The sequence below is a fragment of the Camelus ferus genome, chromosome 13, assembly GCF_009834535.1.
Source record: "Camelus ferus isolate YT-003-E chromosome 13, BCGSAC_Cfer_1.0, whole genome shotgun sequence".
Taxonomy (NCBI): Eukaryota; Metazoa; Chordata; class Mammalia; order Artiodactyla; family Camelidae; genus Camelus; species Camelus ferus.
In genome coordinates this window covers 31,607,154-31,729,081 of record NC_045708.1, presented here as the reverse complement: position 1 = coordinate 31,729,081, position 121,928 = coordinate 31,607,154, and the positions used below count along the sequence as shown (strand labels likewise).

General features: G+C 50.5%; 6 protein-coding genes across 21 annotated transcripts; 1 reads left to right on the top strand and 5 right to left on the bottom strand.

The window, feature by feature from the left end:
* Positions 1–45,381: 45,381 nt before the first annotated feature.
* Positions 45,382–76,120, top strand: SLC6A9 (solute carrier family 6 member 9). Of its 7 annotated transcripts, none has more exons than XM_032494080.1 (14): positions 45,382–45,670; positions 51,152–51,267; positions 62,697–62,853; positions 63,435–63,566; positions 63,923–64,193; positions 69,943–70,075; positions 70,299–70,433; positions 70,532–70,635; positions 71,011–71,248; positions 71,338–71,472; positions 71,585–71,684; positions 71,774–71,874; positions 74,565–74,735; positions 74,854–76,120. In XM_032494080.1, exons 2-14 carry the CDS (start codon positions 51,238–51,240, stop codon positions 75,046–75,048), a joined length of 1,902 nt encoding a protein of 633 aa, XP_032349971.1. In that variant the 5' UTR covers positions 45,382–45,670; positions 51,152–51,237; the 3' UTR covers positions 75,049–76,120. The 7 variants fall into 7 exon arrangements, with proteins under 7 accessions (XP_032349971.1, XP_032349972.1, XP_032349973.1 ...); XM_032494081.1 differs by lacking the exon at positions 45,382–45,670 and adding an exon at positions 45,757–45,861; XM_032494082.1 differs by lacking the exon at positions 45,382–45,670 and adding an exon at positions 46,061–46,428.
* CCDC24 (coiled-coil domain containing 24) lies at positions 76,075–79,990 on the bottom strand. 3 transcript variants are annotated; one of them, XM_032494086.1, is made up of 9 exons: positions 79,881–79,990; positions 79,486–79,657; positions 79,084–79,259; positions 78,846–78,962; positions 78,074–78,148; positions 77,436–77,490; positions 76,887–76,956; positions 76,724–76,802; positions 76,075–76,640 (listed from the first exon to the last, which is right to left on the bottom strand). In XM_032494086.1, exons 2-9 carry the CDS (start codon positions 79,609–79,611, stop codon positions 76,403–76,405), a joined length of 936 nt encoding a protein of 311 aa, XP_032349977.1. In that variant the 5' UTR covers positions 79,612–79,657; positions 79,881–79,990; the 3' UTR covers positions 76,075–76,402. The 3 variants fall into 3 exon arrangements, with proteins under 3 accessions (XP_032349977.1, XP_032349979.1, XP_032349978.1); XM_032494088.1 differs by having other exon boundaries at positions 76,075–76,636; XM_032494087.1 differs by having other exon boundaries at positions 78,074–78,145.
* A 419-nt stretch (positions 79,991–80,409) lies between these two features.
* On the bottom strand, positions 80,410–90,352 carry B4GALT2 (beta-1,4-galactosyltransferase 2). The gene is made up of 7 exons (XM_032494085.1): positions 89,926–90,352; positions 88,050–88,405; positions 87,618–87,853; positions 84,368–84,558; positions 84,069–84,191; positions 83,850–83,954; positions 80,410–81,283 (listed from the first exon to the last, which is right to left on the bottom strand). Exons 2-7 carry the CDS (start codon positions 88,351–88,353, stop codon positions 81,133–81,135), a joined length of 1,110 nt encoding a protein of 369 aa, XP_032349976.1. The 5' UTR covers positions 88,354–88,405; positions 89,926–90,352; the 3' UTR covers positions 80,410–81,132.
* An 888-nt stretch (positions 90,353–91,240) lies between these two features.
* ATP6V0B (ATPase H+ transporting V0 subunit b) lies at positions 91,241–94,552 on the bottom strand. 2 transcript variants are annotated; one of them, XM_032494078.1, is made up of 8 exons: positions 94,368–94,552; positions 93,616–93,664; positions 93,313–93,396; positions 93,107–93,184; positions 92,824–92,893; positions 92,662–92,713; positions 92,252–92,442; positions 91,241–91,541 (listed from the first exon to the last, which is right to left on the bottom strand). In XM_032494078.1, exons 1-8 carry the CDS (start codon positions 94,432–94,434, stop codon positions 91,515–91,517), a joined length of 618 nt encoding a protein of 205 aa, XP_032349969.1. In that variant the 5' UTR covers positions 94,435–94,552; the 3' UTR covers positions 91,241–91,514. The 2 variants fall into 2 exon arrangements, with proteins under 2 accessions (XP_032349969.1, XP_032349970.1); XM_032494079.1 differs by lacking the exon at positions 93,616–93,664 and having other exon boundaries at positions 94,368–94,504.
* Positions 94,553–95,995: 1,443 nt separating this feature from the next.
* DPH2 (diphthamide biosynthesis 2) lies at positions 95,996–99,542 on the bottom strand. Of its 3 annotated transcripts, XM_006178461.3 has the most exons (6): positions 99,168–99,542; positions 98,861–98,973; positions 98,383–98,606; positions 97,517–98,200; positions 97,251–97,427; positions 95,996–97,169 (listed from the first exon to the last, which is right to left on the bottom strand). In XM_006178461.3, the coding sequence occupies exons 1-6, from the start codon at positions 99,312–99,314 to the stop codon at positions 97,045–97,047; spliced, it is 1,470 nt and encodes a 489-aa protein (XP_006178523.1). In that variant the 5' UTR covers positions 99,315–99,542; the 3' UTR covers positions 95,996–97,044. The 3 variants fall into 3 exon arrangements, with proteins under 3 accessions (XP_006178523.1, XP_014409484.1, XP_032349968.1); XM_014553998.2 differs by lacking the exon at positions 97,517–98,200 and having other exon boundaries at positions 99,168–99,540; XM_032494077.1 differs by lacking the exons at positions 98,383–98,606; positions 99,168–99,542 and having other exon boundaries at positions 98,861–98,939.
* A 1,992-nt stretch (positions 99,543–101,534) lies between these two features.
* On the bottom strand, positions 101,535–121,689 carry IPO13 (importin 13). Of its 5 annotated transcripts, none has more exons than XM_032494073.1 (20): positions 120,801–121,686; positions 118,294–119,075; positions 112,740–112,880; positions 112,508–112,649; positions 112,248–112,414; positions 111,925–112,045; positions 111,691–111,838; positions 111,069–111,250; positions 110,961–110,987; positions 110,642–110,854; positions 110,319–110,462; positions 108,898–108,978; positions 108,234–108,371; positions 107,947–108,043; positions 104,974–105,026; positions 102,639–102,705; positions 102,492–102,550; positions 102,249–102,338; positions 101,800–101,981; positions 101,535–101,707 (listed from the first exon to the last, which is right to left on the bottom strand). In XM_032494073.1, exons 1-20 carry the CDS (start codon positions 120,882–120,884, stop codon positions 101,611–101,613), a joined length of 3,015 nt encoding a protein of 1,004 aa, XP_032349964.1. In that variant the 5' UTR covers positions 120,885–121,686; the 3' UTR covers positions 101,535–101,610. The 5 variants fall into 5 exon arrangements, 4 of the variants coding, with proteins under 4 accessions (XP_032349964.1, XP_032349966.1, XP_032349965.1 ...); XM_032494075.1 differs by having other exon boundaries at positions 110,642–110,776; positions 120,801–121,684; XM_032494074.1 differs by having other exon boundaries at positions 118,294–119,030; positions 120,801–121,684.
* Between the last annotated feature and the right edge of the window lie 239 nt (positions 121,690–121,928).

The window sequence follows — 121,928 nt, the reverse complement described above, 5'->3', positions numbered from 1 at the left end:
CTCCCACAGCCAGGCCCGAGGCTGAGAGATGCTGCAGCGAGTCTAGAGCCAGCCCCTGACCACGCACGTCCTGGCCATCCCCTACTTCCTGCAGCTTGACCCACTGGCCTTGTCTCTGCCCCCCAGGAGAGTGAGGACTGCCTCTCTTAGAATTTCTCGGGCTTACCCTTACCAATCGGTCAGTTGTAGACTAGATTTCAGTTTCAGTAATAAAGGATTGCTCTCCCCTAGGCAGTTGATGTGAAGGAGGGAGGGGAAGCACAGGTAATAACCCTTAGAGAAGGGCAGGGGGTTGTTAAGTCTGAACTGTTAACTTGTGGGATCTGATGCTATCTCCAGGTAGATCGTTGAGTTGAATTGTAGGGCACCTTGCTGGTGTCTGAGAATTACTTGTTGCTGTAGGGGAGTCTTTACACACACACACAGAATTGGGTCCAGGAACCTAAAAGTTTTGATAACATATTTGTTCATGATAGATGGTTCTCAGTGTCCTGCCTCCCTGTTCTCTCCCTGAAGCAGAAGCTAATTACTTTGGTAAAAGTTACAACAAAGGTGATTGAGGCTATACAAGGAGCAATAGTGTCAGAGGAGTATGCTGTGTATTAGAATGCTCACGTCAGCTATTCTCTTCATGAGAAAACAAAAGCAAACTTAAAAAAATCAAAGAAACTAAAATGTATATTTGTATGATACTCTACACTGGTAAAATCTGGGAAACATGTTTGTTTTTAAGACAAAGTTTCAGATCAGTCTGACTTGTCCAAGGATTAAACCTTGCTTGATTACATGAACTTAGGTAAACTTGGATTTGTATAAAATTGCTTCTGAGCTAGTAGTTTTTATGAGAAAGTGGTTTTTGTTTTGTTTTATCCATTTACAGTATTAGAAGTTCAGCTTCTTTGTTTTCTGGGAGTTTGGGCAATATTGGATTTATGTAAGCTCTTATCAGTCTTTATAAACCAATCAGAACAAATCTCCTTTGAGTCTTTATAATCTAATTTGTTAACACCCTTAGGAAGTAGGAAAGTATTCCACACTAGCACAATGAGATTAAAGGCTGTACTCGTTTATAGGCCTCCAGACTGCCTGGAGTTCGCAGCTTCAGTTTTACAATTTTAGTCACTACTCAGAGTAGACACAGAATCACAAAAACTCACCAGTCCAGATCTCAAAGGCCTTCTCTCCTTTCCCTTGGGCACTAAATATTTTAAGTGACTTGATATCACAAATAAACAATCAGACAAACAAAAAGAACCAACAAACCACATTCTCTGTTATCTCTCATCCAACAGAGAGCTCGCATCACCATCCACCTGGCAGAGATCACCAATGGTCAAACATAAAACTAGATTCCTGACCATTGCGGCTACCCATGAGGAAAACTCATCACCCTGGCACAAGTAAACTCTTGTGCACACAGACTGCCCTCTCAGCAATGCAGTCCACCTGGCTCAGTGGACCAGCTATGGAAAGGAACACAGCCGAAAAGACAAGTTAGACAAGTCACAGACAAACAGGCTTGACCAATAACCAGAAATACAAACAAAGGAGGGAGAAACAGAGTTAGCAAAAGTAATATTCCAGTGCCTCTTGGGATTCACTCCAAGGGTTAAGAAAAGACATGGCTTAAACAACCCTTGAGGTTCTTCTGCTAATCTTATCAGAAGGTAACCGGTCAGAGCGTCTGCTACTTAATTCCCAGCTCTGACACAAGGGAAGAAACCTTTCAGAATCTCTGAGCAAAGCTTCCTTAGTATGGGTTTATCTATCTTTGGAAGCCTCCAAGCTCACCAGTAGGTAAGGTCAGGAAAACTCACAGCAAGGTCTTGGGAAAAGGAGGAGGCTCTACACAGCAGGTAACTGGCTTGTTGAACGGTCTGAAACTCAGTTGGGGTGCAAACAGGAGGCTGCTGTTATTCTCTAATCGCCGCCTTCAACTCAGTTTTGTCACCCTTCCCTTTCCAGTACCTTAGTATCTTAAGCAGACTCATTAGCTTTCTAGTCATTCAATATGATTTAAAACTCTAGTCTCATATTCATCAGCTCATCACCATCATTACAGTTCCACCTCTGTTCTCATCTCCATCGCTCCCCCCGCAACTTCTGTTTCCATCCTAAACACAATCATCTCTGCAGCCAGAAACATCGGAGATAATAGTCCATTCCAGCTCCTTTCTTATTCATTTGAATAAAAAGGCAATGCTGAACAAAGGATTGAAGGAAAGAGCAGACCACACCTTTTCCTTTCTCTGAATTCCTGGTATCAAAACCTGACCTGGGAAGGAAAGGGGGAGGGAATGGAGAAGAGGTTCAGATTAAACTGGACTTGAGATCTGGTTCTCCATACATTTCTTTCTCTTTTACCTCTTCTGGCCTCTGACTTCTTAACTTCTCTCTTTGTGTCTTTGTCTTTGTGTGTCTCTCAGGCTGCCTTGCCTCCCTTCTACTCCCTTCTACTTCCTATCCCAACCTACACTCACCATGGACAGTGGAGAAGTTCTATCTGAATTCTAACTTGAATGGTTTCTTTTGAAGTTTCTCACTTGGAATCTGGGGAGGAAATTTTGTATGGAGGAAACATCAACCTTGATAACCCCAACATTCCTCCATACTTCTAGGCTTTTTCATGAATCTTTCTCAATTTTCACCTTGGAGGAAGTGAGGATGGAAAGGAAATGTATAAAATCAGTATGGGGTGCACTGGAGCTAGGATGGAGATAGCAATGAAGACTGAGATTCACCAGAGACAGGGACTGGAATGGGAAAGGAGCGAACCCTGGGAGAAGCAGGAGCTGGTGATAAAGATGGGTGGAACTGGAGATAAAAATGAAGATGGAGATGTGGATGGAATGGAGACCAGATAGGGATGGGGTAGAATTGGAGGATAAAGAAGGGGATAGAGAAGGAGATGGATGAGAATGGGAATGAAGCTGGGAAGATGGATCTGTAGGGATAGGGGAATGGAGATGAGGAGAGGGATATGGACGTAGGGATAGGAGTGGAGGTGGAATGGGTGTGGAAATGAGAATAGAATGGAATCATGAAGAGTGTGGAATCAGGTTGGAGGCGATGATTCATATGAAGTCAGAATGGGAGCAGTGCACTCTACAGCTTCCAGTTGATAGGATCTCCTCACCCAGTACTCTTGAGTAGGGAACTGGCAGAGTCACATAAACTCAGCTGGTAGCCATCGGCTTACAGGCAACTCCAAGTCATAGGCGTACAGACTGCTCCATGGTAGCACTCCCTTGCTACCCCGCTAGCTCTATGCAGTTTTCTTTCCTTCTGCTCAACCAGACGCAGAAGGCAGACCAAGTCCATTGCATGTCCAGCATGGGCGTAAACTACCAGTCTCCTTTGATTATCTCCAGTATCTCTAAAAATGATTCTTTTGGACCACCCTCTCTTGAAGAAGGGTATGAAATCTCTTCCTCCCCCACGGAAAGAAGAGCCAGAGCTCTTCCCCCTAGAACAAAGGCTCATGTCTCTGATAACTCCCTTCATTCCCACTCTCCCTCCTCCTTTTTTTTCTGCTTCCATGGAGAGGGGGTTTTGGAATGGTGGTTGGAAGTAGCAGAACTAGCTGGATTACCTAAGTCTTCAAAGGGGTGGCCAACTCTTCATAACTGGAATAGCTGATGCTACTTTGTCCTCAGCTTTGGTCCCCTGGAATAACAGGAAAAGTCCCCTTCAACATCTTTTTATAACCATTGTCATTGAATTGATCTGGCTAAGAGACGATCAGACCAGATTGAGCTAAGAAGTTGTTCTCTCCTCCAGGTATAGATGTGAGTGACTTTTTTCCCAGTATGAACTAAGAATTATCAGAACAAGATATGTTCTCATGAGGTACAATCATGGATGGTGGAGGTTCTATATTGACTCTATCTGAATGTGCTTCTCGTATAAATTGAGTTACAAAATCTCCTAGGAGAATGTCCCCAAATGCTTGTAGCTTGAGACAGTCTCTCTGCTCTCATTATGGGCACTTATTCCGCCCTTGCTATACTTCTTGAAGGGGGCTCTGACTCCATACTTCAGAGAATAACGTTACCAAGGAAGGCAGCAGTCTATGAGAGGAGGTGCCCACGGCTGGCTAGTCCTCTTGGACAATGGGTAGATATGGGCTCCCACTGTCCAAATCCATACTTTTCCATTGGCCAGTTTCTACACTAATACCACACTATCTTTAAAAAAATTTTTTTAATTTTTATATAACTTTTAAAGGTTACACTCCATTTACAATTATTACAAAATATTAGCTCTATTCCCCCTGTTGTACAATACATCCTTGTAGCCTGTCTTACACCCAATAGTTTGTACCTCCCACTCCCCAGTCCCATGTTGCCCCTTCCCACCCCCCACTGGTAACGACTAGTTTGTTCTCTGCATCTGTGAGTCTGCCTTTTTTTATACTCACTAGTTTGTTGTATTTTTTAGATTCCACATATAAGTGATATCATACAATATTTATCTTTCTTTTTATTTTATTTACTTATTTATTTATTTTTAGAGGAGGAGGTAATTAGCTTTGTCTATTTACTTATTGCTTAAGTAGAGGTACTGGAGATTGAACCCAGGACCTCCTGCATGCTAGGCAGTCACTCTGCCCCTGAACTATCTCCTCCTCCAGTATTTGTCTTTCTTTATCTGACTTATTTCACAGAGCATAATGCCCTCCAAGTCCATCCTTGTTGCTACAAAGGGCAAATTTTTCACTCTTTTTTATGGTTGAGTAGTATTCCATTATATATATATATATATATATATATATATATATATATATATATATATATACACACACACACTACAACTTCTTTATCCATTTATCTGTTGATGGACACTTAGGTTGCTTCCATATCTTATCTTGTAAATAATGCTGCAGTGAACATTGGGAATACCACACTATCTAAATCACCGCAGGTTTTTAGTAAATATTACTCCCTAGTAGTATGGGTCCTACTGTCTTATTTTGTTCCAAGAGGTAATTTGGTAATTCTTATCCATTTACATTCTCACAAATACTTTATAATTTTCTTGTCATGTTGGGATTTTTGGGGGGATTTGCACTGAATTTACAAACCCATTTAGAGAAACTAGATACATTACTCTTCCAATCCATAAACACATATCTTTCCATCTATTTAGATCTTCTATAATGTCTCTCATTAAAATTTTACTGTTTTCCCTGAAGAGGTCTTGCTCATATTTTGGTAGACTTAGTCCTTTGACTTCATTTTTTTTATGGCATTGTGAATTTTTTTCAATTTCAATTTTGATTTCTTAGAGGAATGTAGAAATACAATTGACTTTTTTAATGTTGACTTTATGTCTAGCAACTGTGCTAGATTACATTTATCTCTAGGTTATTTAAAGTTTTTAAATACATATAATCATAGGATCTGCGAATAATGTCAGTTTTGTTTCTTCCTTTCCCAATCCTTTATTTTTTTTAAAAAAAAGGGTTGGTTTATTGTATTTCAAATACATAAACTGAACATTCTAACATCTTAAAATTAAACTTTAGAAATAAAAATTTAACATTTAAACAGGGATATAGTTTACCAAAACATCCAAAAAGGATTATTTGTTGTCTAATCCAGAATGTTGGTAAAGATCACTTAATGGTGAATAAAATGTATTTAACCAGCAGTCTTAGTCTGGCCAATATGTTAGTTATGACTGTGCTTCCATATCTGAGAAGAATTACTAAATAAATCTTCTCTTAGGCTAAACAATAAAACATGGCTTATAATTCAAAGGGGCTAATTAAAGCACATAAGTAAACAAGTAAAACGAAAGTGTTCTTTGGAGACAAAGGTAAAAGTATGTCCATTATGATGTCTTCTAATTTTTTTCCTTTTCATACATCACAGGCTATGACCTCAAGGACAACATTGAATAGAAATGATTGCAGGCATTCATGTCTTGATCCAATCTCAGAAAGAAAGCTTTGTTGCTTGCCACAGGGTTTTTGTAAACAGCTTTTATCAGATTAAGGAAATGTCATTCAATTCTTAAGTTTGTTAGGAGTTTTCATAAAAGATATTAAATGTTATCAAATGCTCTTTCTATGTCTATTGAAATGGTTGTAGGATTTTTCTCTTATAACTTGTGAATGTCCTGAATCAAATTGATTGATACTTTGAATGCTCACACTAAAGATATTTTGTTAGTTGGATTTACACGTCTGAAATTCTATCTTGGTTATTATTGGAACAAATTCCACAGACTTCAGATTAATTTTTGCTAATGTACATGTGGAGGAGGGACTCTCTTACACTCAGCACCAAATCTCTTTACTGAAACCTCCAGCCAAAATTCTCCTACAGTTACCTGAACAAAAGGGTACAGGTCAATGCTCTCTTACTTTGACTGACAATTAAATCCACTTTAGTTGTTTCCTTTAAAAGTATGCAGTAACATTGCAAATCAAAAGAGAAAACTGGAACCATTTATAGTTTGGTTGGAAACAGAGCTTTGTTCACTTTGATTCAATATCTTTTAATACATATTTGGCAGAGTTTCCATAAATCTCAGCAAGTTAATTCCACTTACTAAAATTTCATGGGAAAATCCATTTTTTGAGCATAAAGAGAAGTCCTACTTTCTTTTTTTTAAAAAAAAAAACTTTTTTTTAAACTTTATTACATTTTGCGGGGAGGTAATTAGGTTTATTTATTTATGTATGTTTAATGGAGGTACTGGGATTGAACCCAGGACCTCGTGCATGCTAAGCACATATGTGACCACTGAGCTATGCCCTCCCCACTTATCTCTTTTTTTAAATTAGTTAGCATTTTTTAATTTTCTAAATCATTAATAATTTCTAGCAATTATTGCAGCTTCTTTTCCCTCTAATTAAAAAAGAAAAATCTCAAGTGCATGTTGTTTCTTTACCTTAAGTAAACAGAATTTTTGAAAGCAGAGATTAAACCGTCTGGCTGTCTAGGTGCACTGGCAGAAATCCTGACCTCTCATTCTTTTATTCAGCAACCGCACCCAGCAGCTGTTTAAGGAGCCGCCAAAATAGCCTGAATCTCCTCAGCTCTTAAAAAAAAAAAACTTTGTATATCTCAAAATCTTTGAGTCTGTGAAGGGATAAACAAAATGTAGTATATACATGCAGTGGACTATTGTTCAACCTCAAAAAGGAAGGAAAAAGGGTGGAGGAATTGAATGAAGGTGGGCAAGAGGTACAGACCTCTAGTTATAGGATAAATGAGTGCTGGGGATGTAATGTACAATGTGGTGACTATGCTGTATGGCGTATTTGAAGGTTACTAGTAGAGCCTAAAAGCTCTCATCGCAAGGGAAAAAAATTTTGTAACTATATGAGGTGGTGTGGATGTTAACTAAACTTATTGTGGTAATCATTTCACAGTATATGTATGTCAAGTCATTATGCTGTTCATCTTAAACTTATTCAGTGCTGTATGTCCATTATATCTCAATAAAGCTGAGAAAAGTTAAAGTTTAAAAAGAAGGAAAGTCTGACACATGCTATAATATGAGTGAAACTTGAGGACATTATGGTAAGTGAAATAAACCAGTCACAAAAAGACAAATACTACATGATTCTACATCTATGAGATTTCTAGAGTAGTCAAATCCATAGAGACAGAAAGTAGAATAGTGGTTGCCAGGGGCTGGGCAGGAAGGGGAAATGAGACGTTGTTGTTTAATGAGTATAGAGTTTCAGTTTTGCAAGAAGAAAAAGTTCTGGAGATTGGTTGCGTAACAATATGAATATACTTAACACTACTGAACTGTACACTTAAAAATAATTAAGACAGTAAATTCTACGTGTGTTTTACTGCAATTAAAAAGAAAAACTAACAAATTAAAAAAAAACCCTTTAGACTATATATCTGTGTCAATGTATCTGGCTGTAACAAATCAAGGTGGTTGTTTTTTTCTTTGTGGTATCATCAGTTTTTTTTTAAAGACACTAACCAATCTTTAAATAACAACAGCTTCATTTATAGCTTAGCGGTGTAACAGCACAGGAAATCCATTAGTGGTAGGAGTTTCCCTACTAGAGATGAGGATTTGAGGTCTTTGCTGAATGGCGGCTTGAACGGATTCATAGGGGGCAGCTGGAGTTGTGTTTCTTTAAGGGATGAATCAGGAGGTCAGGATTCATCTTCAAACTCCTTTCCTGCTGGTATCCACATCTCAGCTACCTCAGCCTGGACAGCTCCTCTAATTGTATTTGGGGTATTTGAAATCTTTATGGCCTAGAGTGTCCACTAATGTAACAATTTGGTTACCTACGTTGTCATCTCAGTATCCATCGTGACTTCCTTTTCCCAGTCTTTGCTGGTGTCATCTGAGGTTGTGTGTATGTGAACAAAGATTTGCCAGCCTTTTTAGACTGTCTTAATCTGTCTATCACAGGTTCATTTGCAGTCCCTCAACTAATTTGGTAGAGGAGTTTTTCTTTCCAATGCTTCTTTCTTTATTTTGTTTTCATCTTTGGTTTTTTCCTCTTTCTTCGATGCCTCTTATAACATTTCCATTTGAGCTTATTCCCCCTTGAGCACCTTATAATTTAGTCTTCAATTCTGAAATGATTTTTCTCTACTTTCCTGAGTTCAATCAATTCTTTCCATTTATTTTTTGGAAGGTTGCGTGTCCATTTCTGTTCATAATTTTTGTATTTCTATTTCAGAGTGATTTTTCATATCCCCAAATTCTTGTTTGATGAGAATTAATTCAGTTTGGTGTCTCGTGTTGCAGTTGTCTCCCGCTTCACGGTTGTTTTTATTTGAGGGGTGAGGAGTGAGTGATGTGGAAATGTTCACCATCTGAGCTATTTTGATTCTTATTTTTTATTTTCTTATAGAGACTTTGGTCAATTTAATCTATCTTCACCTGCTCATGTTTTGAATTGAGGGTGGTTTCTAAGATTCTTAGGTCAATGGTACCCCCTTCTGTCAGAGTAGTGAAGTAGAATTTTTTGTATGCACCAGTTCTCAAAGTGTGGCTCAGGGACCCCTAAGGGCCCCCAGAACCTTTCAGGTAGCTACAAAGTCAAAACTATTTTCAAAATAGTATAAATATATTATTTGCTTCTTTCACTCTGATTCTTTCACTAGTGTGTGGAGCTTTCTAGAAGCTACACAATGTGATATTGCAACAAATTGAATGCAGATATACAAATAAGAGAATCAGCTATCTTCTCTTAAGCCAGACATTAAAGAGAGTTTTTAAAATGTAAGATAATGCCACTCTTCTCATGAAATTTTTTTGTTTTGAAAAATATGGCTGTTTTCACTAAAATATTAGTTAACATGCATAAGTTTATTATCATTGCTTTTAAATTAATTTCTAAAATATTTTTTAAAATCTCAGTTTTAATATCAAATATAGTAAATAGTGGTAAGAATAACCTACACATATAAAAGGAACGTGGGCTGTTCATGTTTTAAGAGTGTAACAAAGTCCTGAGGCCAACAAGTCTGAAAACAGCTACTTGAATGGATGACTCATGCGTGTGTGTGTGTGATGGGAGTTTTTTATTCTGCAGTTGTTTTTGTTTTTTTTTTTTTTTTGGTTCTGTTTTGGGTTGCATGGCCCTACATTTTCCTCTTTTTATCATTTTCCTTTTCACCATCTAATCTCCAAAGGGTGCCTCTCCTCTCCTTTTTTTGCATTCTATTTCCCAGAAACATTACTTTTCTGAGATTGCCTCCCTCGTCCTGCAATGCCTTTCTATATCCCTTCCCGCGGTCAGAGCTGATCTACCAGGATTCTTTTTCGGTATTTTTTCACTTAATAGTGATTTGAGATCAATCTTTGACCTGCCGTTAGCTGCCCCCCTTCTCATCTACAGTTTTTCCTGGGCTGCCCTCGCTCTCTACAAAGATTTGCAGTTGGATAGTGAAAGATTTCACTGGGATCTGGTTCTACTTACAGGTCATTTGAATTTAGGGCACTCACTGTCATCGAGTTATGCTGAGAGTGTAGGTTTTGTCTTATTTTTTTCTTATTCTATATCAAGAGTCAGCAAACTTTTTCTTAAAGGTCCAGATAATATTTTAAGCTTGCAAGCCACTCTATCTCCGTCACAGCTACTCAACCCTGCCACTGAGGCTTGCCAGCAGCCATAAAGACAATGCTTAAATGAACGAGTGTAACCCTGTTCCAGTAAATCTTTATTTACAAAGACAGTTGCCCAGCCCCTAGGACATCATTTGCTGACCCCTTTACTATACTGTTATTTGGAATGTAAAGAGATTCAGATTTAGGCAGCCTTGGCCACCTAGATGTTCATTTTGATTTGTAAGGGTTCTTTATATATGCAAAATAAAATGAGTCACTTTGCAGTAGACATAATGATGAACTACCCAGATGCCTCATCAGGCAGAACTTGTTTTCCAGCTGCAGGAAGTGCATTAGGTAGACAGCCTCCAGCTGTCAGCTATTCAGTTATCTGCCACATCTGCAGAGAGCTGCCTGCCCAAGGTCTGACACATCCCAGTGCAACCCATATCTGGTGATTGAGGGGGGCTGTGGGACCTAAAGACCCAGCTATTTTGGCCTGACATCGAACACTTTGATGTGCACTGTTTGCTCCAGAGCTCCCTGCTGGCTTTGTAGGACCTGCATCACAGTTCAAGTTCTTCCTCTGCCCAATCCTACTTCCTCTTCTTTCTTTTCACAAATGTCAATCCCTAGGAAACTTCTTGTCCTTCAAATTCCATCTCAACCTCCGCTTCTGGAAAATCCAGTCAGTGACACCATTGGTCAGGCCTATAGGGAGATAATTAAGATTAAATGAGGTTGGGGGTGGGTACAGCTCAGTGATAGAGTGTGTGCTTAGCATGCACAAGGTGCTGGGTTCAATCCCTAGTACCTCCATTAAAAAATAAATAAGTAAACCTAATTACCCCCAAAAAAACTTTAAAAAAAAAGAATTTAGAGAAAAAAGATTAAATGAGGTCATAAGGTTGGTGTCCTTATAAGAAGAGGAAGAGACCCCAGAGATCTGTGTGTGTGTGTGTGTCTACAAACAAAAGAAGAGCCATGTGAGGACACAGCAAGAACACAACTACCCACAAGAGAGGCTTCATCAGAAAGCACATCTGCCAGCACCTTGATCTTGGCCTTCCAGCCTCCAGAACGATGAGAAAATAAATGTCTATAGTTTAAGTCACTCAGTCTGTGGTGCCTTGAAAGGCAGCCTGTGCTAAGACACTTCCTCATCCAGTTTAAATTCCATCATCAATCAAAATCGACCGCGGCAAACACCCTCCACTCCCTTGGCCAGATCTCAGTTTGTATTCCTTGCTTGGCAACACCTAAACCTTGGCGAAATGCAGTTCTTCCAGCTACGCCATGTCTGTACCAGTGCTGCTGAATATGGCTGAAGAGAAGCAGTAATGTTGCCTGGACTACTTTAAATTCATGACCACTTACCTCCAGTGGGCACTTCACTTCCTAGCAATTATTCTACATTTTTCTAGTCCATTAACTCTCTCAGTTAATTATTTCACATCCTTCCCTCCCTCTTCATACAGGTTCCATCCTCGCTGCCTGCTGATGACCTTGCTTCTGATTTCACAAATAGAGGCCACCAGGAGAGAACTTCCACAGCTCCTGCTGTCAAATCCGCCAGCCTACCAACATCTCTCCGCAGGCCTCTGCCTTCTCTCCTGGGCTCTGTGCCCTCACTTTGCTCCTGCAGTCTCCTTAACTCTCCTCTAGCACGACAGTCTCTTTCTGCTGGATAATTGCCACCAGCATTCAGAGATGCTGTGTGATCTCCCAACCCCTCAAAACAGAAAACAAAAAGGCAAAGATTTCTCTACCTATTTCCCCTTCCATGGGACTGTTTCTCTGCTCCCATTTAAAGCAAAATCCCTCCAGATTTTGTGCTCACCGTCTCCAGTTTCTCTTCATCTGTTCCCCTCTGAAGCCACCTCAGTCATCCCCGCTGCTGCTCCCCCAGGGCTGGCCCACTCTCTGTCCTCATCTTACTCCACTGCCAGCAGCATTTGACAGACACGCTCACCCTCTCCTCCTTGAAAGCTTTTTCCTCACTGCACTTCCAGAACAGCATCGTCTCCTGTTTAGCCTTCTGCCTCAGGGAAACGTTTACGGCTTCCTCCTCATCTCCCAGACTTCTTGTAACAAGAATGCCCCCGACTGCTTCTCTCTTGTCAAATGGAACTGAGGTGTACAGAATTTACTACTCATAATCTTGAAGTGCCCATCCCCTCCGATATCCATGAGGCTTCCTTTTATTTCCTTCTGGCTTTATTCAAAGGTCCCCTTCCCAGCGAAGCCTTGCCCTGGCCACCCTGTCTAAAACTGCAATTCTCTTACCACCTGCCCCATACGTACTTTCTTTTTTTATATAATTATGAATTTCTGCTTATTATTTTCTGTGTTTTGAATCTTTTCAATATCGTCTGTTTTTCTTTTTTTTTATTGTTAATATAGTCAGTTACAGTGTATCAATTTCTGGTGTACAGCATAATGCCCCAGTCATACATACACATACATATATTTGTTTTCATTTTTTTAACCTTTTTTATTGATTTATAATCATTTTACAATGTTGTGTCAAATTCCCAGTGTAGAGCACAATTTTTCAGTTATACATGAACATATATATATTCATTGTCACATTTTTTTCTCTGTGAGCTACCATAAGATCTTGTATATATTTCCCTGTGCTATACAGTATAATCTTGTTTATCTATTCTACAATTTTGAAATCCCAGTCTATCCCTTCCCACCCTCCGCCCTCTTGGCAACCACAAGTTTGTGTTCTATGTCTATGAGCCTCTTTCTGTTTTGTATTTATGCTTTGTTTTTTGTTGTTGTTTTTAGATTCCACATATGAGCGATCTCATATGGTATTTTTCTTTCTCTTTCTGGCTTACTTCACTTAGAATGACATTCTCCAGGAGCATCCTCATATTGTTTTTCATTAAAGTTTATTACAAGATACTGAACATAGTTCCCTGTGCTATATAGAAGAAATTTGTTTTTATCTATTTTTATATATGGTAGTTAATATTTGCAAATCTTGAACTCCTAAATTTATCACTTCCCACCTCCTTTCCCCCACCCAAAAACCCCATAACCACAAGAATGTTTTCTATGTCTGCAAGTCTGTTTCTGTTTTGAAGATGAGTTAATTAATGTCTTGTTTTTTCTTTTTTTAGATTCTACATATGAGTGATATCATGTGGTATTTTTCTTTCTCTTTCTGTCTTACTTCACTTTGAATGATGATCTCCAGGTCCATCCATGTTGCTGCAAATGGAATTATTTTATTATTTTTTATGGCTGAGTAGTATTCCATTGTATAAATATACCACAACTTCTTTATCTAGTCATCTGTTGATAGATATTTATGTTGCTTCCATGTTTTGGCTATTGTATATAGTGCTGCTATAAACATTGGGGTGCGTGTATCTTTCGAATTAGAGTACCCTCTGGATTTACACCCAGATGTGGGATTGCTGGATCACATGGTATGTCTATTTTTAGTTTTTTGAGGACTCTCCATACTGTTTTCCATAATGGTTGCACTTGCATACCTACTTTCTATCCCTTTTCCCCACTTTATTTTTCTCATAGCACTAAGTACTAACTAACATAATATACTTTTTTACTTCTATACCTTGTTTGTTTTCTGTCTTCCCCACTAGAATGTGAGCTCTGGGAGAGAAGGAATCTTTGCTTTCTTTAGTCACCATTTTATCCTCAGCGTCTAGAACAGTGCCTGGCATATAGCAGGTGCTCAATAAATATTCACTGAATGAATAAACAGTCACACCCACTTCCCATAAATACCAGTAGCTCATCCTCTACCACAAAGATATTTGTAAATATTTAGATTTTTTTCTACCCAGGCAAAGAAAGATTGTTCATTTGATTGTGAACTTGGTAATGCACATATGTTTTTAGAACAGAGAGAAACTTAGCAATGAGCAAAGGCTTACACAGTCACCACTAATCAAAGACTTAGAAAGAGCTTCACTCCCAGGTTTAGGCAACATTCGTTATCCTTCAACAGTGATCAGGGCCCTCAGGTTTCAGGTCAGATTATAAACGAAATATGTAAAGCCTACCGACGCTAATACATTCACTGTTCACATCACCCACGATTAGTTCAGAATGGTAGACAGCCAAAGGGAGATTTTGAAAAGTAAATTGACCAAAATGCATAGACCAAAACTGTTAGCTGTCTTGCCCATAATTCTCAAGACTATGATATCCATAGCCAACAGGACTGGGTAAGCTCATGAAACTTCCTGCTATTCTTCCTGTGGACATCCTCTTGGAAAATATTTAGGTATTAAATGGCATTTTGCTACTTTCTTACAGTATTACTAAAGTGTGTTGAAACTTTCTAGTCACAGTAACAAGAAGCCTAAAAATCACCCTGGAGAAACTGAACTATAATCTACTAACTGGAGATTGAATATACATTAGGATTAATCAGAGGAAAGAAGCATCACTTGAACCTCACTGGAGGGGACCATCCCAGCTTGTACTTAGCACCCTTGTACTCTGGCCCAGACTTTCCGCCTTAAGGAGATGTGTGCCCTGAGGGCATCACAGCTTCTTGTACCTATTTCATGGACTTTTAACCTTAAGAATAACTTGGTGGATATTTTGTATTGGATCATTATTTGCTCTCTGCATGCCAAGAGATACTTATCCTATCAAAGGAGGCTGGAAGAGGGCCAGTTTGTGAGAAATGTAAGAGGTTGTAACTTTGAAGAGAATAATTCTGTCACTAACCTCTCTTCTATGTGGAAAAAATTTAAAGCAACTTAGCTATTCCCACTTCCTTCACTGAACCAAAAAAAAAAAAAAAGCCTTGTGGGAGAGTATAGCTTAGTGGTAGAGTATGTTCTTAGCATGCACGAGGTCTGGGTTCAATACCTAGTACCTCCATTAAAAAGAAAGAAAGAAAGAAACCTAATTATCTCCCCCACAAACAGACAAACAAACAAAAATCTGCCTTTCAGGGGAAGGGTGTAGTTCAGTGGTAGAGCGCATACTTAGTATGCACGAGATCCTGGGTTCAGTCACTAGTACATTCATTCAAAATTCAATCAATCGAATTACCTCCCTGTCCCCAAAATATTTAAAGACACAGTGAGTATACTGATCCCCTCTCCTCTGGCCAAGAGACCAAGTGATGAGGTCAGCTCCACCAGGCAGTCACTGTGGCGGTGGTCCCACCGTCCCTTCCAAATGTGCCGATTTTGTTTTGGATCTTGCTCTTGAGGTTCAGAAAACGTGCCATTCCAAAGTGAAAAGGATGTACTCCAGAGAAAAAAGGACTATCCAAAAGTTCGGGGAAAATTCCAAAATTACTGTTGTATGACTTTTGAGTGTCAAAAGTCCAGAGACAAAAATATAACTCTTTAAATGATTCCTTCTGTTCATAAAGAAACTTTATATCTGCAAGAGGTTGGATCAGTCCTCATGGGACACTCATGTTGCCAGTGTTCCTCCTCTAGGAAGGTTTTTGTAGCCTGGGGATGCAAAAAAAAAAAAAAAAAAAAAACAAAAAAACTTGTTTCAATTTCTACTGGACTAGAAGCAATAAAACCCTCCAAATGCACCCTGTGCCCAGTGTGATTTCCAATACTTCTATACTCTTTCCATAAACAGCCCTGACCATGAAAGAATTTTAATGTTTCATTCAAAATGGATTAGTTCCTGTGGCCAGTAGCCAATGTCATTATAATGAATGCTGTATTAATCCTTATATTTCCCTGAATTCAGGACACCTCTATATCTTAATCTTCTGCTATTCAATTGCTCAGTTGCCCAATTAGACTGTTGGTGATCATTTCTTAGGACTTATTGCATCTTTGGTAAGTGAGCTTACTTTTTTTTTTTTTCTTTTTTTTTAAATTTCTTTTGAGGGGAGGTAATTAGGTTTACTTTATTTAATTATTTTTTAATGGAGGTACTGGGGATTGAACCTCAGTTGACTGAACCTAAGCATGCACTCTACCTCTTGAGCTATACCCTCCCCACTATGAGCTTACTTTTGGCACCAAAGGAACTGGTCCTGCCAATGTAATGATGGAGATATTTATCCTGGTTATGCACTACCTCTAGTCTCTCTCCTAAGCAAAATTATAGAATCTCAGAGAAATAAGTGAAACAGAAAGGCTTTGGACATTAAGTTCCACAATATAAAGTGTCGCCAGCTCCATTAAGAAAAAGTATTTAACATTTTAGAATAAGTTGGTAATGTTACTCTAAGAACATTCTAGAAGATATTACAACAAAAAGACTTCTACCACCAGCAGTATGGCTCCCTAGAAAAAGCCCTCCTGCTTAAAAACATATTGATACTGGATAAATTTCAACAGATATAGGTTCACTTTGTTAGGACTTGAAGACACTAAGGAAAATCTCAAGAGGCCTAAAAGAGACACATACTCCTGGGATGAGTGATACACCAGCACGGAGCTGGGCTGTCTTTGGGGGAAATGCCAACACTAGGAACTTACAGCTTTGGGGGTAAATAGACACTCTGGGAAACAAAAGGTAAGTCTTGGGCCTACACAAGGCAGAGCAGTAACAAGAAAAATTTACCTGTCTCTGAAGCGACTTGAGTGAAACATAATAATAATAATAATAATAGTAATAATAATAATAATAATAATACCCTCCCCAGAGAAATTTTAACTATGAACTTGCCCTCTCATGAGTCTGGGGTTCAAATTTATATAATCTTAAGCTCACAGATTACTTAACCAAATATGAGCAAACAGTAAAAAAAAAAAAAAAAAAAAAAAATCTGCCACATGAGGAAGCAAACCACCATGAGGCAGAATCAGCAACAGCAAAACGGATTTAGAGTTTAACATTTAAAAAGCAACCAATGTGAGTCACCATAGATTAGAGAAGAAAATATAAGATCATCTCATAAAAAGTAGAAAAAAGCATTTGATAAAAACCTAACATACTTTTGAAGGAAATGAAAATGGTAGAAGGATATATGCTTTACTAGATACCAAAACTTAGTATAAAATATGATCATTAAGACATGGCGGCATTAGTGCAGACACAGATAAATAGAAAATTGCGATAAAACATTCATCCTAGAAACAGAGTCAAGCGCATGTGGGCTGTTGGTATATGACAGAGCTGTCACTGAAGAGCAGTGAGGAAAATGGTCTTTTCACTAAATGATGCCCAGACAACCAGCTCTCTGTACAGAAAAAGTGAAGTTGAACTCCTATCTCATACCACATACAAAATCCTTTCTAGGTAGATTAAATCCTCGTCAGTCAGGGTCCAGTCAGGCAAAAGAAACCACACAAGTCATTTAAACCAGGAAAATTTAAATTACTAACTAGTTACAAGGGGATTAACTACTTAAAGGAGTAAGTAGAGAAGTCCAAATAAAAGGGCATTGCAAATGCAGGGAGCAGCCACCAGATGGCAGGGGAGCCACTTACTGGCATCCAGGCCATTGAGAAGGAAAGGCATCAAACCAAACAGTAATTTCCTCTTGCAGTGTCCCTCTAGCGCCCTCTCTGGCAAGACCTAGCACTGTGTCAGTTGATGCGGACAACAGTTGACCAGGTCTAGCTCCAGTATTACCAAATAGGACAAAGGAGGGTGAATTTGGAATTGAGCAGTAATAAACTGAGAGCTGAATACTTACATGTAAAAGGCAGAACAATAAAACTTGTGGAAGATACTATAAAAGAATAGCTTCATGGTCTCAGTGTTCCTAAGACAGCTCTAACAATAAAGGAAAAGACTGGTCATTTGACTAAATTCAAATACACTTCTGTGCAAGAAAAGATATCATTAAGACAGTGAAAAACTAATTCTCGGAGTGGCAGAAGATATCTACAGCATACATAATCAATGAAGGACTAGTGTCCAGAAAAGATAAAGAACTCCTATATGTTGCATATGTATCTTCTGAAGATAACAAAGTGTCCAGGTAACTAGGTGGAGTTCAGATGCTCAGAAAGGAGAGAAAAGGAGGCAGTTGAGGGAACCTGAGGAGGCACACAAGGTTTGTGTCACCATAAAAAAACACATACACTGCTGATGGAATACTGAATTGGTACAACAACTTCAGAAAAAAGTTTGGCCGTATCTGGTAAAGCTGGAGATGTATAAATCCTACAACCTACTCCCAGGTTCATGCTTTTGGGATATCTGTGCACATGTGAACCAGATCACAGGAGCAAAAATGCTTACAGCAACCTCGTTTGTAGTGGTCAAAAGCCAGAAGTAACCCAAATGTCCGTCAACAGGAGAATGAACAAATAAACTGTTGTTTGTTCTTACTGTATTACATTGTACATGCTGAAAATGTGCAAACTACAATTACATATGGATAAACTCAAGAACAAAATGTTAATTGGTAAAAGCAAATCACTGGAGAATAACACACAACACCCTTCATATAATACTCAAAGATACACAAAGTTTAACAATATGTTTTTTAGGGTCATGTACATACTCTGTAATAAAATGATAACAAAAAGCAAAGGGATTATACCCACAAATTTAGAATAGTCATTATTCTTGCAGAGGAGGGAGTGCAATGCAGTTGGAAAGGATCTTCCAAAAGGCTTAAAAAATATTGGTGAGACTCTTGTTCCCAAACTAGATGATGGGTATTCACTGGTGTGCCTTTATGCCTTACAATTTTTACACATTATCACTCCCTATAGTGTTACTACTTGTCATCTTACTCCTTAGGATGCAAAAAGTAATTTGTTTCATAATTTATAAGAAAATAGGGAAAAAAATGTCAATCTGAAGGATCTTGGTCAGTAGGGACCTTGAACAAGATAGGATCTTCAGAGGGGATTGTTAAATTGACAATACTTACCCAAACACTGTGCAGAAGGCAAAGTGACTTGGGCCAAGGACTCTACATCCTTGGTCTCAATGACAATATATTCCAACTTTAGAAACATTTATTAGATCCTGATTCAAATAAACATCCTTACAAGACAAATTTAAATACAACGATAATGGTAGCAAATTCAACCATGGTTTATATAAAATCACATCTCTTGACTTAATTCTAGTTTTTTTTTTTTTGTGGCCACCTTGGTAAAGAACACTACTATACATTCCAGAAAATTCTAAAGAAAATGTGTCAAACACCACATTGAGAATTCAGACCTATGATCTTGGGTTGGCATCTTACTAAGATAACTAAAAATAAAATAAAATTACATAAGGAATCATAGTTATATTGAGAATAATAGTTTTATTAATATGTGAAGTAACTAATTATATGTTAAGCAAGTATTACAACATATAATTATTCCAATATCTATATATTATATAATTAATAAATTCATTAATTAGAACATGTATACATTTTTGTCCAGCCTTGGCCAGAAGGGAATTCTAGGTCACAAATTGATATGGGAGAAAAATTACAAAGCGAGGACAAAAATCTCAAGGGGATGAAAATATGTATTCAGGTCCTAGGCTTATAATTTCTCTTGAAAATAAGATAAAAAAGGATACAGAGTACATGTAACCCAATGAGAAATGCAAAATCCTTTTTAGCTGACTAGCCAATCTGGGGCAAAGACTGGAGTATCAAGTAATACTCAATTTGAATTGCTTTGTTTTTTATCATAACTTATAGACACTCTTCCAGTGTTTCCTGACATTGGAAATGAAGAAGAAAGGGCCCTCTGAGAAGGGAGATTGTTTTACCACAGAGATTGTCTTAATCTTGCAGGCTTGGAACCCCTAGTCCCAAGGCTTGTGATAATGCCAATGTTGGTAAAACATATTTTAGAAAATTTCAGAGAGTCATTCATTATGTCTGTTGTAGGGAATAATGCTAGATCATGAAATACGCTTGTTAATATTTACTTAAGCAAATCCCTTTCCCACTAGGCTCTCAGGATGCTACTTTCCTGCTTTTTCTCCTGCATCCCTGTCTTTCCCTTCCGAGGCTCATCTCTCCAGTCTCTTTAATGCTTCAGGCTCTTGGACCTCTTTTATTTTCTACCTAACTTATGCCCTCAGTGTTCTCATCCAGTCTTGTGGCTTTAAATATCACCTTTAAGTCACTATGAAAAGAAGCAGTTCCATCTGTCTTTCTTCCTTGGTAGTAACCATGGCCTTGGCGAGTTCTAACCAATACACAGTGCAAAGCTGTGTTTCTTTCCTTGAGGCAGATTGGGTGGTGATGGTGATGGCAAAAGGGGAAGGGGGAATGATGGTAATCGAGATGGAGATTGCAAGAGAATGGAATGGGAGAGGGGCAGGACAGAGACTGTGTTGGCAACAGAAACAGGATTGAGGTTAGCCAGAAATATGCAGTCAGGATGAGGAGACAGGATGTGGGTGGCGATAGAGCTGAGACTGGGATTAGAAGGGGAATTAAGATGGGGGAGGTAAGACATAGATGAAGATGGATATCCATAGGACAAGGATAATATAGGGGGAGGGTGGTATGGGAATGATGGGGATGCCAGTGGAGATGAGATAGAATATTTCCTTAGGGAAGGAGAATGGGAGGATATCTGGGTTATAGAAGAATGGAATGAAGACAAGAATGGAATGAGAATTGAGTGTATTACAAGGGCATGGGGGAAAGATTCACTTCTTCCTTCACTCCCAAATATTATTGGGCAGCTACTGTAGGAGGCACTATACTGGGTGCTGGCAATACAACAGGGAACAAGACCAGGCCTCTCCCTGCGTGGAATTCATATTCTAATGATGAAGACAGAAAATTGTATCATATTATTATGAGAAATGTTACAAATGAAAGCAAAGCAGGATAAAAGGTTAAAGAGTGATGCATAGCACCATTCTAGAAGGGGGGCCAGGAAAGATCTCTCTAAAGAGCAGGCATCAGAGCAGAGTGAAGGGAGAGAGGAAGCCACACAATGAGCTCAGAAGAGTTCCCGTCTAAAGCCAGCCTGTCTGCTTGGGGAGTAGGTTCTTTCCTCTCTCAATCCCTCTAGAACTCTGTTCTTTGAATATTTCTTCTATCTTGCTTCATCAGTCTTTTCCTCTCTACTGGAGCAATCCCATAAATATACAGAAATAATCTGCTGTCATTTATCCCAACAAAAAAACTAACTCCTATGACCCTAACTCGCCCTCCAGCTAGCATCCACTTTACTGTACCTTTTTTACAGCAAAATTTCTTAAAAGAATTGTCTAATTCCAACCCCTCTCTGTCCTTTCTCTCTTGGATGTACTCCCACAAGCTTGTGCCCACACCATATGCTGAACTGCTCGTACGACAGCATCAATGATCTTCCTGTTCTTAAATCCAGTAGTCAATTCTCAGCCTTCAGCTTACTTGACTTTTGACACGGTTGACCACTTCCTCCTCCAGTAAATCCCTTTCCCACTAGGCTCTCAGGATGCTACTTTCCTGCTTTTTCTCCTGCATCCCTGTCTTTCCATTCTGAGGCTCATCTCTCCAGCCTCTTTAATGCTTCAGGCTCTTGGGCCTCTTTTATTTTCTACCTAACTTATGCCCTCAGAGTTCTCATCCAGTCTTGTGGCTTTAAATATCGCCTTTACACCGGTGACTCATAAATTTACATCTCACCTCATTTACAGATGAGTCCCCTGAATCCAGGCTCATATACCTAACTGGATTTCTAAAAGCCATTTCCACTAACGTATCCAAAACTGAACTCCTTATCTTTCCACCCAAACCCACCATTCCTGCTATCTTCCCAACTCTGATAGTGGAATTTATTTTTTTTCCTCGTTACTCGGGCAAACAAACAAACGAACCAGGGAAGTTATCCTGGACTCCTTTCTTTTTCTCTTCGCACATTTACAAATCCAACATGTCCTATTGTATCTGCCTTCAAAGTAGGTCCAGAATCTCATCATTTCTTACCACATACATGTCACCACCCTAGTTCAAGCCTCCAGCTCTCTTGCCTGGCAAATTCTGTTCCAAAACAGAATAGTCAGAGGAGGAGGAGGAGAAGGAAAGGCAGCCTGGGCAGCAGAGGGGAGAAACCGTGTAATGGGGCAGAAGGGAAACCCCAGGTGGTTAAATATTGTTGGAGCAGACAGTGGGTGCCCAATAGCAGGGAGAGCTAATGTTCTCCTGAACACATGCACACCTGAGGTCAGAAACCGGAAGATAGAAAGTCTGAACTGTCACTTTAAGGAGCTTGGGTTTATCTTGACCCAGTGATGAATCACTGCAATCTCATCAGACTGGCTTCAGCATGGAAAGTGGATTGAGCAAGCAGAGGCTGGGAGACCAATTCAGAGGCTATTGCAGTATATACCTGAGAGATAACAGCAACTTGGACTAGGGTGGTAGCCAGAAAGGAAAGAGAAATGGGTAAATTCAAGATATTTAGGAGATAGAATCAATAGGACAGAGCTGGTAGGTTGTAGAGGGTGGGGTGGAGGATGTGGGGGAGAAAGGCTTCGAGTTTGAATGGATGATGCCCCTGATGGCTCAGACAGGGGCTGCCAGAGAAGGAAGGTTTTTGTGGGGGACATGAGAACTCAGGTTCAGACGTAGTGAATTTAGGCACCTGAAAGATAGTTGGATATGCAGATCCTGGGACCAGGAGCAATGGCTGAGCTAAGGAACACTGTTTAGAGGTAATCTGATTATAGGCAGTGACTGAGACTAGAAAAGTGGAGGGACTCTCCCAGGAGAGATGCGTAGAGAGGCAGAGGAGATGAAACCCAGCTGAGGACTCTAAAGGAAACACAAACGTTCTGGGAGGAAGAAGAACCAGGAGGAAGTCAGAAAGGGAGGGGTTTACAAAGTAGAGGGGAAACCAGGAGAGCAGTTGTCACAGAACCCCCAGGAGAGCTTTTCAAGGCTAGAGGTGACTTCTGCTGAGGTCACAGCCGAGAATGAAACACTTCCATTGGATTTGTCAACATGAAGGGCACTGTGGCCTTGGCAGAAGCAGTTAGTAACTCGATGGTGTCTGAAGACACAGAGGGTTGAAGAACGAGAGGTGAGGAAGTGGAAATTAACACCTTGAAGAGATGTGGGTTCCCATCCGTCCTATATAAGATACAGACTAATTTTTTAATTTTCAAAATAATGTGAAACTTGTATGTATGCTAAAATTCAATAAGCCCTTTCTAAATTATCTTAAGTACAATGTTAATTGATTGTCATTTTTATTGAAAATGACTTTTCCAGTTCCTACCGTACAACTTAGTCATGGTGTTGCTCCTCTCGGCAGGAGCCTGAAGCCCATGCTTGGTTTGTCCATTAGGTAATCCAGAATGGTGTGGCTCTAATGGAGACAAAGAAGGGAGAACACCGGGCGGGACGTTGGGCAGAGGTAGATTTGGGGCCCTTTTTTTTTTTTTCAAATGAAGGAGGTTTTTGCAAGTTTATAAGCTATACATAGAGACCTATAGATCTGGAGGCTAAAAATGCGAGTGACAAGGACTAATCAATAAAACCAGAGGGTGGAAGATAGGGGTATCCAGAGCACAGGGGGGATGGCTGAGGATGTGGGTCCCCACCAAGGGGATGTATGTGCTACCAAGGCAGAGGTGCCCCCTATGACCAGAGTGACCACAGCTGTAGGGGACGGTGGGGTCTGAAGGAAGGGCCACAGCAGGAGCTGAGGCAAGGGCAAGGAAAGGGGGAAGTTGGTACATTTGGGTTGGAACATGGGGCCCTGATCCACCCCAGCAGCCAGGGGAAACCACAGACACAGCATTTCCCTCAGCATCTCCAAGATGAGGGGTCATAGAGGGGAAAAAGGACCACCACCTTGGGCTAAACCTGCTGAGCTGCCTCCAGCCAGTCCCCTCCCAGAAATCTCTCACCCCCTGCCGGCCCCTACTCAGCCCTTACCCCAACCCCATCAAGATGTCCCCATCCACCAGCTGGAAGGCTGGGAGAACTGGAATGCTGAGATGTCTCCCACCCAAGCCTGTCTCAGCCTCTGAACTTCGTTGCTAGCGTGTGCTGGCTCTGGCTTCCTGCGTGCGTGCTCAGGAAGATATAAATCTCTGCTGGAGGTAGGGACTGGCCCCTCGGAGGAGGCGGATGGGAGAAGGTGTGCAGAAGGCACAGGTGGGCCCCTCAGTTAGAGGTGGAACATTGGTGTCCCCAGAAAGTATAGACAGAAGGGCAGAGGGAGACAGTTGTTTCAGAAAGCAGGGGGTGGACCAGGGTACACTCCTTTTACTCAGATTCAGTGTTTCTTAGATGGCCTGGGTGAGAATGAGGAGGTACAGGGAGTGTCTAAAGCCCTCTGCGAGGCTCCCTTTGGTGCCATCCTGGAGAAAACAATCTTCCGAATGCCAGGTTCTGGCCCTGGAGAAGTATGCTGGCAGAGCAGGGCTTCATACCCCTGGTCTGTCCTCCTATGAGGCTAGAATGTTCCACTCCAGACTGAGGCAGGCAGCTTGGGAAAAAACTGCCTATCACCCAATGAATCAGACATCACATTGAATTGAGCACCTTCAGAGCCTGAGATCAAGGCAAGGCGGGGGGGGGGGGGGGCAGTGATGGGGGAGACAGAGCAGGTTGTTAGAGAATTCTAGTTCTCACCACCTGAGTAGCAGGGAGGGTGACACTGATGACTAAGGGTAGGGTGATGACATGCTTGGCACTCACTGGAGTGAGAAGCTAAGGGGAGGGCTTGGCCCTCATGTTCAAATGGAGAAGAGAGGTCACTGCTGCATGAGACCAAGCCACCAAGTTCTCAAGAAACCCAGGCTTGTGCTTCCAGGCTGCACAGACAGCCCCACTTCGGCACCCCCATCTCATGGCCCTCCTCCATCCCTGACACCTAATCCCAACCTGGTCCCAGATCTCATTCACCCTCGCAAGTAAGGTCAGGTTGGTACTGAGTCACTGCAGCTGATCAGTGCACCCAACCCCAGTTGCTGTGAGAGCCGGGTGCCCCTTCTCAGCCATATGGAAATCAACTCCTGCCCCCTACTCTGAGGTTAGGCACCCTCCCTGGGGTCCAAAGGGATATCCTATCCCATTTGCCTGAAATAGGAACTGATTCTGTGGTACAATTCAAGTTCCGATGCTCCCCTGTGAACCAGGCTGAGGATGAGACCACACCCACATCCTTGTTTAACTTTCTTTCTCTGTCCTGTCCGGCTCCCCTCACACATTTTCTCCCAAGAGCCCTCCTCCAATACATCGCTTAAACAAGAATCTCCATGGCAGGCTCTGTTCTAGGGATCCCACCCTACAAAAGCGTCTTGTCATTCACAACCAGCCTCATCCATGACCCCACATCAGCCACAATTTATCACCTCTCAAAATTCAGCTTTCCTCAGTACCCAAAACCTTGTAATAAATCCCTTTCTGTTTAAACTGAGTATTACAGAGCCTGTGGTCTACATGAAGAACTTTGACCAATTCAAAGATTCACACCAGAAACAGCTGCAGCAATTAACACTCAGGGGAGTGGGAGTCTGGCCTCGGGTTGGGATTGGTCATCCTACCTGGCTGGGTTTGAAGGCAATGAAGATCCTACTGGTATTAAAGGATGAGAGAGTGATGGTTATTTATTCATTCTTTGTTTTTATTTTTTAAAATAATATAGTGAGCACCCAAGAGTTCAGTGCCCATCCCAAGAGCTAAAATATTATCAGTAACTTGGGTTTATCCATATGCTCCTCTCCTACCCAATACCCCTGCCTCCCCCACAAGGTCACCACTGTCTGAGGGTTTTATCACAGATGGAGATGCCTAAATAAGATATTTTTTGTTTTATTTGGATTTGATCTTTATGGAGAGTAGTCTTTTGAGACTTGCCTTTCCACTCAAAATTATAATTACTGAGGTTCATCCATGTTGTGACCTGTAAAGGGATATCATTCACTTTTACTGCTGTGTCGTGTTCCATGTGCAAATACACCAAAAACTATCCATTCTGTGGTCAGTGGGCATTTGAATTGTTCTTTTTTTTTTTTTTTTTTTTTTTTCGCTCTTCCAGATAGTGCTACTGGACAACATTCTTGGCACCTGTCTTCTGGTGTATTTGGCAAAAATTTCTCTTGGGTCTATACCTAAGAGTTGAGTTTCTAGGTATGTGATTATTCAGTAGCATAAGATAATGCCAAATTGTCCAAAGTAGTTGTTCAATTTTCACACCCACCAATAACGTATAAGAGATCTCATTGACCGATGTTCTTTTCAGAAAATATTGCCATCATGTCATGTACAACATGATCAACACAATTAACACTGCTATATGTTATATGTGAAAGTTAAGAGAGTAAATCTTGAGTTCTCACCACAAGGAAAAATTTTTTTCTATTTCTTTAACTTTGTATCTATTTGAGATGAGAGATGTTCACTAAATTTATTGTAATAATCATTTCATGTGGTACATAAGGCGAATCATTATTCTGTACACCTTGAACTTATACAGTGTTGTATGTCAATTTTATTTCAATAAATTGGAAGAAAAAAGAATTTAAAAAAAAGAAAATGTTGTTATACTTCTTAATTTTGGCAATTGAATGCTTATAAAATGGTATCTCACTCTGGTCTTGATTTACATTGCCCCAATCATTAACAAAGTTAATAAACATTTTTCATCAATTTATTGACCAAACAAGTTTCCTTTTCTGAGAATCCCTTTTGTCAATTTTTCTATTGAATTGCTTCTCTTTTTCTTCTTGTTACTGAGTTATTTACATATACTGGATATTAATCCTTTGTTGGTTGTATTTGTTACAAACATCTCCTTTGCTTGTGGTTTGCATTTTTATTTCTTTTGAGGAATCTTTTAATATACAGAAGTAATACAGCTATTAAAGATATTTTGATCAATGTTAGAAATACTATTACACCAAACAATTCTCCAAAATTGGAATTATGATAATATCTGATCACTAGTATTCTGATTTGTATTATTTAAATTTTTATAAGCAGTTTTTGACTTAAATTTTTTTTAATATACAATTTTTAAAGGTTACAGTTATTACAAAATATTGGTTCTATTCCCCGTGTTGTATGATACATCCTTCTATCCTGTCTTACACCCAATAATTTATGCCTTCCACTCTCCCATCCCCAAAATTCACCCCTGAACCTGGCTGCCACTAGGTTGTTCTCTGTATCTGTGAGTCTACTTCTTTTTTGTTATATTCACTAGTTTGTTGTATTCTTTAGATTCCACATATTAGTGATATCATACAGTATTTGTCTTTCTCTGTCTGAGTTATTTCACTTAGCATAATGCCCTCCGAATCCATTCCTGTTGCTGCAAATGGAAATATTTCATTCTTTTTTATGGTTGAGTAGGATTCCTTTGTGTGTAGTGTATATATATACACTACATCTTCTTTATCCATTCATCTGTTGACAGACACTTAGATTGCTTCTGTGTCTTGGCTATTGTACATAATGCTGCTATGAACATTGGGGTGCATGTATCTTTTCAAATTAGTGTTTGGGGGGTATTGGATATATATCCAGGAATGGAATTTCTGGATTATATGGTAGTTCTAGTTTTAGTTTTTTGAGAAACCTCCATACTGTTTTCCACACTGGCTGCATCAATTTACATTCCCACCAACAGTGTAGGAAGGTTCCCTTTTATCCACTCCTTGCCAACATTTGTTATTTGTGTTCTTTTTGATGATAGCCATTCTGACAGGTGTGAGGTGATATCCCATTGTGGCTTCAATTTGCATTTCCCTGATGGTTAGGGATGATCAGCATCTTTTCAGGTACCTGTTGGCCATCTGCATTTCCTCTTTGGAATACTATCTATTCAGTTTTTCTGCCCATTTTTAAATTAGGTTGTTTGCTTTTTTAATGTTGAGTTGTATGAGCTGTTTATAAATGTTGGATATTAATCCCTTATCCATCAAATAATTTGCAAGTATTTTCTCCCATTCAGTAGGTTGTCTTTTTGTTTTGTTGATGGTTTCCTTTGCTGTGCAAGTTTGATTAGGTCCCATTTGTTTATTTTTGCTTTTATTTCCTTTCCTTTAGGAGGTGGATCCAAAAAATATTGCTGCAATTTATGTCAAAGAGTGTTCTGCTTATGTTTTCCTCCAGGAGTTTTATAGTATCCAGTTTTTCTTTTAGGTCTTTAATCCATTTTGAGTTTACTTTTGTATATGGTGTTAGAGAATGTTCTAATTTCATTGTTTTACATGTAGCTGTCTTGTTTTCCCAGCACCACTTACTGAAGAGACTGTCTTTTCTCCACTGTATATTCTTGCCTCCTTTGTCGTAAATTAATTGACCATAAATGCATGGGTTTATTTCTGGGCTTTCTATCTTGTTCCATTGATCTATCATGTCTGTTTTTGTGCCAGTACAGTAACAGTTCTTGACTTTTAAACAATATGAATTTCTTCCTAAAGATGCCTAGTTAACATACTTTCTCTCAAAAACTGCACTATCAACCTATTTTCATACTTATTTGAAAGTTCTTAGTGTTTTTGTAAACACAATTAGCAGCTTTCAAAGCATCATCAATAACCACAGCATTTTACTCATGAAATATTAAATTGCATTTATACGTCAACTGACTGATAGAATTTCAGCATATAAAGCAAAAGAAGGACATTTTCACTGAGTTACATCTTGAATGATTACCTATGTTTGAAAGTGAACATGCAGATATTAATAACAAATCCGAGTAACATGGATCGCTTAATTTGCTGATACTGTTATTTTTTTTAACATTTTTTATTGAGTTATAGTCAGCTTATGCTGATATTGTTATGTTGACAAGATGTGATGTGATGTTAACAAGATGTGATAGAAATATACACAATGGATCACACACAAATTCAAGGATGTCAGAAATGATATGAAGTAGGTACGTGACTATTCAGCCTTCTAAGTATTAAGGCCAAAACGGATGTGAGCCAAATTCCAAATGTGCAGCTAGACTTTGGCACATTCCTAAAACAAAATGATTTCACATTGTACATCGTTAAATTATTTATATCTAGCCTTCTATGTCTATATTAACATAGGAAGTTTCTAGAACAATGCTCAACAAAGGTTGAAGATGATTGTTTGGGGGTAGTGGTATTTGGAGCAATTTAAATAACCTTTTTTAGTATATTTTTTATTAATTTTTATGAGGAGGATATGTCTATTATGATATTTATTTAAGAATTTTTCCACAATCACCATATCAAGAATTACTTACACTTAACCATAAATTTTACTGGTTTTGTTGCATAGTGCCGTGTTCAAGCAAATATGCCTTCCTTGTATTTCAGCTAACTTTTCTCATTCATTTTTTTTTCCTTCATTGAAGGATTTCCTCTAATAGTTATTTTGGAGAAGATAACGTGGGCAGCATTTGCCCTTTGGGCCTACTTTCTGCCTTTTTCCACCCTGCTCTGTGCCTCTGAAGGCTGACCTTTCAGCATTACAACAGTTGTTCCTGGTTCCTAACAGCATTCCATGCAGAATTCTTCCCTAATCCCTTCCTAGCAAAAGCCCAAACCCAAGTATCCCTAACTGAGGTGGCCCCCAGATTCCTCTGGGGTGCATTTCCCACCGCAGCAAGCCAAATACACCTAGCTTTGATAACTACAGGTGTGTTCCCGGTGGTCTTTTGCTGGTGAATTTTGACATATTTCACAAACTCATTCCTCCTTAATCTATGGTTGAAGAAAAGAAAACTGGAAAAAAAAAAAAAAAAAGCAGAGCATTATTATTCTCAAGCTGTGTCTAAACCCCTTAAGAAAAGAGAATACATCCAAATGATTTCTTTAAAAAAAAATGAGGTGGCAGGTGCCAAATCTTATGATGAATGATTTCTGGAGTAGCCAAAATGAAGAGTGCTCCCAACGATTACAGAAGAAGTAGCTTGGTTTTTCCCTTTCTTATAACATGTCTCTGAAAAATGGTATTTTCATGTTACACTACAATGTCAACCAAATACAGCCTAAGACTTAGGCTGCAGCTGGCATAAGGATCTGACTCTGTAACACCACTCATAATAACAGGCAACTGTATGACTTTTTCCATTTTGAGGGGCATATAATTTAGATACAGTAATGTGTACAACTCAATTTTAAATATTTATACCCTGTGTAATTTCACCCAAATAAAGAATAGAGTAAGTCCAGCCTTCCAGAAGTCTCTTTCATGTTTCCTGCAAGTTAGTACCACTCCCATGGGTAATCTTTATCTGGCCTCCACTACTGTTGATTAGTTGTGCCAGTTTTTAACTTCATATAATTATAATCATACAGTATGGACTCTTGTATCTGACTTCTTTCAGTCAAAATTATGTGAGGCTCACCCCTGTGGCTGTATTATCCATACTTTTTTCCCTTTTTATTGCCATGTAATATTCCATTGTCTGGACACATCACAATGTATTTACACTTTCTACTGCCGATGGACATTTAGGTTGTTTCCAGAGTGGGTTGTCATGAAGAAAGCTGTTACGAACACTCTCGTCCATGCCTTCTGGTGGACAGAGCACTCATCTCCATTGAGTATATATCCAGGATTAGAATTGCTGGTCAGGGATATATGTGTGTTTAGTTTTAGTAAATATTGTGGGAGTTTTCCAAAGTGGTCATAGACCAGTTTACACTCTCATCAACAATGTAACATTGTTCTGGTTTTTTCTCATCCTCTACATTAAGATATATGATTTTGAAAGAACTGAAGAAAAAGTTATCATTTTTAAATTTGAGGGGTGTGTACAGAAAGTAAGAAATGCCTGACTATTTGTATATTTGGTCTTAATAAAATAAAAATAATAGCTCTAAATTCTGCCTTATAGTTAGAGTTAAAATACATTCAATTAAAATTTGGAATGAAAAAATTACTTGATTATTTATTTTGAGGGGAGAAAAAGACTAACACCACCAAGAGTTTGAAAGCACGTGGACTTTTTGTGACACTGGGTATTGGCTGTGGTGCACTGGTAACCTCTTAACAACTGGCTGTCTGAGAAAGAAGCTCTGATTTGTAGAAGTTGCCAACTTCTGTAGGGTAAGTACTTGGCTGAACTCCATCACGTTGCTGACAGGAGTGTAAGTTGGTTCAACCACTTTATAAAATCATCCCACAAAATCTACTAAAGCTGCCTATGCTGGGAGAGAGCAATTCCAATTCTAAGTATGTACACCAAGAGAGTTATATTATTTATAATAGCCGAAGACTGAAAAACTAGAATGGTTAAGTTGCCCTGTGTTCATGCAATGGAATACAGCAACGGAAATGAATAAGCTGCTACTACACGTAACATCGTGGGTGAATCAATCTCACGAGTACAGAAGACTGTATACTGTATAATTCTATCCATATAAAGTTCAAAATCAGGCAAAACTCCTCCAGGGGGGTTAGAAGTCAGGATAGGGGTCACTTTGGAGAGGACAGAGAAGGTAGTGATTTTGTTACCAAACGAATCTTGGGTCCACTCATCAGCATGCAGTCAAGCCAGTCTACTGACACTGGGTTGTAGGGAAGGAAAGTGCAGTGTTTACTGCAGGGCACCAAGCAAGGAGTCCAGGGCAGCTAGTGCTCAAAACACCCGAACTCCCCGGTGGGTTTCAGGGAGGCATTTTTTAAAGTCAAAGTGAGGGAAGTGGGTCACAGGGTATGGAATCAACTGGTGCACAAATCTCTGATTGGCTGATCATGTGGTAACAGGGTGGAGTCACAGGGGTTAATATTATCAATGCTTAGGTTTGGGGAGGCCTGGAGTCTGTGTGCTCATGGTCACCTAGTAGTTATTATCTTCCATTTGATGGGAGTTTTAGCATCTGTAAAACAACTCAGGAAATATGCATCAGATACTGTTTTCTAGGTACTTCAGAGAGGAGCTAAAGCAGGGGGTGTGGGGGAAGGGTCTGTCGCAAAAAGGCCCCAAATGGATCTGCTCCGTTACAACTGGGAGGCCTCTTTACTGGATGGTTATTGTACAGACTGAATGTCTTTGTCCCCCAACATTCTTACGTTGAAAACCTAATCCCCAATATGATGACATTATTGTTACCAAGTCCAAGCTCGTGCTGCTCAGTCCATGGTAGGCCAATAAGTCAAGAGATGAGGTGCTGGGGCAAGGAATAGTGACTTTATTCAGAAAGCAGCAGTCTGAGAAGATGGCAGACCAGTGTCCCAAAGAACTATCTTACTCAAGTTAGAATTCAGTCTTCTTTTATACTAAAAGAGGAGGGGATGTGACTGGTTGGTCCAAACTTCTTGGTGCTGGCCCAGCCCCAGAGGGGATGTGATAATTCTTTGTTCTTGCAACTGTCCAAGTAGGTCTGCTCACCATGTTCCTGTAAACCTCCAATAAGACAAATGTTTTTCTCTGTTCTGCAACTTTTTATCTCTGTATAAAGTGAAAATTGTTATACCTTTAAAGGTCAAGCCTGGGAGGCAGAGCCTTGAGAAAGGGCTATTATGTATATTTCAGGCTACAGGCAACATTCCTTTACAAAGGTGCAGAGTCAGCATTACGAAGCACAGGAAACTGAGCACAAAGGTTAGAGCTAAAGGAATAGATCCAATATGGAGTCAGGTTTGTTCTCTGTTACATTATGAGGTGGGACTTTGGGGAAGTAATTAGGTTTAGATGTGGTCATGAGAGTGGGGCTCCCATAGTGGGATTAGGGTCTATAACCTCTCCATCTCTCTTTCTCTTTCTCTCTTCTCCATCCTCCCCACCATGTGAAGACACAGCAAAAAGATGACTTTCTGCAAGCCAAGAAGCCAGGGAGAGTGCTCTCACCAAGAACTGAATCTGCCAGCACCTTGATCTTGGACTTCCCAGCCTCCAGAAATGTGAGAAATAAATGTCTGAAGTCTGAGCCTCCCAGTCTATGATATTTTGTTACAGCATTCTGAGTAGCCCAAAAAAGTTATGTTTGCACAGATGTGATCAAGTTGTAATAATGTATTAATGAGTGATTCCAATTAAACTTTATCAAACTAATGTATTTGTGGATTACTTGCACACACAAAACCAAAATAACTTAGTATCTGGGATTTAGGAAATACTTTGTTTGCATGAATGGCTTCTCTTAAGTCTGTAAATGGATTGCTTTATTGTGAGCCTAAGTTGCTCTTGGCAAAATTGTCCTTATGTGTTTGACTGGCCAAGGTATAATTTGTTTAATTTATGAACACAGTAAGATTTATCTATGAATTAGAAATGTTGAAAAAGTTGATTTATTCTGATAATGATATTAATTTTTAACCAACTAGCTCTAAATCCAGTCATATCAAAGACCCAATTTCTGGTTGGAAACTCAAAGATTGTGGTAATTTCTCAGAAGGAGAAAAAGTTAAAAGCATATTTAAAGACAAAAACATTCACCATTAAGAAGAAACCTCTAACACATCTGCTCTTACCCGCCCTTCCCCCCAAACTCCTCTATTTCTCCATCCTGACCAAACGTCCCTTTATTTCGCTGTGGGTATGGTATCTCTTGGTCCTCCGTCTATTCCAGGTAAATCAAGGGGATCAAAGAAATAGGAGTATTTCTGTTTAACTGACATCCAGAATCACCCCACGCACGCATCCAATTCTGCTTGGAAAGTTACTAGTTGTGCCTTCTTTTCTTATTTAAATCACCTTACTTAGTCTACTGTCAAGAGAAGTGGGGAAAGTTCCTGTCTCCTCGGTCTTTGGTTTTCTCACATTTTAAATTAAATCTTTGGGTTATTGCCATCAGCTACTCCCACATCTTGCCTCTCTATTTCTTGACTTCTGTTTCCTGAAGTTAGAAGAAGCCACACAGCTCCCAACACACACACACACACACACAAACACAAGAGTCTCTTATGAGCCTGCTTTCCAAACACTTTGGAGGCCACCCTGCTGGTGAAAAAGCTTGCCTTGGGCGGATTTAGCCTATCTTAATCGGCCACATCTCGTCTAATATTGTGTAAATTCATAAAGTGTCCACTAGAGGGAAATATAACTCCACCTCTGGCACCAATTTGTTACAGAATGGCTTCTGCAAATTCCCAGAGGAAACTTCCTCTTCCTATCCAACCCAACCAGGTGTTTCCAACTGATTATTCCTTATACTAAGCACCTGAGAAGGAAATAGGTGACACGAATAAGGACAAAAGTAGCTCTCCTATCCATGCCTCTATTCTCACGACCCTGTTCCCAGGGCAGGATACAAACACAATCCAGGCATTCTTTCCCTCAAGATGTATGTGACTGATGGCAGATGTATTATTAGCAAAGTTGACTCGACTGGGCTGGATCCTTGTCAATGTTCCAGGAAAGCTCAAAGAGTTGAGTTGGGTCTTGGGTCATTATCCAAACATAAAGGATTTGTCAACAATGGCAGCCCCATCTCAGAAGCAGGCTAGGTCCTATCTAGACCTGATTCTTCTCCTGTTCACCACCCAGGTCCCTTTCTCCCTCCTACCCTACCCTTCACCAGAACCAGCTTTTATTGTTTTCTCTCCCCAAAGTTGCTAAAGTCATGACAAATCTCTTATTAGCCCACTCAAAGGAATGGCTGGCTTAATCTATTCACACAACTGCTTTTAATCTGAGAAAAACAAAAATGAGCAGCTTTTGTAATGAAGACATTTCTATGATTGGGCCTTCCTAACAAATGCAACATTGCTTCTTATTGCTCATTTGAAAATAAAACCCAACATAGCTAAACATAAATATTCAAGATGGTGGCCATTGAGGGTGCTTGTCTTTAAACCAGACTGCCTTGGATCAAATCCTCTGCTTGCTATTTACCAGCAAGTTACTGAACCTCGGTGCACCAGTTTCCTTAGCTGTTAAAAGAGGAAGGTAAGAGGATCTACTCCAAAGGGTTGTGGTGAAGATTAGAAGAGATAATCTATTTATACAGCGCCCTGCAAAACACGGGTGATCACATGACCCAGGCTAAGCCAATCAGAGCCATTCTTCAGATTTACAAGTACTGTGGTTTTCCTCTGGTATCACTAAGCCATGTGAGGTAAGATGGGAACTGCTTTTGGCCATGTGGTTTACTCTCTCCCCCACCAATGGAAGACACCCATCTGAAGTAGAATCTGTAACAATAAAGAGAGAACATTTGACTTCCTGAGTATAAACCTACTATTGGTCTCTCCAGGTTTGAGTCAATAAACACTACTGACTGTGTGCTGAGCATTATTCTAAACACTCTACAAGTCTCAGCTCAGCAATCCCAGTGACCTCAGAAGGGTACTGTTGGGTATTCCTTGTTAGATATGAGAAAATTTGCCCACAGTGGCAGAGTGCGGGAGCTGGGATTTCAACCCGGGCAGCTGGCCTCTAGAGCCCTCTGTGCACTTGGGCCAGACAGGCTTTGTGGTGGGACACTGCCTCCTGCATGTGGGATGGAGAGAAGCATCCCTAGCTTCTACCCACTACATGTGACAACCAAAAATGTCTCCAGACATTGCCAGATGTCCCCGGGGTGTGTGGGGGGGACACAGAATCGCCCCAGTTGAGACCACTGCTGTCTCTCCCCTGCCTCCAAATTCATTTTGAATTGCTACTGTTGAGTCATCCAGATCCTATGTTAGCCACAACTCAGAGTCACCCAATCCGTGTGTCAAACAACCCAACATCCTTCAAACCTGAGTCACTCACAACACATTGCCACCCAGACCCTGTGTTGTCTAAAAACCTCATGCCACCTACCAGTCTGTATCCCCAAGACTTCCTGTCACCCACAGTCCTGTCACTGAGATCTGTGCAGCCCATCGCCTCATGACATCCATGCTCTGTGTCACCCACCACAGTTTGATGGACTCAGGGCCACAGAGCTCTTCACAGAGACAAGGCACCAAGTACACAGGGAGGCAGGGAGACTGAGACACAGAGGCACAACACAAGGCAGGAGGGGCAGAGAAGCCCATGGAGAAGAGAAACTCACAGAGACAGAGAGAGGCCCGATCCCCTCAAGGCCACAGCTGGTTATGTTAAATGGGTCACTGGGGACCCACCAAGTCCCCTCCCCCACCTCTGGATTAGCCTTGGGGGTGGGGAGGCTAGATTCTTTGGGTAAGGAGCTTAGACCCAATGTGACAGCTAATCGCCCACACAAGGCCTCTGCCTAGGTCACCAAGCCCTGAGCAGCCCCCACCTGCCCCCCAGTCACTCCTCTATTCCTCCCATCAGTTACTTGATTGACAGATCTCTCCCTAATACAGCACAGTCCATGGGGCAGAGGCAAGAGGTCAACCCTCCCAGCCTCCCTTCCAGCTCTGCCACCAGGATGCCAGTTCACCAGCATCTATATAGTTTTGATGGTGGCTGGGGGTCCCTGGACAGAGAGCTTGGATTTCCCACTGGATTGTGTCAGGAAGGATCTGACTGAGACCAGAGAAACATCCTTCTCCGGGCTGAGAGACATGATGGGGAGCAGATGATCCCAGCACTTCTGGACACCCCCCCCCCGCCCCGCACACCCCCCTGCAAATCCAGAGCTTCTGAACATGACCAGGATGAGAGGATCAGGCCCATGTTTTAGGGCAATAATAGATTTTAAAACAGCCGCACCCTACCCCCACCCTGTCCTAGACTTGTTGCCACGGTGATGCCCCAGTTGCTCCAGAGGCAGCTGCTAGTCCTTGAAGTGGGGGGACAGGGGGCAGTCAGTGGATCTTCTAGCTGAAGTGGGTTGGGGTGAGAGGTCAGCGCTATCTGGGAACATCCCTGACCATGGCTGGGGGCTGAGAGCCCAGGGTTCCCCTCCACTCCTGCTTCTCTCAGCTCACACCCCACCCCCACGAACCCCCTCAGCCTCCAGCCGCTGCTGCTCCCTGAAAGGGGCTCTGGGAGTCTGAGTCCACCTGCATTTCAACACGGAGGGCAGGGTTCTGATGTGAGGGCTGATCAGAGAGCTCAGGTATGTAGGCTCAGGTGAGGAGTTCAAGCACGTTGCCCCAGGGAAAAGCTCAGAGAGGTGCAGGTAGGGAGAATGGAGGGCGGGGGAGGCTCAGCTTAAAGCTTCTGGAAACAATTCAGGCAAGATATCAGTACCAGGGCTCAGACATGCCCTCAATGCGACATGGCTTCAGAGGAGTCTCAGGTGTAAGGACCCAAATGTGAGGGCTCAGATGGGGCTCAGGTGCAGATCTGTGCTCGAGTCTCCCTTCAGTGGGAATCTGTTCCTAAGAACAATTGTTAAGGTACTAAACTTTAAATGAAGAACTTTTTGAATGTATACATTAAAAGGGATTTAAGGTCAGTGACATTCCTAGAGGCTTCTCCTAACCTTTCTGAGGTTTTCTTATCCATAAAATGGGAATCATAGTTTCTAGCTTGCAAAATCATTGTGAGGATTAAGTGAAAATGAATATAAAGCTCTAAACACAGAACGTACTCAACAAATAATTGCTTTTTAAAAAGAGTTCTTAGAAAAGGGAGGGATGGGACAGAGAGGGAGTACCAATCATTATGTAGAGCCCAGCCAGACAGCTGGTCGACCTCACTGGTCCTCAGTAGGCAGTAGCTACTGAGGGATCAATTATCTTCTCATTGAGAAAACCAGGCTGTGTGGGGAGGAAAGGTGACAAGATGCACATTCCACAAGGGAGAGAAAATGCCACCAACCACACTGGGAACATGCTGGAAATCTGTGGCTTATATGTATTGTGATGGAAGCAATAAAATAAGCTTATTCTTAGACAGCACATTAATAATAACAAAGGTCCAGGGCAAAGAAAAATAAAAGCTCTTTTTAAAAAACTTGAGATAAAAGTAACATATAACATAGTGTAAGTTTAAGGTGAACCACATATTAATTTGATACATTTATATTTTACAATATTATGGCCATTGTAGCATTAGCTAACACTTCTATCATGTCACATAATTATCATTTCTTCCAGGGACAATTAAGATCTAGTCTCTTGGCAAGTTTTTAATACAGTTTTATCTCTCTCTTTTTTTTTTTTTTAAGTAAAACTCTAATTCAGTGTTTCTCAAGCTTTTTGGTCTTTACACTTAAAAATAACTGAGGACCCAAAGAGTTTTGTTTGAGTTTTATCTATTGATATTCATTATATTTGAAGTCAATGCTGAGAAAAATTTAAAATATATAATTAAATAACAGTGATACATGTATTGCATATTACCAGAAAAAAAATAAGTCTATGAAAAATATCTATGTATTTCCCAAAACAAGAACTTTAGTGGGACACAGGCATTGTTTTACATTTTTGCAAATTTCCTTGATGTCTGGCTCAATAGAAGACAGCTGGACTCTCATACCCCCTTCTGTATTCAATCTGTTGCAATACGTGGTTTTGGTTGAAAGATGTGAAGGAAACTCAGCCTCATAGCGGATGTAGCTGGAAAAGGGAGAAGTGGTTTAATAGCCTTTTTGGTTCATTGTGGACATTCTTTGATCCTACACCAAAACTCAACAGGTATTGCTTCTTAAAGCTTAGTGACAGTGTGGAATCTGAAGCTATATCAATGAACTTTCTATATTCTGTTACGTTAAAATCCATTGGTCTGTCTTGCATTTTGAATGGTTATTTTTTAGCCATGCATGATTCTGCAACCTCATATACTGGTCATTTGGAAAATGTTGGTTCACTGAGTTGTCAGATCTTCCAAATGTTGACACACTTCATTATACAGCAACCAACAATCAACCAACCCGCAAAGCAAAAATCCAAAAAGCAAAATGAAACAAACCCCCTTACATTCATTAATGTCATTACCAATCTCATCAAGCTTGGGTAGCTTTCAAACTCACGGTAGCATACAGGAAATTTTCCAAATTCTAATTTTCACTTGAAAGCTCTAATTATATCACTGGCAACAAACACTGATAGTTTGTTTCCCTTGAAGTAACAGACTCACTTCATTCACTTTTGAGACAACATATGCCAAATACCTAAGTCTGAATAACTTTTGTCACATGTTCTTTTAAGCGAAAGTAGTCATTCGGTGAGGAAGGTGACTTTCGGCTCTCAACTCAATCACTGAAGTGTTTTTCCTTGGGATAACTACCCTACATCAGTATGAAGCAGGTGTGCTTTATATAAACTGCCCCTCTGTCACACAAAGTATTGAAAAGACATGTATTCAAGAGTTGATGTTTAAATATGAAAACAAATATATGTCTGTATATGTATGACTGAAGCACTTGTGCTGGACACCAGAAATTGACACAACATGTAAACTGACTGTACTTCAATTTTTTTTAATTAAGATTTTAAAAAAGAGTTGAGATTTCATGAAATTAATAATTTTTTTTGCTTTATCAAGGACACCCTAAAGTGAAACTGGACTTTTAAAATTCTTTATTTCACTTTCTTGCCTTTTTTTTTGTACTGTGCACGCATAGTGGCAGAGAAAAATACAGGAGACTGCTAGTACAGTTGGGACCATGCCTTGATTCCTACTTGAGTGCCAGCAGTTTTACCCACTGCTGCTCTTGCATCATCAGCACAAATATCAATGAAGTGAAAATGGCAAATAATAACTTAGTAGTATTATGAACATCATTTTTGCCTTGTGGATCCCCTGCAAGGGTCTTTGAGACCCCCAGGGGTCTGTGAATAAGACCCCAAGAACAGATAAGAACTGACATTCAAACTCAAATGAAAGAATTCAAATAGCCACATTTATTTGCCTTTTTAAATGACTTTTTTTTTTTGAGATATCACTCAAAGGTTTGTAAAAGGCTCTCAAATATCCCATGGAAAAAAATGAAAACCAACTCCATTTGTAGTACTATTTGCTTTACTTCCTCCAAAAAAAGTGGGGGAGAGGGGAGGATTAAGAACGGGGAGGCCCATGGGAGTGCATCAGGCATGTGAAGTCATCCATCATGTGTGTCATGGTGAGCAGACACAGTCCTGGGACCGCAAAGGCAAGTGGTGCTGGGAACTCAGGGCCCTCGGCCACCTTCCCCCACACAATCTCTCTAGCTAGCCACACATCCCTCTACAACAGAGTCACACACACACACATAGAAACACACATACACACACACCACTCACACACACACAGAGCTGGACTTTGCTATGGCTAACGTCACACAGCAAAAATAACCAGCTGAACCATGGTTACATTCACACAATACAATCTTATGGCCTACACCAACGCCGCACAAAAAGTTCCACTAAACACCCAGTCTTATTGTGCTCAAATCCAATTCACACTATTTTATATTCACAGGCTGAAGAATTTCAATGAGCACACACCCAGTTAGAGTGGCACTCCAATGATCAGTGTGGCACACAAAACATCTACAGGGTCACCCTGTGACAGTGTGCATATTGTTCACAAGGTGAGAGTGTAGGGTTTGAAGACGGGCCAACCTGGGTTCAAGTTCAGGTTCTACCACTTACTAGTTCTGTAACCTAGGGCCAGTTATTAAACCTGCCTGGGTTTTAGTTCTCCAAGGTGGAGATAATTCCTATCTTGTAAAGAGGATGTGAGGAAGACATAAAATAACCAGACAAGTGACAGCTCCTTGTCTGGCTAGACGTGCCCTGGGGATAGGGCTGTAACTGCCATGTATGGCTTGTGTCAGCAGAGGGCACCAGGGCTCTAAGATGTCAGTGGGGGGTGCTGGAAGAACCCTGCCAGAAAGTCCAGGAGTCCTGGGGAGTCTGGAGGCAAGTGCAGGCTGGGAAGGTGTAGGGATGTACATGGGGCTGTGCAGACTCTGGAAAACCCAGCAAGGCCCAGGCCACCAGGGTGTGCTGCTGGGCAAGGGGTACCTCCTGATCTCACCCAGGGAGGAGGGCGAGTACTGACTCTATACCAGGCCCCCTTCTATGCCTACTTCACACATATTTCTTCCTCACAAAAATAAGTGTGTGATAGTCACTACTAATCATCTTCCTCTGGAGGAATATTGAGGAAACTGGGTTCCAGTTTACCTGGCTATTAGGTAGAAAACTTGGGATAAGAATGCAGGCAGCCTGAATTCAGAATCCATATTCCTTTCCGAGTGGCCCCTCCCGCCCCTTCCTGGGGCTCTGCCAGGACTCTCCAGACCCCAGCTGTCTGCCCTGGAGCTCAGCCAGCCCCAGCTGACCCTTCTGCTCTTCCAGCCTGCTCCCTGCCTGCTCCCTGAGCTAGCCCACCTTAAGAAGCTCATCAGGCAAGTGGGGGAGATTGATAAGGCAGGGCCCCAGGGGCACGGCCTTATCCAGCCTCACCATCCTCAGCAACTGGGAGTTGTGGGGTGCTGCCAGCAGATGGAGCCCCACCCACTCATGGCGGCCATGTATCACCCATGTGTGGAGTCCCTGGTGTCACGGCCGTTGATGCCATAGCTCCCTATGATGTCATCACGTGCAGTCACACCATGGCTTCGCCTTCTCTCAAGGCTGAAGGGGTTACTCAGATGGGAGCTAGGGAAGTGGAGTCTGACAGCAGCCTTACCCAGGCTTCAGGTCAGCAAGCGGGGTTGGGCTGGACTGGGCAGAGGGGTGGTGTCAGGGTGGATGGCTATTTTTGGTGTTGGCTGCTCCACTTTTAGCCACTCCTCCCAATCCAAAGAGGCTCTGGGTTCAGCAGGAGTAGGGGCAGTGGGAGGAATCACCAGTCCCTCCACAGGGCGGCTCTGGATGTCAGCCTCTAGCTCTGGGCCAGCCCCTGCTCCCCACGGGGAGGTCTGATGCTGGGAAGAGGAGCCTTACAACTCATCCCTTAGGGAAGGCAGTGAGGCAGGGAGGGATTCTAAGGATAGCCAGGTGTACGGACTCAGCCAGACTGGCTCTGACAGTCAGACATGCCAACTTGCTGACAGTTTGTGCTCATGGCCTCCCATCATCCCTGTCACACACTGGAAGACATTCATTCTTATGGCCAAGCCCTCGGCCACACATGGGCCACAGACCTCAGTGGGTCATGTGCCCCTCACTGGCACATGACACAGGCACACAGTCACATGTCCCATATAGGAGAGTAGGAACTCCTTTTCTCTCAGGGCCAAGTTCCTAGAAATCAGCACAGTTCCCAGCACAGAGCAGATGTCCGCTCATACAGGCTGAGCAAGTGGACATTCATTTACACAGTTCATGTGACCAGGGGGAGGTAGGACTGGAAGAAAAGCTACCAGATTTGATCTCTCCACAGAATGGGAGCATCCAGGAAGCATCCACTGTTGTTTCCAGAACCACCCCCGGCCCCAGCTTCTGCGATGGCCATTCTCCAGAAGATGCCAGTCACTGAAGGGATCTGGGTCATGAGGGCTACCACTCCTCCCCTCCAGATTCCTCTCCAGTGAACTGGGACTGTTGGTGCACCGAGAGCTTGGTTGTTAGGAACATCAGGTGGTCTAGATGTTAGGCACCCTGGGAATTAGGCCCCCTGGGTGCTGGGCACTGGGTGCTCCGGGTGCTGGAAACTCGGGTTTGGGTTCTCTGCAATGTTGGGAGCTCTGGCACCCTTGGCATTGGGAATTCTGGACTTTGGGAGCTCTAAGCTATTTAGGAATCTTGACATGGAAAGTTCTGGACATCAGGGCTATACCCCAGACAGGGCCAAAGTCAGTATTTCCAATCCCTATGTCTCATTTTACCTGCAGCTGCTGAGGCCCGGCCTTGAACCCTGCTCTGATTCCCATAATTGGCTCATGCTGCCCCCATGGACCAGGGTCAGAGAAAGCACAACAGGATGGCCTGAACGGCACATGGAGCCCCAGAGACAGCTCAGATCTGGAACCAATCTAACCGGCTCTTTTGCATTGGGACAGGGCAAGGAAGGTGCCAGGCACTGACCACTAAGCTCCAAGGTCAAGGCAGGAAGAATCTGAGAGAAGAGCTTAGGTGGGCTTCTGCAGCTCCTGAGGCTGGGGCCCAGGCCAGGCTGCCACCCTCCCCCAACTTCCCAGAAGGGCCCCTCAGCACCCCTCCCCACCAGGTGCCCAGGGCTGCCAGGCTCCTACAGTGTCTTCCAGAAGTGGCCCACATCTGTCCTTATCACTGTTCCCACCAGACATACACCTAAGCACACTCCCTGGGTCCCAACAGAGGCCTGGTTCCTGCAGGCTGATGTTGACAAGTGAAACCAGCCAGCACTGGGGGATCTGACGCCCGGGGCCTGCCCTCCCAGGAAATAGCAGCTGGAGGCTCCTGAGACACGCCCTAGCCCACAGTGGGTGGGGCCCGGCTGCTGCCCGTCCTCTGCTGCCCTGCCCCAGGAAGAAGCTCGCCAGTATGATGTCTGACTCCAACAGTCCTCCTGTCCGTCCTCTGGCCTGACCCCTCCACTCTCCCCACAGTGGCCCAGGCTGGCCATACCCTTCCCACCCTGTGGGCCATCTGCCCAGGGCCAGGAGCTCACAGCCTGGGATGAAGGCCATCCCAGCTCTGACCTGGGCTAGGCCCAAACCTGCCTCCCTTGGGGCCTCGGTTGGGTTGGAAAAAAACAGCTGCTTTAGTCCCTGTCTTGTGGAGACGGCTTTTCAAAAAAACAGAATCTTTCTCATAAACTTCCCCTCAGGACTCAACTCACTGTGTGGCTGCCTGAAGCCCTTTCTAGATCACAGAAGACAAAATACAAACATCTATATGCAAATATTCTTTGTGTTGTGTCATCTGTCTAGTAAAATCAACTTTCCCCAATACTCTGGGGAAAATCTTTTTCCCCCCACCCCATGGGCTAAAGTACTAGGCTGGCCCTGGCCCCAGATTAATCCCAGACACTCTTTCTTCCTGATAGAGGCTCAGAGGGCTGAACCCTGAGCACTCCACTCTTCTTCTAACCCCACCCCCAGCCACAGGTCCTGAGAGGCTCCTGGGGGTCTGGTTCTGAGCATTTGAGCCTGCCTCCCTTCATATGGGGTCCTTAGGGTGAGGCGGGAAGTCTCACTTTCTTCGGCCATGACAGTCTCAGAAGCAACACTGACACTCAGTGCCCTCTTCTCAGGCACCCCTACCCCCAGCCTACTCTTCAAGGGGAAAGGAGGCCACTGTCCCACCCTCTCACACTCTTCCTTGTCCCCACACCACTACCTGGGGGATTGTCCAGCGGCCTCCATCCTGCCTTCCCTGTGTGGTGGCCCTTTTAGACAAGCCCCAGGGGGAAGGAGGGAGGGAGCCATCACAAACAGAATTTATGCCCTAGCAGGAGAGGCAAGGGGTGGGGGTGGGGTTTTGACCAGATGTACCCAGTCCCTGGAGTTGGGCACACACACACCTCTACACAGAGCTGCTGCAGTGCACACACTCTTCCACAAACACAGACCCACCTACAGAAATCCACAGGAGCAGGGTGGGCACAGGCACAACAGACTGCTCAAGTAGAGGCATGCGAGCACACACAAGACATCTGCAATCCGTTCACAGGAGGATATAAATCCCAAACATGCTATACCTGCTAGGTTTGGGGACAAAGTTAAAGTGAAAGATGAGATTAACATCTCCAGACCTTCCTAGATTTGATCAAGTCTCTAATGTGAATAGGTTGTCAGTTCTGAGTCCCTAGCGCCCTAGGGAAGGCTGGTGGAGTGAACTATGTGTAGGCCTGAGAGCGTTCCTTGCTGCAAGTATCTGTGCCTGATACCTGTTATCTTGCTCAGTGCCTCTGGTTGTAAATTAATAAAGTGGAATCTCACTCATCAATTGATCCTGTGTGTGTTTGCATGTGTGAATCTGCCTCTTAGAGGCTGACTATCCTCAGGGAACAAATAAAACTGGTTTCTTGGCCAGACAACTGTGAGGAAGAGACTCAGGGTGCAGAGGAGAGACTATCTCTCTGTGCTGATCCCCTTCCTGAGCAGATGCTGGGGGCAAAAACAGTCCCTTGACAGTCAGTACTAACTGGTCATTCTCCTTAAAGCTGGTAGTGCTCAAGGTAAGCAAGTGTGGGAGCCCCTTTCCACCAATTGCCAAGCCTTGCTGCCCAGAGGCAGCCTAGAACAATGTGTTTTGTATATTTTGCAGGACAGGAAACTGAGGCTCAGCAAAGCTCCCTTTGGCAAAGTCTCCAGCTGGAGTAGGAACCCAGGTCTGTCTCCCAGGGAGGGAAGAGGGGACCCAGGTGGGTGTCTGTAGCCCCTGTAATACAACTGCCAGAGTAGGGCTGACCAAATCCGTGGTCAAAGGAGGGTCCGTGGAGAAAGGACCCCCAGCCCTCCAGTTCCAAGGAGTAGGACCCAGGCCTTACCCAGCTGTGCCCACAGTCCCTAGCGGCACTGCTCCAAAGGGAATGGAATTTGCTCTGACTTCTCTCTAGGGGGAACGCAGGCGCAGAAAGCCGGGGGCCTTTCAGGCTAACTCAAGCCTCAGCACCCCGAGTGCCCAAGGCCTTCTAGCTTCATTCCAGCCTAGCCCGAAGGGGACGACATCTGCTTCCTCCAAGGGCCCCAGCTGGAGGGCAGCGAGGCAGGGACGGAGAAGGGGGCTCCTTTACAGAGCCCACTCCCAGGGGTTCGTGAGGATCAATCATCTAAAAGCTGGAGCGACTTGTAATTTTATTCCCTGGGAGGAGGAGCCTAAGAAGTCGGCCAGGGTGGGGATGAGATGGGGGGGAGGCAGGGCGGCCAGGGGAGCTGTTCAGAGAGGGGAGGGACTTGGCTAGGTCTCCCAAGCCTTCTTCACTCTCCAAACTTTCACCAAACTCTTGGCCCCCGCCTCCCCGAAACCAAAACACAACTAGCTCTGGAGGAGCGGCGAGTGGCGCGGCGGGGCGGGCGGACTCACGGCAGCACTGAGCCTCAGGAGGCTGATGCAACTTTCCCTTTAAGAAAACCACCTGGGTGCACCGCGGTGCGGACCCAGCACGCCCGGGCCGGGGGCTGCAGCATGGTAAGGGGCTGGGGGAAGGGGGCGCTGCGGCTGCGGCTGCGCCTCAGTCAGTCCTGCCGTCGGACACACAGTCCGCGGGGCTGTGTGTGTGTGTGTGTGTGTGTGTGTGTGATCGCGCATGCATGCGGGCATCTGTGGGTAAGAGTGTGGGTGCACGCACGGGGATGGTCTGTCTCGCCGGAAAGGTCGGGGTAGGTGCGCGCGTCTGGGTGTCACCAGTGTCACCGAGGAGCTGAAGCGGGCAGGAACGGTGGCGCGGGGCGAGGGGGCGCTCCCGGAGGAGGGGGAGCTGCGTGCCGACTTCGGTTCGGTCCCGGGCGACGGGCGCAAGGATGTGCGGGCAGTGCCGGAACCAAAGCGTCTGTCTGAGGCGCCAGTGGGTCTGCGCGCCGGGGGCCTGCGGGCGACGAGAACCAGCGGGCCCGGTCTGTGCCCGGCATGCGAGCTCCGGCTTTCCATCTCCTCGCCCTGCTGGCCGGCCTGGCTGCCTATCTGGTCCCTCCAGCCGGCCGGCCTCCCTATCTGCCCGCCCACTCGCCGGCCGGGTGCGGGTTCCCGCGCGCCCGCAGGTCCCGGGAAGCCGCGACAGGGAGTCTCGGCGCCTTCGGGGTGTCTTTGTCCGCGACTCCCGGCCACGGCTTTGGGAAGGGGCTATGCCCGTGGTGTTCTTTGGGGGCTGCTACCCCGGAAAGAATCTGCGTCCTCCCCACCCCAGCCTTCATTCCGGGTGCACGTAGGGCGAGCCCGGGCGGCCGCAGGTGAGAGCAGGGGCCTAGCAGCCCGGGGCGCCCACCCCTAGCCGGCGCCCCGCACCCCGCAGCCACTGCCGGGCGGGAGAAAGCGGCGGGGCCAAGCGGCGGGGCCCGGGCAGGGCGGGAGGGGGGGCTTTCCCGGAGGGCCGGGAGGGGCCGTAGCCGGCCCGGGGGAGGGGCAAGGGGGCGGGGACCTGGGCGCCCCGGTACTTTTCCACCGCAGGGACCGGGGGCGGGGCTGCCGCCCCCTCACCAGCTCAGAGGCCCACACGTGGCGGCTGATGTAACGCCCGCCCCCATCGCCTCGCACTCGGATTAAGGTGGACGCGCCCCGCTTCGAGGAATCGGGGCGCTCCAGGAGGTGCAGCAGCTCCGAAAGCGACCTCGCCTCTTCCTGCCGTTCTGGGGCCTCCTCTCAGCTTGCCGGCTGCTTCTTAAAGGAGCCGCGCCCCCTTTCGGGCCTGCTCTCCGCAGACCACGCCCTTCGCGGGTCACTCTTAAAGGAGCCGCGTCCCTGACTGTCTGACAGCTCTTGTACACAGCCAGGTTCTGTTTCTTTGCTGAAAGCCTGATGCTTCGGCCGCTAGGAGATAAAGGCTAGAGAGGGTGAGGAGTGGAGAAGTAGGCAAGGAACCTAAGAGATTAAAGACCCTCAAAAGTGAGGGAGCATCAGAAGATTGGGACTAGTTATAGGAAGGGACTAATGGGTAGCACTGAGCATGCCTAAGTGTTTCCAAAGACCGCAGAGAAAACGCTCCCTTACTCGGCCTACACTGCGACTGCGGCGGTACCCGCTCAGTGCCCAGCTCCGGGCACACAGAAGAATCACACCTCTGCCCTAGATGATTTCTCCAGCTGGTGGGGAAAGCAGATTTGGACACAAATAACCATGCCGCAACGGCTGTGTGTGAGGAGCATGTTAATCAGATGTACACAGCGTGCTTTGTGTGTACCGTGGAAAGATTGACTGCAACTGGGAGGAGAAAAGAAGGCTTCCGGACGAGAATAGCATTGGGACAAGTTTTGAAGATGGGTAGGGTATATACAAACGGAAATGGGGACAAGGGTGCTCAAAAAAGAGGGAAGGCATGAAGCAAGAACCCTCCGGGAAGGCTGGATAGGTGGCCTACAGGTGGCCACAAGTGGCCACAGGTAGCCGACCTTGGATCTAGGCAGAACTGAGGTCCCTCCCCTACTCCTACAGCCTATCCATACCCTCCATCACAGCAAATGGAGATTATGCTTCCTCCACTATCTTTCCTGGAAACTGTGAGGTCTATATCTACCTAGTGAGGACTCCAGGACTTGACTCTTAAAATTGATTGACCTGACAGTCCTGTTTGGAGGAGAGGCAAGACTGAGCAATGAGACTGTAAAGGTAAGCCAGGGTCCTAAGACTACCCCCTTAGCATCACCCTTTGGTGGCTCACAGACAACTCAAACGCAGCTCACTCAGTCCTGCTGATCTTCTCCCCATTCCAAACCTGCAGCCTCTCCAGCATTCCTGTCTCACACTGGCACTGGCTTCTTCCTATTACACCTCCAGAAACCAGAGACCCCACCTTACCCCTCAGCCCCCAAGTCCAATTCATCTCCAAGTCCTGCCAAAGTTACTTTCTATATTTTTCTCAAATTTGTGCATCTCTCTCCACCCCATTGCCACCTTCCTGATCCAAGTCCCCTCATCTCTGGCCTGGCCTATTCCTAACTGATATCCTCTCTTCCACCACCGCCTCCCTCCAGTCCTTTCTCCGCACTAATCTAGGGTGATGTTTTCAAAGTGCATGCTCCATCAACTACTCCTCCTCACAGCTACAACTCTGCTTTAAAGACTTCAGTAGCTGCCATTGCCCTCAGGATAAAGACCAAAACTGAGGCCCTGAAGACCCTGACGCTGCTTATCTGTCCACCTTCATCTTTGGCTTGCTTTCTCCCTGGCTACCTGAGCCCCAGCCCAATGGTCTTTCCACATATTATTTCATTTGTTTGAATCTCTCTTCCTCTTCTCTTCCTCACTATTGCCTAATTAACTCCCTCTGACTCTTAAACATCACTTCCTCAGGAAAGTCCTCGGTAACTCTTAGACAAGGCCAAGTTCCCTTGGTGTAAAAAGACTCTTTCACTTTCACACCCTTTATCGAAGGCTTTACTGATACACATTTGAGTCACCAGTTTCATTTGTTCCCCCAGCCTGTAAGCTGCAGCAGGGCAGAGACTGAGGCATTTTTGATGCCCAGCACAGGTCTGACCCAGAGCAAGCCTAAAATAAATATTTGGGGAATAGATGAATTGAATTGTGGCCACCCCCAAATGCCTGCTGAACAATTTAGGCCATATCCTGTTGGCTGTGGAGAACTCCTGGAGAGAACTGGGGCTTTAGGAGTTGGGGGAAGATTAATGGATTGGAGGGAAGGAAAAAGTGGAGGACGTGTAGTGGAGTCAAAAATGAAGCAGAAACTTCCAACTTCAGCAGAACATACAAAGGAAGTAGGATTAGACCCACCTTCCAGACTGAGAAAACTGAGGCTCGGAGAGGTTAAGTAAATTGCTTGAATTCACATACCTAGTGAGTGGCAGAGCCAGGTCCAGAGCCCAAACTCTTTATCACATGCTAAACTGACTCTGACCCACTGCTGGTCAATGGTGGCCCATTCTAGGTTAGGGGCAGGTCTGGTGCCTGAGAAATGTGGATGCCCAACCCCTAGGAGAGGGCCTGGTGATCAGGTGGTACTTTTTGAATGGATGGATGGGGCCATTTAACAGAAATGACAGAGGCAGGAGAAAAAGCAGGTGCTTTACATCCAACTTGCTGTCCTGGAAATGACCATAAAGCCGTCTTTTTTCCACTAATCTGTAAGCACCCTGCCCACAAGGACTGTATTTGCAGTGCTCAGAGATAGCACCCTGTACCCGAAGTTCCAAGACAGAGTATCCTCAGTTTACTCACCTGACCAGAGGGCATATTCACAACCCATGAGGTGACTCTTAATAATGCCATCTGTTGTCATTACTGTCATCATTGTCGTGATTATTTGTTGGTCGAAGAGAGATAGCTTTGAGAACGTCAAATCTACAGTTTACAGCTCAGAGGGAGGGGTGCTGTGAGTGAGGTGGACAAGGGTATGATCTTCTAGGGGAGCATAACCCCTCTTATCCTGGCTGCCTCTAGGAGACCAAAGCCATGAGCAGGGACCTCTTTAGGGACACCACACTGAGAGGCAGGAAGGCCAGCCTGGGTGACTAACCAAAGGGAAATGGTCACAAGTCACGTCCCCACTTGGCCCTGCCCTGAGGAGAAGGTTGTACAGAACACTGGTGGCCAGGGCAGAAGCCTCAGGTAGCCCAGGGCTGGTTTGTATAGGCAAAAAATAGCTTCTTCCTCTTTTCTAGCCTTCCGATGACTTCCTGGGCCTGTGAGTGAGACATGGCCCTTGAGGTGGACGCAAGTTGGGCAGAGTGGCACCAAACAGCCTTGGGAGTAGAGTCTGCTCCCTGGGAGGACCCAGAGAAGATCCCAGAGGCTGAGCCGGATCTTCCTGGGACCAGGCTCTGTGGAAGTTGAATGTCCTTGTCCATCTGACCCCGTGTTTTCCTCCTGGGGAGGAATTCTTTGAGGCTCCCCCAAGGTTGTTTCCTCTCCTGTGACCTGTCAAAAATTCCCCCCTCTTCCATCTGTGGCTGGCATTAAACCTGCATACAGCTGCATGCCACATGGCCAAGCCTCCCATCTGTCCCCAGCCCCACATTGCCTCTCAGAGGCTTCCTACAAGACTCCAGCTGACTCAGACCCTCATTTCAAGGTTTCCTCCTTACCGGTTTATTTCCGTTCAACTCAGTTCCACCAACATTTCCTGCAAGATGAGTGCTGCCCTAGGTGCTGGGCGCAGAGGAGTAAATGAAACACATCCAGCCCTTCAGGATTGGCCAACCTGTGGTTGACAGACTTATAAGCAAATATGTCTAATATGAGTTGATAGGGACACTGGTAGAAGTCTGCACACCACAGAAAGGAGGAAAAAATTTGTTCATTCTGGGCTGAGGTCAGAGGAGTGTCAGGAAAAGCTACAGAGGAGAAGTGATACTTAAGCAGGGTCCTAAAGGATTTGTAGAATTTCACCTGGCGAATAGGAGCGAAGGTGCTAGGCAGGGGCCAGCCCAAGCAGGGGTAGGGAGGCATGCCCACACACGCTGTGTTTGGTGTGCCTAGAGCTTCTGGTCCAAGTTAGTGACATAACAAAACCCAGCTGCCCTGGAGCCCGAGCTGCGTGGCACCAGGATAGGGAAGGAGCATCCTGGCTGCCTGGCTAGGGTGAGGTTGAGGAGGTTGTGCTGATCCAAGCTGACTCCCTCTCAGGGGAAAGGTTGAAGCCATTCATAGAGACGATGAAGGAATTGGACCCTGTCCCAGTTCTGTGTTCATTTTTTATCTTTTATAGAATTGGGCATCTGGAGAGTCAAAAATAGACCTTTGCCCATTGGGACAGGAAGCCTGGAGACCAAGGGATCCAGGGGAAAGGTTGGAAGAAGAGTGAGGTGGGGGCTGGATGGAGGGTCATCTGGAAAGGAGCAAGATGGGAAATAGCCTGGTGGAGGGGGGCCAGGGCAGGAGGGAAAGAGGGACTGCAAGCTGATGATCCGGGCCCTGTACTGTCTGTTCTGGAGAGCCCTCAGGGCCACACGTCCTGGCCTTCCTGGGACAGGTCCTCACCTCACTCTACTCTCTCCACAGTTCTTGAGGCCCGAGCTCTGAAAGGTGCTAGAAGCTGAGCCTGTGAGTGTGGTCTGGGACCCCAGAGCCCCCAGCCCACCGCCGCCATGGTAGGAAAAGGTGCCAAAGGGATGCTGGTGAGTACAGGGAAAAGGACAGTGGGGGGTGAGGGGTCCTGAGCACCATCCCCTCTGGGGCCTGCTGTCAGCTGCTTACTGTGACAGGACAGCCTGGGAGTCTCCATGGGGCCCCGAGTCTGGCACTGCCTGGGCTCCTGAGGGCTAGGGCTGTCCCAGGCTCAGGTGGGCAGTCCCTCACCCAGCTCTGAGCCCATAGCAGGGCAGATTCTGCCACAGAGCCCAAAAGGCTGCCAGGAGGCAGGAGATACACTCCCCATCCTCACCACAAGAGACCCTGGAGAGAAGGCTGCAGTTTGTCCTGCTGGAAGGACAGCAGGACACCTGGGGTTGTCCCCTGGTGGACACCCTGGCACCTCCACCCCCACTCCCACCTTGTGCTCTGCCTGCCACGGGGAGCATTCAGTATGTGCTCATCAAGAGGTTCTCAGACCCTGTCCGGTTTTTCTCTACTTCCACTCTGAAAAGTAGCACAGAGCATTTCATCTTGAATCCTGTCCTGATCTCGGGAAACTTCTCTCGCTCCCTTCCCCAAGCCACAATCCTCCCTTGCCCCAGAGTCTCTCTGAGAGGCAGCAGGCAAGAGCAGGGCCCGCTAAGTGAGGGAAGGCGGCTCACTGATGGACGGAGCAGGCTGGCACTGGAAGCAGGAACCAGGACAGAGATGCCAGATTATTACCCCAAGGGCAGTGGTTGTAGTTCTTCTCTTGGGATCTTGCTTTGGGAGCCAGCGAGAGTGGGCAGCTGTCAGGGGAGGGAGCCAGTGACTGAGCATGGCCCCTCCCTTGGCTCCTCCCTTCCCCACATCAGTCCCTCCTGTTGCTCTCATTCAGTGAAAGATTGACTGGCTCAGGGTCTCTGCTGAGCCCTCCCCAAACAAGCCCTGTCTCTCACTAAAGATTGCTGGGACTCAAAGTATTTGGTCCAAGGGGAATGGTCTGTGGGAGGAAGCTGGACAGTTCTGCTCCAGGCTGAGGACCCTCTGTCTTACCCTGTTCTGAACTTCCAGCATCCGGCCCCTTGGGCCTGCTCTGGGCTGGCCCCCTTCTGATTGGATGAACTAAGCTTCTCAAAGTATTCCTGAGCCAACCTGAACTCTGGGTTCTCAGATGTGGGCAGAGATGGAGGTCTCATGACCTGAATATTTGCTAGCAGTGGATGTCGTGAGAATCAGAAATGGCCTCGCCCTTCCTGGAAGGGACAGAATTGCCTTGGGTCTGTCGCAGGAAGCGGGGTGTGGCCCTGCCCCTCCCTCCATAGAGATTAGGAGTCCCAGGAAACTTAAGAAACCCTCTGAGTACTCGCTGGCTGCTTTGTTTTCTCTGGAGTGACCCTGAAAGGACTGGGGCCTGCAGGCAGGAGAGATGGGGGACCCACGTGGGCAGTTTAGGGAGCATGAATCACAATGTCCCAGAATCCCTGCCGGAGCTGAGCTTCCTAGACCCTGGGTTCAGCCAGCCAGCAGGCCAGTCGCTTTGTGGAAGGGAATGCTGCCTTGGGACGCCCGTTCCCAGCACCAGGATGTGCCTAAAGATAGATGGGTCTTGGTTTCCTCAATGCCCTCTGCTCTTTGACTTCTGCCCGCCACTGCTGTGACTGAGGCTCGTAGCATGTCCCCTGGGCACCCCCAGTGGTTGCTCGAGATTCTATTCCTGCCTTTTTCTCAGCTCTGCTGATGACCTTGGGCTACGCTATTCTTGGGCTCCAGTTTGGAACCAAAGCTGCCTCCATTCAGTGTTTGTCTCTAGGATACAGCTTCTGAGGAGGGCCAACTCCCCTAGTTAACCTAGGCAGCTGAATCAGGACTTTGTTAGGTGCCTGTGGTCCCCTAAGGGCAAATGACTAAGGATGCTTCTTCTCTGAATGCCATGTTGGGGCAGGATAGAGGGTGCTGAGGGCCATGCAAGTAAGCCAGTGGCACTTGGACTATCCCAGGTCTATGGATTCTGTTTCCATTTGTGCCCTGGTATGCTGGGAGTGGGCAGTGGCCCCTGCCATTGGGTCCTCACCTCCATCCCCCTTTGCCCCAGGTTTGGGGTGTGAGACATGGGTCTCTTCAGTGTCCAAAGACGCCCTATGTCATCCTTGGAGCTTCTGCTGGGCCCTTCATGCGGCCAGTGCCCCATGGAGGGCAAACCACTTCCCAGCACGTGCCCAGGCCCACATGCCTGCTGCACGTGTCCCTCTCCCCACTCCCAGCCCAGATGGTCTCTGCCAGGCCAGCTCAGCTGCCTCCCTCACGCCTCAGCAGCTCCTAGGACAGGGCTGTGCAAGAACCCAGCTGGCCAGGGTGCCTCCAAGCCTGAGAGCAGCTGGGATGCTTGGGGGCACCAGGGGGTGGGAGGTGGGGGTGGTTCTTTCATGGAGACCTAGTGACTCTGTACACATGTGGGTCTGGGCTGCTTAGGGCTCAGAGGACAGGGAGCTGGAGGAGAAGAGCCCAGGACAGGAGAGCCCCACTGGGTCAGTTTGAACTCCACGGCCTCACACCAAGTCCACAAGTTGTCTGACTCAGTCCCCTCCCCTGTGCCCACTCCTCCCTCGTACAGCCTCTTGGGCAGAAAGGCCTTGGTGAGCCTCACTGGCCTGTCCTCACATCTTTGAGGGCACCGGTTGCTTCTACCTCAGGGAAGCCTCGTGATGAATAAGAGCAGAGTCACTAGGGCCCTGGGTGCCTCTTCCTGGAAGGCTTTGCAAGCACCTCAGACCACCTGGGGCTGCCCCACCCTGACCTGTTCTGTTATGCTCTGATGAGAAGGTTTGGATACTTCTTGTTTGCAGTGTCCATCATAGGACTTGGTGCACAGTGGGTACTCATTCAGCCCAAGTCCTGGCATGTGGGAAGTGCCCAATTGGTACAGGCTTGACACATATTGGGAGCTCACCGAGCACAGGGCTTGGCACACGCTGGGCCCTCCCTTGGTAGAGGGTCTGTCTGTCACTAGGCACTCACCTAGCATGAGTCCCAGCATGTGATAAGTGCTCAGCTAGTATAGACATGGCACACACTGGGCACTCCCTTAGTGGAGTGCCAGGCGCACAGTAGGTACTCACCCTGCTCAGAGTTAGGCATATAATGGGTCCTCGCCTGGCACAGAATTTGGCATGCATGGGGCACTGGTCTAGTGCAGGACCTAGCACACCACAGGGGCTCACTGGCATGGGGCTGACACACAGTGGGTGCTTTCCTAGCATGGGTTTGACAGTGGGTCTTCTCCTAGCTCAGGGACTGGCACAGAGGAGGGGCTCTCTTAGCTGGGACACCCTGATCAGTGACTTAGATAATCAACTAGATGATCCTAGGTGATCCTAGATGTGCAACCCCCACCTCCCAATGAAATGGACACTTTCTAGATTCAGAGGAAAAGGCCCAACATTCCTCAGGCTTCCTCTCTGGACCCAGAACCTGCCCTCCATTTCCCTTGGTCTCCCTCCCATCCCCAGGCTTCCTGGAGCCCATCTACTCAGCCCTGTGCCCTCACCTCCCTTCACACGGCTTCCCTGCAGCCCTGCCACCCCAAGCACTTCTCAGCCGTGGCTCAGCAAGACTTTCCCTCAGAGTCACAGGGCACAACAAAGCCCCTAGACTCCTTAGCCCTCTGGAAGGATGCCCACTCTTATTAAGAAAAGTCAGAAGCGGGGTTGGGGGGAGTTGGCCTCCCTGAGTGGGGCTGGAGCAGCTGGATCCCACTAATGAGGCCTCATTACGGCCAGGACCCAGCTGGGCTCCTGCCGCCTCCTGTCCCCGTGGCCAGAGCCAGAGAAAGCTGTCCAGCCAGGGCTGCCTGTTCTGGGCACCCAGCCCAGGCCAGGGCAGCCAAGCCCAGAGCCCACCCTGGGTGGAAGTGAGCATTTGGGCATCATGGGTGACTGGGCCTTCCTGGAGCCAGTGGCCTAGCCAGGGCTTTGGCCCTCAGTCTGGGCTTGCAGGAAGTCAGCAGAGCGTGTCTGGGTACCCGGCTGCATGAGGCTGGCCAGGGAGCAGCTCAGTCACTGGGGTCTGAGGCCATTCTGAGGAGACTTACTTGAGCCAAGGTCAGCCCCCCTCTTCTCCCCCTAGATGGGCTTAATAACACATCTACCTCAAGGAGCTATTGGGAAAACTCAATGAGTTACTGCATATAAAAAGTGTTTAGGACGGCGTCTGGCTCATAGTAAGCACTTAGTATGTATTATCTAACACTATTATTATAATGCTCACTAGCTTCGATGAGTGGATACAATCCCCATTTTAGAGATGAAGAAACTAAGACCAGACAAGTTAAGTGACTTGCCTAAGGAGATAGATAGATAGATAGATAGATAGATAGATAGATAGATAGATAGATAGATGATAGATAGACCAATAGATCGATTGATCTGCTTAGGCAGGAGCTGGGGTTTGACCCTTGGCCTGTCTGACTCTAAGGCCTTTGCCCTTTTTTTTCCTTTTAAAGTCATCTTGCCATGTTCCCATTGGGGTCACCACACTTACCAAACTCATGGAAAGCTGTCTTTTACAGCAGAATTTGTACGTCCTTCCATCTGACAGGTGTTTACTGAGATCCTACCACGTACCAGCCCCTTGGCCAACTTACCAGTTTCCAACTTATCAGTTGTGCCTTTCCTGGACCAGAATATTCATGCCCACCTTCCTGGGCATCAGCTGGAGACTGACCAGTGAGTGTGGCCTCAGAGAAGAGGGACTGGGTGGGTCTGTGTGATGTCCCACCCCAGTCATGTGCTGGCCTGTACCCAACCCATTCAGCACACACTCCCAGAGTGAACACCTCAGGTTCTGGGCATCACAATACAAATCCCCAAGGGTCTGTCTTCTGCAGCCCCACTTTGGACTCTGTGGTAGCTCTTGGCTAAGGCCATCTTTCTTCAGACAGGTGACAGTGCAGTTCATGGGGCCAGAGTATTTTTGCACGGTCAGTCACATTCTCCAATGGGGACGCTCCATCATCTTGGCTGGTTGGGGGTCCCTAGCTCCCAGGGGATTACTCCAGGGCCCCTTATCCCCCAGTCTGCAGCACTCTAGGAAGTCTGAGATGCTCTGGTAGTGCCCTGTGGGCTGCGCCCCCTTCTTCCTGCCCCTCCACTATCTCGAGTCCCAAGTGGCACCCAGTCAGCCTACCAGGAGCCCACCAAGTGCCAGGCCTGTGTGCTCAGAAGCATCTGGGCCCCAGACCCTGTTCTAGGTTGGGAGTGAGCCGCCCTCTCTCTCTGCTGTACCCGCTCTGCCTCACCCTGTGGTTGCGAGTGTGTGTGTGTGTTTTTTGTTCCAATAACTTGCTGGGAACAAGGGAGAAACACAACAAACCCCACGCCTCGCTCTAGCCGTGGAGCATCCGCGCTGGGCTGCAGGGGAACTGGCCGGAGGGGGAGGGCCAGAGGAGGGGGGAGGCAGAGCTTCGGGAGGAGATGAGGTGAAAGTAATTGATGCTGCCCAGCCGGCAGTGGAAGGGGCAGGGGATGCGTCAGTGTCGCCTGGAGCTGGCAGAGGTGTGAATGAGCGGAGGAGACACGCACGCACGCTCCGCTCCAAGTGCTCACCCTGGGATGGCCGCGGCTCAGGGACCTGTGGCCCCCTCCTCCCCAGAACAGGTCAGTCACCTTCCAGAAGGTCAAGCCCCTCTCCCTGGTGCCAGGCAGGCTGGGAGGCTGGGCTGCGGGTGGGGAGAGGGGCTGAGTGGTCTGTGCCAGGGAGGGGCAGGCACAGCCAGCCAGCGAGACAGACACCAGCCAAAGTGACCCAGAAAGTTGCAACTGTGCAAAGGAGCAGGAAGAGTTAGCTGTGTGGTGGGGGCACGGGGGAGGAGAATGGGGGTGTGAGGGTTCCCCCAGCCCAAGGACCTGCTGAGAATCTGCTCTGTGTATCAAAGCTGCATTGTCCTAGCTCCCGGGGAGACGAGCCGGAGGTGCCCAGGAATTGTACTAATCAATACAGCCCCATTGTCTGTACCACGGCAGTTACTCCTATGGGGAGAGTGGGTGAGGGGGCAGGGGGACTTGGTACATGGACTTGGTAGTGAGGGTGGGGGAAGGGGATGGGGCAAGAGTTTGGCTGGAAGGAGAGAGACCCCACGGAACATTCACCAGTATCCAGGGCAAGGGCCCAGGTTAGGTGGGCAGTGGTGTACTCTCATCCCTGGAAGCCAGGGATGGGCAGGGATGTCAGGCACCGTGGGACAGATGGCAGCAAGGGTGAGGGGACTGGAAAAGCCACCTTACTTCCCTGTAGGGCATCCTGACTTGACCTTCAGGAGGGAAGAGAAGGAATGTCCTCCGGGGAGATGTGAGTTGGGTTTGGGAGAAGCATTATGCAGGGCTGCCCTCCACCCTCAGGACTGCTGGGGTCAGAAACCAAAGTTACTTCCCAGAGTGCCAACCAGCTGCCAGCCGACTGGGGCAGAGACTGCTCAAGGCTGCCACAGTGTAGGGCAGGGCTGCTGGGCTTCTCCAGGGCAAAGACCAGAGTCCATCCAATGGCCCCATCACTGCTCCCAGGGCCTGGAGTGGAGCCTGGCATCCCTGGGGTGCATCTTCTGTCTGCTGCCCACAGTATTGGCAGGTCACTCTCTGCCAATCAGGGCTCTGGGACGAAACAGCACAGGGCATGTCCTTGCCTCTCTCACCTCCTCCTGACAGGTGCTCTGAGGCTTTTCTTGAGGCAACAGGTACTAATAGCCCCTGCAGACTGCCCGGGCCTGGGGTAGACTTTCCCATGTTCCTGCTCCTCCAGCCCCAGCCCTTGGCTCTTTCCCATGTCTGGATAAACGAGGCCAGTTGAAAGATGGGAGGCTCTGTCATTGCAGGGCAGGTGCCCCCTGTGACTGACTGGACTAAGGGGAGAGAAGTTGGGGAAACAGGAACCGAGGGGTGTGAGGAGGTCACAGGGTCTCCTGAGGCAGCAGCCACAATTTACTGTCATAGCTGTTCTGCCTGAATTCCCCACTGGGGCTCAGAGAAAGTTGCCAGTGATCTGAATTTGGCTCAAGGTCAGTCTGCGATGTAGGGTCTTGCCTGTTCTCCTCCGCAAAGTTTGTCTTGGATGGGACTTCATCCCTTGAGCAAACCCTGGGGCTGCAGAGTCCTGGACAAGAAGCCTGCTGAGTCCCAGCGGGACCCGCCCAACCAGGGCAACTCCAGGAGTCCTGAGTGTCCGCTGAGAGCAGAGGAGGGAGCTCACACTTCACAAAAATATCCAATGGACACTGCTCTGGCAGGGCGGGAGTCGGGAGCCGGAGCACAGGCATCGCCCAGGGTAGAAACCTGGGCTGTCTCTGAGTCTGGGCCCAAAAAGGAGGGGCGGCCGCGTGGTGGTGCTGGTGCCCGTGGCCTCTGGGAGCGGGCTCGACAGCATTGTTTCCTCTTTACACTTAGCTGTAGTTTCCAATTTTTTTTAATGATGATAAGCTTATAATGCTTTTATAATCAGAAAGAAAGCAATAACATCTTTTTTTTTTTTTAACGTTGTTTAGAAAACTAGTGAGAACTAATGGAAAATACAGGGGAGAGTCTGAAATAGCAAATTCCAGGCCACTGAGGAGCTACAGAATAGTAAGCGATCTATTGAGGTTGTCTGGTCTAGCCCCTGATTTTATATGTAAGGACACTGAATGCCAAGAGTGGAAGTGACTTGCCCAGGGCAGCTGGGAGAGGAGGCTCTGGAAGGCTAGGGTTCTAACCCCCAGCGCAGGGTCAAGCCCAAGGTGCAGGGGGACATCTGGATTCTGCCATCAGAGCTGAACAGGCTTAATTCCAGGAGCTCCCTCAGAGCAGCGAATATATAAAGGACTTATGTAAGTGACTGCTCAGTGTGGCTCACCCCTCGAGGTAAGGATGGGGGTGAGAGGTTGTGAACCCAAGACAGGTTGTGACATCCTTGTGCAGGGTTAGACACTGCTACCTGCAGGAACCGCTTCTAAGGGCAGGGGCCTTGAGGGTCTTCTGTGTGTATGTCTGTGCATGGTAGGCTACATGAAGGATGATCAGCTAGCCCACCCCCTCAGCTACGGAAGGAATATCTCATAGCCTGCATTCTGCCCAGCCTGGGGAAGAAGCTGGGGCACAGGGCAGGGCAGTCCGCATCCTGGAGACCATCCACCAGGCCCATGGTGGGCGAGTCAGAGGTGAGGGTGGGGGCTACCCAGGGACCTGAAGAGGAAGGACAACCTAGAGGGATATCAGGCCACTATGATTTAATTCACCCCCGCCAGGTGTGAGCGAGGGAGGGCGGTTGGGAGAGCGGCAAGGGGCGGACAGTGGGAGATGGGTGATGAGCAGGAGAAGCCTGGAGCCTGGCCAGTCGGCAGGGCTGAGCTGGGTTAGGCAGACAGGCCACCAGTCTGGGTCAAACCATGAGCACAAAGAGATTCTTTAGTGGACACCTCAGACCTGACAACCTCTGCAGGGACAGTTAATATCAGTGACACACCATCCACCCAGTGGATCAAGAAAATAGGAGGCTTAGAATAGGGAAGATTATGCAAGGAGAAAAGACAGTGGTACAGCATTGCCCAACTCGCCAGATATGGGCATCGCTGCCCAGGAAGGAAGTGGAAGGAAGTCCCCCAAGGGGGGGCTGGAGGAGGAAGGGCACTAGAGCCCTCAGGACCCCCTGAGGGACCCTTCTGTCCAGTGTACTTGCAGGAAGGTGGGCTTCCTCTGTCACCAGCTAGGCTGTCTGAACATAGATGGCACTGAAACTGAAGTCAGAGACCTGTGGACCAGGCTTCCACGGCAGCATCCTATCTGCAGCTCCTGCACAACGTATGGCGGGGCCGGGGAGCGGCAGATGGTGCTGCTTCTGCTGGGAGCTCCTCACGCCACTTGCAGGGCATCATTTCAACTCCTTCTGTGCTGCAGACCCCTAGTGTTGTTGGTAATTTCCTGCCTCAGCCCAACCCCCAACTCCCAGTTCCTCCCGGGTCACAGCCAGCAAGTTCAAACTGGTGTGCTGCTTGTTTATGAAGCGGCCACTGGCTCTGGAGGGCGCACTCAGGTGGCCACCTGTGGCCGTGGCTGGGGGCATCACCACCCTCCCTGTCCCCTCCATGCCAGGGAAGGAGCAGGACTCAGAGGTTCAGCTCTGGTGCCGCTGCACTTGGTTGCAGGTCTGGGGCCAGGAAAGAGTCCTTGAACTTCAAGCCTTGGGGACCTCAATTTCTGTAAGAGGCCTTGCCCTTGCCCTGCCCATGAGGCCATCCTGGACCCTCAGTTGTCTCTTTACAGCTGTGACCGCTGCTTCGTGACCCCACCCACGTACTCTGCAGCCGCCACAATCCCCCATTGTGCCCCTAAGTAAACAAGCCTCGGACAGAATAAAACTGTTATTGTAGGATCAACATATAGGAGCCCTATTTGGCTGGGATTTGTTTGGGAATGGATAAACTACCCTAGGCAAGCCTCACACGCTCTGAAAAAATGCCCCCCTGATCCTACAGTATTGCTAGGCCTGTCCCAAAAAAGGCCCTGGGAGGTGGTGACAGGCTTAGGCAGGATTCTGTAGGGACCTGTCACACTCAGACCATGAGCCACCCTCTCCCAGAGCCAAGGTGGCCTTCAAGTACCTTCATCAGGGAGACCTTCTGTGACCTCACCCTGCCCCCACCCCCACCCCCAACCCTTGTCATCCTTCCATGCTCTTGTGACTTGAGAAATTCCCCTTTGTGGTCACGTTGAAGTTGCACATAAAAATTATGTATTTGCTTATCTCATTGATGGCTTACTTCCCCACTAGCTCTGAGTGGGCAGGGGAGTGTTTTGTACACAGTAGGTGTTAGTAAACCCCTGTGGCTGCACAAGTGCATGTGCAGCCTCTGCCAGCTGGCTCTGGGTGCTCCTTGAAGAGAACAAAAATGCCACAGTTCCTGCTCCTGTGCCCCCAAACCTCCCAGGAGGGTATGAGGCTCAGTGTCTCCAGGGTCCATCCTGGATGGGGTGTGCAGGACAAGGGTGTCTGTGCTGTAGCACCCACGTGGTGTGCAAGCCCAGAGGGGCCCCCCATATATGCCCACTGTGGGAGCAAGGGGTGTATGTTGGGGTCTCCTGTGTCTGCCTTCCCCAGTGGGCCTTTCCGGAAGGCCCAGGGCCCCATGAAGCCATTCCTCCCCTCTTTTTTGTCAGTCAGTGTCAGGGTCCGACAGCATGTCAAAGCACCAGGCCCCTCTGTTATCAGCCAGCGTGCCTGTTGTCCTTGAATATGTCTCTTTCCAGCTGAGGGTCAGCATCACCACCGTGCCATCCCCCAGAGGCCATGCTGCTGGGTCTCTGATGCTGGGTGTCCTCCAGGGAGAACAGCCCATGTCTGGGAGGCTGTCTGTGCCACTCAAGGACCCCCTGGGGTTCTCTATTGGTGACTCCTGGTCCCTGGTTTGATTTCCCACTCACCTGGGAGGGGGTGGAGGGACATGATATGGGGGAGGGGGTGCTCACACTTACAAAGAGACTTACTGGATTAGTTCCAACCTTGGAGTTAGGGTCCTCAGTGGGGCCTCTGGCCACTCAGCCCAGCCCCCAGCTCCCCCGGGCCAGTCCGGCATCCTACCCTCCAGGCAGACCCCCTCATCAGCCCCTCCTGACCAGTTTCCCCCCTTTGCAGCCCACTGCCTCTCAGCTTAGAGACCCTTTTCCGGAGTCACTCCCTCTGTTTCCCCTAGCAGAATCTGTCCTCCAAGTCTGGCGTGGTGCCTACAACTCCGGTCTCTTCCCCCAACTCCTGGCCAGCACCCCCCAGCCCAGGTCAGCTTCCCCAGGGCCCCCTCCCCAGTCGTGGGCAGTATAGATGGCTCCCTTGGGCCCTCCCATCCTGAGTCCCAGAATGCCGTCCCCAGGTCTGGCCCAGTTCAGTTGCTCCTCCCTTCCCCCACCCCACAGCTCAGCCCACCCTGTGCCCCCAGGAAAAAGCCTTCAGTTGGGGGAGGGGTCCAGCCTCCCCTCCCCCGCAGCCGCCTGCTGTGGGCAGCGTGCTCAGCCTGGTGATGTGGTGGTGGCGGGTGAGGGGGAGCTGTCTGGACACAGGCCCCTTTGTGCCCAGCCCGACTTGGCTGCTTGGTATGAGGCTCAGCTGCTCCCAGATCCTCACCCAGAAGGCAGAAGGGAGGCTTTGGAGGGGCTGGGGCTGGGGGTTGTCAACTCTAGCTCCCTCTCAGTGTCCCACCTCTCAGATGTTGGCAACAGCTCCTCAGGTGGGCTGGCACCCCTGACACGGGGTGCTGAGGGGCTGGGGAGGGAGGCCCCATTTGTGCCCTCTGGCAGCCGAGCTGTTCCTCCCCTCTCCCTTCCTCTGCCAGGCCTGCCTGCAGCTCCTGCCAGCAGAGGGGAGGCCCAGGGTGGTGATGGGCGCTTGGAGGGTCCTTGGTGTCCCCGCTGGGGGAGGCCCAAAGGGTCAGGCATTGAGCGCAAATGCCTTGCTGATGGTAGCTTCTCTCCTGTCCCAACAGAATGGTGCTGTGCCCAGCGAGGCCACCAAGAGGGACCAGAACCTCAAACGGGGCAACTGGGGCAACCAGATCGAGTTTGTGCTGACGAGCGTGGGCTATGCCGTGGGCCTGGGCAATGTCTGGCGCTTCCCATACCTCTGCTATCGCAACGGGGGAGGTACCCAGGGGGCACAGGGCCGGGGCCACCCGCATGGACAGAGCCCACCCACCAGGGCCCAGTGCCCCCTCCCTGGCACAGACCCCACTCCTGATAGGCTAGCCTCTCTGGCCCTGATCTCCTTTGCCCCCATCCCTGGCTTAGGGACCCTTTACCTAAGGCACAGACCACCCCCTGACCCTGGCCACCTGCTCACTGAGGTGAGGAGAGGTGGAGGAGAGGTGGTGAAAAGCACGCCAACCTCCCAAAGCTCCCTGTCTTCTACCCCCCACAAACGATTCAGGGCTATTTGAGGCTTCTAGTGATGAGCGCGTGTGGAATTGCTTGGTTAAGCCATCACATCCCACCCAAACATGGCAGCTCTAGGGTCTGGGTTCAGCTCAGAATAGACTTCCTGGGAGCCTCTCAAATTCAAAGACAGACCTCGAGCAGTGTGCCTCAGACCACGCTCTGACTCAATGCATAGGACCCCACTGGGGGGGGCCTGGCCAGTTCCGCAAGTTTTGCTGTTGGGTTCGGAGCAGGAAGAGGGCAGAACCCCCCAAAGCTGCGCCTGAGCCAGCCCTCTCCCTGCCCGCCAGGTGCCTTCATGTTCCCCTACTTCATCATGCTGATCTTCTGCGGGATCCCGCTCTTCTTCATGGAGCTGTCCTTTGGCCAGTTTGCAAGTCAGGGCTGCCTTGGGGTCTGGAGGATCAGCCCCATGTTCAAAGGTGAGGCCTGGGTGGGGTGCTCATGCACATACACGCCCATGCACACACACAGGCCATGCTGACTCACCCATCTGTATAAACACTGCCAACCCCTACGGAACCCTGGTGCTGACCCCAAGCCCCACATCAATGGCCAAGGCCATGGACACATGCTGGGATCTATGTTTACTTGGCCTCCACCCTCCCCTCCTACCATATCCGTCCGTACACAAAATCCCTTCGCCCCACCCTGAACTTGCCCCTGCCATGGCCTTGACCTGTCCCTTTGTGAAAGCCCGTCCCTTAGGCCCTTCAGAATTAACCTGACCTCCTTCTGCTTGATATGTGAGGCTGCTCCCACCCCTCTCCTCCCCCAGGTGTGGGCTACGGCATGATGGTGGTGTCTACATACATTGGCATCTATTACAACGTGGTCATCTGCATCGCCTTCTACTACTTCTTCTCGTCCATGACGCCCGTGCTGCCCTGGGCCTACTGCAATAACCCCTGGAACACACCCGACTGCGCCGGCGTCCTGGATGCCTCCAACATCACCAACGGCTCCCGGAATCCCGCCCTGCCTGGCAACCTCTCCCACGTGCTCAACCACAGCCTCCAGCGGACCAGCCCCAGCGAGGAGTACTGGAGGTGAGGCCTCCGTCGGACCTGTGCTTCTGAGGGCCACCTGGTGCCAGCCCCTCACCCTCTTTGTCACCATCCAGCAACTGTCTGCGGACTAGGGAGGGTGCCAGGAACAGCGCAGGGTAGAGGTGCTTGAAGGGGTATTGGGAGTTCGTGGCCTAGTTCAGGAAAAGAGGTGGATGCATCAGAGTGATGGGAGGTGGGGTGTTGAGCTGGGGAGCCCTTACAGAGCAGCAGTGAGGGAGGCAAGGGTACAGGGGTCTGCAGAGGCCAGGCAGGGAGCAGGGGGATGGCTTCCTGGAGAGAAGAACAGCATGAGCAGAAGCTCGGGCTCCCAGATGAACAGGGGCTGGTTCCAAGCCCGAGGGAAGTAACAGGAGAGTAACAGGTGTGTGGGGATCTCATGAGCCGGGAGGTAGCCTGGGAGGGAGCACTGGCCTTCTTGGAGGGCATACAAGAATGAAGCTTAGACTTAATGCTACAGAACAAAAGAAGCCATGGAAGTTTCCTGGGCCCAGGGCTATCATCATCAAGCTGTGCTTAGGAAAGACAGCCTGGCACCACCGTGCTCTGCAGTGACAGAGAGTGGAGGCTTGGGGCTGGCTGAAGCCGCCACTGGAGGTGTTTGGAACATCTTGTCCCAACTGGGTGGGTGTGAGGGCACAGCAGGACATCCTGGAGGAAATTCCCCATGTCCTGTTGGGGAACTCAGGGGAAGAGGGCTTTGTGGGCTGGGAAAGTCAGCCTCGTTCATTCACTCCACCAACATTTATGGCGTCCACACTGCCAGCCCTGTGTGCCCATGGGGTGTGAGTGGCCCAGAGCCCCTGCCCTCAGGAGTTCACAGTCCAGTGGCGAGATCAGTAGCTAACCCTGTGAGGGGCAGGTGCCTCAGTGCAGGTGTGTGCAGGTGTGCGGTGGGGGCACAGAGTGGGTGGTGGTCGTTCTGAGGGGATGGGGGCAAGAGCAGATGATCAAGAAGGCTTCCCAGAGGAGGGAGAGAGGGAGATGAGGAGGGAGAGGGGGAGATCAGGAAAGATGTGAGGCCAAGAGGTGGCAAAGTGGAGCTGGAGTCAGGGGCAGGTGGGACACTGAGTATGGGGACAGAAGAGGCCAGAGCATCATAAGGTGCAGGGCTTCCCATGCCCAGCTGTTCTCCACTATTTGATGGGGAACCATAGGTGAGTGGCCAAGGCCCCAGTGATACCTGAAGTCCTAGCAGGTCAGTGTCCTAGAAGCCCAGGCCCAGTGCTCAGACCCTGAGGGGCCTAGCGTCCCTGTGCAAGCCTCTGAGCTGGGCTATATGCATTCAAAGATGGCTGAGATGTGTTCACCACCCTCAGGGCTTGTGGTGGAGACAACAGAGCTGTTGCCTCCCAGTAAGAGGTGAACAAAATTACTTCTGGGCAAACACAGGTCACTCAGTCATTGGATAGATCATGTCCTGAGCACCTAGTAGGTACCAGGCACTGCACTCAGCGGGGCACAGAGCAGAGAGTAAGACACACAGACTCCGCCTTCATGGAGCATACATCTAATGGGAGAATTAAGCACGTAACTCCCCAGTTAGGTATTCTGCTGCATTCAAGGCATGATGTGGACTGGGCAACTTGATCTAGAGTAGGGGGTGAACCTTCTGGAAGCTCCCAGAAGCACAAAGCCCCACCCACACCCTGGAGATGCTTCCAGAAGTTCTCACCCCAGGGGCTGTCAGCCAGGGTGGGGCCACCGCAGGACAAAGCTCAGGAGACTTTATCCAGTGCAATCAGAGGGGAATCGCCCTCAGAGAAAACTGGCCATGGATCCGGAGACCAGTTGAACTCTACTCCTCAGCTGGGGCTAGTGCCAGGCCTCCCTAAACTAGCCGCTGTCCCAGGCAGGACTCCTTCTTTGCAGGATGGCTCCCTGCTGCCCCCTTCTGGAGAGCCTGGGGAAGTGACCCTTGAGAAGGCTGCCAGGGCTAGCTTTGGTAAGGATGTGAGGCGAGCACCCCCGACTAATGCCAGGCGTATTATCTTATATGATCTTCTCCCTCCTCTTCAGATTCAGATACTGATGCTCAGGGGCTAAGGATCTAGGCGGAATTCTGAGTCGGGATATATATGTCCCCTGGTGCCTGGTACCTGGTGTGAATTAGGCCGATGATACTCTGCAGGTGTTTTTGGTCCACGCTCTCCAGCTGCAAGATCTCATTTGAGACCCACAGCAACCCTGTTAGGTAGCGTTGCAGGTTTTATAAAATATTCCCATTTTACCTAGTGAGGAAAGCAAGTCAAAAGAAAGATGAAGTGACTCCTTTAAAGTGAGCAAACTCCCAGGACGGATTTCTGAGCCCACGTCTGCCTCCTGCTCAACTTTCTGGCCCACAGCCTTCCCCTCCCTCACCACCCTGTCATAATCTAGTTTTACAGCCCTCAGCATGCTGGTCTGATTCCTGCTAGTAGGTCCGAAGCTGGTGAGACCATGCCCTCTCACCTCCACAGCAGAACACCTGACACAGCGGGCTCGGATCCCAGCACCCCTCTCCCGGTGTCCTCAGGGCAGCTCCGGAGCCACAGCCCTCACTCAAATCCCGGTTCGGCCCCTTACCAGCTGTGTGGCCTTGGGAGGTTACCAAACCTCTCTAAGTCTCAGCTATTCATCTATTCAATGGTGGTGGTCACCACCATCCTTGTTTTTGTAAAGATAAAAATGAGATGATGCAGCATAAAGCACTAAGAACGGTGACGGGTGCTCAGTAAGCAGAGGGATCATTGCTTCTGGAGATGCAATGAAATACGTCTGGGTGTCCCATTCTCAAGGCATTTATTATCTGGTAGGGAAATTTTAAAAATAACGCAGGATAGTTCCAGAGATGTTATGCATGGAGGGGCAATTTGTAAATATGTGGAATTCCAAAAGTTCTTCAGTTAGTTGTTTGATCTCAAAAGCACATGGTCCAAAACCAAAACAAAACACTAACTATGGTGCCATAGAAAGAAAGGTGGAGTTAATTATTTAGTTCCCAGGCTAGCCTTCTAAACTCTTTAAACCTTCATATTGTAATGCTGGACTCTTGCAATAAAAAAAATAATCAAAAATACTACCAGTTGAACACATATAATTAGACAATGTTTTTAAAAAGTCTTTTGAGCTAGAAATGGTTTCTTTACTTTGAATGCTGGTGCTTGAAGTAAAGTGCCTCTCAGCTGTAGCAATAAGACCCTGTGGCTATTCTGGAAGGCAGAGCCTCCCAAACTGATGTGCCCCAAAAAGTGTGCCAGTTAGGTGAGGCCTGGGCCACCCAGAGTCCCCAGGCCAGCTGTCTTCAGCTTGAGTGACCTTGTCTATTTGCCCCTATGGGCTAAAAATATTTTTTCTGGATGCCATGAAGGGAAAAAGATAGGAAAGCCCTGATGCAGGGTCCCAGGAGTCTCTCCTTACGGATTCCACAGCTCCTGAACTTCTCCTTCCCTTTGCCTTTGGTTCCCCCATGGACTAAGAGCCTGGAAAGTTCTAGCCCAGGGCCTGGCCCTGTTGCCTGTTGGATGAACCTGCTAGGTGTGCAGGAGAGGGATGTGTTGGACAGCGCCCTCTGCAGGCCACAATGTGAAGGGTGGCCCAAGGAAGATTGGAAGCAGAGGAGGCTGGACAAGGCACTTGCAGTCTAACAGTCAAGCAGGCTAGCCAAAAACCAAATCCCAGGCCTGGCAACATTGTCCCATGAGGGGCCGGAGTGCAACCCATCACCAGATATTAAACATATTATCATGAGGTTTGAAAACCGATTTGGAAAAAACAATGTAAAAATAGCTAAGAATGATAGAGGACAGCCTATGAGCTATGCTGAGAGGTCCGAGCTGAAAGAGGGGAAAGAAGGGAGCTTGTATTTACCTAAATCTATCTACAAATTATCCTATATCAGTGTTATGATGCCCATTTTATAGATGAGGAAACTGAGGCTCAATAGCTTGTCTCTTGCTCATCTCTTCTAACCTGGATAACTCCAACAGCCAAACTGGTCCCCCTCCTGGGTGTCTTCTTTATACTTCCCAATCCATTTTCCATGATGTTCATTCATCCCTTCATTCCTTCAACAAATATTTACTGAACACTGCTGTGTGTCAGGCACTGTGCTAGGCACTGGGGGATACAGATAAAACCCCGTGCCTTTACAGAAGACAGATGACAAACGAAATAGTAAAGTGCACAGTATGAAGAAAGGAGACGTGCTGTGGAGGAAAATACAGCTAAGAAGGGGGTAAGGCGTGCTGGGGCCAAGGCTGCAGTTTTAATCAGAGTAGCCAGAGAAGGCCCCTTTGCTGAGAGGACACCTGAGTAAAGACGTGAGGGAAGTGAGAGGAAGGAAGCCACGTTGACAAGCCCAGCACATCATTTCTGGGGCTCAGTGCAAAATGAAAATATGGGGCCTCTTGTTTAAATGTATTAAGAATTTCAAGATGGTGATGGCAGGGCATTAAACCAAACACAAGGCCCTTCAAGCATGGAGCCCTGTGTGACTGCACAGGTCTCACCCATGTGGACATATGGATATTTGGGGAAAGAGCACTCCAGACAGGGAATGGCATATGCATAGGCCCTGAGATGGGAGCATTCCTGGCACATTAAGGAACCACAAGGAGCCCAGTGCAGCTGGAGCAGTGGGCAAGGGGGAGAGTAGGAGGAGAGGAGATCAGAGAGATGACAGGTAGGGGGTAATGGATCACACAGGGCCTTGGAGCCACTGTAAGGACTTTGATTTTTCCATGGTTGGAGATGGGAGCCGCTGCAAGGTTTGGAGCCAAGGAGAGCCCCTGAGGATGTTTTTATAAAAACCCTTCAGAAGCTTTTCATTGCCCTCAGGATAAAATCCAAACGTCTCAGCCTCGATTCCGCAGCTTCTTTTGGTATGGTCCCTTCCTAGCCTCATCCTTCTCCATCCCCTTCCCCTTCTCCTCCAGCCTTCCTGAGCTATCCGACATACCCAGGCCTTGCTGTTCCTCTACCTGGTGTGGGCTTCCACTCCTCTTCACCCACCTCCTCCCTATTTCTCAAACTTTGGCTTGGCCTCACCTCTTCCAGGAAAGCTTCCAGTGTGCTCCTCCCCGGGATTGAAACACTCCTGGCAGTGCCCGCAATGCCTGATCCAGGTCTATATGTCCAGCATCTAGCAAGGGCCTGGCACGTAAATGTCCAGTTGATTGAAAGAGCACAGCTGGCCTGGCATCAGCCAGATAGAGCCATGCATATGTAGGGGAGGAATTTGGGTTCAAGTCTAGGCCTCTAGAGCTTCCAATCTTTACTCAGCATTCCGCTGCCTCCCTCTGTGCATCAGAGTTGGAGAACCAGTATGAGTGAAAAGCTCACAGAAGGCTTCCTGGAGGAGGTGACACCAGATAGGGTGTGTCTAGTCTGGAGGAGAGGGCATCCCTGAAGGGAGAAAAACACAAGCAAGAGCCTGTGCCGGGTCTGAGCAGGGACCGGGAGACTTCTACATCCCAGAGGCTGAGGAGGCTGGCCCAGGCCCAGGGTGTGACCTCCAGGTGCCCTTGAGGGTCCTGGGAGAGGCTGCAAGCCATGGACTCCCCAGGGGACAGCAGGCAGAGGGGGCTGGGCCAGCCTGGCTGGAGCCTCACAGTGGCTCCTATCTTACGTGAACCGCCTGCTGGGACTTCGTGAGGAAAGTGGGAGCTGCTGGGCTGGGCCTTGGCCCTTGGGAAGTTGTTGCTGGTGGCAGTGGTGCTGACCTTCAGTGACAGGCTATCCCCTTCCCCAGGCTCTATGTGCTAAAGCTGTCAGATGACATCGGAAACTTCGGGGAGGTGCGACTGCCTCTCCTTGGTTGCCTCGGTGTCTCCTGGGTGGTTGTCTTCCTCTGCCTCATCCGAGGGGTCAAGTCTTCAGGGAAAGTAAGTACCCCTCCCCCAGCAGGGTCTGTGCCCATCTTGAAAGATCCTGCCCCCCCCCCGTGGGTTTTATGTTGCAGGGGGTGGGGTGGTGATGAATGGATAGGGGAGAGGAAGAGGGACCAGGGGGAGAGGAAGAGGGACCAGAGGGACAGTGGTGATTGGGGGTCAGGTCGGGAGGCAGGAAGAGCCCAGAGGAGTCCAGTGGAGCCCCTCTCACACCCAGGTGGTGTACTTTACGGCCACATTTCCCTACGTGGTGCTGACCATCCTGTTTGTCCGCGGTGTGACCTTGGAAGGAGCCTTCACCGGCATCATGTACTATGTGACCCCACAGTGGGACAAGATCCTGGAGGCCAAGGTGGGATGAGGATGGAGGGTGACCCCGAAGGGACGGGGAGGGGCAGAGAGGTGCCTGTCTCTGACCAAAGTTCCTTGCCGGCCCATCCCTCCCTGCAGGTGTGGGGGGATGCCGCCTCCCAGATCTTCTACTCGCTGGGCTGTGCGTGGGGTGGCCTCATCACCATGGCTTCCTACAACAAGTTCCATAACAACTGCTACCGGTGAGACTCTCCCTGCCAGCCCTGGGGCTGCTCCAGTTCCCTGCCCTACAGCCTGACCTGGCTCCCCAGACCCACCAGATCCAGTGCAGCCTCCCCGCCCACCAGGGCCCTCCCTTCCACTCACAGCTTTGAGATCCTGGCAACGCTGGGTCTGGACCCAGTCATTGGAGAATGGAGAGAGGGTGGAGACGGCAATGTACCAGGGGTCTGTGAGGAATCAAGACTGCAGGCCCACTTAAAGAGGCCCAGAGCAGACCAGAATGGAGATTGGAGGCACCTTTGTTCCTAGAACTTTCCCAGGTGTCTTGGCCCTAATCAGGCAGAGGCAAGTAAGCTGCGTGTCCTGAACCCTCGACCTGCTTTCCTCCCCATCAGGGACAGCGTCATCATCAGCATCACTAACTGTGCCACCAGCGTCTATGCCGGCTTTGTCATCTTCTCCATCTTGGGCTTCATGGCCAATCACCTGGGTGTGGACGTGTCCCGTGTGGCAGACCACGGCCCAGGCCTGGCCTTCGTGGCGTACCCCGAGGCCCTCACACTGCTGCCCATCTCCCCACTCTGGTCCTTGCTCTTCTTCTTCATGCTCATCTTGCTGGGGCTGGGCACTCAGGTACGAGGTGCGGGACGCGGGCCAGTGGCTTGGGGAGGGAGGAGGCGGGGCTGAGTTTAGGCCCCTATTCTGATGGCCTCATCCTGCAGTTCTGCCTCCTAGAGACGCTAGTCACAGCCATTGTGGATGAGGTAGGGAATGAGTGGATCCTGCAGAAAAAAACTTATGTGACCTTGGGTGTGGCTGTGGCTGGCTTCCTGCTGGGCATCCCCCTCACCAGCCAGGTAAGAACTGAGGGAAAGGCTAGGCTGGAGTTGCCGGGGGTGGGGGCGGGGAATAATAGGTGGGAGTGCCTAGCTCTGGGCACCCCCGACTCAGCTGCCCACTGTCCCGTAGGCAGGCATCTACTGGCTGCTGCTGATGGACAACTATGCGGCCAGCTTCTCCTTGGTCGTCATTTCCTGCATCATGTGCGTGTCCATCATGTACATCTACGGTAAGTACCCAGGCGTCCGTGGCCTCCCATGTCCCAGCCCTGGGCCTGCCCACACCATCCTGCCGGGCCGCTGACCTCCCTCTCTCCAGGGCACCGGAACTACTTCCAGGACATCCAAATGATGCTGGGATTCCCACCGCCCCTCTTCTTCCAGATCTGCTGGCGCTTTGTCTCCCCAGCTATCATCTTTGTAAGTTCCTTGGCTGGTCCCTTCCTTCCCCTGCAGCCCCTCAGCCAGTGTCCTTCTCTTGGGGGCCAACGAAGGGAGAGCAGGAGCCCATCCATCTGACCAGAGCTCCCCATGGGGGCTCTGCACCCACAACTCTGGCCATTAGGAGGCCAAGCAAGGTTGCATAGAATCAGACAGGTGTCTGAAGACTCAGAACCACCCAGGCCCTGGCTTTGGGTTAGAAAGGGAGCATAGGGCACTGTATTTGACTGAATAAGGTACCCAGCCTCAGAAGGGGAAAGCAGGCTGGCAGCAGCTGAGAGCCAGCCCTCCCTCCCTGGTATTCCTGCCTGGTGTCCCCAGAGGAGCCTCAGGGACCATAACTGATATTGGTGTCAGCCTCTGTCAGCTTTTGCTGAGCTCCTGTCTCCAATTCCTCACAACCGAGGTGCTTGGAGTGCTCAAGGTATGTGGTGTGAACGCATGAGTGTTCCAGAAGCAGGTTGTACGAGTCAGATGTCTGCTCAGAATCCGGGGCACCCTCGTAAGCCTTCCAGGCAGTGGATGGGCTGGCTTGGGAGGGTGAATTCTGGCTTTCTACCAATATTCAACACCTGGGAAATTCCCATCAGGGAGCTAAATTGGTGGTGGGAATTTCCACCATGGCCAGGAACCGTACATTAACTCATGTGATACAGCTCTCCAAGGTATTATTATCCCAACTTTCCAGATGAGGAAACTGAGGCACAGAGATGTTAAGTAGTTGACCCAAAGTTACACAGCTGATAACAGGCAGAGCCACCATCTGAAGCAGGTAGTGGAGCCCACGTGCTGGGCCAGTGCTACACTAGGAACAAAGAAGCAGGAAGGAGGGCTGGTCCATGGACTAAAAACCCTCCAATTTTGCTCCTTTACACCCAGGGTGAGAAGAGGGGGGCAAAAGGGTAATGTTTGATAGTGTAATGGTCCTGCCACAGAGAAGGGGCAGGGCCACCTCTGAGTGACAGAGGGGTCAGCCCAGTGGCCAGGGCAGTGTCCGGAGTCATGTCCCCCTCACGCCCGCTCCTCTGTGCCACAGGGAGCTCAGCAGCAGATTTCCACTTTGGCTCCTGTTTTTGAAAAGGAGGCCCCTGAGGGCTAAGGCCTCCATCACATGGGGTGTGGGATCTCCCCGAGCCGGGCACAGGCACCAGCTCTGGCCACTGGCCCAGCTTTGAAACAGGAGGAGCGGAAGTCTCCTGTGAAGGGTGGGAGGAAGGGGAGGATACGCATCACCGCCAAGCTCCATGCCCTCCACGCCTTGCCCTGGGGAGCTCATCCTCCATCGCTCCCGGGAGGCTGCGGCCCTGCGGGGAGACCCCGGGGCACCGCCAAGGCAGGGCGGGAGGCAGGAAGGGGCCTGGGTCCAGTGTCTCCACGAGACTGAGGCAAAGTGTGCAGGGCCCTCTCTGTGCCCAGAAAGCCAGGCTGGAGTCACCCTAAGGTGAAGACTCCAGGCTCTGTGGACACGTGTTTCTGGGATGTTGTGTTTTCTTTGGGGGCTTTACTTCTTTATATTTCTGAAAAGCTTTTTTTTTTTCTTCAACAGACTCCATCCTTCTATGAGCTCAAATAAGGAATTTGTCCACACCTTAGATCAGGATCTAGTTGCATTCAAGGAAACTTGTTCTAAGCACCTCTCTGTGCAGTGTCCCAGGATATGGGTCTTGTCCTCCCAAATTTGGTCATGAGGAAGGCTGGAGGGGCCTGAGCTCCGGGATGTAGCTGAGGGCTCGGGGTGGGGGGGGGGGTGGATGCTGGGCCCTCCTGGCAGGCAGCATCCACTCCCCTGGGCCCTCTGGATGGCCCATGATCCCCCTGCCCATCTTCCTGCTTCCTTTAGTTTTTTGTTGCTACAATGCCAGGCTTTATTTCCCACCTCCTTCATCGCTTTCCAAGAGCATCCCCAGCCTGACGCACCATTTCTAGCCTTTGGAGCCTCCCCAAGCTGTCTGTCACTGTCTTCACAGCTGGAGACAGGCAGGACTTTGCCCTTCCCTCTCCCTCATCACTCCCACCTCTCTGCATAAGTCAGTTCAGATCAGCAAATGACCTTATGCCAGGCACTGTGCTGGGCACTGGAGACCCAGAACTGATGCAACCCTGGGAACTCCCAGGACTGTAGGAAACATTTTAAGAATACTTAGTAGATAGAAAATGCCACTGAAGCCCTTTCAGCAGGGGGAGATGGGAAATCAGTAGAGGCTTCTTGAAGGAGGTGGCATTTGCCTAAGGTTTGGCAGAGGGTGATGCAGCGGACTCTCCATAGTAAATGAAGAGGGTGGAAAATGCCGGCTATAGCTCAGACATTGAGACAGGGTAATGGGACCAGAAAGATAAGCTGACGTCTCAATGTGAGGTGGAGAAAGCCCTAAAGGCCAAGGGTTTGGCCTTACTTCAGTAGGCAGTGGGGCGGCATTGCGAGTCTTTGAGCAGAATTGACTGCCTTCCTGAGGCCACAGCAGCTGCATGGTTTCCTGGCTGGTTCAGGAATCTTACCCAGGTTTCATCAACTTCTTCCACTTTCCAAACGTTGACATCACCCCCCTACACTCCCCCAAATGCCTCTTTCTGGTTTGGGAGAGGAAGGGGAGGGGTGCTCATAGGAGGCCCGAGACCTGCGTGGGGCTGGGCAGGACTCATGCCCCGCTCCCATCCCTTCCTCTTTGCAGTTCATTCTCATCTTCACGGTGATCCAGTACCAGCCAATCACCTACAACCACTACCAGTATCCAGGCTGGGCCGTGGCCATCGGCTTCCTCATGGCTCTGTCCTCTGTCATTTGCATTCCACTCTACGCCCTGGTCCAGCTCTGCCGCACAGAAGGGGATACACTCCTCCAGGTGAGGTGTCAGGGCAGGGGGCAGCCAAGTCAAAGGAGTGGGTGGAAGGATGGGGCTTAAGGGTTCCCTTCTGATGAGCCCTGCCTGACCGTATCCCACACCTCTGCCTCTCCTGCAGCGTTTGAAAAATGCCACAAAGCCAAGCAGAGACTGGGGCCCTGCCCTCCTGGAGCATCGAACTGGGCGCTACGCCCCCACCATTCCGCCGTCTCCTGAAGATGGGCTTGAGGTCCAGCCGCTGCACCCGGACAAGGCCCAGATCCCCATGGTGGGCAGTAATGGCTCCAGCCGCCTGCAGGACTCCCGGATATGAGCACAGCTGCCGGGGGAGTGCCCTACCCCCGCCCTGTGCTACCACCACAGAGACTGGGGAGGCAGTGGACAAGTGTCACCGCCTGCCCCCACAATGCCCTGGCCAGGGTGGTTCCTGTCACCTTGGCCACCACTGCTAGCGCGGTCATTCGTGCTCGTGTCCCTAGTGTTTACAGGTCCTTGGATGCCAAGATGGCAGCTGGGGGGTGTGGGCAATGGGAGGGTTGCTGGGGGGAGCCCAAAGCACTTTGAAGGGGGGGAAATCTCAGGCCAGGTCCCCAGAGACCTGTGGGGCTTTACGTGGCCTCCGATGCCCTCACATTTTGCCCTGAGCTGAGGTTCTGGGTGGGCCCCCTACCTGTCCCTTTCCTTGAGCCTTCAGCCTCCTGACCAGTGTTCCTGCCCTCAGAGCAGACCCCCGCCTCTACCCAGGCCAATTTGGATCTTCCTTCCTGGGGGCAGGGTAAGGGGCCAGGGGGCTGTGCAGTGTTACGTGTCAGTCTGTGCTGCCCAGCCATTTGTCTGTGTAATTATTTTTGTAAAAACTGTCTTATCTGTGGTTGCCACCCCTTGCCCCTGGCCTCAGGCCCCATCCGTCTTCCGGGCCTGCCTGCACCTCACTCGGCTGCTCTGGGCTTTCTGCATCTCCTGCCAGCCAGCAGAGGCCCATGACCCCACAGCCTGCCCAAAGCACTCATTCCTGGGGGGTAGGGGTGGGTGATGCTCAGCAGGAGGTTGGAGCCTGGAGCCCTGGGGAAGGGGACCCTACCTGACACCCCCTTGCCCTCACTCCACCAGGCTAAAGGCCCAGTCTTTCCAAACTGGGCTGCCCTTGTTAATGTGCCAAATGGCCCCAGCCCATGTGCCCCACCTCCTCTCTGGAGCCAGAGCTCCTTCCCCCAAGCCCTGCAGTGTCTGTCTGTCCTCTGTGCCCCTCTGTGCTGTGACAGCCCCAGAAGAGCCACCTCTAATCCTCTGTAGCAATAACGGTGCGCCGCCCACCTTGCCCATCCGTGCACCACTAGGATTTTAAAGTCCATAGATTTTAATGAAATTTCTATTCCTGTCTCTGAGCAGCTGCTGTGCTTTATCTGGGTTCCCCCAGGGGAATAAGAGTCAGGGCTGAGATGAGACCTCTTCCCACCAGGCCTTTGAGGGATGCCTGGGAGGAGACAGGCCAAAGGCTATGATGGTCAGACCTGGTGAGGGGGCGGGGTGACAGACAGCCTCGGGATCCTGCTGAGGGCTGATCCAAGACCAGATCTGAAGTGGGCTGGCTCACAGCAGCTGAGAGGTGGCAGCAGCAGATGGGGCGAATGCCAGCAGAAGCTGAAGCCTCTTTCCTGACTGACCCTTCAGGTTGGGGTCTGGGGTGTTGAGCTAGACATTGGAGTGGACATTAGCCTTTTCCTGGGGCTGCACTGAAGCTTCCGCCCCCAGCGGCAGGTGGCAGCCGGACCTCGGGGCTTGGGGCAGCACTCCAGAGGAGGAACAGGCAGGCAGCACTGGAGAGGCCTGGTCCAAACTCCAGCAGCCCCACGGAGGCAAGGCAAGGGTCTGAGACCCTGGCTGGAGGACCCCAAGGGCCACTGCCTGGACAGGAGGGAGTAGCTGTGAGGGGGCCATGGCCTGACCCTTAGCCCGCCCCGTCCAGCAGTTCATCTGCTCTGGTTTACCTGTGGCTGGGGGAGACCGGGGAGGGCCTCGGAGGTGACTGCAGAGCTCGTTGCATGGCTGCCTTCTGTTCCTTTAGCTCTGGAGGAGAGGTCTGTCTGAGACAGCTCTTCTGGCATGTGTACAGGAGTGGGGCAAGGACAGGGGCCTGCTCAGGGTCCTCACCTGCCAGGGTGGGCTCTAGGGTTGCCTCGGAGGGCTGGGGTGCCCCTGTGTACTCCCCTTCCAGGCAGCGCTGCAGGAAAAGCCAGCTCAGTGCCCCGACCTGATGGCGGGGGGGGGGGGACGTGGGGGGGGGGCAGGGCAGGATGCAGAGGCCAAGATCCCTGGGGCAGAGCCCAGAAACCAGCCCATGCAGGCTCCTCATCCCAACCACCTGAGGGCGGCCCAGGGTAACGCCAGCCTCCCTGAGAAGCCAGGTTTGGCCAGTAGGTGGCAGGCCTGGACCCAGAGAAGGCTGCAAAAGACCCAGGGCAAATCCAGCAGGCTAATCTAAAAGTGCTGGCCTTGCATTTAGGGGCTCAATGAGAACCTTGGGCTTCTGGATTCATACTCTTGGGAAGTGTGCATACATGATGAAACGGCCACAGGACTCGCACAAACTTTGCATGCACGTACACGCGCGCGCGCACACACACGCATGTGGATATCACACACCAGGTGAGAGATGGCAGAAAGGCTCTGGGGGCGAGGAGGCCCAGGGCTGCAGCTTACCTGAAGGATGGGAATCTCCCTCTCCAACATACGACACTCCTCCTCCAGCAGGGCCCTGGGACACGAGGGAGCATGGCACCAGCAGCAGCGTTGCTGGCCCAGGTCTCAGCTGCGCCCTCCACACATGCCAACTTCCAGCCTCACCAGGAGCCCTTCCAGGCCCCTCCTTTCTCAGCCCACCTTTCCCTCCGCTACCCCAGCACAGCCTTGCAGCCCCTGCCAGCCTCTTCCTGGGTGAGAAGTGTCCTCTCCTTGCCTTCCTCCCAGCACCCACCCCAGCGGGCACAATTCTCTCTTCTGCATAAGTGCCCTGGGCCAGCGAGTCCTCCTGCCTTCATTCTTTCCCACAGCATAGACCTTCCCCTGCTTAAAAACTCTTCTGTGGTCTATCTCTCCATCATCCTCTCAAGATAAAAGTCCCCAGAACACAGCCCCTGCTGGCATCTGTTCTTGGCTACTTCCTGGCAGCAACCTCACCAGCCCTGCAAAGCCTGCCCCTTCCACTTCTCAGCCCCATTCTCCCGGTCTCCCCACCAGGTGTGCTGCCTCCTTTCTCTCATACTCCCAGAGTATTACGGTCCATCCCCCATCCCATCCGCCCGGTCTCCATCCCCAGTGCATACACTCAGGGGCCTCACCGCAGGTGTCTGGCCACCTGGTCAATGTTGTACACATTCAGTTGGTCGATGATGCTGAGGTCTCTGGGACAGCTGCTGGCAGATGAAGTCAACATTACTTTACCATGTTGTTTCACTCCAGGCCTTCAGTACACAAAAGCCATTTCTCCTAGAGAATTTTGTGTCTTTACTCACGAAGGCAACATAATACCATACAAAGAGGAGTTCTGGAGCCTGGGTTTGCAAATGGGCTTTGCCACCCTTCACTGTGTGTGGCTTCACTGTGTGTGTGGCAAATCGATTATCCTTTCTGAGTTTTAGTTTCCTCATTTGCAAAATGGGGACATCACCCATTTCATAAGGATGTGTAAGAATTAGAAATAAGTTGCTGCCGTTCACTTAACGTGTTCCTGCTCATTTATCTCATTCAGCCCCCAGCCCTTTCCAGTCCAGCCCTTAATCCTGTTCTCAAAGCCTGAGGAACAACTGACCACTGGGTGAAACCTTCCACCCATGTCTGTATATGGTGTTCCCTCTTCCTGAAAAGCTCTTCTTGCTTTATCTGTCCGGAAGTCTGTTCCTCAGACTCTAAGACTCAGCTCAAACCAAGCTCCCAGGCTTCACACGTGTCTCTTGGGCTTCTGCAGCCCTCATGGGCTGATTCCTACCACAAGTGTCTGTGGAAATGTCCAGACCCAGACCAGGAGCTCCTCCATGCAGCCAGGCAGGACCCACCAGTTTGCTGGGGCCCTCTGCCAAGCAGGGACAGATCCCTCCTTTCCTACCACTTTACCTGGATTCACCAGCCCTCATCTGGAATATTTCCTGTTCTGGCAAATCACACCTGGGCTCTTCCAAGGCAAAGCGCAGGATCCTGGGGCTATACTGGGCCCAAGCCTGGGTCTGGTCCCTGTGGAAGGAGCGTACAAAGGAAACTCAGGGGCTTCTTCCCGGGAACCAAAGGAAAGGCGACTCTGGCTCCTTGTCAGATGCAGGGCTAGCCCACTTGAGTTCTGGTCTGAGGCGCCCACCTGCCCTCACAGATGGCCTTCTGGCGGAGACCTTGGAGCAGCTGCCGCAGTTCCCGGCGCACGAGATCTCTTAGAAGGGGCGGCGGTGCCAGAAGGGAGGAAGGGTGAAAGGTGGGGCGGGAGCCAGGGGCTTGGGAGGATCGAGCCTCTCGGAGCAGTGATCGTAGCATCACCACCTGCAAAGAGAGCTGGGACACCTTGCGACTGCGGAGGTAAGTGAGGGGAGTGAGGGGACCTGGGGAGTGAGGGGCAGGGCAGAGTTAAACTGGAGATGGTTGGTCGGACAGTGAGATCAGACCAGACCTCGAGAGTTACCGGGCAGGGTCACGGACCCGGAGGGGGTGGGGAAATTAGCCGAGTCGTAGGACAGGCCAAGGTGGTGCCCACCTTCCCACGCCCCACCTCTGCCCGCAGCTCCAGGCTCAGGTCCACTGCCGTCTCCCCTAGAATTCTCTTTACTTCGGGCTGCTCCGGGAGCGGAACGTGCTCCTCCACCAGCTCCCACAGCGACGGGGAGTCCTCAGACATGGCCTGCCGGGCCGCCGCCCGCCGATGCGCGGCCCCAGGCTTGGACCTGTGAGACATCAGGTCGGAGGGCCGGGTTACTGGGAGACCGCGGATTGCCCAGGACCGGGCACGCCCGCTCACTTCCCGCCCCTTCCTGGCCTCACGGGCCACGCCCGCAGGCTGTCACGTGGGCCGGCCTCTCCCAAGCCCCATCCCCGTTCTGCCACCAGTCCCCACGGCTGGAGTTGCCTGGTCCAGAGCCGCCGGTCTCTCGGGGCTGTCTTTCCTACCTCGCTCCTGGCTGACTCCCGCAGGCTGAGGTTCCTGGTCGCGGCCCCAGGAACCGGGCAGCGGAGGCCTGGGCCCTAACCCTGCCGCTTCCGCGCAGCCATCACCCGGGAAACAGGGCCGCTACCCAGGCCACGCCCCCAGAGGGCCCCGCCCCCGCCCACTCCGAGTCTGGAGAGCGACGCGCGCTCGCGGAGTCGACCCTCACAGCCGTGCTAGGTGGTTTTGGAGTCCCAACCATCCCCACCGCCCTGACCCCAAGCACTTTTCGGCTTCAGGGCAGGTGAAAGAACCATGAAATCTGAGTCCACTAGGTTTATTACTTCCCTGCCTCTTCTGGCCCGGAGGCAGCGGCAGGGTAAACTTTTCCGCGGTCCAGCCCGCGGAAGTCTAGCGAAAGGCTGCGCTTGAAGAGGCCTGGGGAACTAGAACAGTCCGGGGCAGACCCATAGGTAGGGCCAGGCGCTCTCCTACAACACACTCTGAGCCTGGGTTTAGGGATCCAGATCCCATCAACAACAGACAAGGGGCTGCTCCATTCACGTTTTTTACTAAAGCACCCACACAAGTTTCTGTGCAATGTACATACACGAGCCGGCCCTGGGGCTGCTGCCTTCTCTCTGAGAGGGGGAGGCGGGAACCAGATTGACTGATCCAAGCCCCACCCGCCCCCATGCAAAGCCCAACCCCAAGATCCCAGGCAGCGACACAGCACCCCCTCTGGTCCCCTCCTGGGGCTGCTCCTCAGCAGGGGGCGCACTGGAGTTTGCCCTACAATGTTGAATGAAAAAGGTTTCCCCTCCCCTGGGAGCGTGGGGGATCCCCAGGTCTGAGAATTCCCCCTGGAAGCAACATTGCCCCTAGTCATACCTCCCACTCTACCAGGCCCTAGGGGACTCAAGGGGGGGAAACTGAGGCACAGAGAGGTGGAGTGACCTGGCCCAGGCCACTCGGTGAGGCAGTGCAGGGGCTGGCCCAACCCTGACAGTGAGGTGGGGCTGGACTGGGGAGGGAGGAGCAGGAAGAAGGGTTGACCCCATAGAGGGCCACACTTGAGGGGCTTGCCCAGGATGGAAGCCCCCCAAAGTAGGTTCTGAAACTTCCAGGTGCAGCTGGGGGCCTCCTAAAGACCCTCAGAAAACAGAGCCCACAGTCTCAGTCCTGGGGGATCCCCCACAGGGCAGCCGCCAGCCAGGCTGTAGGTCAGTCCTCTGGCAGGCAATCCTTGGCACTGGAAGCCTTTGTCCATTAGCGTCAGCCCCGAGGGGGCCATGATGGTGGCCGCCCAATGTCCACTGTGATATTGGTGAAGAGCGGTTGCCGAGACACCTCCAAAACCTGGTACCGCACTGACCCAATGCCGTCCCGCTTCATGGTCAGCTTCGTGTTCTGAATCTTGGTAAACCTAGATAGGATGGAAGTGGATCCAGATCAGGGCTCACCATCAAACCCAATAGAGATCACTGCGGCCAAGGCTCATGCCATCCTGGCTTCTTCCAGGGGTGACTTGGTTCTCCTTGCCACCCTCTCCACCCTCCACCTGCCTGGAGCCCTTTGGGTCTTGTATCTACCCTCACAACAAAGAGCTCACCCCCTTGAGTCCAGAATCATGACACCCTCACCAATCTTTCTCTCATCTCAGATCCAGACATGGGGCACTCTACCAGCACCTCAAATGCAACATGTCTTTATCAGATGCATTATCTTTACTCTCTGTGCCACCTTCTCTGTTCCTCATCCTTCAGTCACCCCGTCACCATCTATTTATGTGTCAGCCTACTCTAAGCACCAGGGACACAGCCATGAACAGGACAGCAAAGTCTTTCCTCTCACGGCAAGACTGTTCCACTAAGAAACAGTGGTAATGGACAGGTAACACACAAGGAACACATCGGAGTGCTAAAGAAGACAGGAGAAGTGATTGCCATGGAAGGGGTAAGTATGGGACAATCAAGCTGACAGCAGGGGAAGAGCATTCCAGGCAGAGGTAACAGTATATGCTGACCCTAAACTGGAAATGAGAATTTGCACAGCTGAGTGGCCAGAGCTTAATGGGCCAAGGCGAAAAACAGATTAAGATTAGCTTGGTGGTTAGAGCGTATATGGACAGGCCTCTGTAAGTCAGAGGACGCAGTTTTTTTATTCTGTGAGTGAGAAGACACTGAAGGATTTTTAGCCCAGTTTGGGAGAAGGGAGGGACAGAGAACATGAACTACTGAAGAGGGAAGATGGGAAACCAGCCGGGCAAGATGACAGAGGCTGCACTAGGGCAGAAGAAAAGGGACAAGCGGACAAGCTCATATATGTTTGGGGAGTGGCACTGATTGAGCTGCTGATGGTGTGGACATACACAGTGAGGGAAAGAAGAACCCAGGAGAACTCCTAGATTTGAGGCAAAAGCAACTAGGTAGATGAAACCAGCATCCACAGAGTTCCTTAAGCCAGAGACATCTTGCTAGCTTGCCACTTCCCCAGGCAAAAGCAGACATCACTGAGGATGGCACCTAGACGCCCTATTCCCGAAACGGGAGCATGGCTCCCGGCATGTGCTTCCAGAGCTCCACTCCCACCCTCATCCCAACCGTTTTGATCCTCCCAGTCCTTCTGAGCTGAGTTCAGATCCCTCTCCAGAGCCAGACCAACACTGAGCTCTCCCCCTCAGATGCCCTGAAGCCCCTCTTATCCCAGCCTGTCGACCCTGCCATGCTCACCACAGTTTTCATCCGAACTGCTTTTTCATCAACTCCCTGGACACCAGGTGCTTCCTGCTTCTGCCAAATATCAACCTCCCATAGTGCTACTGCCTCCCTCCACACTCTTACGCCCTGGCTCCAGAGCAGAACATCCCTCCTGTTCCAGTGGAGGCACAGCAGCCTCATAGCCAGCATACCCCCTGGGCTCCATCGATTCCTTCGGGCTCAATCTGCTTCCTCCTGGTCCACCCAGCAGCCCTGCCAGCCCTTCACCTTCTTCAAACTCAAAGAGTGATCCTTCTAAATGCAAATCTCATTATCATGCCCCTTCCCCACTGAAAGCCCTCCCATGACTCCTCAGCACCCCTGGACAAAAGTGAAACTCCCAGTCTGGGATCAGTATGGACCCTTCTCCCATCCCTCCCAGCCTTCAGACTGTAATACCAAAGAGTTTCAGACTCTCAGCACATACAATGGACGTTTACATTCCAGACTCCCACACACACTATTCCTTTTATCCAAACTGGCCTCCCCCATCAGCCTGGTGAATATAGCACTGTGCCCAAGGTAGGTGTATGACAAATATCTGCAGAATAAATAACTCTTTTCAAACCCCCATTGACCATCACCTCCTCCAGGAAGCCTCCCACCATCACTCCCTTTTGTCAGGACAGCACCTTGCCCTGATCACCTTGTGCTGTAGCAGCCTGCCTTCCTCCTTAGAATGAACTTCATGTGGGCTATCCAACAGAGATTGGGTATGACTGCTCTGGGCCCCCTCACCCCATCTAATGTCACGTGCCCTCCCAGGCATTCTCCCAGCCGGCACCAGACACCCAGTGTTGCTTCCTCCTCAGAAAGGAACCGCCTACTCCAATCTCAGACGGCTCAGCAATGTCTTTCCATTCCTGCCCCATACTGCCCAAGCCACCTTTGTTGGGTCCCCAGGCCCAGGAATTGTGCCCAGTGCCCACAGTCTCTCATCCTATCTGCTCTGGCACAAGTGAGGTCTGTGGGGGCACCGAGAGGAATGCAATCTACTCAATGATGATTTAAGCCCTGCCCTTAAATTTTAGTTCTTTTTAGGAGTCAGGCCAGGGGAGAGAGTCGGCTGGGGTGAGGCTGAGCTGGGGACTGGGGAACAGGGATCGGGGCGCCGGGAGTCATCTCTAGGAGTCAAGGGTCAGGGGCCTTGGGATCACCTCAGGGGGTCAGTGGCACTAGGGCATCACCTCTATGCAGTAAGGGTGGGTTGGGGTCAGGGGCGCTGGGGGTCACCTCTGAGGGTTGGGCTCGTTATGCTTGTCCCGGTCGTGCTTGATCATGCGGTAGCGGCCTATGCGGATGTCTGGGCGCGAGATCTTCATCCCAGTCAGGGAGATCCTGGGGACGGGGACAGATGGGCTGAGCAGGCACCAGGAAGGGCAAAGGGCCCCACCCAGTCTACGCCACCCACTCTCGCACACCCAGTCTAGGCCCCAGCCCGTCCCTGCTCACCGGTTGAAGATGTCGTCATCCTCACCACCCCAGCCCCAGTACTCGTTGGGGAAGCCGTTGATTCTCAGGAACTGGGCTTTACTCAGGCCTGACACGCCTCCAAAGTAGCCAGCGTAGGGCAGCCTGGGGCACAGAAGTCAGGCGTCAGTGAGGGGCCTGAGGTGAATCCAGGAGGGATGGAGGTCCAGAGACAGGGGGTCCCAGCAGCAAGGGAGGCCCTGGCTCCCAGCCAGGTGGGGTGGAGGCAGCGGGACGGTGAGGCGGGGAGGCCTGAGTCCAGCCAAGAAGGGAGCCCTCACCGGAAGCCGAACTTGTCCATGGCAACGGCGAAGTGGCGAGGCTGATCGCCACAGCGGTACAGGTTGCGGTCATCCATGGGGACCAGGTCCACGTCACTGAAGATGAAGCAGTCGTAGGTGGCATCCTCCTTCAGTGCCTCTAGGAAACCCACATTGAGCAGCTTGGCCCGGTTGAAGGTGTCCTCACCGTGCTGGGGTTGGTGGAGGGGACAGGTCAGCTCTAGGCCTGAGACTGGCAGGCACCTGCCACTTTACCACTGTCTAGAGCAGTCCCTGGGGCCTAGCACTATCCCATCCACCCCATCATCGCTCCTCCAGACTCTTGGGATCAAGTCCAGCTCCTCATCCTGGACCTGGCCTTCCCCAGCTTTTCATGATTTGGCTCCTGTCTCCTCTCTGGCCACTGCCCTCAGACCCCAAGGCCCTGCTATACTACATTCCTCTGCAACCCCAGGGCACGCCAGACTCTTTCTTGCCTCCAGGCCTTGGTGTCAGCAGTTCCCTCCGCCTGGAATGCTCTTTCTCTGCTTGTCCAACTCATGTCTGGAAAGGCCTCCCTGACCATACCTCCCTACCCCAGTATAAATACTCATTCTCTCCTATGGGCTTCAGTTATACCAGGGTCCATTCAGACTCTTATAACTTAGAACTCCTGTTTCATTCATTCATTCAAACATGCCCTGAGGCCCTGTCCTTGGTGCCAGGCATCTTCTTCGTGCCAGTGAGGATCCTAGAGGTGAGTGGCCCTGAGCACCATCCCTAAGTGAGATGAAAAAAGCATGCCCCCAAGTGACCAGCGTCTAAAATCCAGAGACCATGGGGACTGAGCCACTAAACCCTGGCCACCTGTCACTCCGGCTCACGTGGATCCACATCCAACCCCCTGGGCAGCCTCTGAGACCAGGACAGGACCGGGCTTCATTCATCTCCCCCAAAAGATGACAAGCATGGTGATTTTGGAGTCCCCTGGAAATGGGGCTGCAGGGCCAGGTCTCCTTGAGGCTGGCCTCCAGTGCAAGGAGTTTTCCATGGAAGGAGCTGGCCCCTGAGCCCCCAGCCCCAACCCATGATCTCCAGGCTAGAACCAGAGAGGCTCCTGGTGAGGGGGGTCTTCAAGTGGGACCTACTGGAAGGAGAGGAGGAATGGTAGCTCCTGCTCTCCACCAGCCAGCCTGGGTGCGAGGGGGTGCTGCTACCCTGGACCCTGAAGGGCTCAGCTTCACCTTCTCTCTCTCCTCCTTCCCCTGAACCTTCTCTTGCACCAGCCCTTGGAATAACTGTCCATTCTCCCCAGCTCATCAGCATTCCTTAACCTCTCTCACCACCCAGGAACCCTCCCACAGGGCCTATAAACATGCTCAAGTCTCTTCCATCCCAAGAAAACCCTCCCTCTAGCATGGCCCTACCTTTTGCCTTCCCTTCTCCACAGAGGGTTTTTTTTTTTTTTTTTAATAGAGTTGTCTCCAATTGGCTACTTCCATTTTGTCAAATCTGATTCCTTCTGCAACCCACTGCAATCTGCTCCCGCCCCCACCATGCCCCTGAAATGGCTCTCGCTGGGCCCACCTTGTTGCTAAATCCACTGGACGCTTCTGGGTCCACATCCTTCCTTCCTCCCCCAGGCAGCGCTCACGCAGCTGCTACGCTTCCTTCTCAACACTTATTCCTGGGCTTCTGGGACACCATGCTCCCTCAGGTCTCCTCGAACCTTTCTGGCCAACCTTCGCAGACTCTACAGCAGTCTCTCCCTGCACCCCCCATCCCCACCCCGGTCCCTTGTGCTGGCTTTCTCCTCTCAGCTCCCAGGCCCCCAGGGCAGGTCGGACATTGCTGGTTTGGGGACCATCTACATACTCATGGCTCCCAGATCCTTCTCTCCACCTTAGACCTCACTCTGAGGTTGACTCACTTGTCCGACTGCCTGCTAAACCTTCCTGTGATACTTCCCCTGGGCACTTAAATTCATCACATGGGAAAAAAAATTCAGTCTCACTCTCCCCGAGACCCGGCCTGATCCTGTGTTCCCATCCCGCTCACAGGCGCAGCCATCCACACACAGAACAGTCAGGATGGAACCCCGCGAGGTGTCCCACGTCTCTTTCCCTTACTCTCCACTATTTGCATAAATCGCTCCCCTTACCCGCATGACTACTGCCCAGCTCGTGTTCACCATTTCTTTCCTGAACATCGATCGCAGCCTCTTCCCAACTGGACCCCCTTCCTTGAGGCTCCCCTTCCATCCCATTCCCCACATGCAATCTGTCTAGTAAGTAAACGTACACATCATTTTCTCCTTAAAACCTTACAATGGTGCCCCATGACTTTTAGGCTGGAAACACCACTTTCAGGCTAGAATTCAGCTGTTTAAGATGCCTCCTAAGACCTTTCTGGATTTTGTCTCCACCGGCAACTCCAACCTCACCTCTGCTACCCACCTTACATATTGGACCCCACCCCTCAGCCAACAGTTCCCCAACACATAAGCCCAGTTCTCTTGTTGGGCTTGGGGTCTCCAGGTCCCTCTGCTGGTAATGCTTGCCCCCCCAAGTCACTCCACCGGCTGATGCCTGTTCATCCCTCAAGACCCTTCTCAATCAATACTTCCCCACCCCAGGGCTGGCCCAGGCCCCTTGGTGGCCCCACAGCCACCTGCTCCAACTCCAGTCACACATTATCATTCTGGAGTCTCAAGGGATCCAAGTTCAAGTCTGGGAATTCTCTGTGGGGAGGAGGGCCTGTCTTAGATCCTTTCCAGGCCCCGGCAGCCAGCCCCAGCCAGGCCCGTGGCAGGGCTCAGAGGCCAAGCTGAATTCCTGGACCTCAGCTCTGCTCTGCACTTGGGCCTAAGGCAGACTTGATCCCTCTTTCAGGGTCTAACTCTCCCTCTACTCAGGCCCTCAACATCCCATAGCCAGCACACCCAAAGCCGCTACCACCATGGGGTGGAGCTTACCAAGGGTGGACAATGGCTCCCATCTCCACTGAGGCTACACACACACCTGGCAGTGTGCACACCAACATTCACACAGATGTACTTCCCTTAATGCACAAGCAAACCTGCCTCCACACGCCCTGACCGACACGTACCCCCACAAGTACATTCACATGTCTACATGAACACAGGCAGATAAGCACCCACAAATGCCCCTGACCCCATGGATGCACCAACAGGCATGTGGGCCCTGCACCCACAGGGGCGCGCAGGTTCCCTGGTGGCTAGGGGCCAGCCTGGGGGCCACAGGCAGCACACCTGGTTGATGACGTAGATGCCGTAGTGCAGCCGCTGTCGCCTGAGGATGGGGTGCAGGTAGTGGAGCCAGTAGCGTAGGTGGTGCTCCCGGTGTCGAAAGGGGATGATGACCGCCACGGTCTGGGCAGGTGTGCAGTCGGGCGGTGTGTAGCGGCCACCCAGGAGCACGCCAGGGTTCTCCCTCTGCACCCGCTCCAGTGGCATGGGTGAGGTGAACTCAATCAGCAGTCGGCCCACTACAGGGGATTAGGACTTCATCAGAACCCAGGGACGCCAAGCCCTCTCCCTCTGCCTGGGGTGGGCAAGTGAGCCCCTGAAATAGCCCTCTTCCAACACACCTGGACCCTTGGCACCCCCACCCCACCCTGAGCAAGACTCCAGTCCCCCATCCTCTGCCCAACCCTGGAGGTGAGCCCCACCCTGCAGGCTCACCAAGACCAGGTGGCGAGTCAGGACAGGGTGGCAGGACAGGAGCCGTGGGGCCTGGCCGGGCGCTGGGAGCCTCAGGAAGCCCGGAGCTGGGGACAGTGGTGTTAGGCCGAGAGCAGTTGGTGCTGCTGCTGGCAACTGGGTGGAGGGCACGGGTGGGGCCGCGCACACTGAAGCGGCTGAAGAAGGCCAAGTGCTGGGCGTAGACGTCAAAGTAGAGGATGACGGCCACAAGGAAGTGCAGCAGGCAGAGAAGGAGCACGGCCTTGCAGACGCGCTCCAGCGTCCCCCCCAGCAGTCTGCTCATCCCGCAGGCGGCCACCGGCCCGCCCAATGGGCCCGGGCATCCGGCCGCCGGCCTGGGCAGGGGTAGGAGAGAAACAGACCCAGCAGGTCAGGACTGGAGGGGGCAAGGCCACCCACCTACCTCTTGCCCACTGTTCATACTCTCAGACCCACATCCTCATGCTTTGACACTCACAGACTTACAACAAACACACACATGACACACTCCCTGGCAACTCACTACTCAAACACCTGTATACACCTGAGCACTAACCCACACATGCCTACCTTCCTTGTCCTCACTCACACACACACACAAGTACAGCCTCGTGCACCCTCACACTCAGGTATGTGTCCTCACGGCACAACTTCACACATGCCCCCGTGGATGCCCAGGAACATGGACATGTGACCTCTGATCACACTGGTTCATACATGAACACGGAAACACGTTTACCTACAGATCCACAAGTGTTCTCTGTGCCCCAGAGAACAAACATCCCATAGGCCAGCATCCTCAACCCAGGACTCAAGACCTGGGGAAGGGAGACCATTTACCGAGTACCTACCATGCTAGAGTGCTTTGTACTCATGGCTTCATTTAGTCCTCCTGAGAACATGGTGGACAGTGGTTTGGTTGGACAGCTCCCAGTGGCAAGCAGGTCAGGCCATCTGGGACCAGGTTAGGAAGTGGCCCTCAGCATCCAGGCGGCCCAAATTTGAACAAGATGTTTATGGGATCCCTTCCCTCTGGAGCAAGAGGTCAAAATACAGGGTGGGGCATGGGACACCCCTTCCCTAATACCTCAAGGATTGGGATGAACTCCCCAGGGCCTGCCCAGCACCTCTGGTTCTAATTCCCAGAAAGGGGAACGCTTGGGCCCTGGAGACAGCATGTTAGAAGAGAGTCTTGCCTGGGTCCTGGCTCTAGCTGTGGGTCCAACACAGCAGTAACGCTCCTAGGAGCGTTTCTGGCTTGCTTCAGGGAGCAGGGTGAGTCTCACTCACAGATCCATAGTATCACACAACTACACAGGCACCCTCGGTCCCAGCTACAGTTGCCTGCATACAGAGAACTACATACAGTCACAGACATGCCCGGGTGACAGTAACAGAAATGCACAGAGTCACACACGCATAAACAAAGCCACTGCTCCTGGACTTAACTCAGCCATACATACAGGCCCTTGGGCAGCTCACAACACCCTGACCCACGTGCAAACACTCCCACCCCCTCCCTCCGGGGCAGCGGTTCTGGGTCAGGCTACCGGCCAGGCTGCAAGGTGCGTTTGGGCGGGGCTGGAAGGCTGAGTGGCCTGAGCACGTGGCACCCCAAGACTAGGAGGCAGCAAAGACCGGGTGGGTGTGGAGCCTGGGGTAGGGGGGGCGTGGATTGGGGGAGAGGATGTGGGGCGGGGGCCCAGGCAAAGGGTAACGTGAGTAGAGCGCCTCCCCACGCCACGAGGCCGGGGTGAGCGAGGACAATGAGGGAGGCTGGCTGGGGGCGGGCAGAGGAGCCCAGGTCGGGGGAGCCAAGGGATGGGGGTAGGGTGGGGTGACGCCAGGCCGGGGTCTGGCCGCCAGCGCTTCTCACCGGGTCCTGGGCGGGGATCTCGGGGCCGCGCTTCAGGCGCCCCTCGCGGGGCCGGGTCTGGAATCTCCGGGCCCCGGGCTGGGGGCTGAGCGCGCCCCGCTCTCACCGGGCGCTCGGGGCTCAGCAGGGAGTGCCGCTCCGGCTCGGGCTGGGTTCCGGGCTCCGTTCCGGGCTCCGTTCCGGGCTCCGGCGGCTGCGGACGGCTCCGTCCCCCATGGCCCGGCCCCGCCGCCTCCCGCCGCCCGGTCAGCGGCCCCCGCGGCCCCCGGGCCGCCGCCTGCCGCCGCCGCGGGCCATGGAGCCGAGCCGCCCCGGGGGGCAGGGCGGGGCCGGGCGGCCGGGCAGACCCACGGACCCGCGGACCGATGGACCACAGCGCCGCCGCCTCCCTCCCGCGCTACGGCTCCTCGGAGGGGCAGGCCCGGCCGGCGCGCCCGCGCGCGCGCCCCCGCGGCCCCCGCCTACAGCGCGCCCGCACCCGCGCCCCCGCGGCCCCCGCCTACAGCGCGCCCGCACCCGCAGCGCGCCTCCGTCGCCCGGGCCTGCCGGCGTCCAGGCGCCTCGGAGCGAGGGGCGGGAGAAATTGATCAGGCTCATCCAAGGGATTGGATTCGAAGTCCGGACCGGACAGAGTGTGGATGGGTCAAACCCATTACGGAGGAGTGGAGTCTGGTCTGGGTTGGAGCGCGAACTCAGCCAAAAAAGTGCACTTGGAAGTTAGGTGCAGGGGCGTCAGGGATTTATCCACTCATCCATAGGAACATGATTAAAGGGGGCTGCTAGTTGGACAGGACCCTCAAATGCGTGGACTGAAGTGTGTGACAGGGGCTTTCAGGGTAACAGAAGGTTGGGTAAGAGGTTGGACAGGAGTGGGAGGAGCCGGACAGGGCCTTGGAAACAAGGGATCAAATTAGTTACTGACAGGGGATGGTGCTGAGATGCATGGAGGCAAATGAATGCGTTCCAAGCCCCACGGCATAAGAGGTGATGGATACCTGAGGGTAGAGTAGGGTGAGTACTTGCAGCTGATCTGACAAGAGCCCTGAGGGCATGGGACTAGAAGGACACCTCCCTCCCACACAAACACCTGGGTCCATATCCCGACTCCCTCCTTCCCTTCAGTGAAGATGTTCAGGGCTAGAGTCCTCAGCCCAGCATTCTTCCCTCCCCACCCAAGAGCCAGCTCTGTCCAGAGCAGAGACAGTGTGTATGAGTCAGAAAGCTGGCAAGAGGCTGGCATGAGGTTGAGGCTTATAGACCTGTTTACCCTCCCTCTGTGAAAGGAGGTGTTTAAGGAAGGCAACAGAAGCGGCACTGACCCAGACAAATACCACTTTTATTTCACAAACACTGGGAAGATGGTTTACAGGTGGTGGTGGGACACAGGTGCAAAGCTGCACATAGTCATCAGCGGCCCATTCCCACACTGAGGATCCAGCCAGGCAGTGCCTCCAAGTTGACGCAGGGAGGAGTGTGGGGAGAGCCCTGAACACTGAGCCCCCTGAAAGCCTAAGGGGCACAACTCCAGCTGTCCCGGGAAAACCACACATAAATAAGAGTGGGGCACGGCCCCCACCCACACAGATCATCTAGTCACCCATCTTCACTCGGGAAGTCTGCAAAAAAAAAAAAAAGAACAGGAGAAATCAGGCAGGGACAGAGAAATAAATTAGACAGTGACAAATGACAGATGAGACCTAGCAAACCCATGGCAGGATGGAGGGGCCACAACACACGGATAACTGGACCAGGATGGACATGCTGTGACAAACACAGATGAACAGAGACAGACAACTACAGAGCTGGACTGTGTGACAGACAGACCGAAGCTGCATACGGACAGTGAGAGTCACCGAACGTCAACCCAGTCAGGCTCCCCCAGTCACACTCAGCTGCTCCTTAGCCACACTCACACATTTCCAAACAAACAAGATACACACACCTCAGTTGTGCTGTCCTGCTGACAGCATAGATACCCACAGGCCATGAGAAAGTCACTCACACCAAGACAGACACAGACAAGATCCCAACCTGGTCTACACCACAAAGAAACAGAGAGACAGATACAATAACAACAGGAAAAGAGAGGCTAAGTGAAACATATATAGATACAATACAACATACAAAAAAAGACAGTTGTCAGATACCAAGCTGGAAACAAATAAATGGAAGGCTTCAAAAGGGGAAAACCAGAAGATGGGAATGCAGTGTGGAAGCTGTTCAGGGGTTCTACGGTTACAGGTTAAGAAGGGTACACTGCGGCTCCTCCAGAAGGGTGAGGCTGGGTTGGGGACAAGGACAGAGGCTCCCCAGGGGGATTCAGCACCTGAAGGATTGCAACAATGACCCCAAAGAGGCCGATGGCACTGCCAAAGATCTCCACGATGAGAATCTTTACAAAGAGACTGGGGTTCTGCGCGTCAGCCAGGGCGGCTCCACTGCCCACGATGCCCACACAGACTCCGCAGAAGAGGTTAGACAGGCCCACTGTGAGGCCAGCCCCAAACATGGAGTAGCCTGCGGGGATGGAAAGGGAGCACTGAGGTCAAGCCAGAAACAAGGAGAGATGAGGGCAAGAATCCAGCACAAACTAATGGGGCCAGCCACCACCCCAACTCTGTAGAGCAGGCCAAAGTAGGTGGGGGACTATCAAAATGAGGAGTCTGAGCTTGAGGGTGCATGGGATGGGGAAGAAGCTGTGAAGCCCCAGCCTTTTGCCTCCACACACCCACCTACCTGCATGGTAGTTTCGATGGCCAATGGCCTTGGGGTCAGTAGCACTGAAAGGCTGAGGGAGGCAGAGAAGTAATCAGATACCACCCCATACTCCATCCCCCTCCCCACCATCACTAAGCAATATACTGAAATGGATGCCCACCCCACCCTGGTCCTCCATACCTCAGCCATGTTGCTAATGACAATTGCCATGATGATGCCATAGATGGCCACAGCCTCACAGAAGATGATGCTGGTAGTGGCAGTGGGGGATTGGGGGTAGGAGAGGAGAGGAAGAAAGAAATGAGAAAGAAACCAACCTTTCTCCCCAGATTCTTCAGCCACCTCTCCCTCACTGACACCCCATCCCATCAGGAGGCTGGTCAGGAATACCATGTCAGGTCATATACACAGGCAGCTCCAAATGCAACTGGTTCTGACAACAGTCCAAGGGTCTTACACTTACCTGACTAGGTTCTTGGTCTTGATCCTGGGGGCCTTCACCCCTCCCCCAATGATGGAAGAGCCAGTAATATAGATGCCCCTGGAAAATGGATAAGAAACCAATGAGCAGAGCGCAAATTTGTCATTGCTCCCAAGGTGACTAAGAGCCCAATGACACCACCTGCTATGATTCAGTCCCTCACTCAGTCCCATGGCTCCAAAACTCACCATGCTGCCCCAACCACAGACAAGGAGATAGCGAGGCCAATGCCCAGGTTTGACCACATGAAGGGAGAAGTCTCCGTCAGGAACCTGGTGTGCGGATAGAAAGGAAGGCATTCAGCTCTGGTAGAGAAGTGAGCACAAAATCCACCCCCGTGTCCACTCCAATCCCACCAGTCCTGCATGCTGAGACGTAACATTTCCTATTTCCCAGACAGCTGAGGGGTGGGGTGGGGTGGGGTGGGGTTGGGGGTTCAGATCAGAGAAGGCAGGTTGCAAAGACTCTCCTAGGGAAATCCTCTCCCTTACCATGCCACATCAAAGCGGAAACCCAAGTCAAAAATGGTGTAGCAGATTCCTGAAGCAGTAAGAAAAATGGGGTTAGGGGCTCCTCCCTGAAGAGAAGCTCCCTAACTTAGACAATAAGTTGCTGACCAGCTGATGGACCACCTTCCCGAAGAGCTGCCTATACCTAAGTCAAGGAGAGTCCGCAGGCGGGCCCCACGTGAAAGCACAGCTGTATACACATCCCTCAGCTCAGGCCTCCATTTTCTGCCACTCCCTCAGTAACGTATCTCCCTCTGTGACTGCACCTCCCAGATCGAGACCTCCCAAGGGCAGCTAGCTACCCGCAGACCAGAATACCCTGGACGAGGGGAAGGACAAAGAGGTCTGGGACGGCCTCACCAGATCCAGTCAGCCCAGTCTGCACCGCTGTTTACCCAACAAACTGTGGGTGGGGGAAGGCAAAACGATCGGGAAAAGAGGAACTGGAGCAGCCGGCTCGTGACCCAAGCAGGCCGATCAGGAGCAAGAGAGGGACCACAGCAGTGTGCCGGGGAAAGAGGCGGCAGAAACACTAGAGCTGCGCTCGCGGTCCCCATCGGCCCCCGCCGGCGCCCCTCCTCAAGCAGCTGGAGATCCAGGTCTCTTCTGTCAGGGCTAGAGCCCGGGACAGGCGCGCGGCAGGGCCCGGGGTACCAGTACTCCCAAGACCCCGCTTCCCAGCTGGGCTCCAGCTCGGCCCGATGCCGGCCCCGCCCGCCAGGGCCCGGCCTCACCCACGATGAGCATGCAGGCCCAGAAGGCCACGAAGACCCCAGAGTAGAGCAGCACCAGCCCCGTCATGGCGGCAAAGAGAGCGGGGCTCGGTTGGGGGGTCCGGAACTGAACCGCGTCCCTGCGTCCACCGTCAGCCCCGCAATCTGTCGGCCCACCCCGCAGCGTCACCTGACTCGCCCACGTGACGTACCAGAGCCACGTGACCCCACGCCGGGTCGCCGCAGGTCTGGTACTTGGCGACGCCGGAACTGCTAGCGCTTAAGGATTGTGGTGGTTGTAGTCTCGCGCCCCTAGGGGCTCGGGTACCCTCCTTACGGAGTACCTCGCCCTCTCCCTGGCAGTCCGGCTCGCATCCCTCCACGCCCGCTCCTTCTCCTCCCTGCCCTGGCCCACCAGCTCTGCTTTCCACCCGAGCTTAGCCTCCAAGCCAGTGCTGATCCCGCGGGCCTCGTCCCTGGCCGGCCCGCCCAGCTCCGTGAGAGTGTCTGCTCTCTCCCTGAGCCCTGCTGTTTCCTCTACCTGAAGCACGCTTCTTTGTGCTCACTACAGGGCCTGGCCAACACCTGCTGGTCCTTAGATACCATTCTTCCAGGAAGCCTTCCTTCCACAACCAGAGGCAGGGCGCCTGCTCTGGGCTCCCCCGCCTCCCTGGAGATCTTTATGAAACTTAAGCAAAATGGTGTTACTCTCTTTAAAATACCTCAGTGGCTCCCATTTCCCACGGAATAAAAGCCATAGTCCTTATAGTGGCCTTCTAGGCCTCTACTGATGCTGCTCCCCATGCCTCTTACCTGACTCACCCCCTAATACTTCCCCACTAACTCCCTCCTCTGGCTGTTCTGGCCTCCCTGCTATTCCTTGTACATACCAGTCATTATCCCACTGCATTGCACGTGCACTTGTTCCTACTGCTTTCCCTACTATTCATGTGGCTCACTTGTAACTTCTCTCAGTCTTTGCTTGTCTTCAAAAGGCCTTCCCTTCTGTCAACATGCATAGTCTAATTGTAGCATATTTATACTACGGGTGAATGTTCAGCAATAAAAAGCAATGAACTACTGATAAACATAAAACATGGGGGGGGGGGCCCTCTCTGACCATCCTGTTTAATATTGCAAGCCCCTCTCTCTTACACTCCTTCCTAGCTTTGTATTTCTCCACGGCACTCATCACCATTCGGCATACTAAGTGTTATGATTGTCTAGCTTGTCCCACCAAGAGAATGTAAGCACTGTTAAAGGATCCCTGAGCTCACCACTGGATTTCCAGTGCTTGGCACACAGTGGGTGCCCAATACATATTTGTAGAACATGATTGGTACCCTTGTCCCAGTTACCACAGTTGAGTTTATAAATTGCCTCCACCAGCAGACTGGGCAATCCTTGAGGGCAGTAACCACATCTCCCTGTTCACTGGCTTCTTCAACACCCCAGACAATGCCAATAGGCCAAAATTCTCAGCAAATGCAGGGAATGACGTGAGTAGTTTTCTTCATACCTCTGAACCTTTAGGGTCCAGCAACTCCACTTTGCTTGAAGCACCCACCATGCTAGTTCATGCCTGTGTGTTTAAGCATGCTGTACCCTTTGCCCAAATGTCCTTTTCACTCCATTTCTTCCGATAATTATTTTTTTTCTCAAAGAGATCCAGCTTGGGTAACACTCCCTCTGGTAAGTCTCTTCTGGGCTTCAGCTACCCTTGGGGACTTCCCTCCTCACAAATACTGCTTCACTGTGTGGTAATTGCCTGTTTTAACTGCCTTTCTTCCAACTACACTGTGAGGACAGGAATCCAGTCAAATACAATTCAGATCTGGACCCACACGACCTGTGTAAGACCTGCAGCATTTGACAAATAAAAAGAAACAAGAAGAAAAATTATCTAGTTTATTCAAGTTTCTGTTCCCTGAGAAACAAACTGGAGTCAGGGTAGACCAGTATAGCCTGACAGAAATGTCAGGAAATGGCCTATATCTGTGCTGTCCTCTCATGTAGCTTTCTGAGCACTGAAATTTGACTAGTATAACTGAGAAACTGAGTTTTTAATCTTAGTTAATTCAAATTTATATTTGAACAGCCACATGTGGCTACTGTATTGAACAGCATAGGTATAGACTAGTGGTTCTCAATTTTGCACCCACAGGGGACATTTGTCAATGTCTAGAGACACTTTTGGTTATCATAACTGGGGAGGAGTATGCTACTGGCATCCAGTGGGCAGAAACCAGAGACGATGCTAAACATCCTACAATGCACAGGATAGCCCCTCACAACAAACAATTATCTGGCCCAAAGTGTCAATAATGCCAAGGTTAAGAGCCCTGGTCTAGACCATCTAGCACCTGCCTTTGACTGCACAACAGGAACTGGGACTGGCCAGAGGTCTTGGACTGCTCCCAGGAGGATAGTTGGCCCACAAGGCTTCAGGGAAGACCCAAAGCCATTTCCCCCCATCAGTCAAACAACAGGCATTTAGTAAGCCAATATCTGCCAAGCTGTGTACCTGTGCCAGTGCCAGGAAAGGACAGGATAGAGCTGGATCCTATCCTAAGTGAGGGGCTGCCTCAGTGAGAGTCTCCTTCAAGGATCCTGGCAGAGGGGTGAGGTTGATGTAGGGAGCACTAAAGGTTTTAGCAGTGATTCTTAAGTCCACCTGTGACTCTGGTCCCACATGGTATCAGCTGCTTCCCTCATCCTCGTAGGCGATGGCAATCCCTCGTCTTCCGCTCACAGCTCCTGTCACTGGCGTCTGACCCAAGCGGGGCTGTAGTCCCTGCCAGCTCCGAGAACTAAGAAACGAGGCTGCAGAGGTAGGGGGCTAAGGCTGAGTGGGCTGAATCCGGGGGAAGAGTTCAGAGGGGAGTGGGGATTTGCCACACTCACCTGCAGGGCTGCTCTCAGCCAGCTCCAGTTGGGGCCGCGGCGTTAGGGCTGTGCATCCAGGATCACTCGATGGCTTCCAGGCAGGTGGGGGTCGTAGGTCCCCAGTAATGAGTGACACATCTGGGGTGTCCCACAGCTCTGAGTCAGGTGGAGGGAGGGGCACGTGGAAGGGAGAGCCTGGAAGGGAAGGTGAAAGAGGATCCATACTGGCCCCCTGACTCCATGCCCCAAGTGTTTTTAGCTTAGGCAGTGCCCCCACCACTCACCAGGTAATAAGTCTGCATAATGTGTGAGGTGGGGAGCCAGGCCTGGAGGTGGCCAGGCAGGGTTGCAGGCAGCCTCCAGCTCACACGGTGTCAATACAGGCCGGAAGAAGCTGCCAGAAGGCTGGGGGGCTAGGGCACCCAGAGGACAGGCCAATAGCACAAAGACATCCACCTCAGGGAAGTTGGCAAGCTTGGCAGGCGTGGGTCGTCCCAGGGCCAAAACATAGCTACGCTTGCCGGCAGCCTGCGTCAGGTTCCGCAAGTGTGCCAGTGCCTCACGGTGTTGGGCCACACCCAGTGTGCCCGCCAGCAGCCCCACCACACGGGCATCTCTAGCCCTCTCTACCAGATAGTGTCTACGTGCTCTGAGCCGCCCAGCCCGAGCACCTTCATTCCGAGTCTGCCCTGTGTCTGGGCAGCAGGAGAAGAAAGACTGCCCTGGTGCCCAGCCCAAGAGCAGCCGGCTCAGGTCTGGGTCATGGTCAGGGTCTGAAATGGACTCAGAGCCCCCAACATAGAAGGCACCATACTCTTCCAGACACCTCCCTGGAGCCAGGGGGAAGTGGCGCCCAAAACGCTCCAGGGGTTCAGGATCTGGATTGAGGGAATCCACTCGCAGGGGAAAAGCCGGGCTGGAGACAACCAGATCTGAGTACCGTGGGCGCAGAAGAGTGGCCAAGGCCTCTGGAAGAAGGAAGTGGTGTCAGGGTTGGGGCCTGGTAAATCAGGATCCCCCTCATCCCCAGGAGACTGAATGTGACCCAAAAGCAAAGAGTGGGGTCAAGCCCATATTGAGAGCTCCATGGGACTGTACTGAAATGGGGAAATGAAGGCACAGAGTGGCATGCACAGGCAAAACCCCTCACCCAGGGCATGGGCGCAGGCCGGCTCACTCAGCAGCACCACAGGAACTGTAGGGTCTGGGTTCTGGGCTTCAAAGGCCTTAGCGCAGAGTTCCAAGGCCACAGAACGTTGACCAAGGATGAAGGCCACAGGCAGTGGGCGGGCAGGAGGGCTTAAGCAGGCAGGGCCAAAATGTACAAGGGCCTGAGCTCCAGCTTGCTCAGCACCCAGTACATCCACACAGCAGCTGCAAAGGAGATACCATTAGTGAGAGGGGTTCTCATCAGGAAGAGTTGCTGTCATCAATGGGACACGTGGTCAGTGAAGAAAATGACATTACGAAAAGAAAACGCTGTCACTGAGAAAAGCTAGTAGCAGGAGAGGAGTCATCATAATGGAGAAATATAGCCATTGGGGCAGACGCTGTCATAGAGGAGAAACACCATGAGCCCCAGATCACTAAACCTACCCCACCCCCAATCCTTAAACTCAAGTTCACACCTGCCATAGGCCGTGTCTCCCAGAATGAACATCTTCGACCCCGTAGCCCTCTCCAGTCGTGCAGCCACGGCCCCAGCATCTCCCAACAGCTGGTCAGGGAACTGCAAGGCCACCTTTAAGCATAAAGCATGGAGTCAGATACGGCCTCTCCTGCACCGAGGGCCTCTTCAAGGAAAACCTGCCGGGACTCCCTACCTAACCTTCAAAGCGCCTTCCAGAGGAACACCTCCCCCAGACCCCATCCTCACAAAAATACCTCAAGATCCCAATCCTCTGGGCAACCATTCCCTCTCGAACCTGCCCTCACCCTTCGACACCCCAGGTTGCGGACAAATCCAACGACTCGCTCCAGCTCGTACACTCGATCCAGGTCATCGAGAGGAGTGAGCAGCCCTGCTGCGCCCGCCTCTCGCTGCAGCGCCGCCTCGGCGGGGCTACTGAACGTAGATACCATGAGGCACAGCTTCGGTGGCGGGAAGCAGCGGGGATCTCCCTCGGTCAGCTTCAGGCCCCGCGTCCTCAAACGCAGTCCTCAAGGGGTCAGAGTCGTTTGGTAGGGGCAGGGGGCTGGGGGTCATTCACTCCGCAGCCCTTGGTCCAGCCCCCAACCCTTTCAAATTCCCGTTTCTCAGCTACGCATGGGTCTCAAGGGAGATTACTTCCGGGCGTTTGAGGCGGGGCGGATGGCAATTTTACCAATCTTAAACGGCAGGGCTCCCGCCCTCCAATCCTCGCCAAGCCGCCCACAGAGAACCAATGGCCTGCCTCAGAGCCCCAAGCCAACCGGAAGTGCCTCAGAGGAAGGCGCGGAGCCTCATGGGTGTTGTAGTTCTCCTGGCTAGCCTCTCCAGATTCTGGTCTTCGGGGTCAGCTCCCCGGGCCCTCAGAAACACCGACTCCCTGAAAATAACTACCAGTTTGAGCAGTTCCTATTTACCTACACTGTTAAGCACTTCCTGTGCACTCTAACATCTGGGAGATGGCGTTGCATAATTTTTAATTCAGGTGCCAAACTGCCTTCGTTCGAATATTGGGCTCTGCCATTTACTGAGACTCTTAACAAAGTTAATGTCTTTAAGGCTGTTTCCCCATCTGCAGAACGGGGGTTGTAACAACAGTACTCTTAATAGGATTGCTGGGTCAAATTAATTTAGATATAAAACTTTATAAAGTAGTCCTCTGCGTAGCACATGTACAGAAGGAATTCGCTGTTACCCTCACAGCAGTCTATGTCAATCAGGCAAACACTGAGCACTTACTGTTTACCAGGTACTACATTCTGAGAGTTTAGTCTTTGGAGTAAGAATCGTCCCATTTTACAGATGAGGAAACTGAGGTTCAGAGGCTAAATGCCAAATAAGACACAGCAAGTCACTGGCACCATCAGTATCAAACCCAGGTCTGAGTTCATAAGCTGTTATTTAGACCCCTCATTCTCCCGGGTTATGTGTGCTACATTTGGTCATGGCAGGGAGGAGAAAGACACCTGCGTGCCATGTCGTGGGAGAAGAGGACAAAAAGTACGTGAAACATCTCCATACACCCTAGGAGAAGTGACAAATCAAGAGTAAAGTGAGAATGGGACTGAGGAAGGGTAGGGGAAAGGGGACAGTGACCTCAGGGGATAACATGAAAGGGGGACTGATGCTGGCTGGTGTAGGAAGAGATTGAATGAGGATAAAGAATGGAGGGCACAGAATTTGTGCAGAGGCTGAGAAAAGAACAGGAAAAAGAGTGAGACAAACATGGGAATAAACTGTTCTATCACCTCCAAGGAGACTCAAGGCTCAGGAATGAGAATGAGCGCTGTCTTGCTCTTGAGATCCTAACTGAGGATAAGACTGGGGTGCCTGAGAGGCAGTCAGGGTGGAACTCTGATTGAGGAGACAGAAAGAGGGAACCCTCCTAGAGGATAGCAGCAGCTGGCCAGGAGCTGTCCTTGGTCCTGACCAAGGCCTGACCATCTTGTGCTGGTCAGATACCATAGAGGCGGGGAGCTATGGGTTTGCAGACAACACTAGGGTCTGTCTTCCTCTTCCTCTGGGGGCCACATGCCTCCTCCCCTCCACATGCTAAGCCCACCTTTTTATACCTCTCCTCAACCAAGTGCAATTTGGGTGCCTTTATAACTCCATACAAGAAACCCATCCTAGAACTCAAAACCACTCTCCAATTCTTCCCCCACAACTGGACCTAGCCCCACCTCACTTCCAGCCCAAGGCCCCAAGTCCTCTATCTAGGAAACCTCCTATTCCTTTCAGAAATGAAACTCCTCCACATAGCCTTTCCTCACTGGTCCCATTCTCCCAGCTTATGGACTAGATCAGCCTTTGTTCAGACAGAACAAGACAAGGCAGAATTAGGGGCCTAATACTCACCATTGTTGATTAAATAAATGTAAGCGTGCATGAACATTAGGACTAGTTTAATGGGAGGGGTGGAACTGCTGACACTACTGCAGTCCCCACCAACCCCAAGGGCAATGGCAGTATTCTGAATGGCTCAAGCCTAGATGGCTTGGATACAGCACTGCCCCTTTCACCTAGGAGCTAGAGGTTGGCCCCACCACTCCCTACCAAGCCCTGGGTCCAAGCATCCTCCCATCCTTCCCCTAGGTCTTCTGAGGTCACCCAGTTAGGAGGCAGTGGCAGTGGAAAGGAAGCATTGACAACAGTGCAGTGAGGATTCAGGTTTACTCTTTGGGAATGGGGAAGGATGAGGAGGAGGTGTGGGTGGGACAAGGGTGCCCCTCAGTAGTCAGCTGTGTAATCTGTGCCATGTAGCCCCCGGCACAGCAGTGTGAACTCTTTCACCATCTCCTTCACCCGCCTCTTGTTTACTCGCTCCCTAAAGGAGAGAAGGGAGAGCAAGTTAGCACCAGCCAGCCCTGCCTCCTCCTCCCCCGAGACCTGAGCCCAGGCCTCGCCAGCTATGCTTACCGAAGGATCTGTTGGCTGAAGGTGTCCTTCTGCTCAGGGCTGAGGCGGGCAGAGGGAAAACCAGGTGACTGCAGCGCCTCCTTGATCCACACACTCAGGAGGCTGAAGCAGTGTTTGTTCAGAGCAAACAGGATGTCGGCAAAGCAGTCCATGAGGCTGCGGGAGGCCTGGCCCCCAATGGCCTGAGGGAGACGGGTTCTCAGCACACTAGGGCCTCACCCCTTCTGCAGCAAGGGTGCCTAGCCACGCCCACCCACCCTTGGACATTTCCTCAGTCAAAGTGCACATGACAGATGAGTGCTGCTTTTTGAGAGCCAGCTGATCCTCAAAGCAACTTAACAACAGAATCAGAGAGCTTAGGGAACCAAAAGCTCAAGCTTCCCAGGAAGGCAGCTGCCTCAGCAGTGAGGGCCTCCCCCCCACATCAAGCCCCACTTGCTCCACCTCACCTCCAGCACTGCTATGAGCAGCATACGGCCATCCTCCTGTACCACCTTTCCCACAGGTTCTACTTCCCCACACCGAGGCAGCAGCTCTGTCTACAGAGGACGGAGAGGCTCGTCAGCCCCAGCTCTTTCCCCCGTCTCCCTGGAGACAAGACCCTGCACACCACACCTCTACCCTCTAGAATCCTGGCCAGTGTGGGCCGGGTATAAGGGTGGTGGGGAGTCAGGGGTCAGCATGGAACTCACAAAGAAGCCACAGGAGGCCTTGACAGTAGGTGCTTCGGGGAACTTGAGGGCCAGCACAGCTGTGGGAAAGGCAGAAGCAGATCAGATGGGGCCCAAGGATCCTCTAGAGGGGGCTCCAGGCCCACCTGCCCACCTGGCCCCACTTACCACACTGGAACACAGCTTTGACATCCAATCGTTCACACAGGAACAAATCTGGCTTCCGCTTCAGAGCCTGCAGGAGGTGGAGCTGGTAAGCCCAGCCCCAGCCAACTCCAAGAACCATCCCCCCACTCACCTGCCACCCAGGCCCCAACTTCACATACCACAAGTAGAGGCTGCCAAAATCAGCCACCCAGCCATCTCTGGGGGACCCAGACCACTCCAGAGTTCAGTAGATCAGGAGGGGAGCAGCCAAGGGATGCTACATACATGTATGTGTACATGACCATGGCACAGGTATACATGGGAGAGACTGGGGGTCATAATGCAGAAAGCTTGGGTCCCAAGTAACCCCGAGCAAACACCTTCCCCCCAACCCTCCATCAGGGCTAGATCTCCTGTAGGCTCCAGGTTGCCAGCAGTGATTTCACTTTGATTCACAAAGGCCTTTGAGGCCCCTGGATTAGTTAACAGGGCAGCAGGAAGAAGAGATGGCAGTTGGATGTGGAGCCAGGTCGAACAGCCCCCCTCCCATGTCCCACCCGCACCCCTCAGGCACTCTCCAGCTTAGAAAGAGGAAAAGCAGGGCAGGAGCCTGGGAGCCATGGCTCCACCTCTCAGGATCCCCTGTGTCCAGGCCCCTCTCATCCATACCCAGCCCAGGAAGCAGGGCTGCAATGTCGGAGGGAGTACAAGGGCAGAGAGCCCACCCCAAGTGGTACCAGGACATGACTGGCACATCGTCAGGTCACAGGAGATGCTCTGCACAGCCCCCGCAGTCATCAAGCACTGCTGTTCCCCAGCAGCCCCCCAACACATACCACATCAACCCCTAACCGGCCAGCCCCTCACATACCTTCCACTCCCCCAAGTTCATTCATGTGCAAACAGCCCCACGTGCACCCTCATTTGAAATGTCCTACTTACCCTCAAACATACCTCTACCACACCCCTTATACACACCACTCTCATACATTTGCAACACACCCTCGCTACATGTTCACATCCCAATCCCCCCCACATCCCCAGGCATGTCCACACACCCACACCCTCAAGCTACCCAGTTCTCCAGCACACATACTCTCCCAACGCACACATTCACAGATACACACTCAAACGCCCTCACCCCAAAGATACACCCTCACAGATACCCACATTGACGTCTATCCAGACCCAGAACACACTCCCCATTCCCCTGTCCTCCTGCGCCCCACCCGCCACTGGACCATAAGTTCCAAGAGAGTAAGAGCTGTGCCTGTTTTTGCTCAGCATTATATCCTCAGCGCCCAGCAGACTACCAACCACATATTACACAGTCAAAAAATATTTTTGTTTTTGAATGATTAAGCACAGAAATACATCCTCTGCCCAACCCACAGGACTCTCCAAGTCATAGGAACTCGCAAACACACAGGACCCCCATCACACTAACCCCACATTCCCACAGCCCAATACATATATCTTCCAAAACATATAACCCCTAATGCAGACATACTGCTGCAATATATACGATCTTCATAACACGCACTCCCACAGCCCACAGCCCACTACAGACATGCCTCCAATACACATCAACATTCAAAATCCATCAAAGCCTAATGCACATCAACATACAACATGCATCAATGCACGGGGCCACACTCCAACTACACATTTATCCCAACACCCAACACGATACACATGCTACTTAGAGCAGCTATGTGATATCCACTCCCTTCCCAAACTGAACTCAAAACATACAACTAAGGTCTAGCACACTTTAACACACACACCAAACATAAACACAACCTAACACTGTCTCACAGTGGAGCCAGCACCCCACCTCCCAGCAGCAGCACAACCCGTCCAACAGCCCAGCTCTTGGCTCCATCACAGCACATTCAGCTCAGCCCCTCCCTCGGAGCTCCTCCCAGCCTACCTCGGGGAGCAGGCAGGGGACACTGAGGCAGGCAGTTCCCGGCAGGAGCACGGGGACAATAAACCCCAGGCCCTTCAATTCCGCTCCAGCCCTTGAACTTCTCAGGCACCCCAGCTGCACAGGAGCTGCTGGGCACAGTTGCCACTCCCTCCCTTGGCGACCCCCCAGGCCAGCCCAGCTCCCTCCCCTTGGGATAAGCCTCTCCCTGGTCTCTGCAGAAGACTGAGCTACTTGAGGCAAAGGGGCACTAAAGGAGGATGTTGGGTTGTCAACTTCCACGGAAACAGATGAAGAAACTCTATTCAACTGAACAGAAAAAAAAATTTGTCAACAGAAAGCTAAAAATAGGCTTAAATTGAATTTCAACATAAGAGAAAGAGAAAGAGAGAGAACAGAACGTGAATGAATAAAACTAAAACACACCTGTGCCAGGAGTTGCATAAATGAATCAACAATATCAGGATGATCCCTGGGCCCTAAAATATAATAAAGATGGAACTTAAGAAAAAATTATACAAACAGCAACTCAACCTCATATAGTTATGTGGGACTGAGAGCCTGCAGGGAGACAGCGTGGGGGCACATGAGCAGCAGGAAGCAAGATAAAGAAACAAAACATACAAAAACCATGAACTGGGAGAAGCCCAACAGAAAGAGACGGCAAAGTGAAGGACGGGCCTGCCCCAGCTCCCTCCCAACCGGCCTTCCGCCTACTACCCACTCCTCAGGTCAGTCCCCAAGTGATCCTGCGGTGCCCGAGCAATGTGGCCCCCATGTGGCTGGAGAAACAGCCCCCACACTCTTGCTATGGCCTCTGGCACGCTGGGGTGGCCCTACACTGCTTCCTAGCACATACTGCCCCATCACTAGCCATCAAAGAGGGGGGGCAGGGCTGGTGGGAGGCGATCCTTGGTACCTCCTTTGGAGGCCTGGCTGAAGGCCCTGGAAAGGCCAGGGTATCAGGGTCTGAGCAGGTGTCCCCTCACTTCCATGGCGTTAGGGCCCTTGGTCTAGCCAAGGAAAGGAATCTCTTGTGTTCTCTTAAATCTTGGGTAGGGCAGTGCCCAGTATGCTATGGGGATGGCCAGGCAAGCCACTGGCAAGGCCTAGGGGAGGGAATTGCATCATGAGGCCAAAAATGAGAGCCCCACCCAGCAAAACCCCTCCGCATGGACACAGACTCAGCGGAGAGCCAGGCTCAGGGATGACGACCAGCTTCCACCATCTGGATGCACGAAGAAAGAAGGAAACCAGTCAGCGTGTCACCCCATGGTGTGGTGGGAAGGCAAATCCCGAGGAAGGGACAGCAAGACTAGGACAGCATAACAGATAAGGGGGCCATATGTCCTGCAAGACAACCAACAAGCCCAACAAACAGGATGTTGGACACTATTCTGCCTCCAGTTCTGATGAGTCCTGCGGCAAAGTGTGTGCCTGGAGCTCCTGCCTGGCTGCTCCACTCTCAGGAGGAGGCGCTGCAGGAACCTGTGCCTGAGACACCACTAAGGAGCTGTGTGATCTTGCGCAAGCCACAAACGCTCAGTTTTCCCGACTGTCAAGCAGATAATAATCTCTCCCCTGCTTCCTTCCCCAGGCGGTAAGGAGCCATTGATAAAGCCCATTCCTTTCACATCTGTGCCCCAAGTTAGTCAAGTCCTGGAAAGTGAGGCCCAATGTGCCCTATGCCTGGGCCCCACTGCAGACAGCAGGTCGGAAGTTCAGCAGCCACTCTGCTAGCGAGGAAGAAAGGCTCTGAGGGCAAGGAGCCCTCACTCTCCCTTCTTCAAAGGCATCTGATACCTATTCTATGCTGGTCTTGTTCTGAGGGACGCAGAGGGAAGAGACCCAAGCCTGCCCTTGAGGGGCTTAGTCTAGGGAGAGAGACAGACATGGACGCAGCTTACTGAGTGTGACTGGTGCTGTATCAGCGGTGCATGTACGATGCAGTTTCAGCACGGGGTCAGAAGCACCCAGTTCTGACTCACAGAAGCTTCTGAGGACTGATGCATGGGAAAGGTGTGGAGAAGTAAAAGTTCACCCAGTAAAGGGCACAGAGTAATCCAGGCAGAGAAGCACAGCACAGGGATCAAATGGGACACGGAGAGGGGAAAGTTGGTGTGGCTGAACTGCTGGAGCCATGGGGATGCTGCCAGGGATGGAGGCTGAGAGGCGTGCCAGAGCTCCATCGTGTGGGTGGGAGTGGGATGATAACCCGAGGGCGATGGGGAACAATGCAAGGGCCTTAAGCCAGGGAGGGAAAATGCTCAGATATGTGTCTTACAAAAAACAGTACAGCCTCAGGGTGCAGAAAAGGAGAAGAGCAGATGTCAGGGAAACCAGTTAGAAGACTGCTGAGGTGATCCAGCTGACACCTTACACTGGAGCAGTGGCCATGGAGGGTAGGGAGAAGTGGGCAGACTGAGGGACCATCAGAACTTGACCCGACCCAGATACTAGGACAAGGAGAGGTGGAGCTGAGATGACCACACCTGCATTTCTGGCTCAGGTTTCCCCGCCACGTTGAACCTACCCCATGGCCCATTGGATCAGAGGCCAGCATCATGGGACCAGACACTGAGGACTTAAGCAGAGAGCACTCTAGCTCCAGCTGTGACCCCTGGTGAGCCTCAAACCTGTGACCACAAATCTAGGCAAGACTCATGAGGCTGACAGAGCAATGTAGTTTCTCTTCCAAGTGAGAAGCCTGGGTGAGGCAGCAGGGGAAGCCTGGAGCCCCCTGCACCCAACCTCTCTCAGACAGAGGGCCACAGTGAACGGAGGCTGGGACCACAGCCAAAGGCTTTTGGCCTTAAAAGGAGTAAGTCTCAATGCAGGGAAAGGAACCAGCACTTCTGAGTACATTGTGTGAAATAACCCCAAGCCAGGGGCCTAAAAGACGTTACTTTAATATCTATCACAATCCCATCAAGTATAGGAAATCTCCATTTCACAGATATGGAAACAAAGGCTCTGAAAAAGTAAGTGACTTGCCCAAGGTCACACAACTAGTTGGTGGTGATGAGCTTAGAATCTAGGTCTACCTGACTTCAAAGCCCATGCTCTTCCCACTTTTCATTGTATCCCAAAGGAAATGGAGCCACCTTGGTGCCCCAAGTCCCTCAGAGCTTCCATCCCCACCTTCCCCCACATCCAAACTGGCCCTGACCCCAGCAGGCCAGTAGAAGACAGCATTCACTCTCTTGTCCACTTCAACCTAAGGTGTCAACTATTTGTAAGGTGACAACTGTGCTGTGCTTGATCCCGTTAGTTTCCCATCAAGTCCCAGGTGCAACTTGGGGGAGAGAGGAGAACAGAGTGGGCGGCTTTGGCTCCCCAGTTGGGGAAGCAGAGGCAGTGGCAGTGGCGGCAGCAGCAGAGACCCTGGTCAGGACCTACCTTGCTGGAAGAGAGTGAGTGTGACGGAGGTGACGAGCAGGAAGAGGGCCTCAATTGGGGGAAAGTGGGCAGGCTCATGAGCAAAGATGTGGACCAGCTACAACAAAGCAGGGAATACTGGTCAGCTGAGGCCCTGGCCCATTAGGACAGGTCAGCATCCCTGGAATGCAGGTGAGGACCCCTGCCAGAGCAGCCATCCACCTGACTCCACCCACCTACCCAATCCCTGGCCTGATCTCTGACTAGGATCACATCCCAAACACTGCTGCCCCAATCATAAGGCTCACCTGTCGAGTGAGGTCAAGAGCAGAGGCCTGCGGGATGGTGCTGTACATCCGACCCAGCATCTCACACAGCTGTGGCACCATGGGGGCAAAGTCGTCCAGCAGCGTCTTAACGGACTTCTCGAAGATAGCGCACACCGCCTGGGAAGAAAGCAAAGGGGCTCTAGAGGGTCAGCGGGTCACCACTGGCTGGAACGGAACCAAGGCCCCACACTGCAGAGGCCTAAGGGGCCTTACCCACAGGTCTCACCTGGCTCTGCAAACCAGGGAAGGGAAGCACGTCTGACCCGCACCCTGGACAGGAGGAGGCTGAGAGGCACTTCCCAGAGGGACAGAGGATAGAACTTTGTAACTTAGATCTTGCTGCTTACATCTCCACCACTTCCTCTCAGGGAGCAACAACAGCAAGAAACTCTTGAATTGAAAAGAACCGAGGCAGGTCTGTGATGCTAAAATCAATCCCTGACCGTCACTTGGCCCCAACATCACCATCCTTGGGAACCAGGAAGTTCTGAATGTCTTCCCCAAAGGTTTGTTTGTGTCTATGGGATTCGTCTCCTTTATTTCCTTCAGATCATCACAAGCTGAGATGGGGCAGCAACACTTTCCTTCTGCTCCACCTCTGAGCACAGTCACCATGGGGCAGAGGGCAAGGGTCGAGGCTTACCTCCACAACCTGGGCATCATTCAGCCATTTGCTCAGCACCTTCTGGATAAGCTGGAAGACCTGCTGCAGTACCACGACCACCTGAAGACACAGGAAGAAATGAGGTGCCCCGACCTCCACTTTCACCCACCTGAGAAGGACTACTTGGCTGCTGGAAGTAGGCCAGGAGTTCAAACCCATTCCCCCAGACTGCAGGTTGAAGACTCAGTGCATGGGACCCTGGGGGAAGGAGTGCTTTGCTGAACCCGCATGAATGCAAGAAGATATCCAGAATTCTAGTAATCATTTCAGAGAAAGCCTCAAACTGCAAAGTAGAGGTATTATGAGTACTTCAGAAGATTATTAAAATTTTGTAACCTTTTAAAAGACTCACTCCCTATCTACTTCTGCTCAGCAAAAGGCCTACGGGCTAACTCCTGAAGAAGGATAGATGCTGTCTCACCCAGATAATCTTAGGGTAGAGAGCGCCAAGGCATGCACAGATACAGGCAGCTTATGGGGGAGCAGAGAGCAGCCTGAGGTGCTGGAAGGTGAGGGTGGGCAGGATGATGACTACCTCCGAAGGAGAAGGGCTCCTTGGGAGGACAGTGGCTTCGCTTTGGTCTGGAGCCGAAAGGGTAACTGAAACTGGGGTCAGGAGTTGAGTAGAGGGGTCAGGAGTTGAGTAGAGGGGCCAGGGTATTGTGGCTTCCTTTTCTCCAGGAAAAACCCTGGAGGGCGTACTTGGAACAATGACCAAAGCAGTCTCTCACATCTGTACAGAGCTTTACAGTATGCAGAGTACTTTCAATCAAGACCACATCTGCTATCCAGCACAGTTCTATGAGATGAGTGTCAGATATCCTGATGTTCATAGTTCTGAATGGGAGGCTGAGGCTTGCCCCAGATCAAACAGCTTGTAAGTGGTCACTGCAGCCCCCCGTGCCGGAGCTTACCACAGCACTTATCACACTGCTCTGTCACAATCTGCTTATATGTCTTTTCTCTAGACTGGGAACAACCCCAAGGCAAGAACTATTACATGTGGAGCATGTAAGCATCCTCAGTGCCCACAGGGGACAGTGAATGTTGAAGTAGAAGGCCCCACAGAGTTGGGGGTTAAAAAGTGGCCCATATTACATCACTTAGGGGTCGAAGGATAATGTCAGAGTCCCCCATGGAGTGGAGGAAACAGGATAATAACATCACCCTAGTTGGGCTGGGGACAATGACAACATCACCCACAGGGCTGACTGAGACAATGACATCACTCTCTACAGAGTGGGGAGCAATGATACTGTCATTTATGGGGTCAGAGGACCAAATGCATCACGCCCCATGGGGCTAGGGAAACAATGACAATTATTACTCATAGAGTTGGGGGGTGACAGTGACATTCTCACAGGGCTTGGGGGGGCAATGGCAATGACAACATCACCCACAGGGTTGGGTCCCTGCGGCACTGGCAGCTTCCGGAGCTCAGGGCCTTCGTGATCATCCTCATGATGACTGACGTCCAGTGTGGTGAAGAGGTTGGAGAGAAGCCCCAAGATGTGGACAATGGCCAGCTTGTTGGAGGGATTAGGCTATGGGGAGAAGTGAACCAAGCTCTGAATCTCCCATCCCCAGCTGGACCCCCTGGCCCCAGCCCTGACTGCCAGCTCCAACCCCACCCCTCAGCAGCCACAGCCCACACAGAAAAGCCCTGGAGTCCCACTGCTTTCCCCAGCCACACACACACGCACAAGCACACCAGCTCACTCACTATCTCCTCTGCCAGCTTCTCCAGCTGTTGGATATACGGTGAGATGAGTGAGTGCAGGTTTTTAAGAATCTCCTCCACTTGCAGGGCTGACAGCAGGAAGCCCAGTGCCTGCATCAGCCACATGCACTGGCTCGTCTGTGGGGCAGAACATGGAGGGTCAGTCCTGGACATATCTGGTTGTGGGTGGGAAGAATGAACCTCTTGGGGAAGGTTCTAAGAACAGAGAATAAGGGACAAGAGGTGGGGGAACAGCAGAAGATGGGATTTCTATAGATCCCCACAATACCCCAAGAAGCCCCCTAGAAAATTCTTAGCTCACCTTATGGATCTGTTTCATCAGGACATCCTGGAGATAAAGAAAAGGAATATGGTATCAATGCAGTACAGAGTGTGCCCTGAGGTCCAGCTGCACCAGGACCCCACATACCTGGGAGACAGCCACAATGTTGGCAGCATAGGGCGGCAGGTCATACTTGCATTCTCGGCAGATCTTCTTGAGGGTGGACACGGAAGAGATGGAGAGCTCGGGATTGCCTAGGGCATGCAGTACAAGGGGCAGAACGCTGTTGATCATGACGGGGTGGTCGGCCAGCCATTCAGACAGGGCTCCTGGGGGAAGAAGGGAGAAGGGAGGACTTCAGAGGCAGGCCAGGCTGGCTTTGTACCACATCCTGGTGAGGCAGGCAGAGCTCCTGGCAGGGTTGAGTTGCAGCCCCAGTACAGAGCACTGCTCATTCAGAGGATGGAATGGGCAAACACACACACACATGCTCAAACATGAGCCTTACAGCTGAGAAGCAGGAAGGAGTTACTCAGGAGAGGCTCAGCGCTGCTGTTGCATCGACAGTGAACTAGCCTCACTGAAATGCAGCTCAGTACGCTGTAGCAAGGACCCTTAGATGTGCCAGGACAGTCAGTTGTCTGCAAGGCTGATTGTGTGCGTGGGCCTGTATGCCTCCCATTTTGGATCGGACCCAGCAGGCTGGCTGTGGCTGGGGATGGGTGCCTTGGCTCTGGGAATGTGCTCCTGGGTGTGTGCCAGGTCTCACCAATGGTGAACATGACAGTGTCCGCCAGCTGCACGTTGCTGATGCTGATCCGTGGGATGAGGCCAATGAGCCCGGGCACCACGTCAGAATAGTTGACATCGATGGTCTCTGCGATGGATTGGAAGCCATAGAGCAGGGCCTCTGTGTGCTGGGGAAAGAGGATGCTACTGGCTTGGCTGAGAAGGAGGGTGTGACAGGTCTGGGAGGGCTGAGGGATTCAGGCTTGGGAGGTACCTGCCAGGAGTAGGGCTCCTCTGAGCTGGTGAGCAAACGGCCCAGCTTGTCATAGAGGTTGCTGAGCAGCTCGGCCCCCAGCATCTCATAGACATACATGAGCGTGTCTGAGATGTCCACCCTGAGAAGCAGATGAAGGCCTTATACACGGCCTGGATGCTTCCCCCAAGCCCAGGAGTCCACCCAGTACCCTCATGTGAAAGTACATAGAGAATAGACAGAGGAGGCCCAGGATTCAGGAAGCCTAGCCTTGGGCCCCTCCCCTCATTGCCTTCATTATTTCAGGACTCCCTTTAGAGCCAGGATTGGCCTGCTGCCATCACCTGTAAATTCGGAACTGCTCCTTCTCATCTGAGGACCAGAATCCATATTCTTCATCAGAAGGGAACTGGGCCTTGTGCAGAAGCACATCCACCAGCTGGAAGTAGACTGGCCGGTACACCTGCTGGTACACAGCCTGCTTCTCTGCCTCGAAGGACAGAATGTCATCCTGAGAGAGCCAGGGAAGGGAGTTAGCCACAGAAGCCCATGATCCACCTTCATCCACCATGGCCCAGTTCTACTGAAGGTCACACAGACACACCTGCAGTGTGTACCAGAAGGTGAGAGTCAGGGAGCTGGTAGTCTCATTGACAGGAAAGTGGCCAGGGATGCCCGTGCAGAACATGATCATGTTGACAAGGGCCAGGAAGCTCTGCCAGTGCTCCACCTGGTCCAGCAAGGCCCTGGAAGAGAGAAGACATAGTGAGGTCATTCTGCCTGCCCCACCTCTTAGAGGGCCCTGCTGTCCCAACCACAACTGCACCTCTCCTCACCGGGAATGGTTCTCGCCCAGGGCCACAGCAATGCGACAGATGCCGTGGGAAGTCTCCATATCTCCATTCTGCACTGCCTGTCGCAGTTGATCCTGCAGTCCCAGCACCAGCGGGATGAGTTTCAGGAGTGTGTTCACGTACCTGGAGGCATGAGGTGAGGAGACTCATCAGAACTGTCTGCTCATCCCCCACCAGTTTTGAGAGAAAGGCACAAGCTCCCTGTCTTCCATCAAAGCCCCGCTTCCCATATCAAATCCAAAGCAAAAAAAGAGGTGAGGGCCTACATGGCAGGTGTGATGCTGCCCAATTTGGGGAAAATTTTAGATTAGAGACCTCCAGGAGAAGGTCAGTGTTATGGGTTGACTTATGTCCTTCAATTGGACTTAGAGTTGATGCTGAAATGAGTTAAGACTTTTGGGGAGGTTGGGATGAGTGGATCTATTTTGCATGTGAGAAGCTCATAAATTTTGGAGGGCCAGAGAACAGACTGTTATGAATTGAGCTCTGTTCCCTGCAAAAAGATAAGCTTAAGTCCTGACCTCCAGTATCGCAGAATGTGACTTTATTTGGAAATAGGGTCATTGCAGATGAGGTCATAGAGTAAGGGGTATCCCTAATACAATATGACAAGTGTCCTTAAAAGAAGACATTCAGATGAAGACAGAGACCTGCAGGGAGAATGACCTGTGATGATAAAGGCAGAGGCTGGAATTATGCAGCTGCAAGCCAGGCGAACACCAAAGGTTGCCAGCAAACCACCAGAAGCTAGGAGGTGGCAAGGAAGGACCTCCCTACAGGTTTCAAAGGATGCTGACACCTTAGTTTCGGACCTCTAGCCTCCACAATTGTGAGATAATAAATTTCCGTTTTGTGTGCCAGTGTGTGGCACTTTATTATGGCAGCTCTAGGAATTGAATACACCAGTGTCAGTGGAGGCTGAACCAGGATGGACGACAGAAGAGGTAACACAGGCTGAGGAGTCCTCTTAAAGACTTTAGAAGGCAGCAACAGCTCCCAAGAGCACCAGTCCCCACCTCCCACTCCACCCTCTACCACCGAATCCTAACTCCTAAGGACGCTGGCAGCAGTAGGAGGGGAGAGAAGATGATGAACTCAGAGGGAGCTTAGAGGCAAAACAGACAGGACTTGATAAAGGACTGGATACGAGGATGGGGAAGAGTCAAGGACAGCTCTCAGGTTACCAGCTAAACAACTAAGTATATGGTGGAGGTATTTTCTGAGACTTAGAGGGATGGGTAGAGGGAGACAGTAAGCAAATTCAGTGAGTGGCTAGAAGGTGGTTCAGTGCTAGGCATGTTGAATCAGAGGTACCTGGTGAGATATGCAGGTAGAAGTGTCCAGACAGTTGGATATAAAACACTTAGAGCAAGAGACACAGATGCAGGAGTCATCCACAAACAGCTATGGGAGTAAATGAGAAATGCCCCGGAAGAAAGTGTTGAATGAGAGAAAAGAAGAGGGTCCAGGTCAGAGCCCTGAAGCACAATGATCCCTAAAGAAGGAGCGGAGGAAGCAGAATATACAAAGGAGACAGAGAAGGCTAGCCCCATCCCACTGGACCCCTTCCCAGAAGCCTGCTCTGTGGAGATGAGACTAAGTAGAGTAAGTGATACTCTCAAGGGGGATCAGATGCTTGGGATCCCTCTGCTGTCAATCACAATGTCACCACAGCAATCTATGGAGGGGCGGGGGGGTGTGGACTAAGAGTCCAGAAGGACTTCTATCTGGACTTGCCCTAAGCAGGTTGCTAGGCAGGTAACCTCCCTCATAACCTTAGTGGGAGGATGAAAAGGACAAGAGGCAGGAGGGATACAGCTCAGTGGTAGAGCGCATGCTTAGTACGCACAAGGTCCTGGGTTCAATTCCCAGTACCTCCATTAAATAGATAAACCTAATTACCTCCCGCCTTCAAAAATGAAAGGAAGAAAGAAGGGAAGGAAGGAAGGAAGGAAGAAAGAAAGAAAAACAAAAAGGACAAGAGGCAACCAGCCCAGGATGTTGGCCTTCTACACATCCCCGTTCTTGAGGAACAAGATAGCAGGACACCCGCAGTCCAGAGACAGCTCCAGAGGGTGCTGCCTGGAGACAGCTGGGATAGCTTCAGTCTCATGACTCTGACACGGGCTGCACCACAAGACAATGGGCACCCTCAGGCCAGACTCTGGCACAAAGAGTAGGGGCAGGGCCAAGGCCACAGCCTGAGAACTCCCCAACAGCTGAGATGGGAGCAGGAAGTAGTGCCCTACCCCCACAGCATCCCCACTGTATTCGAAAGCTCCCTCATGCCTTCAAAATTCATGTACACAGTAGGTACTCAAGGAAAGTTCTTAATTTGTCTCAACTGAGGCTCATAATAGGATACACGAAGAACAATGTAGCCAGTAGAGCTCCCAGTATTACTCAAGGTCATAGTGCAAGTTAGACACAGATCCCAAGCTGAGACACCTCCTTATACAGCTATAGGTCTGCTTCTGTTTCAGGACCCAACTTGAACTTCCTCAAAGGATCTACGCAGCTCTTAGCCCATATCTAAAGTTCTAATTGATGGGAGCCCCCCAAGCCTGTATAATTCACCTTCTTTCCTTCCATGGCCCCCAGTGAAAAGCTTTTCCAGGATTAAAAATAAATCTCAGGAAAAAAAATTTCAAAGGAGAGAGAGCCAGGCAAGCAGAAGCAGCTGTGGAGGGGTGGGAGAAGAGTGACTTGAGTGCAAGTTCAGCCAAGGAGAGGGCCAATGTCTAGTACACCTGGGGAGGTAGTGGCTGGATGACTCAGGAGTCAAAGCCACTGAAGGTAACTTTCCCAAGCCAAAGCCAGGAAACAGACAAGACAGAGCAAGGCCCAAACGCTGACTCGCTGACTCGGGCTGGGTGCAGACCACCCACGGGGGAAACTCCTGTGTAGATTTCCTACCACCTGGGCGCCTATGCCTGAGATGTGTGAGCAGACAGGAGAACAGGCCTGAGAACCACCAGAGGCATCTAGGTTTGGGGGAGGGAGATAGAAAGGATGTCTTTAAGTACCACGGCTGAGACTTGGTTCAAGAGGCCTGGCTCCTGTTGGTCAGCTTGAGCTGCCGGGGCAGGGCTGCTAGGACTCCTTGGCTGCCACTCACACTGAGCTCAGCCTAGACCTGCAATTAGAGCTCTGGGAGCAGAGCTGAGAAAATGGGGAGAGTTGCTAAGCAACCAAGGGGGCTGCAGCCAATGGGCGCTCAGGAGGCTATAGGTTCCCTCACTGGCTTCTTGCTCGTTCATTCGTTCAGAGAAGAAGAGGCATCAATTACCTGCCAGAGCCCTCAAGACTGGCTAGGCAGGTAAACCTGAGTGTATCCAAGGACACTCCACATCACCCATGCACTGGCCCTGCCAATTCCCCTTAGCCACCAACTGTCCAAGCCCAGCCTGCACCGGAGCTTCAGACTGCCAAGAAAGGACTTGACCTGGGACTTGGTACCCACCTTAAGTTGGTAAACCTGGGAAACCATGGGAAAGGGCTCATACTAACTGCCAATGCGATAACGATACCAAATGCAAGCAACTGCCATTTATGGATTGTCCAGGAACCATGCTAAACCTTTCACAAATATCCTCTTATTTAATCCTCATAACAAAATATTCTCCACAGCATATGAGGGGCAGGCCCTGGGCACATGATCCTATTTAAACTCTGTGAGGTAATATGATCAACCTATTTCACTGATGATAAAAACTGAGGCTTAAAAGTGGCCTACCCAAGGTCTCAGATCTAGTAAGTGGACCATCTGGGATTCAGACTCAAATGTGACTAATGCCAAGGCTAGAGCCATTAACCACTTCCCCATGCCGTCTCTTTCAGTGGCATTTTCCCTCTCATTCTGCCAAGCATTCCCAAAGCCTTTTCTCTGAAATGTTAGGTGTAAGGCCTCCAGTCTTGCCCTGGCCAATCCAATTTACACTAAAAATCTCATCATGCTATTTTCACTGCTTAAAATCCTTTGATATCTTTACATTAGGATAAAGACCAAAATCTTAAGCCTGGCTGACAAGGTCTTGCATGTTCTGGGCCTGGCTCTCCCACCACTGGCCTTACACCCTGCTGCCTAATCACACTCACTCACCAGGATCCCTCACACCCTTCCCTTGCTTGGGCTCTTCCATCTTGTTGCAATGTCCTCCCATATCCATCGACCTCCATCTGGCTAATTCTTACACAGTCTTCAAAGCCCAGCTCAGATGCCACCTCCTCTGGGAAGCCCCTCATAATCCTCAGGCTGGGTTAAATGCCTCCTCAGGGTTCTGACAGCCCCCTGCTTTCCTCATCACGTTGACTGTACTTGTCCATTCAAGTGTCTATTAGATTGTTAGCTCCTGACTTGCAGAAGTCAACCCATTTGTCTTTATGCTCCCTGTGCTCAGCCCAGGGCCCCAAACATAAACAGGAGCTCAAGAAACATTTGCTGAACAAGCACCTGACTACACTCACCTTCTTCGGGGTCCTTGAATGTACAGTGGTGCTGTCCACTGCAGGACTTTGCCCCTGCTGTGATTCCCGAAGCCTGGAACACTCACTCCTCTTCCAACATCCCCCTTCCCCACCCCTCACCACTCAGGCAACTCCTACTTTTCATCTGTTTGAAAAATAATGAATGATACCAAGTGCTGCCAGGCACAATGTGACAAAATAAAATGACAGAGTGCCTGTCCTCACATTGCTGAGAAACTAATGGGGAGATGTACATTAATTTATAATGAAATCATGTCATGGGCTAAGAAGGAAAAACACTGGGAGCTCTGAGATAAAATAAAAGAGAAGACTAAACTGAGTCTTAGAAATCATGAGGACTTCCCTAAGAAAGTGAAGTTCCAGCTGCGGCAAAGGTGACATGTCAGGTACATGTGAACGTTCAGAGGCTGGAAGGAGCCTGGGCCACTCACGGAGTTAAAAAGACCATGTGAGAGTGAAGACAGCAAGGAGCACGGCATGAGATTAGGCTGGAAGTGCCGTAATGTGCAGCACCCTTGTGAATCACGTTAAGGATTTGAACCTTACCCTAAGAGCAGTGAAGAGCCACTGGAGGGTTCTCAGCAGAAAGGAAAGACTAGATACTCATTTTTAAAAGATCATTCTGGCTGCTAGGTAGACAATGAAGGGTCTAAGAGTAAAAACCAGGGACTGGTGAGGAAGCTCCTCAGTTATCTGGGGAGAGAGATGAGGACAGCCTTGACTGAGGTGGTGGCAGCGGAAATGGAAAAAATAGATATGCAATGTGATCAGGAACAGGACAGCCAGGACCTGGTGACTGATTGATTGAGAGAAAGAGAGGAGAGGGTGAAATATTTTCATTGAATAATTTGTTGGATGGTTAGTTGTTTAATGTCTGTCTCCCTCTCTGAACCATAGGGACAAGGGAAATGTCTCATTTGGTTCCTTGCTATATTTTCAAGCATGCAATAGGCACTCAATTAATGTTTACTGAATGGGTGGATGGATGGATGTGTGTGTGGCTGGCCAAGCAAGCTGTCCATCTCCAGGACAGTGGGGACCAGCTCACCTCTGGGCATCAGGCTGTGAGATGGCATTGACAATGGCCTCCACACTGCTGTCGAAGAGCTCTGAGTCCTGCAGAGCAGCGAAGGCAGCCTGAATGAGCGCCTCGCAGTCCTGCAGCGGCACCTCCAGCTGCACCCAGCTGGAAAAGCACTTGAGCACCTTCTGACGCACACAGCTGGGTGAGCTGGGCTGCTGCAGCAGCTGCTCCAGCAGTGGGAAGACAGCCCCACACTCCACTGCCAGGCTGGTCCGCACCAGGCTTTTGCGATACTGGGGCAGGCGGCTGGTCTGGAACTCCTCGGGCAGCACTGTCAGTAGCTCCAGCAGGGCCAGACAGCGGCCCTGGCCATCCACCGGTGAGTCCTCAGCCTGGAAGAGCCGTACCATATCTGCCACAGCACACGGCCAAGCGTCAGGCATCATGCTGAGAGCCAGCGAGGCCAGCGCCACACATAGCCGAGTCAGCACAATCTTGGAGCCACTGGCAAAGCGGGTGATCTGGGTGAAGAGCTGTGCCTTTAGACTCTCATACTGGTCAGTAGGGATGTCACTCCAGTAGCGCGAGATCTTGATGTGCAGGGCACTGGCCCCAAAGTACTGGATCTCAGGCACCTTGTCGGGCTGCAGTAGCTGCCAGCTGAAGTGCCAGGCCTGTGGGGAGACCTGGGCCTGCATCAGCCACTTCTGAGCCAGGTTCTTGTTCTCAATGTTGGGGTCGTAGTAGAGCTGGTGCAGAGCCTGCAGGACAGCACAGGACTGAGCAGGTGCCGGCCACTCTGGATCCTGCCAGAGCCCAGAACAGAGGGCGTGACTTGGTCCTGCAAGACTGTGCTCTCTTTCTGACTGGGGGGCTGAGCAGGAAGGGAGACCTCAGGGCTCTGCAGTGTTTCCCGGGCCTGGGGTCCTGCCAGTATCTTGAGAGCCTGAACTTTGTCCATGTTCTACCATATCCTCTTCTTCTTATAGCAAAACACTATGGGTTCAGGGAGTGAACCTCCAAAAGAAAGCAGAAAAAGAAGAGGCCGAGTTCCCCAAAGGGGAAGCACCTGAGGTAAAGGGCAAGGCTCAGGTGGAAGGAACGGCTCCACAGGGAAGAAGCTAAACCCGAGAAGAGAGTGGAACAGCCTGAAGGGCCCTAACCCTCCCAGGCACAGCTGTTCCCATCTCCTCCAATAGCTCCATTTAGCTCCCCCAGGATCATCCCTAGGTCACTTCAGATGCTGGCACCAAACCCACTGTGAAATCTGAGCAGGACTAAGACCTGGCCATGCAGCCCTAGGGCAGAGACACACTGGAGGGAAGGGTGAGAACAATCCTCAGGGAGCATATGAGAGGGTCCAAAAAGCTGGTCCAAGGAAGTCTTGGCCTGTAGCCCTGGCAAATGCCTACCCTGGAGCTCTCAACTAGCCAAAACCCTAGGGTCCCAACTCCATTGGGACTTCACACAGTAAGAAAACAGTGGTTTATCTCCCTGGTAACACATGGAACAGTGCACCACCATGCCAACACTTCCCAGCCTCAGGGTAGAAGACCGAGGCCAGGACTCTTACCTCCTAACCAGGCTCCATTTAAGTAGGCTTAGCCCTATCTGTACCCCTGACAGCCAGTTATGCCACTGTTACTTGTTTGGTCCCCTCAGGGATGCTGAGGCAGGCAGAGAACAGAAGCAGAGAGATGCAGCCTCACCATTTGGAATGGTAAACAGGGCTCAAGAATAACAAATGAATATCTGCAACCATTCCCTGCTTTCCAGCAAGGTAGGCCCATCTTCCCATTCATCCCAGGGGGGGGATGCATTTCTGCATTCCAGGCCTCTGGGGGCAGAACCCAGAAAAGAAACAGAGAAACAGTTCAAAAAGATGGACTGGGCAGTGTGGAAGCCTAGGAGTGCCATGGCAGGAAGCCATATGGGCAGGTGAGTAGCTAAGGACACTGAAGCTGCCAGCAGGACCAGGCCCCTTGGACCTAGCACAAAACAAAGGGGGCCAGCCCTAATCCTGCCTGCCCAGGAGTAGTTTGGCCTCCATCCAACAAAGTAAGGACCCTCTCTAAGAAGGAGGGAAACATAACCCAGATTGCTTTAGTTCCAGGTTATTTTCTGAGTTCCTGGCTCAACAAAACAGGTCCAGGATGGTTCAGCATCACTATGGTTTCTGGGGACTGAGCTGCAGGTCTCCTGGGTTCCTGGTTTCTTACTGCACTGCTCATGCAGTTCCCCTGGAGCTGGAGAACAGCCAATCTGGCTGGAGGTCTAAACCATCAGCACCCTGAAAGGACCATCCCAAGACCCTAGAGTATCCACAGAGGACCCATGTCTAAAGGAAGGCCAAAAATAGCCTATTAAGACACCATTACACTGCTGTCCTGCCTGCCCAGAGACAGCAAATGCCAGGTGCTCTGGAGGCACCATCCCAGCGGGCACCCAGCCCAGGCCTGGGCTCTGGCATTAGTGTCAGTCCCCAGAACTTCTGCTCTGTCACTGGAGTGCCCACCCCAGGGCCCTCATACCTTCTCCACGTTCTCCACAGTGAAGTCCAAGGCTGGTGCTGCTCCAGCCCCTGCAGCCCCGGGCTGCTCCTCCCGCCGCTCCATCTTTGCTCCCTCCCCAGCAGGGAGGTGGACCGTGACCTGTCTTCTGCCCCAGCCTCTTGGCTGCTGGCTCCCTGCTAGATTCCGGCTTGGGTGTCCAGGGAATGGTGGAGTGACAGGGGGCCCAGGGTGAGCATGGCTGCCGAGGCCTCCCCACCTCCGTTGGGGGTGGGGGGCTTGCCAGAGGGCAAAAGGGTGCTCTGAGGAGGACACCCACTGAGGGAAATTCAGAGGAGGAAGCCGTCAGTGAGGAGTTGGCAGGTGAGGGTCCCGGTGGTAGGTCACGGCTCTGTCCCCAGAATCTATGAGGAGGAAGTCATAGGGCAGGGAGGCCTGGGGGAAACCGAGGCCCTGGCCTGTGAGGGGTCACAGGGTCGACAGCCTGTACCCACAACACCCTCGTCTGAGTGAGCTCTCGGGTCCTAGGAGGAGGTCACGGTGGTAGGGGGTCTCGGGGGAGAGAGAGAGAGCCCTTCGCAGGTTACGGAGGCGTCCAACGAAGCACAGGGGTGCAGCTCCGCGAGTCTGGGGCGAAGAGTCCGTAGAGTTGGGGGGCTGTAGCAGGTCCCCTCCGCTCGGCCTGGCCCGCGCTCTTCTCACCGCCCGGCTCCGGCCCCGCTACCGCCGCCTGCCTCCGCCCCAGTGACTGACAGGCGAGCCGGCCCGGCCGGGACGGGGCGGGGACCTCAGATAGGCACGGGCTGCCCCGAGCGCCTGTCCCCGGCACCGCCGACTCAGGCGCCGTCCCCCTCCTCCCGCGCCTGCCCTGGCCCGACCCGGCCCGGCACAGCCCGGCACGGCTCAGCGGAACTGCGCAGAAACTCATTCCGGGTCCCCGCTCCTGTCCTCGCGCGAGCCCGCGCGCCCCCGAGCAGGCATAGAGCGACGCTCCGCTCGAGGCCCCCGCCGAGCCAAGGCCCGGCCGCTGTGCATCCTGGGGCATGTGGTCCGTATTGCGCCCGGCGGGAGGGCGGCGCCTCGCGGCTGAGGCCGGGATCACATGGGTTGGGGACCAGCCGAGCCCCGCCAGCCCCAGGCCGACAGCGG

Bases quoted from the DNA above. Each gene is read 5' to 3' on its own strand.
- SLC6A9 (XM_006178454.3), top strand. From the start codon at position 56,761: ATGAGCGGAGGAGACACGCACGCACGCTCCGCTCCAAGTGCTCACCCT. The intron at 70,076-70,298 runs GTAAGTACCCCT...TCTCACACCCAG, and splicing joins GGGTCAAGTCTTCAGGGAAA to GTGGTGTACTTTACGGCCAC. The intron at 71,685-71,773 runs GTAAGTACCCAG...CCCTCTCTCCAG, and splicing joins GTCCATCATGTACATCTACG to GGCACCGGAACTACTTCCAG.
- CCDC24 (XM_032494086.1), bottom strand. From the start codon at position 79,611: ATGTCTGAGGACTCCCCGTCGCTGTGGGAGCTGGTGGAGGAGCACGTT. The intron at 77,491-78,073 runs GTGAGGCCCCTG...CTCGTGTCCCAG, and splicing joins CAGGTGGCCAGACACCTGCG to GGCCCTGCTGGAGGAGGAGT. The intron at 76,641-76,723 runs GTAAACCAGAGC...CCTCCTGTCCAG, and splicing joins CCGGTCTCCCCCAGCCACAG to GCAGTGGCCCTTGGGGTCCT.
- B4GALT2 (XM_032494085.1), bottom strand. From the start codon at position 88,353: ATGAGCAGACTGCTGGGGGGGACGCTGGAGCGCGTCTGCAAGGCCGTG. The intron at 84,559-87,617 runs GTGTGCTGCCTG...CACCAACCCCAG, and splicing joins GCATCTACGTCATCAACCAG to CACGGTGAGGACACCTTCAA. The intron at 84,192-84,367 runs GTGAGGGCTCCC...TCTGTGCCCCAG, and splicing joins ATGGACAAGTTCGGCTTCCG to GCTGCCCTACGCTGGCTACT.
- ATP6V0B (XM_032494078.1), bottom strand. From the start codon at position 94,434: ATGACGGGGCTGGTGCTGCTCTACTCTGGGGTCTTCGTGGCCTTCTGG. The intron at 93,665-94,367 runs GTGAGGCCGGGC...TTACTGCTTCAG, and splicing joins GGCCTGCATGCTCATCGTGG to GAATCTGCTACACCATTTTT. The intron at 91,542-92,251 runs GTGCTGAATCCC...TTTTTTTTGCAG, and splicing joins TCATTGTTGCAATCCTTCAG to ACTTCCCGAGTGAAGATGGG.
- DPH2 (XM_006178461.3), bottom strand. From the start codon at position 99,314: ATGGTATCTACGTTCAGTAGCCCCGCCGAGGCGGCGCTGCAGCGAGAG. The intron at 98,974-99,167 runs GTGAGGGCAGGT...TTATGCTTAAAG, and splicing joins GCAACCTGGGGTGTCGAAGG to GTGGCCTTGCAGTTCCCTGA. The intron at 97,170-97,250 runs GTGAGTGTGGCA...CTACCTCTGCAG, and splicing joins GGCTGAGAGCAGCCCTGCAG to CCTCGTTTCTTAGTTCTCGG.
- IPO13 (XM_032494073.1), bottom strand. From the start codon at position 120,884: ATGGAGCGGCGGGAGGAGCAGCCCGGGGCTGCAGGGGCTGGAGCAGCA. The intron at 110,855-110,960 runs GTGAGCTAAGAA...CTCTGTTCTTAG, and splicing joins TGATGAAACAGATCCATAAG to AACCTTCCCCAAGAGGTTCA. The intron at 101,982-102,248 runs GTGAGGTGGAGC...CGTCTCCCTCAG, and splicing joins TGCTCATAGCAGTGCTGGAG to GCCATTGGGGGCCAGGCCTC.